We start from the raw sequence: 144,179 nt of genomic DNA on the forward strand, positions 1-144,179 counted from the left end.
CAATTCTTTCATCTGTGCGCGGTGGCTCAGGCCTTAATCCCAGCAACTTATGAGGCTGAGGCAGGAGAATCACCTGAACCCGGAAACAGAGGTTGCGGTGAGCCGAAATTGCACCATTGCACTCCAGCCTAAGCAACAAGAGCGAAACTCCGTCTCAAAAAATCAAAATATTCTTTGGAATATATGAAAACAGAGACACACATAACAAAATTTCTGGGATGCAGCAAAAGCAGTGTTCTGAGGAAAGTTTTCAGGACTAAATGTCTACATCTTTGGGAGGCCAAGATGGGCGAATCATTTGAGGTCAGAAGTTTGAGACCAGCCTGACTAACATTGTGAAACCCTGTCTCTACTAAAAATATAAAAATTAGACAGTCATGATGGTACATGCCTGTAGTCCTAGCTACTCAGGAGGCTGAGGCAGGAGAATTGCTTGAAGTCGGGAGGCAGAGGCTACAGTGAGCTGAGACTGCACCACTGTATTCTAGCCCAGGTGATGGAGAGCAAGACTCCACCTCAAAAATAGATAAATAATAAATAAATAAATATAAATGCTTACATCATGAAGATCGATAATCTCTCAAATTAGCAACCTAATATCACACCTAAAAGAACTAGAAAAACAAGAACAAACTAACCCCAAACTAGCAGGAGAAAATAAATAACTAAAATCAGAGCAGAACTGACATTGAGACCTAAAAGTCTATACAAAGGATTAATAAAACCCAAAATTGGCTATTTGAAAAAATTAAAACGATCAATAGACCACTACCTGAAATAACAGAAAAAAAGAGAGATGATCCAAACAAGCATGATCAGAAATGAGAAAGGTGACATTACAACTGATCCCATGGAAATACAAAAGATCTTCAGAGACTATTTACACTTCTGAGAGCAGTGATCAAAAACTAGAAAATCAAAAGGAAATAGATAAATTCTTGGACACATATAGCCTCCCAAGATTGAATCAGGAAGAAATCGAAACTCTGAATAGAGCAATACCAAGTCCCAAAATTGAATTAGTAATTTTAAAAAACCCAGCATCCAAGAAAAGCTCTGGACCAGATGGATCCACAGCTGAATTCTACCAGATGTACAAAGAAAAGTTAGTACCAATTCTACTGAAACTATTCCAAAAAATTGAGGAAGAGGGAATCCCCCCTAACTCATTCTATGATGCCAGCATAACCCTGATAATAACACCTGGCAAAGACACAACAAAAAAGAAACTACAGGCCGGGCACGGTGGCTCAAGCCTGTAATCCCAGCACTTTGGGAGGCCAAGGCGGATGGATCACCTGAGGTCAGGAGTTCAAAACCAGCCTGGCCAACATGGCGAAAACCCATCTCTACTAAAAAAGTACAAAATTAGCCAGATGTGGTGGTGTATGCCTGTAATCCCAGCTACTCGTGAGGCTGAGGCAGGAGAATCACTTGAACCTGGGAGGCGGATGTTGTAGTGAGCCAAGATGGTGCCACTGCACTCCAGACTGGCCAAAAAGAGCAAAACTCCATCTCAAAAAAAAAAAAAAAAAAAAAAAAAAAAGAAAGAAAAAAAAAGAAGCAAACAAACAAACAAAAGAAAACTACAAGCCAATATCTCTGATGAACACAGACACAAAAACCCATAACAAAATACCAGCAAATCAAACGCAGTTAATTTACCATGGTCAAGCTGGCTTTATTTCTGGGATGCAAGGCTAGCTTAACATACCCAAATCAATAAATGTGATTCATCAGATGAACAGAATTAAAAACAAAAACCATATGATTATCTCAATAGATGCAGAAAAAGCCTTTGATAAAATCCAATATCCTTTCATGATAGAAATCTTCAACAAATTAGGCACTGAGAGAACATATCTCAAAATAATAAGAGCCATCTATAACAAACCCACAGACAACATCATACTGAACAGACAAAAGCTGGAAGGATTCCCCTTAAGAACAGGAACAAGACAAGGATACCCACTTTTACCATGTTTATTCAACATAATACTGGAAGTCTTAGCAAGAGCCATCAGGTGCAAGGTGTGGTGGCTCATGCCTATAATCTCAGCACTTTGGGAGGCTAAGGCAGGTGGATCACCTGAGGTCATGAGTTCAAGAACATCCTGGCCAACATGGCAAAACCCCATCTCTATTAAAATTACAAAAAGTAGACGGGCTTGGTGGAGTGTGCCTATAGTTCCAGCTACTCAGGAGGCTAAGGCAGGAGAATCGCTCAAACCTAGGAGGTGGAGGTTGCAGTGAGCCTAGATTGTGCCACTGCACTCTAGCTTTGGTGACAGACACTGTGTCTCAGAAAAAAAAATTTTTTTTTGAAAGAAATCATAGATGATCCAAACAAATGGAAAAACATTCCATGCCCATGGATAGAAAGAATCAATATCCTTAAAATGGCCATTATGCCCATAGCCATTTACAGACTCAACACTATCCCTGTCAAACTACCAAGGTAATTTTTTCACATAATTAGAAAAATCTATTATAAAATTCATACTGAACCAAGAAAGAGCCCAAATAGCCAAAGCAATCTGAAGCAAAAAAAAAAAAAAACCTAGAGGCATCACATGACCAAACTTCAAACTATACTGTAAGGCTGCCATAACTAAAACAGCATGATGTTAGTATAGAAACAGACACACAGATTAGTGGAATAGAGTAGCAAACCCAGAAATAAAGCTACACACCTACAACCATCTGATCTTTGACAGAGCTGACAAAAATAAGCAATGGAGAAAGAACTCCTTATTTAATAAATGGTGTTAGTATAACTGGCTATCCATATGCAGAAGAATGAAACTGGACCACTGCCTTTCACCATATGCAAATGTAACTCAAGCTGGATTAAAGATTTAAATATATGCCGGGCACGGTGGCTCACGTCTGTAATCCCAGCACTTTGGAAGGCCGAGGCGGGTGGATCACGAGGTCAAGAGATCGAGACCATCCTGGTCAACATGGTGAAACCCCGTCTCTACTAAAAATACAAAAAATTAGCTGGGCATGGCGGCGCGTGCCTGTAATCCAGCTACTCAGGAGGCTGAGGCAGGAGAATTGCCTGAACCCAGGAGGCGGAGGTTGCGGTGAGCCGAGATCGCGCCATTGCACTCCAGCCTGGGTAACAAGAGCAAAACTCTGTCTCAAAAAAAAAAAAAAAAAAAAAAAAAAAAAGGAAGATTTAAATATAGGACCTCAAACTATAAAAACTCTAGAAGAAAACCTGGCCCTGGCAAGATTATGGCTAAGTCCTCAAAAGAAATGGCAACATTGGCCCTAGCAAAGAATTTATGCCTAAGTCCTCAAAAGAAATTGTAACATTGGCCCTAGCAAAGAATTTATGGCTAAGTCCTCAAAAGCAACTGCAACAAAAACAAAAATTGACAAGCGGGACCCAATTTACCTAAAGAGCTTCTGCACAGCAAGAGAAACTATCAGCAGAGTAAACAGACAACCTACAGAATGGGAGAAAATATTCTCAAAACTATGCATCTGACAAAGGTTTAATATCCAGAGTCTAAAAAATTTAAATTATTCAAGAAGCAAAAAGCAACTCCATTAAAAAGTAGGCAGAGGACATGAACAGACACTTCTCAAAAGAAGACATACAAGCAGCAACAAACATATGAAAAAAATGTTCCACATCACTAATCATCAGAGAGATGCAAATCAAAGCCACAATGAGATACCATCTCACACTAGTCCAAGTGGTTGGTATTGAAAGGGCAAAAAAAAAAAAAACAGATGCTGGTGAGGTATGGAGAAAGGGAACGCGTATAGGCTGTTGGTAGGAATGTAAATTAGTTCAGCCACTGTGGAAAGCAGTTTGGAGATTTCTCAAAGAACTTAAAACAACTACCATTTGACCTAGTGATCCCATCACTGGGTATATAGTCAAAGGAAAAGAAATCATTCTACCGAAAAGACACATGCATTCATATGTTCATCACAGCACTGCTCACAATAGCAAAGATATAGAATCAACCTAGGTGCCCATTAACAGTGGACTAGATAAAGAAAATGTGGTACATATACACCATGGAATACTATGCAGCCATAAAAAAGAATGAGATCATGCCCTTTACAGCAACACAAATGCAGCTGGAGGCCATTATCCTAAGTGAGTCAACATAGGAACAGAAAACCAAATACCACATGTTTTCACTTAAAGGTGGTAGCTAAACAGTGAGTACACATGGACATTAAAATGGGAACAATAGAAAAAAACACTGGTAACTACTAGAGATGGAAGAGAGAGTTGGTGGCAGGGGCTTAAAAACTACCTACTGGGCACTATGCTTACTACCTGGGTGACAGGATCATTCATATCCCAAACCTCAATGTCATACAATAAACTAATATAAAAAACCTACACGTGTACACCCTAAATTTAAACTGTTGAAAGTCTCTCTTCTGCCTCTCAACTGCACATTTTTGCCATCTAATGACCTTTCTCTTTAACATGAAAATTATGCTACTCCTTTCCCTTTTCCAAAGAAGAGACTCTAAGAACAAAAAGAACCTTAGAAATCATTTAGTCCAAACACCTCGTTTCACAGCTGAGGAATTGGAGGCCCTGAGGGTTGGAGTGTCTTGTCCAAGCTCCAACTACCAATTAGTGGCAAAGCTGTAGCAAGTGCCCAGGTTTTAACACCCACAGGCTGAAAACCCTCAGTCCTTCACCGCTTCATAAACTAAACTTTTGATTATACAGCATTATTTTTTATTGGGATTCTCTCTTATTGCACTATAAACCGAAGCAATTGATAACTTGTCCCACATATTTTCTAATAATTTCCCTTCATATCATCAGCACTGGCTAGAAAAAGCCATGTGTAGAAAAGGTTTGCCCAGTGCATTGCACAGGAATTAGCTGTTGAAGGCAGCAGCCCCCACTGTGCCTTCTTTATCTTTTCACCTGGGGCCTCAGGTTCCCTGACATATCTATTAAAAGGTGAGAGTAAGAACAGGTGTGGCACAATTGTTCAGAGTTGCTTGTTCAATGTTTAAAGAGCTCGACAGATGATTTCCTCAAGTCTCTTCCTGACTATAATATTTTATTATTATTATTTTTTATTAGAGATGAGGTTTCACCATCTTGGCCAGGATGGTCTTGATCTCCTGACCTTGTGATCCGCCTGCCTCGGCCCCTCAAAGTGCTGGGATTACAGGTGTGAGCCACTGCGCCCGGCCCAGACTATTTTTTAATAAACAAAAAGTAAACTCTCAAGTGCTGTTTGCCCCTGCTATAGGATATTACAACAGGCTGGAGTGCAGTGGTGTAATCTTGGCTCACTGTAATCTCTGCCTCCTGGGTTTAAGCGATTATCTTGCCTCAGCCTCCCGAATAGCTGGGATTACAACCACCCACCACTACACCCAGCTAATTTTTGTATTTTTAGTAGAGACAGGATTTTGCCATGTTGGCCATGCTGGTCTTGAACTTCTGACCTCAACTAATCCACCCACCTCAGCCTCCCAAAGTGCTGAGCCACTATACCCAGCCAAATGCATTCCCAGGTCTTATGACTGAATGATTTTATGCCAACTCCCATTTATAATCAAGGAGAGGCCTGAGAAACCATAATTTGATAAGAAACCACAACTATGTGTTTATCTTTTAAGTTATAAAAGTGACTGATAACCAAAGATTTCACATAAATTACAAGAGACTGCTTTGGGAATAAATATTCCCTGATATTAGACAAACAATATTGTATCTGCCTAATAAAAGGTTATTTGTTTATGTGTCCCCTGTGGGAGAAGGTTGTCTCTAAAATAACTAGACTTAATATCCCATGTCATGGGTTTTTTCCTGAAAATCTTTAAGGGGTACCTTTGTGCCCAGTAAGTACCTGTCAAATAATTGCAGCACAACATGCACTTAAAGGATGTAAGAGTGACTGTTAAGGCAGCTGACTTATGTCACAAACTGTCACCCAATCCTCTAAGCTTCAGTCCTTGGACATTCAAAACACCTCAAAGTGCCAGAACTAGTGCCAGCGTATGAATTAATAATGCTGCTTCACGTCCCAGCTCTGCCACCAAACTCTCCTCAACCCTCTTTCTCCAAATACTGGCCAGGTCCAAATTAACTGTGAAATCAGAGAAGAGGAGAACCTGAGACGGGGCAGGCAAGCGATAGTCACCGCCTACAGCAGGACGCAGAATCAAGTGTGCAGTAGGGCTCAGGCTGACGTTAGAATATATTTATTGCTACATTTATGTCCAATTATATAAACAGCTCAGACAGGAAAGAAATGTTGCATCTATTTCTGCAGATTCCACCACCATGTGCACAGAAATGGAGCTGTTCACCACTGAGTTTTGCTCTTGGATTGAAGCCATACATTTTTTTTTTTTAAAGTGGGAAATTCTTGGAAATCCTCTCCATAGATTCCTCCTTACAAGCTAGTCATGCAGAAAAAAGTGGGTTCTCAGAAGCTGATGCCTACCAGCATCTCTGTGGGAGATAGAGTCTTGAAGATGGGGTGTAGTAGATGCTGGCTTGGGACTGCAGGGTGCCGTGCGAGGTCCCAAGTCCTGGCCCATCTTGCTAAGGTCTGTCTTTAGGAAAGGCAATTGAGAGGGGTTTGGAGACAGAGAGAACAGCAAGAAAGGGAAATCCAATAGTAAACCAAGATGAAGAAAGAACCATCAGCCAGGGCCCTGGTTGAGGGAATACTGGTCCACCCAGTTTGAGCTGAGATTGCAGACTTTGGAGGATACACACATTCAGAACACCAGGTATGTCCTTATCCTAAAGCTTGCCATACGTCAATAGCCAGGGGCCTGCATGAAGACACAGAAAGGGAATAGGAAAGTCAGGCAAGAAAGAAGAAAACTCAAACACTCATATTATCAAAATTCAGCTGAAAAAGGCATGACCCTGAAAGTCCTTGCACATTTTGTAAGTTAACATTTAGTCATGGTTAGCTGATGGGTGAGTGATGAAGGGGAATGGAATGCCGCTGAGGAAATGCAGTATGAACAGATTGCACCAAAATAAAGGTGCGTCCACGAAGTCTGCACTCTGACCTCAGCCTGGCTACAATTACTTTCGGCCTGAAAAGGAGTCTAACATATAGATTTTGCAATGTTCTGATCCAGAATTATGATGTGGATATAAGATCACGGCATAAACTCTCTTTCACGTCACAACCACATACACCTTCATGACGTGAATCCCAAGGAAAATCGTTGAGCAGCCATGGGGCATGTGTGCCCAAGGATTAAGTTTTACACCAGCTCCATCGGACCCATCTCAGGCCACTTCCCACCTCAGGGAGCCAGGAGTGAGGATCTGCAGATTGGATCTAGTCTGACCTCCTCAGCTAAAATCAGCCCAGAGCCTCAGAGAAAGGACAAGTTCTGCAGGTTGAGAGCAAAATGCCCACATGTCTAAATACACCAGACTGTGCCAGCCTTTGAGGCTGATTAGTCATTTGGGAACAGTCTGATCCCAAGGCTGTAGGGGTTCTGTCCATGAAGACCCCAGTCAGTTCTATCTTGTTCATGGCTTTATTTTATTTTTGAGACAGGGTCTCGCTCTATCACCTAGGCTCAAGTGCAGGGGTAGGCTCTTGGCTCATTACAGCCTCGATCTCCTGGACTTAAGCAATTCTCCCACCTCAGCCTCCCAAGTAGCTGGGACCACAAGGATGCACCACCCTGCCCAGGTAATTTTTTGTAGAGCTAAAGTTTTGCCATGTTGCCCAGGCTGAGCTTATGCAACCCACCTGCTCTGGCCTCCAAAAGTGCTGGGATTACAGGCATGAGCCATCACTCCTGGCCTGCCCATGTCTTTAGATGTCCCCTTTAATTCCTTACCACCATAATCCTGCAGGCCCCTAGTCACGAGGCACACAGGATGACAGTGCTGTGGAGAAGCGCTGGGGACAGTGGGAAGGACCAGAACATCACTCAGAGTCCCTGTTCTTTTTATTTGTTCAGTGACTTTATAATCAGCTATGGAGGGGCCCAGCAGGTCTTCCAAGGCTGCCAACTATGTGACATTTCAAGGTGGAGGATGTGGCAATCCCCAGTTCCGCGGATCCTTCATAAATTCATCTACAGATAATTCAAAATCTCTCTCTGTCATTTCATCTTGACTTTTCTGATGAGTCATGCAGAAACTTTCTTTTCCTACTTCTGACGACAATAGCTCAGAGTCAAACTCACTTAAAGGATTTGCTCTCAAAAGAACATTAACAGATGAAAATCAAGGAAGAAAAATTATAAAAGATTAGGTAAATTTTATCTTGGGGAGTTTTACTAATCAACAAAACAGAAAGAGTTACATCAGTGAATTCCTGCACTGGAAGAAATGGCTAAAGATAAATCACTAAGAAGAGTATTGTTTATGGCAATCTATGGCACATTAAGAAAGTGCTTTAACCCAGGATTTTAGTTCAAATATCAGAAATAAGACTCGCTGGAGTCTATGGATTCTCAGCTAGACCCCTTCCAAAGTGAGTGAGAGCAAATAATGATGGATGTGTTGTAGCATTTCAAGTGGACTTTGACATAAAGAAAGTGTTTTGGTAGTGTCATGAAATATCAGAGAGAATCTTGCATGACTGACTTTAAACTCATTTCAGAGCAGTCCAAAATTCAAAGCCAAACAAGCAGATTACTTTAAAAAATTCGCCACCTTATCTGAACACATGACCATTTTTTGTCACATAAATAATTCTAAAACATAGTATTTCTATAAAGAACATTGGTTCTACATCTTTAAGTATTATCTGAAATATATTCACATTTAGCTAGAGGAAGGTTTAGAGAACTTGGGGAGATTTAACCAGCAAGTTGGGGGAATTCAATGAACCATTCAAGATCTACAACATAAACAACATTATTGTGGTTTTATTCAGAAATGGGATGAGTCAAATAGTCTCTGCCCAAAAAAATGAAGAATTTAAAAACAACCTATTGTCATGGTAATCATATTGCAAAATGATTTTAAAATATTATCGAACTGAGGTCAGTACATAGTACTATATTAACCTAGCTTATGAACCAATTCTTTAATTCTTCCACTCCAGGAATCCCCAACCCCTGGGCCGAGGCCCAGTACCAGGTGTAGCCTGGTTAGGAACCAGGAGCCCCATCAGGAGGTGAGCGTGAGCCAGCATTATGGCCTGAGCTCTACCTCATGTCAGATCAGCAGCATCATTAGATTCTCAAAGGAGCAAACCCTGTTGTGAACTATGCACGTTGCACACTCCTTACGAGAATCTGATGCCTGATGATTTAAGGTGGAACACTTTCACCCCAAAACCATCCCCTCCACTCCCCAACCCCATTCCCAGATTGTGGGAAAACTGTCTTCCATGAAACCAGTCCCTGGTGCCAAAAAGGTTGGGGACCACTGTTGTACTCAATGTGCTTGCACGAAACTTTATTTTTTATTTACTTATTTTTTTTTTTTTAGAGACGGGGTTTCACCATGTTGGCCAGGATGGTCTCAATCTCTTGACCTCGTGATCCACCTGCCTTGGCCTCCCAAAGTGCTGGGATCACAGGCGTGAGCTACCGCGCCCAGCCTTGGAACTTCATTTTTAAGCAAATCTGAATATGCCTTTTTTTTTTTTTTTTTTTTTTTTTGAGACAGTCTCTCTGTCGTCCAGGGTGGAGTGCTGTGGCACCGTCTTGGCTCGCTGTAACCTCCACCAAGCAAATCTCCTGCCTCAGCCTCCAAAGTAGTTGAGACTACAGGCATGCGTCACCACACCTGGCTAATTATTTTTGTACTTTTAGTAGAGATGGAGTTTCGCCATGTTGGCCAGTCTGGTCTCAAACTCCTGACCTCAGGTGATCCACCTGCCTCCACTTCTTAAAGTGCTGGGATTATAGGCATAAGCAACCATGCCAAGCCTGAATATGTTTTATTTAAAAGAAGAAACAAACCTCCCAGCAGAACATGTGTCATGTGAGAACTTGCACTATAATAGTTTCATTCTCAATGCTCAAGAGGGCTCTTTCTAAAGGTAAGAGAATGCTGTAAAGTAGCAGGTCCAATCAGCTCCCCAAGATTACAGGTAAAACATCACTGTAATAAACTCTAGCTGACCTCAAAATTATTAAATTGGAAGATGATGTTCTGGCTTGGCAAAGAGCCCAAGAGATGCAAACTATTAAGAAAGAACCCAAAGGGGATAGAATCAGAGGCTGTAAAGATAGAGGCTGCTCTTGATCAGTTCTTTTGACTTGAAATTCACAGGCCCTGTGGATGAATAGATTCAGGTACCACCAGCATCCCAGCAGTGGAAGGCACAGCAGGTCTCGTGGGCAAGTGGGCTGGCCCTGGTCATGGCTGCTGGTTGTACTTACCTAGTGAGGCGGGGAGCCTTCTTCTTAAGAGTTACATTTGCTTTATGCTGCTTTGGCAAGAGCGCATCTGGAACAATGCATACAGTTTGGGTCCCCACCTTTCAAAAGAGACATTGAGAGGTTAGAAAGTATTTAGCAAAGGAACACAGTAGGAAGCTGAATGGGCAGGCTGACTGCTTGCTCAGCACATTGTTATAGCAGAAATGCCTTTGTCAGCCTGGATTATGTAGGGCCTGTTACTGTCAAACTCCTGCCTAATCTTTAACTTCTTTTTTTTGTCAGCCCACCTTTGAAACGCCACTGTTAGAATGTGGAAATAAGAATAACTTTAAATCTTCCTTTTAAATAGATGCTAGACTTCTAATAGTGTAACAACTCTACACAAGCTAACTAGTTTCTTTCAGTAATAAGATCTCTTATTTAGAATAATAGGTCTTGTCTTAAAGCTATAAACATCAGAACTTCATGTCAAAGTAATATGTTCCACCAGATTTCATATTTTATTTGACATTATCTGCTGATTAAGTTAGGCATTAAGTTACTTTTAGGTAGTAACCAGACTAATGGATCCAAAATACTTTTTAGTGCCTACTCTTTAAATCTACAGTAGCTATGTTTTTGAATAAGCAAATTCTCAGTATCTACCTACTAAAACACTGGATAGGGGGCTGGGCACAGTGGCTCATGCGTGTAATCCCAGCACTTTGGGAGGCCAAGGTGGGCGGATCACAAGGTCAGGAGTTCGAGACCAGCCTGACAAACATGGTGAAACCCTGTCTCTACTAAAAATACAAATATGAGCTGGGCATCGTGGCGCATGCCTGTAATCTCAGCTACTCAGGAGGCTGAGGCAGAATTGCTTGAACCCGGGAGATGGAGGTTGCAGTGAGCCAAGACCACGCCACTGTACTCCAGCCTGGGCAACAGAGTGACTCTGTCGCTGGGCAACTCTGTCTCGAAAAAAAAAAAAAGACTGGCTAGGTTAAGACAAACCAACCATGAAAACTACCTCCTCTGCAGATATGTTGGCATTGCAGGAATTAAAGAGGTCAATTTCGGCCCACTTTCTCTGGTCTGTCTTCCTCAGCTGACTCACCTGCCATTCTCCAAAATACCCCTTAGCAATACCGAAAACAAAGTCAGAATTAACTCAACAAAGAAACTGCTAAACTGGCCAAGTTTAGCTGTGAGTCAGTTCCCTGACTGGGGAGAATACTGGCTACAGTATTTTTTAACCTTTTGGGTGAAACAGTTACAAATGCAGTTACTCGAAGTCTCCATCTTATGAATGGGTTATGTGCCAAAAGGGCAGCTGCGGCCGTTTGTTTTCCATGGAGACTGTGTCACGGACGGTGGTTCTGTTTCTAGGCAGTTTAACCTATAATGAAAAACTGAGGGCCGGGCGCGGTGGCTCAAGCCTGTAATCCCAGCACTTTGGGAGGCCGAGGCGGGTGGATCACGAGGTCGAGAGATCGAGAGCATTCTGGTCAACATGGTGAAACCCCGTCTCTACTAAAAATACAAAAAAAAAAAAACTAGCTGGGCATGGTGGCGCGCCTGTAATCCCAGCTACTCAGGAGGCTGAGGCAGGAGAATTGCCTGAGGCCAGGAGGCGGAGGTTGCAGTGAGCCGAGATCGCGCCATTGCACTCCAGCCTGGGCAACAAGAGCGAAACTCCATCTCAAAAAAAAAAAAAAAAAGAAAAAAAGAAAAACTGAGTCTTTGCAGTGAAATACAGTAGAGACTCCAAATTTGTCAAAGGTTGTAATAAAGGAACACAGAAACAATGACATTTACTAACAGTTTTATAATTTTTCTTTAATACTTGAGCTTGATGTTAACCTGGGCAGAAATAATTAGATAGTACTTGAAATTTAAGAAATTTTAAAGGGAATTTTAAGTATTTTCAGGGACTCTGAAGGTAGTCTAGCTGGCACTTTATTGTAGGAAATGTCATTTCAAAATGTAGAGCTGTAGTTTTCCCAGTCACTAGTAGTACTATTCTCGCTGTGGTTGAGGTAGATTTAGACTCATAAAGGAGCAAAGAGAGAAGAAAGGAAGAGAATGATTTTCATGAACATAATAAGAAAATTTAGGCGAGCATGAGAAAGGAGGATGGGGGAGTAAAATTAATGGATGAGAGGCACAAGAGCGAGAATAGAACTGAAGGAGAAAACTGCATGTATGAGTCTCCCTAACAGGAAAGAAAGGTAGAGACGTCCTAAATTTCCAAGTTTTGCCACCAGGTGGCGACATGAGATTAGATGACTATTTTAGTTGAAGGCCGCAACTGAAGGAGTGAGGGGAGATACGTAAAAATCACATGGCTGGATATTCACAACACAGGAGGCGGATTTGTGAAGCGGTAAGCCATGGGTTAGAATATATATCAAGTTATATCAATAATATATATTAATTATGGCTTAGAATGTATAACAAGGAAAATAAACCTAGTTGAACCTTTTTTTTAAAGACATTGTCTCGCTGGGCGCAGTGCCTCACACCTGTAATCCCAGCACTTTGGGAGGCCGAGGTGGGTGGATCACGAGGTCAAGAGATCGAGACCATCCTGGCCAACATGGTGAAATCCCGTCTCTACTAAAAATACAAAAATTAGCTGGGCATGGTGGTGGGCGTCTGTAGTCTCAGCTACTCAGGAGGCTGAGGCAGGAGAATTGCTTGAACCCGGGAGGCAGAGGTTGTAGTGAGCCGGGATCACGCCACTGCACTCCAGCCTGGTGCCTGGCAACGGAGCAGGACTCTTATCTCAAAATAAATAAATAAATAAAATAAAGACGTTGTCTCACTCTGTCACCCAGGCTGGAGTGCAGTGGCGCCATCTCGGCCCACTGCAACCTCCACCTCCCAGATTGAAGCGATTCTCCAGTCTCAGCCTCCCGGGTAGCTGGGATTACAGGCACGCACCACCACACCCAGCAAAATTTTTTTATTTTGTATTTTCAGTAGAGATGGGGTTTCCCCATGTTGGCCAGGCTAGTCTCGAACTACTGACTTCACATGATCTGCCCGCTTTGTCCTCCCAAAGTCCTGGGATTACAGGCATGAGCCACTGCACCCGGCCTAGTTTAACATTTTAAAGAATCTATCTAGTACAGGCCATGGCTCACACCTGTAATCCCATCACTTTGAGAGGCTGAGGTCTGGGTGGGTCACCTGAGGTCAGGAGTTCAAAACCAGCCTGGCCAACATGGGGAAACGTCATCTCTACTAAAAATACAAAAATTACTCAGGAATGGTGGCCTGCACCTGTAGTCCCGACTACTCTGGAAGCTGAGACAGAAATCGTTTGAACTCTGGAGGAGGAGGCTGCAGTGAGCCGAGATTAAGCCAGTTATCCTCTAGCCTGGGTGACAGATCGAGACTCCATCTCAAAAAAAAAAAAAAAAATCTAGTTTAGTATATTAACAATTTTTTTTTTTTTTTTTTTTTTTCTGAGACAGGGTCATGCTCTGTCCTCCCAACTGGAGAGAGGTGACATGATCGTGGTTTACTGAAGCCTCAACCTCCCAGGCCCAAGCAATCTTCCCACATTAGCCTCTTGAGAAGCTGGGACTACAGGTGTGCTTCACTGCACTAGCTATCCTCCCTCCCTTCTTTCCTTCCTTCCTTCCTTTTTATGGAGATGGAGTCTCACTGTGTTGCCCAGGCTGGATTTGATTTCCTGGGCTCAAGCAATCCTCCTGGGACTACAGGCATGAGCTGTTGCACTCAGCCAACAATTTTTTAAAAAGTAAAGACAGGCGGAGCGCAGTGTCTCACACCTGTAATCCCAGCACTTTAGGAGGCTGACGCAGGCGGATCACGAGGTCAGGAATTTGAGACCAGCCTGACCAACTTGGTGAAACTCCACCTCTGTTAAAAATAAAAAAAATTAGCCATGTGTGGCGTCGGGCACCCATAATCCCAGCTACTCAGGAGGCTGAGGCAGGAGAATTGCCTGAACCTGGGAGGTGGAGGTGGCAGTGAGCTGAGATTGCACTACTGCACTCCAGCCTGCGTGACAGAGCGAGACTTGGTCTCAGAAAAATAAAAAAGTAAAGACATACAAATGGCAACAGACACATGAAAAGGTGCTCAACATCACTGAGCATCAGAGAAATACAAACCAAAACTGCAATGAGATAATCATCTCACTCCAGTTAAAATGGCTTTCATCCTATTGAGACAGGTAATAACAAACGCTGGTGAGGATGTGAAGGAAAGGGAACCTTTGTAAACTGTTGGTTGGGACTGTAAATTAGTATAACCACTATAAAGAATAGTTTGGAATCTCCTCAAAAAACTAAAAATGGAGCTAAGATATGATCCATCAGTGCCACTACTGCATATATACCCCCTAAAAAGAAAATCAGTTTATTAAAGAGATCCTGCACTCCCACATTAACTATTCACAGTAGCCAACACTCCCGTCTTAACTATTCACAGTAGCCAACACTCCCGTATTAACTATTCACAGTAGCCAACACTCCCATATTAACTGTTCACAGTAGCCAACACTCCCATATTAACTATTCACAGTAGCCAACACTCCTATATTAACTATTTACAGCAGGCAACACTATTCACAGTAGCCAAGATTTGGAAGCAAACTTAGTGACCATCAACAGATGAATGGATAAAGAAAATGTGATATTTATACACAATGCAGTACTTATTTAGCCATAAAAAATAATGAGATTCTGTCATTTGCAACAACATGGATGGAACTGGAGGTCACTAATGTTAAGTGAAATAAGCCATGCACAGAAAGACAAACATTGTATGTTCTTGCTGATGTGTGGAATCTAAAAATCAAAATAATTAAATTCATGGAGATGGAGAGTAAAAGAAGGTTACCAGAGGGTAAGAAGGGTAGTGGGGAAGCATGGGCTTGGGAAGTAAGGATGGTTAATGGGTGCAAAAAGAAAATAGAAAGAATGAATAAGACCTAGTATTTGATAGCACAACAAGGTGACTATAGTCAATAGTTTAATTGTACATTCAAAAATAACTAAAAGAGTATAATTAGATTATTTGTTACACAAAGAAAAAGAAAAGCTTAAGAAAATGGATACCCCATTTCCCATGATACGATCATTACACATTGCATGCTTGTATCAAAATATCTCATGTCCCCCATAAATGTATACACTTATGTGCCCACAAAAATTAAAAATAAAATAAATTTTTTAAATAAAATTTTTAGCAGCATCACAAAAGTTTCAAAAATTAAAAAATTAAAGTACACACACGATTACCTCAATACACTCAAAAATTCCCTTAATACATTTAAAACCCGCGCTCGCTTCAGCAGTACATATACTAAAATTGGAACGGTACAGAGAAGATCAGCCTGGCTCCTGTGCAAGGATGATGTGCAAATTCGTGAAGCACTCCATATAAAAATAAATACATAAATTTTAAACCCTCTTTTTATTTAAAAAGAAAAAACTCTTAGAAAAATACATATATGTATGTAAAAGGAAGTTTCATTAATCTGATAAAAGTCATGTACCAACAATTAGTCAAGCTGATGGCATGCGCCTGTAGTCCCAGCTATTCAGAGGAAGCTGAGGGAGGAGGATCACCTGAGCCTGGAAGGCGGAGGGTGCAGTAAGCTGAGACAGTGCCACTGCACTCCAGCCTAACTGACAAAGTGAGACCCCATCTCAAACAAAAAAAGAAATGAGATACCACTTATGTTCCACATTGCACTGGAAGTTGCAGCCAGTCAACTCAGTAAGAAACAGAATAAAAGTTTTATGGATGGAGAAGACAGAAAACTATAATTATTTGCAAAAGATGAAGAAAGTCTATGTAGAAAGCCCAAAAGACAGCCGGGTGCTCACGCCTGTAATCCCAGCACTTAGGGAGGCCGAGGCGGGTGGATCAAGAGATCGAGACCATCCTGGTCAACATGGTGAAACCCCGTCTCTACTAAAAATACAAAAATTAGCTGGGCATGCTGGCGTGTGCCTGTAATCCCAGCTACTCAGGAGGCTGAGGCAGGAGAATTGCCTAAACCCAGGAAGCAGAGGTTGTGGTGAGCCAAGATCGTGCCATTGCACTCCAGCCTGGGTAACAAGAGCGAAACTCCGTCTCAAACAAACAAACAAACAAACAACAAAAAAAGAAAGCCCAAAAGACTACACAAATTATTTAAAACCCTGAGAATTACCGGGCGCAGTGGCTCACGCCTGTAACCCCAGCACTTTGGGAGGCCGAGGCGGGTGGATCACAAGGATAAGAGATCGAGATCATCCTGGTCAACATGGTGAAACCCCATCTCTACTAAAAATACAAAAATTAGCTGGGCATGGTGGTGGGCGTCTGTAGTTTCAGCTACTCTGGAGGCTGAGGCAGGAGAATTACTTGAACCCAGGTGGCGGAGGTTGCAGTGAGCCGAGATCACGCTACTGCACTCCAGCCCAGTGCCTGGTGACAGAGCGAGACTCTGTCTCAAAAAAAAAAACAAAAACAAAAACAAACAAACAAATAAAACCGTGAGAATTAAACAAGGTTTCTTAATTTAAGGTCAGCAAACATAAATCAGCTGCATTCTCTACACCAGCCAGAAACAGTTTTCAAATGTAACTCTGAAAACAACAGCAAAATAGAATATGCTTAATAATAAATCTAACAAAATAAATACACCATCTTTTAATGCAAAAATTTAAACAACTTTACTGAATGGCATCCAGGAAGACTTGTTGGAAAGACATTGCATATTCATGATTAGGAATGCTTAATACTGTACAGCTGTAATTTCTTGCCAAATTAATCTGTTAATACATTTCCGAGCAAAAGTCCCCAAAGTATTTTTTTCCTATACAGGTTAAACTCACTTTAAAATTTATGCAGGGGCCGGGCGCGGTGGCTCAAGCCTGTAATCCCAGCACTTTGGGAGGCCGAGGCGGGTGGATCACGAGGTCGAGAGACCGAGACCATCCTGGTCAACATGGTGAAACCCCGTCTCTACTAAAAATACAAAAAAATAGCTGGGCATGGTGGCACGTGCCTGTAATCCCAGCTACTCGTGATCCACCCGCCTCGGCCTCCCAAAGTGCTGGGATTACAGGCTTGAGCCACCGCACCCGGCAAGAATTTCTTAAGACATACACAGGAAAAAATCCCCACAAATTATAGGGAGAGTAATTTATAAATTAAGCTACAAGAAAGTGTAAAACATTCACCTACCCCCCTCCCCAAAAAAAAAATAAATAAAAAGGCAAAAACACAAGGCAAGCCATGGATGGAAAGAGATATCTCTAAAACATTTAAATGTCAAAAGATTAGTAACCAGAACATAAGGAAATTCTCTGAATTAACTGGATGAATATAAACTAAGAGAAAACAGGCATTTAAAAAAGTCATTTCAAAGAAGAGACATGAAAGGTCCTCAAATAAAAGAAAAGTTACCAACCATATTAGTAATTAAGAAATGCAAATTATTAATAAAGGCACAATATCATCTTAAACCTATCGAATTGGCAAAAATTGAAGTCTAGTGATACGAAGTGTGGGTGAAGATGTGGATATAGCCTTACTTTGGGAAACAATTGATGGTTACATAACAAAGTTGAAGCTGTGCATATCCCATAATGAGAGACCACTCCCCTCCTTAGGTCTCTGCTGTAGAAATACTGCTGTGCTCATTCACTAGAAAACACGAATAGAAGACAAGACTATCCGTGGCTATATTGTTTACAGATTTTTTTTTTAATGCTGGTAACAATTCTATGGCCAGCTACAGTGGCTCACACCTGTAATCCCAGCACTTTGGGAGGCCGAGACTGGCAGATTACTTGAGGTCAGGAGCTTTGAAACCAGCCTGGCCAACGTGGTGAAACCCTGTCTCTACGAAAAACACAAAAAATTAGCCGGGTGTAGTGGTGGGTGCCTGTACTCCCAGCTGCTCAGAAGGCTGCAGCAAGAGAATCGCTTGAACCCAGGAGGTGGAGGTTGCAATGAGCCAAGATTGTACCACTGCACTCCAGCCTCAGTGATAGAGCGAGATTCTGTCTCTCTCTCTCTCTCTCTCTCTCTCTGTATGTATATATATATATATATATATATATATATATATATATATATATACTGGTAACAATCCAAATGTCCACCATCAGGGGAACTGATGAATTGTAGTATACTTATAAAATAAATACAGCAGTGAAAATGAACCAGTTACATTCATCAAAATGGATGTGCGTGTGTGTATAGTAAAACTATGTTTTGAGAACTTCATTGTGAATTACAAAGAAAAAATATTTTTATAAAGTTCATGTGTGTGCAAAACTAGACATGAGATTGTTGTAGATACAAACACACATAGTAAAAGCAAAGCAAAGGATGACGTGATGGGGGAGGAACATGCAATGCCAATTACTGGCAACAGGCTATCTTTCAAACGGATACATGACTATCTAATATATATATTCCTTAATTTATATTTCTACTTGACGCATGTCATTCTCTAACATTGTTATAAATCAGTCTCTCATTTTCAAGTGTTTAAAAACAGAAAGCAATGGAGGAAAAAAAACTACAATAGATGGGGAAGTTATGAATTTGGTTCCAGTTATCTTTAGTCTTTGAACCATTCGAATTTCAAAGGTCTCAAACAATGTAGAAAAGTCAATAGTTACTCTAAGGACATTGATTGAAAGAAGCAACTGTGTTATTTCCATACTATTGTATGCTCTCATTTCTCTAAATCAGCAGTTCTCAAAGTGTGGTCCCGAGACAGCAGCATCAGACTCACCTTTAAGAAAGGCATTGTTTGTTTTGTGTGTATGTGTGTGTGTGTGTGTGTGTGTGTGACATGGTCTTGCTCTGTCACCCAGGCTGGAGTACAGTGGCACAATCTTGGTTCACTGCAACCTCTGCCTCCTGGGGTTCAAGCTATTCTTGTGCCTCAGTCTCCTTAGTAGCTGGGATTACGGGTGTGCACCAACACACCCAACTAATTTTTGTATGTTTGGTAGCAATAGGGTTTCACCATGTTGGCCAGGGTGGTCTCAAACTCCTGGCCTCAAGTGATCCACCCACCTCGGCCTCTCAAAATGCTGGGATTACAGGCCTGAGCCACTGCAACCAGCCGTAAATGCACATTCTTGAGCAGCTGCATAGATCTACCGAATGTGAAACCTGGGGAGGGAGCCTTGCAATCTGTTTTCACAAGCCCTCCAGGTGATTCTGATACAAGCTACTGTGAGAACAACTACCGAAAGTTGTTCAAATGTGTAAGAAATCCCTTCATTATAACAAAATAAGATTTCCTTACGGTCACCTCAAAATGTTACTAATCATCCAGACAGAAAGCCACAGCACTGGTCCTTGGAAGAACATTCTTTTTTTTTTTTTTTTTTTGAGACAGGGTCTTGCTATGTTGCCCAGGCTGGAGTGCAGTGACTATTCATAGGCGCGATCCTACTACTGATCATTACTGGAGTTTTGACCTGCTCCGTTTCCAATCTGAGCTTGTTCACCCCTCCTTAGGCAACCTGATGGTCCCCCACTTCCAGGAGGTCACCATATTGATGACAAACTTAGCGCTGGCTGATCGCATAGCGCACTACAGTCCAGAACTCCTGGGCTCAAGCGATCCTTCCTCCCACCTCAGCCTCGTAAGTAGCTGGGACTACAGGCAGCACCACCGTGCCCGGCAAAACATTCCTTTTTAAAAACCTTTAACTCGGGAGTTAGCAAACTATGGCTCATGGACCAACTCAGCTCCCTATCTGCTTTTGTACAGAATGTGATTTAAGAATGTTTTTTCACCTTTTAAAAAAAGAAATCATAAGAAGAATATATATATATATATATTTTTTTTTTTGAGACGGAGTTTCTCTTGGCGGGATTCAGTTTTTATTTTATTTTTTTTTTTTTTGGAGATGGAGTTTCGCTCTTGTTACCCAGGCTGGAGTGCAATGGCGCGATCTCCGCTCACCGCAACCTCCGCCTCCTGGATTCAGGCAATTCTCCTGCCTCAGCCTCCTGAGTAGCTGGGATTACAGGCACGCGCCACCATGTCCAGCTAATTTTTTGTATCTTTAGTAGAGACGGGGTTTCACCATGTTGACCAGGATGGTCTTGATCTCTTGACCTCGTGATCCACCCACCTCGGCCTCCCAAAGTGCTGGGATTACAGGCTTGAGCCACCGCGCCCGCGCCATAATAATAATATTTTGTGACACATGAATTATAGGAAATTCAGAGTTGTGTCATAAATAAAATTTTATCGGAACACAGACATGCTCATTCATTGACAGATGCCTATAGCTGCTTGTGAACTACAACAGCAGAGTTGCATGGTTGGGACAGAGGCAACTGACCTGCAAAGTCCAAAATATTTAGTATCTGGACTTCTTCATAAAGATCATTTACCCTCTTTGCTCTACTTTGATAGAATCTACTAGTATAAAAGCAAAATATAATTATAATAATTTTCTGTTAACGCAATTTTCATTTTAATTACACACAGGCAAAAATCTAATAGTTTAAAGAATCATAAGGAAAGCTAAGTCAGATTTTTGTTTTAAATACAGATGGGGTCTCACCATGTTGCCCAGGCTGGTCTCAAACTCCTGGGCTCAGGCACTCCTCCCGCCTCGCCCTCCCAAAATGCTGGGATTACAGGCATGAGCCACCATGCCCGGCCCACATCTATTTTTATCTACAAAGCCATTCAAATAACTTACATAGAACATCTGAGAAATAATTTTAGTTATGCTTTCTCTCTTCAAATATTCTAATAAACAACAAAGAATTGCACAAAGAATTGACTGATACATTTCAATGAAATACTTACTCAGTTCTGAAACATTCTGTCCTGAAAACAAATGTAGCATTCTCCTCCTGCATTTACTCAGGAGGTTAACTCAAACTATAAGCCTGTCTCAAATGCTGCATGATGACTTCATTTCTCAACTCTCACAGTGGCCACCTTCCTCTCTGGCTGTCTCCCACATGCTAAAACTCACCAGGTAAGAAAGAGCCTTCCTCCCTTTGATCCTCAACCTCTTGAATTTTCTCTAGACTGAGTTCAGTTCCTACCACTGAAGTCTTGCTTACTGAGTTCCTAAAATATTTAATTCAACACCTATTGGGTGGCTTAAAAAGCCTTCTATCCACATACATCTTCACTTCCCCAATTTCAGCTTTCCTCTAAATTTCTTATATTTCTTGAGCACAGACTCTTCTTTTATTTCTAGGCTTTAATCGTCAGTTACTAATTTTAAAAGAATAGCCAGGTGTGGTGGCTCATGCCTATAATCCTAACACTTTGGGAGGCCAAGTCAGGCAGATCAGTGGAGGCCAGGAGTTCGAGAACAGCCTGGCCAACACAATGAAACCACATTTCTATAAAAATACAAGAATTAGCTGGGCACGGTGGCTCACACCTGTAATTCCAGCACTTTAGGAGTCCGAGGTGGGCAGATCACCTGAGGTCACGAGTTCAAGATCAGCCTGGCCAACATGGTGAAATCCTGTCTCCAGTGAAAATACAAAAATTAGTTGGGCGTGGTGGTGCATGTCTGTAATCCCAGCTACTTGGGAGGCTGAGGCAGGAGAATCACTTGAACCCAAGAGGCAGAGGTTGCAGTGAGCCGAGATTGCGCCACTGCACTCCAGCCTGGGCAACAAGAGCGAAACTCTGTCTCAAAATACTAATAATAATTTAAAAAAATAATGTATTCTCTCCCCTACAAGTGTAAATCCTATATTTCAACTCTAAATCTTTAAGCTATATATACCTCATCTTGAAAACAAGAGCACTAAACTGGGGAGACTGCAGTTACAAGCCCACATGCAATGGTTCAAAGAGGCTGGTCTTCAGTCTGGTGGGTTTGATCAGGTCACCACCTTTCTGTATTCAAATTGAACTTAAGATTTAAAGCATTCTTCTTTGGCCTGTAAATCAATTGATACATTCATTTTGAGTTATGCAGACAAGATAATCCTTCAAAGAGCAAGTAAACATGTCTCAGTTGGCTTTAAACTGGAAAGGCCATGTTTTGTAACCAAAAAGATAAGGGCTTTCACTTCTAAGAAAACCAAAATCCAAATGCAGAGTCTGCCACAGTGGTTGTCCCTGGGCAGGTTACTTAGCTGTAAAGTGGAATACCTTCAAGGACACCTGCAGCCTTTATGATGTCTTTCTGAGGATAAGGAAGAAGGGCCCCTTGCTCAGGCAGATGCAGCCCTGAGTACAAACACTTACTCTTCCATCCCTGCACCTTTGTTCCTCAAAGTTCTCTTGAAATTACCTTTTCTTAGCTCGATTCTGGTGTCAAACTGCTCAGTGGACATTGGCCTAGATCTTGCAGGCTTCTCATCATGGTTTAGGAAGCACCTGTGATCTGGCTCTTCCTCAACTTCCTCTCACACATCACTCTCCTCTGGACTCAATCGGCTCTGGATATATCACCTTCCTGTCTTTTCCACGAACAAGTGAAGCTCTTTCTTGCCTCAGAGTATCTGCATATGCTGTTCTCTCTACCTGGAATTTTAAAGCAAAGACTGTAAATTGGTGTCTAGTGGGCTACTTCTGGCAAGCAGGTGTATCTTGTTTGGCTTGCAAAACTTTTTCTAATTTTTTTTTTAACAGGGTCTCGCTCTATTGCCCAGGCTAGAGTGCAGTATTACAAACATGGCTCACTTCAGCCTCAACTTCCTGAGCTCAAGCGATCCTTCCACCTCAGCCTCTTGAGTAGCTGAGACTACGGGTACGCTACCACACTTGGCTAATTTTTTTTTTAAGTAGAGAGGCGGTCTCACTATGTCACCCAGGGTGGTCTCACACTCCTGGGTTCAAGTGATGCTCTCACCTCAGCCTCCCAAAGTGCTGGGACTGCAAGTGTGTGCCACCACACCTGGCACTAATTTTATTTTTTATTTTTGTAGAGATGGGATCTTGCTATGTTGCCCAGGCTGGTCTTGAACTCCTGGACTCAAGCAATCCTCCCACCTCAGCCTCCTAAACTGCTGGGATTACAGGTGTAAACAATTGCATTGAAGTAGCTGACATGTACCATTTAAAAGACTTCAGATAAAAATTATATCTCAACTTAAATCTTTGTATTCTTTTCCTCTAAAAGCCATTTTCTGGCTTATCTTGGAAGATCACAAGCAATAGCAATGCCAGGCCTACCCCATGTGGGAAGAGCTGTTCCTCTCCCTCTTCCTCCCTCTTCAGACAGGGCAGGAGACTCCTGATTGAACACAGTCCCCACCAAGCCGAGTACACTTTCTTGATCTGTCTGGCATTTGCATCTACCACCTTGATTTAAACAGGAACAAGAGGAGCTAGGCTTCTCTTCCATCAGGTAGTAACTTACATGCCACCTCCTCAGACACTTTTTTTTACCTCCTGTGCTTGATGACATCTTTTCCTAACTCAGTCCCTTGTTTCTTTCATAGTTTTAAATGGATATAAAATTGCTGTTTTGATAGGTCAGGGATGGCTAAATATCGGCAACTGCATATGATTCAACCTAGTAATACAATTTGCATCTGTTAATTATTCTGCTTTCCAGTGTTTGTGTCTTCCTAGAGGAAGTCAGCTCATTAGGGCAGGGACATGGCTACTATGTTATTCTGAACAACTAGTACACAGCGCCTGTCAGGTGCTAACATATTTGGATGAATAAATGGAAGGACTCCTCCCACCAAAAGTTCCGTAGCATCTCCAGACCATACACAAAGTCCATCTTAATCTCCCCTAAGGAGAGCAGTCCAAGTTGTAAACAGACTTTCCTAACCAATAGCCCAAGGCAGTGCTACCAAACCTCCTCAGCCTCTGCTCATATAACTAAGACCCTTTGATTCTAGTCCTGGAAATTACTCCTGAACTGTGATCGATTCTGAAACTCCTCTGTGAATTAGCATCAAGACTACCACTGAACTGAACATCCACTGAGATATGCCCTCAGCTCTAAAGGCAAGGGGTAGGGAGGAGATGATACTTGTTCCTGAGGGTAGCTGCTGACAATTACAATAACCTCTATAACCTTGTTAATGTTAGCAAGAGGTTGGTCACTACCTAGCTCTGAGTGCTTCTCGTTACTTGTCTCGTCATAATTCTTAACTCTTCTGTTCCTTCCTCTAGATGATGTTTTCAATGATTTATGATGATGTATTAAATTATCTATGAATCCTCAGGGCCTAACTTGAGGCATCTAATAAATGTTTAATCAATGGATAACATTATTTGAATGGATGACATCACTTAAGTCCTTCGTGGAGCCTATTTACTCTAGATGGCAAATATGGGAACAGATTTTCATTTTACTAGACATAAACTCAGACTTGGGCAGGGGTATGGAGTGGGCTTCATGCCCAAGTGTCAGATTTAGACATACAAAGTTGACAGAGGACACTGTTGGAGATAGCATTTTCCTGTTCTTGTTATTCTTGGAGCATAAGAATTATTGTAGATTTGGGGAAAACACTTAACAGAAGACATGCAGTTAAGCTAAATGACAACTATTCTAACTCCAAAGAAATTGCTCTTTTCAATGACGTTCTTGTTGCCGAAACCAATATACATTTTAAATTTCATAATAGACCTTTTTTCCCCATGCAGCACTGGTGATCACATGCAGTCACCTTTCCGTCCCACACGTCTGTGTGGTCCTCTCTTGCTCTGACAGTACGTCAATGCTAGCGATCTCCAAGGTCCTATATCAAACCCACCGTTTCTTTCCTTACACCTTACCCTAGGGAAACTTCATCTGACGTTCCATTAGCATTCCAAACTCAAATTGTCCAAAAAGAAATGTCACAGGCTCACCCAAACCTGCTCTCCTTCATGATTTTCTAATATTTCATAGCACTACCTTCTGAATCTCAAATTTTTTTTTTCTTTTTTTTGAGACAGTCTTGCTCTGTCGCCAGGCTGGAGTACAGTGGCGCAATCTCACTCACTGCAATGTCCGCCTCCTGGTTCAAGCAGTTCTCCTGCCTCAGCCTCCCTAACAGCTGGGTCTACAGGCGCATGCCACCACGCCCAGCTAATTTTTGTATTTTTTAGTAGAGATGGGGTTTCACCATGTTGGCCAGGATGGTCTTGCTCTCTTGACCTCGTGATCCACCTGCTTTGCCTCTCAAAGTGCTGGGATTACAGGAGTGAGCCACCGCGCCTGGCTTCAGACTTTGTTTTCAATACAAATGGGCAGTCCCAGCACACCCCACATACTTTTGTGACGATGTTATTTGCATATGCAGTTCCTTCTTTCCAGAAAGCTTTCCTATCTTTGCCTCCTCAATTAAGAGTAACTTGTGCCGGGCGCGGTGGCTCACGCCTGTAATCCCAGCACTTTGGGAGGCCAAGGCGGGTGGATCATTAGGTCTAGAGATCGAGACCATCCTGGTCAACATGGTGAAACCCCGTCTCTACTAAAAATACAAAAAATTAGCTGGGCATGGTGGTGCGTGCCTGTAATCCCAGCTACTCAGGAGGCTGAGGCAGGAGAATTGCCTGAACCCAGGAGGCGGAGGTTGCGGTGAGCCGAGATCACGCCATTGCACTCCAGCCTGGGTAACAAGAACAAAACTCCGTCTCAAAAAAAAAGAGTAACTTGTGCTGAAAGATTTGGCTTACGGATCATCTCCTACAGGAAGCCTTCCCTGGAGCTCTGCAGCAAGATCAGGTGCCTTCCTTCTGAGCTCCCAGAGCTCGTCTATCCATTCATTTATTAAATAGCATGCATCTGCGGCATTCCAGGCACCGCTCTGGGCCCTGGGCACATACAGTGTACAAAATGGTAAAATTCCTGCCCTCATGGAGCTTACATCCTAGTAGGGTGAGACAAACAATACAAATAGGTAAATATATAGTATGCTAGATGGTAAGTGCTATAGAAAAAAAATAAAGGCAAGAAATGGGTACAAGATACTGGGGAAGGTACAATTTTAAATAGGGTTGTAAAAGGCGGCCTCACCGAGGTGACATTTAAGCCAATTCCTGGAGTTGGCAAGGGAGTGAATCATATCTGGGAAAAATTCTTCCAAGCTAAGTAAGAAGAGTTGGACCGGCTGGTTGCTTTAAAGAATAACAAGGAAACCAGTGTGACTTCAAATTAATGAGAGGCGAGGAAAATCAGTAGAGGAGGCCCAAGAGCTGTGGCAGGGACCAGAATAGATTAGGCTGCAAATGACTGCTGAAAAGGACATGGCATTTACTCAGAGACAGAACACATCTGAAGGATTTTGAGCACAAGTGACATGATCTGACTTACCTGTTGTAAGATCGTAAAAGACTGTGAAATGGCAAAGAGGAAATCAAGAAAACAGAATGGAAGATTCTTGCAATAATCCAGGCAATCCTGTAGGTGGAACACCGATGGCTGTGGAGAATGTATGAAGTGGTCATATTCTGGATACATTATAGATCTTGAATGCTGGGCCAGCAGATTTGTGAGTGGATTGGATGCAGATTATGAGGAAGAGTCATAGATACGGTCAAAGTTTTGGCCTAATTAGCTGGAAGAATGGACTTGTCGTTTATCAACTGAGAAGGGGAAGACTGAGGCAGAGCAAGTTTAAGGGAAAAAGATCTTCAGTTTAACATGGTAAGTTTGAGATGCTCATCAGATATCAAACTGGAAATGTCATGCAGAGCGTGTGTGTATTTATGTATATATATCTATACACACACAGATGTGTGTATATATATATATATACACACACACATATATACACACATCTGAAGTTCAGGGGAGAATCTGGTTAGAGATTTACGTTTTCTGCCTACAGGAAATACAGCAATTGCTTAAATTTAAAAAGCAATTGCTTATATAAAGCAATGACACTGGATAAGGTCATGGAGAGATCCAACTGTAGACAGCAGGACTGAGACTTGGCACACTACAGTATTAAGAGGTTGAGGAGGGAACCTCACTTATTGGTAATACACAAACACATATACATGATTTATTTTGTGTACTGGGAGAAACCCATACACTATTTACTGCTTAGGACCATGTCTTTATGTACATGGTGAGCATAGGCCTGGCACACACTCAACAAACATGGGGAGTGATACCTTCTAAGAATTATAACTAGAATCCTTACAGGTAAACAAAACACATTAAAAATGGAACCTAAAGGACTTGCCTAAAAATATGAATATTCATAATACTGACAGATGAAAATATTATGAAAACCAAAATGACAGAAATTACTATTAACATTTCCAATATGCCAAAGCTGTAAACAAAGTATTCCATGTTTATCATTACAATTAATGCTCACAAGATTAATAGTGTTACTCCATTTACCAGACGAGACAAATCAGGCTCAAATGGCTGAGTGGAATCCCAAAGTCTCAGAAGCGGCCAGGCCAAGATTCAAACCCGACGTGCAAATCCAAAACCCATGCGATTACCTCAACATCATGCTGCCTCACAGCTATCCCAAATATTCTTTTTTTTTTTTCTTTCTTGGAGATGGAGTTTTGCTCTTGTCACCCAGGCTGGAATACAGTGGCACAATCACAGCTCACTGCAACCTCCGCCTCCCAGCCTGCCTCAGCCTCCTGAGTAGCTGGGATTATAGATGCACACCACCACATTTGGCTAATTTTTATATTTTTAGTAGAGACACAGTTTCACCATTTTGGCCAGGCTAGTCTCGAACTCCTGACCTCAGGTGATCTGCCTGCCTCAGCCCCCCAAAGTGCTGGGATTACAGGCATGAGCCACCATGCCCGGCCCAAGAGATTCTCTTAATGCCCATCAGGTTATGTATCTAATGTGCTGTGAACTGATAAACCTGGATCTAAACAGCTTCAAAACATTGGTTGAAAAAGCAGGAAAATGTGGTAAAGGATCACTACACCCTTAGACTGGGGGTAACCACGGGCTACAGAGTCTGTACTTTGACTCCTGCTGGTTTCTAAGCATGCCTAGAAAAACCATGCAGAGACAGGTATCCGAATCAGACGTCAGTGGCAGTGACTGGCTAAAAGAGCAATAGCAAGATGGTGACCATATAGGCTAAGCCATTCTGAATCTCTAGTACACAAATGAAGAATTTATTGTGACTCTTGGGGAAAAGGACTGGGGAGGGGAAATCACAAATTACTAAGATTGATGTTTATTCTATGTGATTAACATGAACTATCATTAGCACTTTTGAAACAAATCCTAGGTTGTACTCCCCAAAATATTTGTGGCCCCCCAAAAATAATTTAAACACTAAGATGAGGCAGGTGTGGTGGCTGACACCTGTAATCCCAGCACTTTGGGAGGCAAAAGTGGGTGGATCACTTGAGCCCAGGAGTTTGAGACCAGCCTGGCCAACATGGTGAAACCCCATTTTTACTAAAAATACAAAAATAAGCTGAGTGTGGCAGCACATGCCTGTAGTCCCAGCTACTCAGGAGGCTGAGGCAGGAGAATCACTTGAACCCAGGAGGTGGAAGCTGCAGTGAGCCAAGATTGGACCACTGTACTCCAGCCTGGGCATCAGAGCAAGACCCTGTTTCCCCCTCGAAACACACACACACACACACACACACACACAGAGAGAGAGAGAGAGAGAGAGAGATCAAAGTTTACAGGCATGAGAACAATATTTGATCTAAAACCTAAGCTCCAAAATCAAAGAACATTCTCTTAACTTCATCAAGAAATGCCACATGAACACTGAATCAAAGTGACCTAAAATTGAACTAAGTTGGCCTCTCATTTCTCTATGTCCTGCACATTTTATCTCAGTTTTTCTTCTGGCACTACCATACTTTCTATACCTCAATTTGAGTCAAGAACTCAACTCCCAAGGCCAGGCATGGTGGCTCACGCCTGTAATCCCAGCACTTTGGGAGGCCGAGGAGGGTGGATCATGAGGTCAAGAGATCGAGACCATCCTGGTCAACATGGCGAAACCCCGTCTCTACTAAAAATAAAAAAAATTAGCTGGGCATGGTGGTGCATGCCTGTAATCCCAGCTACTCAGGAGGCTGAGGCAGGAGAATTGCCTGAACCCAGGAGGCGGAAGTTGCAGTGAGCCGAGACCGTGCCATTGCACTCCAGCCTGGGTAACAAGGGCAAAACTCCATCTCAAAAACAAAACAAAAAAAACCCTCAACTCCCTGACTAACTACGGTTTTCTTAGCACAGCCGCAAAGTCTCATCTATTCATCTATCTCCCATAATTCCAACAGTGCACAAACAGCAATCACTGCAAATCACTGAACGAATCACTCTGAATGCAAATATCTATGTCTTATTTTATGGAAAAGGGATTAAAAGTCATGACTTCTTTTCTCCTATTTCAGCTTTCCTTTCACAGTAGTATTACAGTTAGAATCTTTCAGTGCTTAATGTTTAACAGCTAAAGCATAATGGTTAAAAAATAAGAGGTGGCAGAGAACATCTTCCTATCTGTATCATCACACCAGTTATCAAGAAGACATACTTACTTGCAGTCTTCCCAATGCTTGAGAACATTCCAAAAACTTACATACCAATAACCTCCTGTAAGATACAAACCTATTTTTCCAGTGGATACATTTCATACAAAGCCTTTTATACAGTCTATGCCTCCCAAATTCATTTTAAATATCCTTAAAACATCAGTTATATTGGAATGCAATGTGGCCTTGTACTTAAACTATATCCAGAGGATTAGACTCTGAGTTCTAATTCCTCATTTTATGTTGCCTGGTACAAAACTTTTACAAAATGGAAGTATTTTCTCAGTTATTTTAAGAATGTATACAAATCACTAAATGACAGGGATTTATTTCGCACCTATCAACCTATCTTTTAAAAGATGTTAATATTTCTTGAAAAACGATAGGCAGTTTAACTAATCTAAAGGTTTTAAGAAACCCACGTGAGCTACTACCAAGTACATTTGCAAATATTAACGAAATTAGAAAGTAAACTATTAATTTACTTTTACATACAATGAAAGATTTCACTTTCTTCAACAGAAAATGCATCTAAAAAACACCAATTTGGGGCTGTGCATGGCACCTGTAATCCCAGCACTTTGGGATGCCAAGGCGGGCCAATCACTTGAGGTCAGGAGATCGAGACCAGCCTGGCCAACATGGTGAAACCCTGTCTCTATTAAAATTAGAAAAATTAGCCAGAGGTGATGGCACATACCTTTAGCCTCAGCTACTCATAAGGCTGAGGCAGGAGAATCGCTTGAACCCAAGAGATAGAAGCTGCAGTGTGCTAAGATCGTACCACCGCACTCCAGTCGGGGCGACAGAGCAAGACTCTGTCTCAAAAAAACAAAGTTACTGAGGAGAAACCAACTACTTATAAGTTAGATTCTATCAAAATATTTTATCTACCGGCTGGGCGCGGTGGCTCAAGCCTGTAAACCCAGCACTTTGGGAGGCCGAGGCGGGTGGATCACGAGGTCGAGAGATCGAGACCATCCTGGTCAACATGGTGAAACCCCATCTCTACTAAAAATACAAAAAAACTAGCTGGGCGTGGTGGCGCATGCCTGTAATCCCAGCTACTCAGGAGGCTGAGGCAGGAGAATTGTCTGAGCCCAGGAGGCGGAGGTTGCGGTGAGCCGAGATCGCGCCATTGCACTCCAGCCTGGGTAACAAGAGCGAAACTCCGTCTCAAAAAAAAAAAAAAAAAAAATTTATCTACCTATATTCACAAAGCTTTATGGACTACAAATTGAGAATTAGATTGTATTAGGAACTGTCTGAGGGAAACATAAGAAGGAAAAAAAAATCTAAGATGTGATTTGGGTATAAGCAGATGAATCAAATCATATCTCTAGCAAAAGCTAAATTGATGAGCATAATCAGGTATGACTTTCAACTTTTAAAAAATCTATAGAAATTTCCAAAGTGAGTTCTTAAGACTTGTCACAGCCAGGAAATAATTGTGCATGTATGTTCTGAGATAATCTTCTTTGAGTTGTGTTTTGGAGAACAGAATCCTTACATAATGAGCTGAAAGAATCATTTTTCTAACCCCAAGATGTTAAAAAAACAAAACAAAACAAAAAAAACCCTTCAAATTTCTTCTAAAACCCAGTAGATTATGATGGTCATCGGAGAGCAAAAAGAAGTTTGATAGAACTATTGTTATAATCATTACTCTGAAGTAATAGTTGTCAACTATAAACCAGTATTAATAATTCAAAAACACACAAATATTAAGCCCCAGTTAGCCATAGATTTTTGTGATGATAATGCATCTAGAATGGAAGTGTCCATAATCTGAATCCAGAGAAATCCTTTAAAAAGGACAATCTGGCCGAGGCGGGTGGATCACGAGGTCGAGAGATCGAGACCATCCTGGTCAACATGGTGAAACCCCGTCCCTACTAAAAGTGCAAAAAATTAGCTGGGCATGGTGGTACGTGCCTGTAATTCCAGCTACTCAGGAGGCTGAGGCAGGAGAATTGCCTGACCCCAGGAGGCGGAGGTTGCGGTGAGCCGAGATCGCGCCATTGCACTCCAGCCTGCATAACAAGAGCGAAATTCCGTCTCAAAAAAAAAAAAAAAAAAAAAAGGACAATCTGAGCCGGGCGCGGTGGCTCAAGCCTGTAATCCCAGCACTTTGGGAGGCCGAGGCGGGTGGATCACGAGGTCGAGAGATTGAGACCAACCTGGTCAACATGGTGAAACCCCGTCTCTACTAAAAATACAAAAAATTAGCTGGGCATGGTGGTGCGTGCCTATAATTCCAGCTACTCAGGAGGCTGAGGCAGGAGAATTGCCTGAACCCAGGAGGCGGAGGTTGCGGTGAGCCGAGATCGCGCCATTGCACTCCAGCCTGGGTAACAAGAGCGAAACTCTGTCTCAAAAAAAAAAAAAAAAAAAAAAAAAGGACAATCTGAGCCGGGCGCGGTGGCTCAAGCCTGTAATCCCAGCACTTTGGGAGGCCGAGGCGGGTGAATCACGAGGTCAAGAGATCGAGACCATCCTGGTCAACATGGTGAAACCCCGGTTTCTACTAAAAATACAAAAAAAAAAAATTAGCTGGGCATGGTGGCACGTGCCTGTAGTCCCAGCTACTCGGGAGGCTGAGGCAGGAGAATTGCCTGAACCCAGGAGGCGGAGGTTGCGGTGAGGCGGAGGTTACGGTGAGCCGAGATCGCACCATTGCACTCCAGCCTGGGTAACAAGAGTGAAAGTCCGCCTCAAAAAAAAAAAAAAAAGAAAAAAGAAAAAGAAAATAAGTTCAGAAGAAAATACCGCTTCTCGGCCTTTTGGCTAAGATCAAGTGCAGAAGAAAATACATTACTACAAACAAGAAAAATATAGCAAACATGAGAGCAAGTTTCACTTAGAGATTTCCTTTAAATTATCAGAATTTCCTTTAAATTCATTCCCATGGCCACGGCCTTTCTTAGGCTAATTATAGTAGACATAGCTCTTCTATTACGCTGTCTCCTCTGCACTTTCTAGTATACCTTACATGGCACCGAGTTTTCTTTTTCAAACAAGGTTTAGTTATTGTTCCCTCCTGTAGCTTTGTCTTCTCGAAGCTACCAGTTGTCTTCAAATCAAAGTAAACCACCTAAACGTAGGATTCAAGGCTCCATAAATTCCTGGGTGCAACCCACTCAAGCTTTATCATCCTACAGTCAGTGCACACTGACACATTTTCTACCTATTTACTTTCATTTCTACAGTCTAGAGACTAACCACTATACATAGTCTCTCTTCTGCTTTGCCTTTTTGTAACACCTTCTTCACTTAAAACTATTTTTCCTCTTCAAAAAACACAAACAACCAAAAGCACAGGTAACAACAAAAAATTGGACTTCATCAAAATTAAAAACTTTTGTGCATCAAGGAAAACTACACTATATCAAGGGTGAAGACAGTTCACAATGGGAAAAAAATTGGAACTCTTATATCTGAAAAGGAATTAATATTCCAAATCCTAATAGATATTTTAAATCCCATATATAAAGAATTCCTACAACAGAAAATTAAACAATTTTTAAAATGGGCAAAACTTGAATAGACATTTCTCCAAAGAAGATATATAAATGGCCAATCGGCATATGAAAAGACTTCCAACTTCTTATGATTTGAGAAATGTATCAAAGAAAAATGCAAGTCAAAACCACAATGAAGTACTCCTTCACCATTAGAATGGCTATTATCAAAATGAAGCATGCAAGCAAGCAAACCAACAAAAAAACCCATACAATCACAATCGTTAGTGAGGATGTGGAAAAATTAGAACCTTGGGCACTGTTACAGGAATGTAAAATGCTGCTGCTGCTTCCGTGGAAAATATCATGACAGTTCCTCAAAAAAATTACACAGGGCTAGGCATGGTGACTTATGTCTGTAATCCTGGCACTTTGGGAGGCCAAAGCGGGCAGATCACCTGAGGTCGAGAGTTAGAGACCAGCCTGACCAACATGGAGAAACCCCACCTCTACTAAAAAAAAAAAAGGAAAAAATACAGTATTAGCCGGATGTGGTATGCATGCCTGTCATCTCAGCTGCTCCAGGCTGATGCAGAAAAAACACTTGAGCTCAGGAGGAAGAGGCTGCAGTGAGCCGATCGCGCCATTGCATTCCAGCCTGGGCAACAAGAGCGAAACTCCTTCTCAAAACAAAACAAAATAAAAATTAAACACAGAATTACCATATGATCAAACAATTCCATTTCTGGGGTATGAACCCCAAAGAAGTGAAAGCAGGGAATCTAAGATATTTTGTATACAAATGTTCAAAGCAGCAATATTCACAGTAGTCAAATGATAGCAGCAATTCAAGTGTCCCATCAACAACAGATAAATGAAGAAATAAAATGATATATGCATACGATGGAATATTTTTTAGCCTTAAAGAGGAATAAAACTCTGATACATATAACACAAATGAACCCTGAAAACATTATGCTAAGTGAAATAAACCAGACACAAAAGGACAAATATTGTATGAGTTCACTTTTATGAGGTACTTAGAAACATCAAATTTATAGAGACAGAAAGAACAGTGGTCACCAGGGACTGGGGAGGAGGGAAGAATGGAGAATTATCATTTAATAAGTACAGGCTTCAGTCTGGGAAGATGAAAACGGATGGTGGTGACAGTTACACAACAATGTGAATGTAGTTAATGGCATAATGAATTATACACTTGAAAATGTTTAAAATAATAAATTTCATGTATATTTTACCACGATTAAAAAAAAAAGATTTAACTGAAAACTCTTTATTCATCTTCTCAATATTTAGTACAGATATTAACAATTACTCGTATTTGACTGGTTTGTCAGTTGGGTCTAAAATGAGTCTTCCTAGGTTAGAAAAACTTTTAAAATTAGAGACTTTCTCTTTTGGAGTATCTTTATTAACTGGTGTTTAAACTTTGGCCTATGAAATTAAAATTAAGTAATTTATCAGAAAACAAGCATACCTGAGAAATGTATACTGAGCATTCATTCATATTCCGTCAGTTACTAATTTTCCTGCTGACTGATCTTCCTTTTATTGTATAAGTTTCCTTTATCTCAAAACTGTTTTGATGAAAACAGCTAAAACTTAGAAGTAAATAATTACATAAATGGAATGACAGCATATAGAATTAAAATGCTAGATTTGAATTTCATAGACTTTTCAATATATATAAAGGAAAGGGAGGAAGGAGATATTGCCTTATGATTCTAAAAAACACATGATACCTAGGTCTAAAACAATATAAAACATTACATTTAAGTTGAAAAAATAAAAATAAAAGGAATATCACAGCATACATTGTAACACAGTGCAAGAAGAATTTCATATAATAAATCCATGTTTTATAAAAAGAAACTTTTCCAAAATTAGTCATATAAATAATCTCAGAAATTCTGATCACATATTACCACTAGGAAGATGGATATTTGGCTATACTGATTTAGTAAGTAAAAAACTAAAACCAGTATCACTATTTTTAGGAGCAAACTAAATGGTATGCATAAATATAAAAATGAATCCAAATATTTAAAATGATGATTAAAGAAAAGTGAAGAACAATTAGAATAGGGTGGTAAAAATAATAAGTCACATTGATAGAAGCAACTAGCTAGCTATAAACATGGAGGAATCTGGGCATACAAATAGCATGAATCAACAATACAGCACTGCCATTTTAAATGATACTGTAATAGATAAATGCAAATGATCTAAGAGCTAACATAAATAAATATTCGAAGTTCTCTATATAGGCCAAAACAAAGGGTCGCAATCATCCTAACCTTGCTTCTAAGTCCTTGAATATAGCTAGCACTTATTAAAAATGTATTGGCTAAATGAAGACCATTAAATAAGAACCTGGAACCATTAAGTAGCTAGGGATCTCCAGAGCCAGAACATAAACCTGAATGCAAAGGATGTGTCATAGGGTAATAATCACCTTAGTCAAGATCTTTAATGTAAAAATTGTGTAGGAAATACTTCAACTCCTAAATTAGTCTATATAAGCCCAAATCAGAAAACTCGTACCACAGAGGTTAAGGGATGTCAAAGTATTGACATAAATGGCAATTTTAACAGATAAATGTAAATCTGAGTGTCTATTACCCAAATGGAAAGTAGCTGAACCACACAGTCACTATTTTTCCACAGGGAAAATGGTAGTTCTTACATCTTGATAGATGTACACAGTAAGAGGTAGGTCTACTAAGGAAAAATTGGAAGTTAAATTATTTAATTGGAAAAGCTAAGGATAAGAATGTGGTAAGCGGCTGGGCTAGATGGCTTATGCCTGTAATCCCAGCACTTTGGGAGGCCGAGGTGGGTGGATCACCTGAGGTGAGGAGTTTGAGACCAGCCTGACCAACATGGAAAAACCTCTTCTCTTTAAAAAAATAAAAAGAATGTGGTAAGCGCTAACATATGGAAGATGATTGTGAGCGAGTTTTTCCTACTTAGCAGTGTAGACTGTGGGGAGTCAGACTGCCTGAACATTTCATAAAGTTATCAAAAACATTTGCAGAATCCAAAGAGCTTTTTTATGAGCTAGAATACTGTCATTCCATGAGACAGACCGCATTAGAATATTTTATATGTTAAAAAAAAATGCAAGTGTAAATGGTAAAGTTAATAATCCCTTAGACTTGAGTTTCAAGCTTTAACTGTGTGTGTGTGTGTGTGTGTGTGTGTGTGTGTGTGAGAGAGAGAGAGAGAGAGAGATGGAGTCTCACTCTTGTTGCCCAGGCTGGAGTGCAATGGCATGACCTCGGCTCACTGCAACCTCCACCTCCCGAGTTCAAGCAATTCTCCTGCCTCAGCCTCCTGAGTAGCTGGGATTACAGGCATGTGCCACCACACCCACCACATTTTGTATTTTTAGTAGAGACAGGGTTTCTCCACATCGGTCAGGTTGGTCTTGAACTCCCAACTTCCGGTGTGATCCACCTGCCTCAGCCTCCTAAAGTGCTGGGATTACAGGGGTGAGCCACCACACCCGGCCGTTAACTTTTTAAGACTAATTGTTTTTATTGTGCATATGTAAAATGGGATGCTTGTGAATTTTTTTTAAAAAAATCTTCATTTCTAAAAACATTAACAACCAACAAGGTGATCAATATTGGGACAGAATACAGTGGGAATTTTTTTAAAAAACCACAACACTAATATTGAAACACTTTTCCAATGAGGAGTGACTTCCAATAAAATCTAACATAACTTTGTAAGTGGTCATTCCAGTTCTTAAAAACACCAATTAGATACAAAGCAAAGTATTATTTAAAACTCCATTTTCTGATAGGATCAGAGTAATCACTATGTGTCCTTGAGAAAAGAAAAAAATAAAGTGACAGTTGATATTACTATAAACAAAAAAAAAATCTAGCTTTTACTATTTTTATAGATTTATCAGTTAAGAGTAAGTTAAAAATTAGTAAGACTTTAAAAAGGTGATCAATTTCTAGATATGAGTAACTGCTCTGTAATAGAGCTTTAAAATAAGAACATGTACTTAAATAAATGTACTTATTAGCATATCGTTCTTTAAATAATGTTGGAATTTTAATAGTGAGATCAATGACAAGAAGTATATCTTTCTCAGGAAACAGAAGGTAACCACTATGCAATAAAGGCAATTATTGGAAACCCGAAATTACGTTTTGTTGTCAAGAAAGTCAATTTAATTTAATAATTTAGCTTTTCCACAGAATTAATCACTATTACTTCTATACCAAAGAGGTATCATTTGGGGGAAAGAGTAGATACATGAGGATTTAAAATTATATCCTATTTCTTACTTTTAAGATGTGGTGATTAATAGCTCTGATAGAGATTTTAATTTTCAAGAAATATAAAGAAATCCATGTTAAAATAACAACAGTGGACCTTGAAGGCATGAGCTTTTGTCACTTTATTGTTAACCAATGAATATTATCCAAAATTAGAGATGTAACTGTAACTTAATTGTACAACACAAAATTATGCTAATGGTAAAAGCCTACTGAGATTTACCAAATACTCATTAGTGTATTTTTACATTGACTATATGAACGTGTGCTCAAGACTGCTAATGATAAGTTTAATTGGTTTAATCTCTATGAAAATCCATGTTGCAAATAGTTTTTAAAAATTCACACAGCCTTAAAAATGGATTAAATCCATTTTAATCCTAATCTAAAAATAGATCATAAACGGCAAAATATAACTGATAATTTTTCAATACTGTATCAAACTGATATAGCTATGGTAGTGCACATAATCCAAAATGAGGAAAATTAACAAAAATCCAATGAAAGTTCAGGTTTTTATCTACTACGGCAATTGCTTTAAAATGAACATTTATGTTTCAAAACATGAATAGTAGAGTCCACCATTCATTCATTTAATGTACTGCAAGTAGGAATATTCTCTTCCATATGATTCTGAAGCATGTGCACAACCATGGTACAACAGTCATTTCAAGGTTAACCAGCTATGTTTTGTCCTACAAAGTTCAAAAAATATATTAAACGCAACCTTTCTTCTTCATAATGTCTGCCCAGATTAATCCTTTTAAATTCAGTAAAATCAAAAAAGCACGAGATATTTTCAGACACAACCTGAATCTACTGTGCGTGAAAATGTTTAATAAAATGGCAATTTTGATAAATGTAAATTTGAGTGTGTAATACCAAATGGAAAGTAGCTGAACCACACAGAGAAAACAAGGCTTTATGTATCTCCAAATTTAGCTGTTGTACAATAAACAAAGCATCAGAACATGTGAATATTAGAACCTCCTTCTAACTGGAAAGATTTCAGTAAGATAGAATTAAAATTAATATAAACAAAAATTATAATTTCTAAAATAAAATTAACAAACCAAATTTAAGTATTTTTTAGAGACTGGAAAAAAAAAAAGCACAGTGATCTAGAAACCAAATACACTGATTATGCAACTTATTGTATCAAGGTGCGGACATTCTTCATATGCTACAAGGTCATATGCTACAAGGTTAGCAACACATGCGTGCACGCACACACACACAAACACACACACACACAGAGTCGCTACAAGGTTAGCAACACACACACGGTCGCTACAAGGTTAGCAACACACACACACACACACACACACACACACACACACACACACCCCTACCTCTCTCTTCCTCTTACTCTTCCTCAGCCATACTACACCCCTCCAGGATGATAGTATACCAGTGAGGAGCTTACAGTTTTAATAGAAATCAGAATCCCACCGTCTGACTTAATAAAAAGGCAGTTAAAAATTTAGCACTTTAAGATATTGAGGGAAAATGAAATTCCAAAAGTACTTCTTGATGATTGAGGCTATCGTTATGAATTATAAAACATAGAGCTTACACACACCATTGTGTTTGAACAGTCAGTCATCGCAGGTGTAGTAGTGAGGTAGTATTGTTGTCCCCTCCTCAGGACTGATGTTTTTATATGCTGCCCTTCCAGAAAGGTCCAGGTTTTAAAAAAATAATTAAAATCACTTACCAACAAATGTATATTTTCTTTTATTAATCATCTGTTTTCCTAAATCAGTCTATAAAAGAATAAAACTTTTAAAATCTTGCAGAGGCTGTTTCTTCAATAAACTCTCCTAGGAAACTACTATTGCTGTCTAAACCTCTGTGAAATGCTAGGCAAAAAAGCCATCAAAGGATTATAGGAGACAAAACACCAATCAACGTAGCTGTTAAAGATGACTGTGATTAAATAACCAAATATCAAATATCCAATAAGGTAATTAAATTTGGATAAAAAAACTAACCACCAGCTGTACATACATTATCAAATGTTCTAATCTCTTTCATGATTCATAGCCATATTCTACATAATGATCAAAGACTGTCCACTGTGCTACCTACCATCATCTTAAACACTGCTGGATCTGTATGATGGTGGAATTATGACAATGGGCATGGCAGATAAGAGAAGGGCACACTGAGAAAATGTGACTGAGAGAGAATGTGGAAATATATATAGGTTAAATATGGAAGGGGCAAGGAAAACCCATTAAAATGTTCACCATTATCCTTTAAAATGTACATAGAACTGAAATCACACATACACATTTGTCAGACATGATAATTAGTGTTAGTCTTCAACAGAAAAAAAAAAAGAAAAAGAAAAAGGTGAAAAGAGGCAATGGGACACAATTCTCCATTCCCTGGACCAAAAGAAAAAAAAAAAACCAAGCATGGTATCATACTGCCTTAATGCTGAAGAGCTCCCCTTAAATTTATCTTTTAGCTACCACAGTCAAACTGGTATAAATGCTTTGGCAAGGTGGGATGCATTCCATCATATCTGCAAAGGCCTGCTTTTCTCTGTTGGTGGTTCAGCTTATGAAGAACATATATGCAAAATAACAGCTCTCACATTGCTTCAAACTCATCGATACGCTGTTTTGTATTGCCTTGCCGAATCTGTCGCAGAGTCTTGTACTTATCACGGCCTGCTTTAACATTCTCAGCATGAAGAACATCATTTTGTGTTTTCTTGGTTTCATCTCTGGCTTGGGCTAATTCTGAACTTAATGCCTGTATTTAAAAAATAAAAAGCAAGAATATTAGTTTTTTCTTATATTTAAAAAATTTATGGAAATGGCTTCAAGATGCAAAAATACATATACCAAAACATTTCCACTGTGAAACCTTTTTCTTTAGTGTATAAGTTTGCTTTAGTAATGGTAGTGGCAGTGATAAGGAAGGAATATTCATGGCCTTTCATTTACACATTTATCAACCATAATATTTTGTACATTATTCTAAATTTCCTTAACTTTCTCATCTAATACTTGAAATGGCTAAAAGTTCAATATAGCCATTATAGACTAACATTACTATGAGATTTAAAATCTATACCTCAAGGGAAGCTTTCTCCAAAAGACAGTATATTTAGTGTAACTATCACCTCATTTTGTTTTATTAATATTTAAAGATTAGGGCCGGGTGCGGTGGCTCAAGCCTGTAATCCCAGGACTTTGGGAGGCCGAGGCGGGTGGATCGCGAGGTCAAGAGATCGAGACCATCCTGGTCAACATGGTGAAACCCCGTCTCTACTAAAAATAAAAAAAATTAGCTGGGCATGGTGGCGTGTGCCTGTAAGCCCAGCTACTCAGGAGGCTGAGGCAGGAGAATTGCCTGAACCCAGGAGGTGGAGGTTGTGGTGAGCCGAGATCGTGCCACTGCACTCCAGCCTGGGTAACAAGAACAAAACACCGTCTTAAAAAAAAAGAAAAAAAAAAAAAAAAAAAAAAAAATATATATATATATATATATATATATATATACATACACACACACACATACATATATATTTAAAGGTTTCAACAATTAAAATATTAGGTAACTTATTAGGAAAAAAGCTCTCATAATATTAAAATTCTCTACTTGACCTAATTATGTCCATGTAATATACTGACCTTTTACCAATATAAAATCTGAACAAATAATTAAGATTATACAATGTCTTAAATGTAGTATATTAACTATCATTCTTTTTAATGTACTTTTTTTTTTTTTTTTTGAGACATAGTCACATTCTATTGCCCAGACTAGAGTGCAGTGGCAAGATCTCGGCTCACTGCAACCTCCACCTCCCAGGTTCAAGCAATTCTCATGCCTCAGCCTCCCAAGTAGCTGGGATTACAGGCTCATCCCACCACACCCAGCTAATTATTGTATTTTTGGTAGAGACAGAGTTTCACCACGTTGGCCAGGCTGGTCTTGAACTCCCGGCCTCTCAATTTCATCTGCCTCAGCCTCCCAAAGTGCTGGGATTACAGGTATGAGCCACTGTGCCCAGCCCGCAATGTACATTTTACGGATTAAAAACAAAATTCATTTGTTTTTCTACAAAGCATTAGAATATTTTCTACCTTTTAAAATGGGTCAAGCTGTAATTAACTCATTAATTAATGTCTGATTATACAAAGCTAACAGGTATTTGCTAATGGGTTCACACAACGGAAGAAATGAAATAACATGAATATAGGCCAAATACCCACAAACCAATCACAAGGCCAGTCACTATTAAAACTTCTATGTTCTTTTTAACTAAGTTTGTCTAAGATGGTGAAAATGCAAACTATATTTCAAATGTGCATACAACTGCAAATTTTAAATACCTGAAGTTGCTTCTTAACACGCTCATTTTTCTGTGTTTCTGTTACACGTTCTTCCTCGCTTCTATGGTTCATTACCCCTTCATTTGATAATTCAGCACTAGCCTCAGCATTATTCTCATCATGTTCATCATGTTCGTTTTCTGTCGGAGGAATGACTGGTGGTGGTGGAGGTGGAGGGGCAGACATCACAGTTTTTAACTCTTCTTTGGTCTTTTCCAAGTCTTCCTGGGCTGCAAAAGCCTGAATATTAAAAATACTTTTATGAGCGACTTAGTTTAAATATCAATTAAAAAATCAAGTTATACTGCCTTTTTAATAGAAAATATATTTCAAAGTAATTAAAATAAGCCCTATTTATGAAACCTCTATTTTCATAAAAGAATGCCAACAGGTAAAAGAGAAAATTGAAAACATTATTATTGCACAAAAGAATTACTAACTCTGTGAGCTTCAAGTCAGTGACAGGTTAAAAGAAAAACAAGCATACATGCAAAAAAAGAATTATTAATTCTGGAAAGGATTATCATTTGCTAAAATTGTTGTGCAAATGGTTGATGAGAAATGGATATTCGTATAATGCCTAAGATTGCCACACCCAGTAGATTTTATGTGAGCCACAAGGGGAAAACGTAATCAGATAATGGAGGAATAAGATTGTCATTACTCAAATGCAATCATCACTAAAAAATAATTAATGCTGAGTTAAGTAGATATTAAGTGTCTTCTGATATAATACAACCTGAAATATCTAACAGCACCAATTGTTTGGGTGATTATATTATCTTGGTTTACCTGGAAAAGTCCTGTTACACTTGTCCTGGTGTAATTATAAACAATACCCCCTTTTTCTCAAAAGTGCTCCAGTTTAGATATCAAATTACATGGATGTCTCAACTCTAATGCACTGTAGTCAAAAACATTTAATTTGAATTCCTCCAGGTTCTAGATCTAACTTTGGTTCACAGGAAATCTTGGAGTTAAAGGACAAGCTGAATGACACGACGAAGTAACCTAAACAAATACAGGAGATGGGACATTCTGTAGGTCCCATCAATCAGTCAAAATAATAAAAAGAGAACTGCCCTTCATTAAAAAGTCTGCAAACAGAGACAATGCAAAGTCCACTGAACACTTGTCTGGCAAATTAGCTATGAGACTTTTTGGGAAATTTTGAATAGAATCTAACATTACATGAGATGGAAATTCACTAAAACGAAATAGTATGTACAGTAAGATTTCATGTTGGTAGGACGTGGTGGCTCACGCCTGTAATCCTAGCACTTTGGGAGGCCGAGGTGGGTGGATCACCTGAGGTCAGGAGTTCAAGACCAGCCTGGCCAACATGGTGAAACCCCATCTTTAAAAAAAAAAAATTTCATGTTGAATATATAAACAGGAAGTATTGTGGAAGGATATATACTAAGGTTCTACAGTACCGATCCTAGTTTATGGGAATATAAGTGTAGTTTGTGTGCATTTTCTATTTTTCCATAATTCACAGACTTGATATCTGTAATATACTTTTTAAAGTTTACATGTCTCTAAATTTCACAAACCATCCCTAAAAGGGATCTAAAACATTCTAATAACAAAGCAGGGTGGGAAATTAACAGTGGCATTCCTTCAGTTGTATTTATGTAAACATATTTTCAATACATCTAAAACTTCCCAATGAAATTTAAACTGCTACAAAGATTTACTTAAGAGTCAAAGAAGGCTAGGCGTGGTGGCTCACGCCTGTAATCCCAGCATGTGGGATGCCAAGGCAGGTGGATCACAAGGTCAGCAGTTCAAGACCAGCCTGGCCAAGATGGTGAAACCATTTCTACCAAAAATACAAAAATTAGCTGGGTGTTGTGGCAGGCGCCTGGAATCCCAGCTACTCGAGAGGCTAAGGCAAGATAATTGCCTGGCCTGGGAGGCAGAGGCAGCAGTGAGACAGATCGCGCCACTACATTCCAGCCTGATAGACAGAGCAAGACTCCATCTAGAAAAAAAGAAGTGAAAGAAAACTGTTTTCTGTATAAGTACATTTTATTGTAGAAACATTGTCTTCTAAAACCATATATCATCACTGGGTATAAAAATTTATATTTTCATTTAAGAGTTAACGTCATTTGAATTGACTCTCATCTTATATTCCCCCATCCCTCCAACCAAGGCCTGCTTTTACAGTTGTGTGCTACTTTAGACAATAGTGGTTTCATCTACTTAGGACTGATATTAGAAATCTCAGTATCAGCTGCACACAGTGGCTTACACCTATAATCCCAGCACTTTGGGAGGCCGAGATGGGAGGGCTGCTTGAGGCCAGCAGTTTGAGACCAACCTGGGCAACTTAGCAAGACCTCTGTCTCAACAAAAATAAAAATGATGGTGCATGCCTGTAGTCTCAGCTACTGCAGAGGACAAAGTGGGAGGATCCCTTGAGCCCAGGAGTTCGACACTGCAATGAACTAAGACCGTGCCACTGCACTCCACAGCCTGGGACACAGAGTAAGACCATGTCTCTAAAAAAATTTAAAATTATTAAACTTCATATCCAATCACTGGCTGCCATGCCCTTTTGTATCTACTACAAAAAGTCTTCCCACTCCTCTTTATTCTCATTTCCACATCCTCAGTTTGGCTCTTTATCTCTTAAGTATCCACTATCCCAATCCTTTCTTCACACTGATTACTATGTGGTTTTTATGAAATCGTTATCTGATCATGTTATAATCCTGTTTTGATATATTCTAAGCCCCATGTCAATCGACACTCTCCACTGCCTTGCTGTAGCACAGCATTTATTTAAAGCCTTTTACCTTGTTATCTAATTTGAGGGCCACATCTCCCAACATTTCTGAACAACACGAAGCCTCAGCTGCTTATTGGTTGTACTCAAATCTATTATGTACATTCTTACTTCCTATACTCATTCGGTTCCCCCCGTCTGGAATGACTACCTCTTCAGTCTGTATTCCCAATCTTTCATACCCCCAAAACCTAATTCATTATTCAAGACCCAGCTTAAATGTATATGGGTCTCCCGACAACTCACAGAAATTAATCACCTCTTCTGTGTTCCCAAAATACTTGGTTTATATCAGTGAATATTTACAATACACATACACAAGTATCTTTCCCACTCTAAATTATGACAGTATATTTATTTCTGTAAAGTCAGCATGATCCTAGGTATAAAAGCTACCCAATAAAAGCTAGTAAATGAACAAATGATTACTTTGTGCTGCCACTCAGTAGCTTCTTCTTCCTTTTTCTTCTTGGCTTCTTCTAGAAGTGCAATCTTGGCAGTGAATTCAGCAAGTTCTGCTGCCTAAAATAAACAATATAATCCCAAGATTAAAATAACATATTTTGAACAATCTTGTGATATGTTAAGTCAACAAAGCTTTAATGCACATGCTTAGGCTGTTTATGTTTTTCTTAGATAGCTTTCCATACAGCATTTATTAAGATCTTAAATAGCTTATTATTACAGAAAGTCCTTGAGGTAGTGAGCTAAGGAGGAGACAAAATTAAAAGATTATGATTACTCTACAGACAAGTAGTTAATCCTGCTTTCAGAAGCAGGAACTTAAAATGTGTAACTTAGGAGCTTTTTAAAAAAATTTTCATCAATAAACTATTTGCTGAAGTCTACAAGAGAAAAAACATTTATATAATGCTATGTACTTTAAATGACACTTCGTCAAATCATGTCATTTAATTCCACAATAATCTAAACGGGTCAGGTAGTATCAGTAACAGTTAGCATCATTCCTTTTTTTTTTTTTTTTTTTTTTTTTGAGACATAGTGTCTGTCCCCCAGGCTGGAGCGCAGTGGCATGATCTTGGCTCACCACAACCTCTGCCTCCCAAGTTCAAGCGATTTTCCCGTCTCAGCCTCCCAAGTAGCTAGAATTATAGGTGTGCACCACTGTGCCCAGCTAATTTTTGTATTTTTAGTAGAAATGGGTTTTCACCACATTAGCCAGGCTGGTTTTGAACTCCTGACCTCAGATGATCGGCCCAACTCAGCTTCCCAAAGTGTTGGGATTATAGGTGAGAGCCACTGCAACCAGCCATCATTTCCTCTTTCCAAAGGGAGAGTGCCGAGGCTCAAAAAGACCCAAAGACACATAGCAAGTAAATTGTGAACTAATATTTAAATCCGGGATCTTTTAAATGACATGCATACACCTAATTATTAGCAAGTCCACTAAATAAACAAAAAAACCCAACCGATTATGGCCTATAGTTATCTCACAGGAACTAGAACATATATTAATTTATCTAAAGCAACTGACTGACTGCAGAACCTATCCAAAGTCAAGTGAATTAGAATCTTTTGCTGACAGAAGACTCCATTTACAAATAATCTATAGAAAGGTATCTTATTCTTTTGTATTTTTAGGTTTTGTTTCAGAAGAAATAAAATCTTTAGGTTTTTGTCCACATTTTGTTATTAAGTTACATGTTATCTTTGGCTTGCTTTCCAGAAAGTACAAACTGGTTGCTTTCCGTTTTTTCTTTTTAGAGGGTTCACTCCATTCCATGCTTTATTATTTAAACTTTCTTCACTAAGATAAGTTCCTTACTAGCTGCTCCTGATTCTTCATCTGGTCGGCAGCTTGCTTTGCTATGACAGATTTTGCCTCTTCAGCAGCTCGACGCTCCTTTTCAAGCCTCTCTGCTTCTTCTTTTGCTCGTTTTCGTTCTTGATCCAGTTCTAGAGCTTTTCGAGTCTGTTCTTCTAGTTCTGTGAAATATGTGTATTCCCCCAAAAGTGATTAATTCCAATCATTCTCATTATCAAAAGAAGCTAAAATAATAGCAAGAAATCAAATCTGTTCGGTTTCTACAAATTAGCACACATGTAAATACATATATACCTCTTTGTTTTCTTGAGACAGGATCTTGCTCTGTTGCCCAGGCAGGAGTGCAGTAGCATGATCATAGCTCACTGCAGCCTCAAACTTGTGGGCTCAAGCAATCCTCCTGCCTCAGCCTCCCAAGAAGCTAGGACTACAGGCGCTATACTTGTCAAATGCCTAATAACTTTTAAAAAGAAATGAAACTCTTTTGTAATTTAAGTTATGCAAAAAGGCTACAAGCATACCTTTATTTTTTTAAAATAATCTCTCCATCTGGCCGGGCGCGGTGGCTCAAGCCTGTAATCCCAGCACTTTGGGAGGCCGAGGCGAGTGGATCACGAGGTCAAGAGATCGAGACCATCCTGGTCAACATGGTGAAACCCCGTCTCTACTAAAAATACAAAAAATTAGCTGGGCATGGTGGCACGTGCCTGTAATTCCAGCTACTCAGGAGGCTGAGGCAGGAGAATTGCCTGAACCCAGGAGGCAGAGGTTGCGGTGAGCCGAGATCGCGCCATTGCACTCCAGCCTGGGTAACAAGAGCGAAACTCCGTCTCAAAAAAAAAAAAAAAAAAAAAAAAAAATCTCTCCATCTAAAGTTTTTACCTCAGTAAACAAATTGCCATGTTCCAGAAATCTGTAATACATTTTGAAACTTCCATTAAGTTTTTACTTATCTAAACTAATAAGTAAATCTAAGAAATTCGCCAGGCGTGGTGGCTCACTCCTGTAATCCCGGCACTTTGGGAGGCCTAGGTGGGCGGATCATGAGGTCAAGAGATATAGAGACCATCCTGGCCAACATGGTGAAACACCATCCCTACTAAAATACAAAAATTAGCTGGGCATGGTGGTGTGCGCCGGTAGTCCCAGCTACTTGGGAGGCTGAGGCAGGAGAACTGCTTGAACCCAGGAGGCAGAGGTGCAGTGAGCCAAGATCATGCCACTGCACTCTAGCCTGGTGCCTGGCAATGAAACAAGATTCTGTCTCAAGAAAAAAAAATTAAGATTAAAAACAATACTTATTGACCCAAAATAGGAATTTTGATGTGAATTTCATGAATTATTGAAAAATGTGAGTTACTGGTATATATCCATTCCTACAGCATGAATATTTGGAGATGAATGACATGAATTTTAATGCTTAAGTATACACATCACTAAATTATCTCTCTTTTCTTATTCCAATGAGTGGAACAAGAAAGAAAAATAAATTTTTGAGTACAAAAGTACTAACTTCAAGGCCGGGCGTGGTGGCTCAAGCCTGTAATCCCAGCACTTTGGGAGGCCAAGACGGGTGGATCACGAGGTCGAGAGATGGAGACCATCCTGGTCAACATGGTGAAACCCCGTCTCTACTAAAAATACAAAACATTAGCTGGGCATGGTGGCGCGTGCCTGTAATCCCAGCTACTCAGGAGGTTGAGGCAGGAGAATTGCCTGAACCCAGGAGGCAGAGGTTGCGGTGAGCCGAGATCGTGCCATTGCACTCCAGCTTGGGTAACATGAGTGAAACTCTGTCTCAAAAAAAAAAAAAAAAAAAAGTACTAATTTCAAATATTATTTTGACGATTCTTTAAGTTCTCTGACAGAAGACAACAGAACAACAGAATGCCACCTACTGAAACAGTACAATGTCCTACAAAATGTTCTCCCTTACTGTATACTAAGAAACTATAGGTCATGAGGTTTGAAAGCTAACTGTAATTTGTAAGCTTTTACTTACTGTTCTTAATTTTGTTGGTCTTGATCAGAACTAGTTAAGTAACTGCAGTTAAGACTTGGAAGATTTTAGGCTGGGTGTGGTGGCTCATGCCTGTAATCCCAGCACTTTGGGAGACCAAGGTGGGTGGATCACTTGAGGTCAGGAGTTTGAGACCAGCCTGGCCAACCTGGCGAAACCCCATCTCTACTAAAAATACAAAAAGTAGCCAGGCATGGTGGTGGGGGCCTGTAACCCCAGCTATTCAGGGAGGCTGAGAGGCAGGAGAATCGCTTGAACCCAGGAGGCAGAGGCTGCAGTGACCTGAGATTGCACCACTGCACTCTAGCCTGGGTGGCAAAGCGACACTTTGGAAGGAAGGAAGGAAAAAAAAAAAAAAAAAGACTTGGAAGATTTTGAAAAGGTTGGAGAAGAAAAAAATGACTCTTTGGTTAGGTTTTAAATTCTTAATAAAATAATATAAAGGCCACAACAATTGGTGGCAGGGGGAAGGAAGAAGAAATAAAGGGTGTCCAAAGTGGGAGGAAAGAAGTCAAATTAGCCTTATTTCCCGACTACATGATCTTATACCTAGAAAAACCTGAAGACCCTACCAAAAAAAAAACTGCTACAACTGATAAATGAATTCAGTAAAGGTGCAGGAGACAAAATCAACATTAAACAACCAGGGCTGGGCATAGTGGCTCACGCCTGTAATCCCAGCACTTTTGAAGTTCGAGTTGGGAAGATTGTTTGAGGCCAGGAGTTTGAGACCAACCTGGTCAATAGAGTTAAGATCCCATCTCTTCTTAAAAAATAAAATTAATTTTAAAAAATCAGTAGCCTTGATTTGTAGTAGCTTTGAAGGTCTCTTTAAAAATGAATGAATGAATGAATGAAAAAAATCAGTAGCCATTATATACACCAACAGTAAACAATCTGAAAAAGCAACCAAGAAAGCAATTCCATTTACAATAGCTACAAAAATATATATAAAACACCTAGGAATCAACCTAACCAAAGAAATGAAAGAAGGACATTGATTTGGCAAAGCTTTTTTTGTGTAAGACCTCAAAGGCAGAGGCAAAGAAAGATAACAGGTATTATTATGCCAAGCTAAAAAGTTCTGTATAGCAAAGGAAACAATCAACAAAGTAAAGAGATAAACTGAAGAACAGGAGAAAGTTTCTGCAAACTGTCTATTTGAAAAAGGACTAATAACCAGAATATACAAAGAGCTCAAACTCAATAGCAGAAGACCAAATAATCTGGTTTACAAATGGGCAAAACATCTGAACTGACCTTTCTCAAAACACATACAAATGGTCAACGGCTATATTAAAAAAAAATGCTAATCTCTAATCACAGAAATATAAATCAAAACCACAATGAGATATCTCACCCGAGTCAAAATGGCTTGTATCAAACAGACAGGCAAGGTTGGGCACCGTGGCTCACAGCTGTAAATCCCAGCACTTTGGGATTTACAAAAATTAGGTAGGCATGGTAGTACAGCTAATTGGGTGGCAGAGTCTAAGAATCGCTTGAACCTGGGAGCAAGAGGCTGCAGTGAGCTGAGATCGTCCTCTAGCCTGGGCAATAGAGGAAGACTCTGAAGACTCCTTCTCAAAAAAAAAAAAAAGGCAGTAACAGATGCTGGCGGGGATGTAGAGAAAAGGGAAATACTTATACACTGTTGGTGGGAATGCAAATTAGCAAGGCCACTATGTAGAACAATATAGAGAGTCCTCAAAAAACTAAAAATGGAACTACCATAGCATCCAGCAATATCACTACTGGGTATATATATCCAAAGCAAAGGAAATCAATATACTGGAGATCATTATACTCCTATGTTTATTACAGCACAATTCACAATGGCCAAAACATGAAGTTAACCTAAGTGCCCATCAATAAATGAATAGATAAAGAAAATGTGGTATATATACACTATGGAATATTATTCAGCCATAAAAACGAATAAAATCCTGTCATTCACAGCAGCACAGATGGACCTAGAGGCCATTATGTTAAGTGAAACAAACCAAGCACAGAAAGATAACTATTGCATGTTCTCACTCATATGTGAGAGTTAAAAAGGTGGATTTCGCGCCGCGCGCGGTGGCTCAAGCCTGTAATCCCAGCACTTTGAGAGGCCGAGGCGGGTGGATCATGAGGTCAAGAAGTCGAGACCATCCTGGTCAATATAGTGAAACCCCGTCTCTACTAAAAATACAAAAAAAAAAATTAGCTGGGCATGGTGGCGCGTGCCTGTAATCCCAGCTACTCAGGAGGCTGAGGCAGGAGAATTGCCTGAACCCAGGAGGCGGAGGTTGCAGTGAGCTGAGATCGCGCCATTGCACTCCAGCCTGGGTAACAAGAGCGAAAGAAACTCCGTCTCAAAAAAAAAAAAAAAAAAAAAAAAAAGGTGGATTTCATAAAGATAAACAGACTGGTAGTTACCAGAGGCCAGGAAGGGGATGGGGGGGAGGTGAAGGGAGGAAAAAAAGATATAAATGTATTTATTACTACTAAACCGTATACTTAAAAATGGTAAAGATGGCCAGATGTGGTGGCTTACGCCTGTAATTCCAACACTTTGGGAGGCTGAGGATCAACTGAGGTCAGGTGTTTGAGACCAGCCTGGCCAACATGGTGAAACCCTGTCTCTACTAAAAATACAAAAAATTAGCCAGGTGTGGTGGCAGGCGCCTGTAATCCCAGCTACTTGAGAGGCTGAGGCAGAAGAATTGCTTGAACCCAGGAGATGGAGGTAGCAGTGAGCCGAGATTACACCACTGCACTCCACACTCCAATCTGGGTGACAGAGTGAGGCTCTGTTCTGCCCCCACCACCAACCAAAAAGGTAAAGATGTGTATATTCTATATCATATGTGTACATTTTACCTCAATAAAAAATAAATAATATGAAAATTCTATGTAGCTATTTGGCTATAAAGACAAAATGTATACAGCACTAGATGTTACCACAGCTAAATTCTAGGATTACTCATTTTAGAATCTGCCTTCTAAAATTGAGACAATCAAGTTGGACTATCAAATTTTTCTTATGATTACTTCTTTTCGTCTGATGAATAAAACAATATCCACGAAGCTCATGGTTTTATCTTCCATCTAAACATGCAAACAAATAACTAAAGAATTGAAAGCAAAAAAAAAAAAAAAAAAAAAAGAAGAAGAAGAATTCAAAGCAGGGTCTGAAGGCAGTATCTGAACATCCATGTTCACAATAGCATTATTTACAATAGCTAAAACACAGAAGCAACTGAGTGCCCATCAACTAATAAACAGGCAAGCAAAATGTGGTATACAAATAGAGTATCATTCAGCCTTAAAGGAAGGAAATTCTGACATATGCTACAATATGAATGAAATTCGAGGACATTACGTTAAGTGAAATAAGCCAGTCACAAAAAGACAAACACTGTATGATATCACCTATACAGGTAGATAAAGGTAGAATACTCAAAATCATAAAGACAAAAAGTAGAATGGTAGTTGCCAGGGGTTGTGGGGAGGGGGGAAATGGGGATTCTTGCTTAATGGACACAGAGTTTTAGTTTTACAACATGAAAAGAATTATGAAATGAATAGTAGTGATGGCTGCGTAACACTTCCAATGTATTTTCTAGCAATGAACTACATACTTAAAAAGGCAAAAACCCAATGCTTTATTTTCTCTCATAATAAAAATTGTTTTTGTACTATAAGACAAAAAAAGAGAAGTAAGTCTGGGTTACAAAGTTAAATTCTGAAACATTCCCCAATATTTATTTTTATCAGTTTTTTGTAATAAAGGTCAATTTGAAAAATGACAGATAAGGCAATAGCTGTTTTGTGGTATATTAAGAATTGTAGGCCGGGTATGGTGGCTCACGCCTATAATCTCAGCACTTTGGGAGGCTGAGGCGGGTGGATCACCTGAGGTTAGGAGTTCAAGATCAGCCCTGCCAACATGGTGAAACCCTGTCTTTATATTTTTAAATAAAAAATTTAAAAAAAAAGAATTGTATAAAGTCTAAGTTTTAAAAAATGTTTAAAATGAACTCTGAAAACATCATGTCTACTCCCTCTCTTCTAAAAAAAAAAGGAAGGTTTTTAACAGTCATATATTCCATAAATGACTTGTGGTGTTTCCTCTCCAATTAACTGAGTTAATACAGGACTTAGCAAACAGCTCATGGAGCAAACCCAACTCAGTGGTTTTTTCTTGGTAAGTTAAGTTTTACTGGAACATAGCCACCCTCATTTGTTTACGTATTATAGTACACAGCTGCTTTCACACTGCAGTAGCAGAGCTGAATAGCTGGGACAGAGACCATGTGGTCTGTAAGCCATGAAATATTTATCATCACCGGTAATCAAGAACATATACTACAGATAGAGTATTCTAATCCAGAAATCTGAACTCCCAATTACTCCAAAATCCTAAATGTTTTGAGCATTTGCACAACACTCAAAGGAAATGCTTACCGACAGCATTTCAGATTTCAGAATTTTGAATGAGAGATGCTCAACCAGTAAGTATAACGCAAATATTCTAATTAAAAAAAAAAAAAAAAAACCTGAAATCTAAAACACCTCTGGTCCCAAGTATTTCAGATAAGGGATATTCAACCTGTATATTCACTATACTCACCAGAATGGCTAACAAAACCAAACCAAACCAAACCCTAACAATATAAACTAGTAGAGCAAATGTACTTTCAATCACCCATAAAAGAAAGAAAACTGATTAATCCATGGCTGGGCACGGTGGCTCAGACCTGTAATCCAGGCAATTTGGGAGGCCAAGACAGGCAGATTACTTGAGGCCAGGAGTTGGAGACCAGCCTGGCCAACAAGGTTAACGCTGTCTCTAATAAAAATATAAAAATTAGTCAAGTGTGGTGGTACACACCTGTAATCCCGGCTACTCAGGAGGCATGAGAACTGCTTGAACCTCGGAGACTGAGGATGCAGTGAACTGGGATCATGCCACTGCACTCCAGCCTGGGCAACAGAGAGAGACCCTGTCGCAGGCACACACACACAATAAGACACATGCATATCCAAAAAGCATATGGAAAGACACTCAACATCACCAGATATTAGAGACATGCAAATAAGAACTATAAGATACCACTTTACACCCATTAAGATGATTATAATCCAAAAGAAAAACACTAATAAAGTATTGGTGAAATGTGGAGAAATCAAACTGGCTAGTGGAATATAATATATGGTATGTTTCACTTCAGAAACCAGTGCAGCAGTTCCTCAAAAAGTTAAACACAGTTACCACATAGCTCAGCAATTCCACTCCTTAGGTATATACCCAAAAGAAATGAAGACATATGAACAAAAACCTACACAACAAATGTTCATAACAGCATTATTCACCTTAGGCAAATAGTGGAAACAATCAAAAACATCCATGAACTGAATGAACGAATAAATAAAACAAAGCATAGCCATAAAATGAGTTCAGACCAGCCTGACCAACATGGTGAAACCCCGTCTTTACTAAATATACAAAAATTAGCTGAGTGCGGTGGCAGGCACCTGTAATCCCAGCTACTTGGGAGGCTAAGGCAGCAGAATTCCTTGAATCCGGGAGGCAGAGGTTGCAGTGAGCCAAGATCATGCCATTTGCACTCTAGCCTGGGGTGACAGAGTGACACCCCATCTCAAAAACAGACACACAAAAATGGAGTGCTGACACATGCCAAAATATGAAAGAAACTTTAAAATATTACATTAAACAAAAGAAGCCAGTCACAAAAGACCACATTTTGCATGACTCCATTCATATGATTGTCCGGAATAGACAAATCTATAAAGATGAGTGGTTGCCTAGGGCAGATAGAAGGGGTACTGAGAAGAAATTGGGAGTGACTGCTAATGGGTATGGGATTTCTTTTTAGGATAATGAAAATGTTCTAAAATTGATTATGGTGACAGCTGTGTAACTTTGTGAATACACTAAAAACCCTTAAACTGTATACTTCAAATGGGTAATTACATGGTATGTAAATTATAAGCTATAGCTCAACAAAAATAGAAAACAATAAACAAAACTAAGCTCCATATGAGGGCAAAATCAGAGTGACGGAAATCACATTTGAGGTTAAAGAAAAAGAGAAAAGGAGGAGACTCCCTAAGTGTAGGTAATTTCTATACTGTGTTCAGGGCACTTATGGGAATAAATTCACTTTGCAAAAATTGAGGCTTGTACTTGAGAAATCACTCTACCTGTACTTCAATAAAAATTTTCTTTTTTTTTTTTGAGACAGAGTCTTGTTCATCATCCAGCCTGGAGTACAGTGGCACGATCTTGGGTCACTGCCACCTCTGCCTCCTGGGTTCAAGTGATTCTCCTGCCTCAGCCTCCCTAGTACTTGGGATTACAAGTGCCCACTAATTTTGTATTTTTAGTAGCAATGGGATTTCACCATATTGGCCAAGCTGGTATTGAACTCCTCAGCCTCCCACACTGCTGGGATTACAGGCATAAGTCACCGCACCAGGCCAAATTTATTTTTTAATTCGGTCTCTATATAGACTGTCAAACTATACTGCAAGTTGTCATGATGTGGTATTGGGAAAAGTTTTCAATTAGCAATAATCGTGCCTCGGATAAATACCTCATTGGCTATGACACTGCCACTGCACCAAGATAACTTTTTGTTTTTAAAAAAGTCCAACTATAAGCCTGGGTGCAACAGCTCATGCCTATAATCCCAGCATTTTGGGAGGCCAGTGTGGGAGAATCACTTGAGCTCAGGAATTTGAGGCTATGGTGAGCCTTGATTGCGCTATTGCACTCCAGCCTGTTCAACAGAGACAGACCCTGTCTCACCAAAAGAACCCAACAACTGTAAATATTCTTTTTAATCTCAGAATGCTAAATTAGGGATTATTTCCACTTTAGAAATTAGGAGCCTAAGGAAATTGAGATATTGAAATGACTTGCTTATAGTCATATTCTAAGTTAGTGACAGAAGTAAAGCCTTTTCAAATTGTAAACAATGTATGTCTAAATTGGACACTCCCTTCCTACCCACAACTACTGCTTTCATCACATTACCATGTTTCCTTTCCTTGTAGCACTTAAAACTATGTAAAATAATTGTATTATTTAATACATTATTTTGTCTTTCCCCAATAAAATGTAAACTCCAAGAGAACTTTTTTTGTCCAATACTATAAACTCAATACTAGAACGGTGCCTAATACACACAAGATGTATCCAGAATGAATGAAATCATTATACTAATTCTTTTCTGTTGTTTGTCTTCTTGAAGATGGAATTCCCTTTGATATTTGCTGGGACAGTAACTGAATATAGGTCTGGCACCGTGTGTGTGTGTGTGTGTGTGTGTGTGTGTGTGTGTGTACACTTATTTACTTATGAGATCACCCTGTTGCTCAGGCTGGAGTACAGCAGCCCAAACGAGACTCACTGCAGCCTTGACCTCCAAGACTCAAATGATCCTCCCACTTCTCAGCCTCCTGAGTAGCTGATATGACAGGCACATGCCACCACACCTAGCTCACTTTCAATTTTAGGAGAGACAAGATCTCACTATGTTGCTCAGGCTGGCCTTAAACTCCTGGATTTAAGCAATCCTCCTGCTTCAACCTCCTAAAGCACTTGGGTTACAGGCATGAGTCACCGCACCCAGACTATTTTATTATTTTTACTTTTTGTAGAGAAGGGTCTCGCTATGTTGCCCAGACTGGTCTTCAACTCCTGGCCTTAAGCAATCCTCCTGCTTTGGCCTCCCCCAAGTGCTAAGCTTACAGATGTAAGCCACTGTGCCTGGCCAGGTCTGACTTTATTATATCTCAAATACATCATCACCAATATATCTTCTAAATGGTTAAAAAATGATAAAGATATATATATATATTTTTTTTTGAGACAAAGTCTTGCTCTGTCACCAGGTGCCAGGCTGGAATGCAGTGGCGCAATCTCAGCTCACTGAAGTCTCCACCTCCTGGGTTCAAGCATTCTCCTGCCTCATCCTCCCAAGTATTTGGGACTAAAGGTGCACACCACCATGCCCAGCTAATTTTTGTATTTTTTTTTTTTTTTTTTTTTTTTTGAGACAGAGTTTCGCTCTTGTTACCCAGGCTGGAGTGCAATGGCGCGATCTTGGCTCACCACAACCTCCGCCTCCTGGGTTCAAGCAATTCTCCTGCATCAGCCTCCTGAGTAGCTGGGATTACAGACACACACCACCATGCCCAGCTAATGTTTTGTATTTTTAGTAGAGACAGGGTTTCACCTTGTTGACCAGGATGGTCTCGATCTCTTAACCTCATGATCCACCCGCCTCGGCCTCCCAAAGTGCTGGGATTACAGGCTTGAGCCACCGCGCCCGGCCTTAATTTTTGTATTTTTTAGTAGAGATGGGGTTTCATCATGTTGGCCAGGATGATCTCTTGACCTCGTGATCCGCCTGCCTCGGCCTCCCAAAGCGCTGAGATTACAGGCATGAGCCACCACACCCAGCAATATAAAATAATTTAACAATGGTACATCATGAAAATGTCAATAGATAAATAATTCTATTTAAGGATCCACTTAAAATAATGACTTCAATTTTAAAAAGTTATTAGTAAGTATAAAAAAGTTTCTTCTTAAACAAAAAAATTACAAATTGATCTACTAAATCATGATTTAGATATGGCCAAATTTATGGCATTTGTATGAGAATTAGCATAAAATACAAGACAATCACACAGACTTTAGGAAAGCCTGGGAAAGCTTTATTAGAAGAAATTTTAAAATAATTGGGTGTCCTTTGCCTTAAGATGACTGATTTGAAATTATCTTGGTCGGAATGCTCTGTATTCTTTCTTATGGTCTATCTTCCTTACATTCTTCAGTGCTTGTTTACTTGTAAATCATTAATATTATTGTTACACACCCTAAATGAGATTGAAAGATTTAGTAAGTATTTTCTGAGAAAACGTGTTATATCAGTGATAAAGTAGTACTATGATTTAATCTTTTCTTTAAAATCAGATCAGTAATGTTTTTAAACTTTAACATACTTCAGTACAATCCAGATTTTTTATAGCATTTTTCCTCCAAAAGTATTGCCTACACTATTCACATGGCACTTAACAAACACTATCCCACTTTATTAATATTTTTATGTATGTATTTCTGTCAAATACACAGGCTTTACTCCCATCTATGCTAAACCTTTGTATTCATAGAATGCAGCACAAAGTAGGCACACTTTTCTGTGGCAGAAATAGCGTAAAGTGGCATTCAGAAAACAAGTTCTGCCCCTGAGTTGTGGCCTGAAAACAAATGCTTTACTAACCCTTGGGCACTCAGCTAAATTAGTTTCTAAGGCTTTCATAGCTCTGAGAAGTAAGTCTTCTAATGAGTCAGAATAAAACCTAGGTTTATTACTATTTTTTCTCCTACAAGTATTATTTCTAATCCTCTTGAAATTGAAATGATCAATCAGCTTGCGCATTTATAGCAATTTTTCTAGCTACTCTCCCTTATAATTAGTCTACTCTCATTGCTCAAGAGTATGTCTCTACCACAGCAGGCTGGTATAAGAAATCAAAATATATCTTAAATAAGACTAAAGACTACGTATCCTTAATCCAAAAAATCTGAAATGTGAAATGCTCCAAAACCCAAAACTTTTTAAGCACCCACGTGACATTCAAAAAAATGCTCAGGGCTGGGCAGTGGCTCAGGTCTGTAATCCCAGCACTTTAGGAGGCCGAGACAAGTGGATTACTTGAAGTCAGGTCAAGACCAGTCTGGCCAACATGGCAAAACCTCCTCTCTACACTAAAAATATAAAAAATTAGCTAGGCCTGGTGCTATGGGCCTGTAAACCCAGTTACCCGGGAGGCTGAAGCAGAAGAATTGCTTAAACCTGGGAGGCAGAGGTAGCAGTGAGCTGAGATCATGCCACCGCACTCCGGCATGGATGACAGAGCAAGACTGTGTCTTAAAAAAAAAAAAAAAAAAAAAAAGGCTCAGATTTTGGATTTTCAGATTTGGGATCCTCAATAGGACAATGCAAACATTCCAAAATCTGGAGTACTTCTGTTACCAAACATTTTCTTTTCTTTTTTTTTTTTTTTGATACAGAGTTTCGCTCTAGTTACCCAGGCTGGAGTGCAATGGCGCGATCTCGGCTCACCGCAACCTCCGCCTCTTGGGTTCAAGTAATTCTCCTGCCTCAGCCTCCCGAGGAGCTGGGACTACAGGCACGCGCCACCATGCCCAGCTAATTTTTTGTATTTTTAGTAGAGATGGGGTTTCACCATGTTGACCAGGATGGTCTTGATCTCTTGACCTCGTGATCCTCCCGCCTCGGCCTCCCAAAGTGCTGGGATTACAGGTGTGAGCCACTGCGCCTGGCCAAGCATTTTCAAAAAGGGATATTCAACCTGTGTTGGCTACTTCCAACAACACTGAATAGCTTGTTCTACCAATTGTTAGGAAAGCAGGTTATTAAATATAGCTTTTATAAACAGTGTAGACTTCATGTTACCCTTGAGAGCCTGCTGCTTAGAAAGGAGAAAAATATTTTATTCACGTAATACTTTTTTCCCCTTGCTTTCTCCACTATTTGCTGAGTGAAAGTAGTATATCCTAAAGTTACTTAATACAAACCACAGACTATAAATCCAGTGTATCCTTTCTATGTACTGTAGCACTTTGGTTATGTATTGCCTAAGAAGTAAGTTCTTCCAAACATATTACCAAAAACAAACAAAAGACATAACACGTGTACTTGTATTTTCTAGTAGACTAAAAGACATAACATGTGTTGTGTATTTTCTAGCAGACTAAACTAAAATCTTATTAGGAACTGAGTTGCAAAAGTTCATATAGTCAGAATAGCTTAAATTACTTTAAATTACCTAAATGCCTTACTTATACAACCATAAAGCATTATATAGTTTTGTTTAAATGCCATCATGTATTGGATATGTGTTTTTTGTTTATAGAACCCATATTTACAGTCATTTACAATATTTAAGAATACATATGAAAAATATTTCCTTAAAATAACTAAAAAAAAATTTGCGTGTTTAAGAGAAACATCAGCATTGTATAAATTAATGTGCCTTAGTGAAACATGTTCAGCATTGTATAAATGAATGTGCCTTAGTGAAACATGTTTATGATATAATTCCACTAAGAATTAATCTGATAATTAAATATACAATTGTCCTATATAACAAAGAAGGTTTAATAGTAGTAAAAAAAAAAAATACCACTATCTGACAACAGAGCAATAATTTTTAATCCATTGTCAAAAAGAAACGCTTACCTTTCTGGGCTTTAATTGTCTGTTCTTCAATTTGTTTTAGACGTTCCATTAGCTCTTCCTTTTCACGTTCTATTCTTTCCTTTTCCTTTTCTGCTATTTCTCTTTTCTTCTTTTCATTCTCTAATTGTGCCCTTAAAAGAAATTGCAATTGCTGTTACAAATTAATAGACAGAAACATTATTCATGGGATAGAATACTGCTCAGCCATAAAAAGGAACAAAATAATGTCTTTTGCAGCAACCTGGATGAAGCTGGAGGCCATGATTCTAAGTGAAGTAACTCAGAACATATAAATGCAGTATGTTCTCACTTATAAGTGGGAGCTAAGCTATGAGGATGCAAAGACAGAGTGATATGATCGACTTTGAGGACTTGAGAGGGAATGATTGGGAGTGGGGTGAGGAATATAAGACTACATATTGGGAACAGTGTACATTGCTCAAGTGACAGGTCCACTACAGTCTCAGAATTCACCACTGTAGAATCTATTTATGTAACCAAAAATCACCTGTAGCCCCAGAACTATTGAAAAATAATAATAATTAGAAATGTCACTCATATGAAACCTAAGAACTAACTGAATCAACTAAGAAACAACGGCATAAATATTTTAACATCATATTAGCCGGGCGCGGTGGCTCAAGCCTGTAATCCCAGCACTTTGGGAGGCTGAGGCGGGTGGATCACGAGGTCAAGAGATCGAGATCATCCTGGTCAACATGGTGAAACCCCGTCTCTACTAAAGATACAAAAAAAAAAAAAATTAGCTGGGCATGGTGGCCCATGCCTGTAATCCCAGCAACTCAGGAGGCTGAGGAAGGAGAATTGCTTGAACCCAGGAGGCGGAGGTTGCGGTGAGCCGAGATCACGCCATTGCACTCCAGCCTGGGTAACAAGAGCGAAACTCCGTCTCAAAAACAAACAAACAAACAAACAACAAAAAAAAAAAAACATCATATTACACTTGTGTTGAAAATAGCATGTAGTGGCCGGGCGCGGTGGCTCAAGCCTGTAATCCCAGCACTTTGGGAGGCCGAGGCGGGTGAATCACGAGGTCGAGAGATCGAGACCATCCTGGTCAACATGGCGAAACCCCGTCTCTACTAAAAATACAAAAAAGTAGCTGGGCATGGTGGCTCGTGCCTGTAATCCCAGCTACTCAGGAGGCTGAGGCAGGATAATTGCTTGAACCCAGGAGGCAGAGATTGCGGTGAGCCAAGATCGTGCCATTGCACTCCAGCCTGGGTAACAAGGGCGAAACTCCGTCTCAAAAAAAAAAAAAAAAAAAAAAAAAAAAAAAAGAAAATAGCATGTAGTTAAAAATACATGACCATTTATGTACATACATGTGCTGGGTTTCAATGTATTATTTATTGTGGGGTCACAATAAAGACAACTGAGACTATATTTTAAAAATATTGCTGGGCGCGCTGGCTCACGCCTGTAAACACAGCACTTTGGAAGGCCGAGGCCGGTGGATCACAAGGTCAAAAGATCGAGACCATCCTGGTCAACATGGTGAAACCCCGTCTCTATTAAAAATACAAAAAAATTAGCTGGGCATGGTGGCATGTGCCTGTAATCCCAGCTACTCAGGAGGCTGAGGCAGGAGAATTGCCTGAACCCAGGAGGCGGAGGTTGCGGTGAGCCGAGATCGTGCCATTGCACTCCAGCCTGGGTAACAAGAGTGAAACTCCTCAAAAAAAAAAAAAAAAAAATTAAATTAAATTAAAAACTTAGACATTTAGGAACATCCACAAAAGATGGGTTTACAAAATGGCTAGTAAAGTGTAACTGTCGAATATATCCCTGGGTACGAAACACATTTATAAGGCACACTGAGGGGGGAAAAATTAGATTTACCATTTGCATGCGGGATGAACTCTGACAACAAATTAAATGTCGGCACCAAAAGAGTTACCCACATAGTTGCCACACCCCAAGAAAATGCCTTCTTTAGATTAATAGGAGCCCTCTGCTGGGAAATAGAGGACTGAAAGGAGCAAACAAAGGCATGTATCTTAAAAACAGGGAGGGCAACAATTTTTAATCACTAAAAATAACGTAATCCAAGTTTAATTTCTCAGGTAGTACCCATTTATGCCTCGATACAAGATGACATTTCAGTTTCACCTCCTCTCACAATTCCATTAGAATGATAGTAGGTGGCTAATGATCTTTAAAAATATCATCAGAACTCAGTGGGGAAAAAAATGCCATGATCATTTAGCTGCATCTGCCATGAGCCTGATGAGAGTGTAACTACTTCTTTCTTCTTTTTTTTTGAGACAGAGTTTTGCTCTTGTTGCCCAGGCTGGAGTACAGTGGTGCTATCTCAGCTCACTGCAACCTCCACCTCCTGGGTTCCAGTGATTCTTATGCCTCTGCCTCCCAAGTAGCTGGGATTACAGGCACCTGCCACCACACCCAGCTAATTTTTGTATTTTTAGTAGAGATGGGGTTTCACCATGTTAGTCAGACTGGTCTTGAACTCCTGACCTCAGGTGATCTACCCACCTAGGCCTCCCAAAGTTCTGGGGTTACAGACCTGAGCCACCACATCTGGCCTAAGAGTGTTTCTTTTAAATACTGCCAAATTCATTCATGAAACATCTACCAAGAGCCTACCATTGGTCAGACTCTATGCTGGGGCCAAAAATATAAAGAGGAATAAAATTCACATGGGGAAACTATTTATCAGACAATGTTTTTTACTTAAGTCGAATCAACATTCAAATCACTATTTTGATAATTTTAAAAATCAGTTATGATTTCATCTCTGAAATTTATCTGAGTATGCTCTAATGTTCCACAAATGGATAGCACTGCCACCTGCTGTCAATTCTGAATTTCAAGTACAAAACCCTGTAGTTTCTCAGCTTGCAGTCTCTGAAAAACTTATCAGCAAAATTTTGCCATCAAAGATTTCTCTTATTTATAAACCTGAACTTTAATAAAATTCCTGCAGCTCCTAGCACCCATCTGTCTCTAAGACAGAAAGAGAGCCCACCTTTGGGGCAAACAGGTGTTGCAAGTCAGCAAGAGGTCAGACACTGATGGTGACCCTCTAGTGTGCCAAGCCAAAACACGAAGGGGTCACCACACCTCACTGCTGGTTTAATGAATCCTTCCCACCCTTTAAGAATCTAGAAACACTAGGCATGGCAGCTCAGGTCTGTGATCCCACCACACTGGGAGGCCAAGGCAGGAAGATTGCTTGAGGTCAGAAGTTCAAGACCAGGGCAACATAAGAAGACCTCATTTCTTCTAAAAATAAAAATAAAAAATTAGCCAGGCATGGTAGTATGTACCCACAGTCCTGGTTACTCAAGGAGGCTAAGGTGAGAGGATCACTTGTGCCCAGGAGGTCAAGGCTGCAGTGAGCTATGATCGTGTCACTGTACTCCAGCCTGGCAGGCAACTGAGCAAGACCCTGTCAAATAAAAAGCAAACTAGAGCCTTGTGGCCATTCATGCAAGGGAAGTTCCATCTCTGTTCTGGAGTTCCCTATGCCTATGAGGTACTTTCTCAACAGCGAGAAGGAAAAGCCAATAACTATTCCTAACCCCAGTACCTAGGCTCACTCTGCAGGACATTAATCTTTTTCAATCCTACTTCAATTTATAAAGCCTATATAGGCAAAGAGATTTAAGGAGTTCTAGAAGTATGAGATGCCTCTGTAAGACATGAGTTTAAGGGAAATTTCTGTTTCCCAATCTCTCTGGGCAAAAGAAAGGCCTCATGGCCCCCACAGTGGCGGCTGACCTTTCTGTGTTCTTTAGATAGCTAAATAGCAGGTTCTGTATGAAAGCACAAGAAGCAAAAGCACAGTACTTTCCAAGTAATTGCTAGTATGGCCAAAAGCTATTCTTTTCCATGCCAGGTTGTCTGCACCCTAGGATGTTGACTACCCAACCACTCCCCGGCCTCTGTGCAATCACATCCAGTGCTGCCACCCAAGCCAACTACCTTCCTCCCTCCTTCCCCAAGGTCCCAAGACAATTCTCAAGGACTTCCACTGCAAACCAGATCTCAACCAGAAGGCTACCATCATATTCCACCAATAAGAGCCTTTCAGATCCAGCTCTGGCATAAATGGCCCCTTCTGGAGACGGATGTGCTGATTTTATTTAGCTTTTCCCTATCGCTATTTTTTGTTCTTTTTGAGGGATAGAGGTGAAGGAGATATGGAAGCAGAAAAACAGACTCAAGATAATCCAGCCACAAGCAAGTTGAGAGGGGTGGGGAATGGTCTTCCTACTGAAAAATGGAGTAAGTATACAGCAGATATTTAACCTGATTATAGTATTTAAAACATGTTATACTTTACTGTAATTTGTGAGGCTCAAAGCTCACATTTTATAAGAATCCTACCCTGACGATAGCCAACTCCAGCCAACACTTCATTCAAATAATACAAATGCCTTCAGTCCTTTACATCACTCAGTGGTATCTAGTTTTTACAGGCCTATCTTGTCTCCTTTATGAAACTAGAGGATCTTGCTGCTCCCCCAAATGCTATTCACTTGAGAGGGCCTCACTGGCCCATAGGCACACCACACGTACTTTTATCTCTACATTTTCGTTTATGTTGGCTGCTGCTTCTGAACATATATTGCCCTCTCTCTAACCTTCAAGCCTTAGTACCACTTAGTCTCACTTTCCTCACGAAGTCTTTTGTGATCACTGTAACAATACACGCAGATATTTTTATTTGGAGTTTGGGTTTGGAAACACTCATTTCAACACAGTTGTTCTATTTCAAGGACATAAATATTATTTAAAAAACTATTAGGCCGGGCGCGGTGGCTCACGCCTGTAATCCCAGCACTTTGGGAGGTCGAGGCGGGTGGATCACGAGGTCAAGAGATCAAGACCATCCTGGTCAACATGGTGAAACCCCGTCTCTACTAAAAATACAAAAATTAGCTGGGCATGGTGGTGCACGCCTGTAGTCCCAGCTACAAGGGAGGCTGAGGCAGGAGAATTGCTTGAACCCAGGAGGCGGAGGTTGCGGTGAGCCGAGATCGCGCCATTGCACTCCAGCCTGGGTAACAAGAGCGAAACCCCGTCTCAAAAAAAAAAAAAGGCCGGGCGCGGTGGCTCAAGCCTGTAATCCCAGCACTTTGGGAGGCCGAGGCGGGTGGATCACAAGGTCAAGGGATCGAGACCATCCTGGTCAACATGGTGAAACCCCGTCTCTACTAAAAATACAAAAAAAAAAATTAGCTGGGCATGGTGGTGCGTGTGCCTGTAATCCCAGCTACTCAGGAGGCTGAGACGGGAAAACTGCCTGAACCCAGGAGGCGGAGGTTGCGGTGAGCCAAGATTGCGCCATTGCACTCCAGCCTGGGTAACAAGAGCGAAACTCTGTCTCAAAAAAAAAAAACCAAAAAACCAAAAAAAACAAAAAAAACAAACAAACAAAAACTATTATTCCCTATATTCATATGCAAAAAATTACTTTAGAATATCTTACTTTTCAAAGAATATCAATGGGTCCAATTACATTTTTCTTCATTGAATATTAAAAACATATTCAACTTAGTTTATAATACTATTAGAAATTATTATAATGGCTATTGTTTATTAAGTGCCAGGTATTTTGCTAAATGTCTGTATACAACTATCATGCTTTCTTACAAAAACTCTTGAAGAATATTATTTTTATATTAAAAGCAAGGAAACACAAGCTCAAAATTATCTGTTTGATGACTGTTAGAAGAAGTTTCAAATCCAGATTTATCTAGTTTCAAAGCCTGTGTTCCTCGTATGACACTAGCCAGCCTCGATACAGAATCTCCCATAGATAAGCTACAATTGGCACATGGATATGTAACTCTAAGCTGTAAACTTGGGGCTTACAGTTTTTACATGTGGAAACAATTTTAGCCATACAAAAAAGTGCAAAAATTATGAGTTATAATTCAATTTGGATGCAAATAATTTAAGAGTAAACACTATAAGGAATAACCACCCATAGTGTATAAGGTCATCTTCCTTGCCAAAAACCCCCAAAGTTATGAAAATTATGTGGAGTAAATATAGCCAAACATACCAAAGTACTATAGGGAAAGAGGTCTCTTTACTACTCTTTCCCAATGACTGTTGTTGCCCAAGAAAGTCCAGCAGCACAGGCAGCATACCTCTGAGCATTCTCCCAGGTATGTCTGCTGGCTGCTTTGCCAATGGGCTTAATCAAAATTGTTTCCACACATACAGCTGCCATTTCTCTCTCTCTGATCTGTAAAGCAGGGAATAAATGACTCAGTATGCCATTTCTGAAAGACTGCCAATCCCTAGGTGACTAGAATAATGTATCTTCCAGGCATTCAAACTAAATAAGTCACTGAACTCCTACTGAGTATAAAGCAGACAACTGTTTACTAACGAAGAGCTATAAAATTTATCCAGAACTATGTATTATTGTGCCAAAAAAGAAACTTAAGTCTTCCACTTCCATCTAGGCCCTAGAGTAACTAAAATACAGCACCATTACCAAATGATACCAAGTAAACACACTACCTGTACTAGCAGCCATACAGTACTCCTCTATAAGCCATGAAATAAAGGACATATAGACAAATATATTAGGTTGAGAATGTAAATAACGTATCAGCATTATGAATGAGCAGAACAGTTAGGCATAATACAGAATGATGAGTGTGAGATACAGAACTGTACATAAAGGAATTCTTCATCTATCTCATGCTAGAGGACCTTGAAGAGATAGTGAAAGCTTTAAGATGATTTTTAAAATTAAGTAGAAACTAAAGAAGTCTTCCCTTTGACAGAGGCAAATGCAAATCTATGATGGATAAGAATGTACTGTATAGAAAGTAAAGCCCAATAAAGATTATTTTTAGTGGCGCGTGCCTATAATCCCAGCTACTCAGGAGGCTGAGGCAGGAGAATTGCCTGAACCCAGGAGGCGGAGGTTGCGGTGAGCCGAGATCGCGCCATTGCACTCCAGCCTGGGTAACAAGAGCGAAACTCCGCCTCAAAAAAAAAAAAAAGATTATTTTTAAAAAGCATTTAATAGCCGGGCGGATCTCGAGGTCAAGAGATCAAGACCATCCTGGCCAATATGGTGAAACCCCGTCTCTACTGAAAATACAAAAAGTTAGCTGGGCATGGTGGTGCATGCCTGTAATCCCAGCTACTCAGGAGGCTGAGGCAGGAGAATTGCTTGAACCCAGGAGGCGGAGGTTGCGGTGAGCCGAGATCGCACCATTGCACTTCAGCCTGGGTAACAAGAGCGACACTCTGTCTCAAAAAAAAAAAAAAAAAAAAGAGAGAGAAGGTCTTACTATGTTGCATGTTGCCTGTTGCCCTGATTGTCTTCAAACTCCTGCACTCAAGCAATTCTCCTGGCTTAGCCTCCCAAGTAGCCGGGACTACAGGCACATACCACTGTGCTCAGCTCACCAACTTTAATGGTGGGATCAGTAATTACTGACAAGCTTTATACCCATATAAAAAATGTTTTGTTACGTGGTTAACCTCTCTAAGGCAGGTAATTTGAGTTAATATTACAAAATAAGTAAAAATCAACAAAATCCCTTAATTACATAGAACAGCCGTTGAATAAGAAAAAAACCATTCAACAGAAAAAATAAAAATATAGTAGCAAAATGATATCTGGCAGATGGCTTCCTTAATTACTAGATATAAAGTACCTTGTATCTAGCATTTAAAATATTTATGTTTTAAGGACCTACTCTATTTCTTAGACTATCATGTTGTTCCATAAAAATTTATTCAATAAAAGTTAACCTTAGTTTGGCCTCCATTATTTTTTCGAGTAAAGCAAAAAGTTGAAATTAATCTAAAATCAGATTTAGAAATTAATACTATTGGACCCAATAATCTGATTCCAGGGTTGATACAAATTTTTATTCACTATCATTCCATTTTTAAAATTCTCAATGTAACATATTTAACATTTTCTTTTTTAAGTCAAAGAGAAACACAATTAAAAAGATTAGGGTCTTTGACATTATCCTACTTGGCAAAGTGATGTTTCAGTTGTGTACTACAATGTCACTGACAGTTTCCAAGTTAAATATTCAGCACATTCTTACCCTGAAAAAATTAGTATGTCACAAGTAAAACAATTTTGAAAATTTCAAACTACTATATCTAAAACAATGTCTATCAGTAAAAAGCAAGTAATACATCACAAAAAGCTATTTTCTCCGAGATACCTGTCAAAGACTTCTAACTTGAAAATTATACATACTCACTTTAAAGAAGGATAGAGTGATAATACTGTCTTTGAATTTTAATACAATGAAAATATTTAAAAATACAAACGTAAGGTATATTTAAAAAACTGAGCAGTCTTAAATTTTAGATAACCTACTCCTATCAATTAAAAAGTCATAAATTCCATACCTTTCCAACTGCCTCTGATGTTTCTCCTCCCTAGCCTGAGCCTTCATCTGTTGTACTTCAATAGTATCAGGCTTCCTTCTTCGCATGTATAGTTCATGGTTTCCCATACATAAGGCCAAAATCCGCTTATTGATTCTCAGACGAGGTGCATAAAAAACAAAATCCTAAACATAAAGTATTCAGAATTTACAATCTTCCTGAGGGATACTGTCTCTCACAATAATCCGTACTAAATTTTAACATGAGGTATGAATTTGAATGTCATATAACATATAGTTTAGAAACCATACAATTTTATAACTCCCAGTGAGGATGACATACTTCCACATAACTGGTTCCTTATCTTTCGTATCCTACCAGTTTTGTAGAGGCTAATATTCTTATCTTTGTAATACATTAAATGTCATTTATTCCCTTTTGCTCTCCAAAGTAACTATGATCTGTATAAAGTTCCTTATAAGCCATCTGCCATTAATGTCAAAACTGGTTCTCTGTTCATGGCTGTAGAGTTTTTTTTTTAACCTAGAATTGTTTGGGGTTTTTTGAGACAGTGTCTTGCTGTCACCCAGGTGGGAGTGCAGTGTGCAATCTCGGCACACTCCAACCTCTGCCTCCTGGGGTCAAGCAACTCTCATGCCTCAGCCTCCCGAGCAGCTGAGATTACAGGCATGCACTACCACATCTGGCTAATATTTGTATTTTCAGTAGAGATGAGGCTTTACCATGTTGGCCAGGCTGGTCTCGAACTGCTCACCTCAGGTGATCTGCCTCCCTCAAGCCTCCCAAAGAGCCAGGATTATAGGCCTGAGCCACCATGCCTGGCCTGTTCTCCTTATCTTTGATCTTTCCAGTAACTAACAGATTTAGGATACTAGAGTATATTTGACATTAGTGGAACTTTAAAAATCTATTTAAATAAAAAGATTTCTTAAGTTCAAGGCTTCAAGTTACAAAAATACAAAGTTCATAATGCAAAACTGTATAATTAACGCTATTCTAAAACGTTAATTTAGAATAGAGCTACCTCTACTGCATTCTAGCCATCAGTGAAGAAACGTTTTAAAACGGTGATTGCTAGGCCGGGCGCGGTGGCTCAAGCCTGTAATCTCAGCACTTTGGGCGGCCGAGGCGGGTGGATCATGAGATCAAGAGATTGAGACCATCCTGGTCAACATGGTGAAACCCCGTCACTACTAAAAATACAAAAAATAAGCTAGGCATGGTGGCGCGTGCCTGTAATCCCAGCTACTCAGGAGGCTGCGGCAGGAGAATTGCCTGAACCCAGGAGGCAGAGGTTGCGGTGAGCCGAGATCGCGCCATTGCACTCCAGCCTGGGTAACAGAAGTGAAACTCTGTCTCAAAAAAAACAAAACAAAACAAAAAAAAGGTGATTGTTTTACTAACCTCCTAATATATATTGTCTATCTCATAACTGAATTTCAAACAAAATTCTAATATTTACAGCTTACTTTAAAAATTAAACTTTGGATTTTTATTAACATATATTATTTAATCACTGGGAGAGCTGACCTATGGAAAGAGAAAGTTCCTCAAAGCAAATAATAAAAGAACCATGTTATTCTTCAAATGATATCATAGGAAAGTAGCAGATACACAGTTCATACACAAAACATTTAATAAATTACTTACAGGTGCCTTTTTGTCGATTGGCTTTATAACAAATTTTTTGTCATTAAATGAAATATTTCTGATTTCGCTCCAGGGAAAACCAATTTTAGGTGTTAACCTTAAAAAATGAGAACATCTCCTTAATTAAAGGCAGGAACCAATGAACAAATTTCCTAACTACTTAGGGTCTAAACTGGCTGAATGACCAATCTTAAGAGTTCCAGATTTTAAAAATGTATTAACTTATTCATAACTACAGTTGACCTTATTTTTTAAGGGGAAAATTGATAAATCACGTAAAACAAATAATTGTCCAAAGATTTCATAAATACGTCATGAACCTTAAAAGTATTACAGTTATTTTCTTAAAATTATCTTGAAAAACCACCTGGTGACCCTAGTGTAGAACTGAGCCTCTTGGGGTTTGCACTAGCTATTTAGTTTTTATTCTGTTTGGATTCAAGCTACAATTACCGTTTAAATATGCATAAGAAGTGGGGGGAAAGGCCCTTGTAACTTCTCATGTGAATTACTGGCAAGTTACTGAAGATTAAAAAAAAAAAAAAAACAGTACTTCCTTCCTGTGTTTGATTTGAATATGTCTGAATATTCATGAATATACTAAAAATACTTATTTCAGTATATTTTAAAAGAATTTTATGGTATATGAATTATATGTCAACTTAAAAATTTTAAACAGTCACACAAATATTTGGATAAATGGTCAAGATGGAATTCAAACTCTTGAGACTATACAGCAGTTACCTCCTTTTTACCACCCTAAAGATATAGGGAATCAAATTGGAATAAGTAATTTTGTTTCTGCCTTTTCATGCATTTTACTGTTTCAGACTATCCATCACATGCATCACTATTGTCCTATTGTCCTAATAACTACAACTGAGAAATGATTTTGACACCTATACTGGCCAGAAGACATCTTTTAGCCAGGCTTCTGACAACACAGCATGAATTTCTACCTATTTATGCTGCTTTTAGTTCTCAAGCTGAGTAGGTACTGCAGAACAGCAGTCTTTTCTACATAAAACATTCTTTTTTTTTTTATTCTTTGTCCCTCTAGAGAAAAACATTCTTTAGTCAATATGCACGTGTTATACTGCCCTCTAATGGCCCTTGATATCAGCATAACCTGCTTAAAACAGAGACTGCAGGAATGTAACATAGTATTTTATGCTATATTTACATACTACTTCAAAAAATTCGAAAGCAATTGCCTCATATAATTCTCACAACAATCTTGTGAGGTAAGCCTGGAAGCTAATACAATAACTTTTTAAAAATTAAAAAAAAATTGCTCCAATATATGCCTGAACAACAACAAAAAATGAAGAAGCCAGGCACCGTGGCTCACGCCTGTAATCTCAGCACTGGAGAAGGCAGAGGCGGGAGGATCACTAGAGGCCAGGAGTTCAAGGCCAGCCTGGGCAATACAGCAAGATCCCATTCTCTAAAACAAAAAAGACAAAAAATCAGTCCACAAAAATTAGTCTTGAAGTCGTTTTTGCTTTCCAAAACCTTCTCTTCTGAATGACATACATTCTAATTTGCTTTGTAATGAAAACATGAGACGATATTAGGGTAAAAGTAGTAAAATGCTTATTTGGAATCACATATGCTTTGAAATTAATGTTTTATTAGATACTTGTAATAATAAAAATTAAAATTCTGGAGCCAACCTAGAATAAATAATGTCTTAGGAAAAGGCATTAATTACTGGCATAGACTTGGATGCTTATGTGGTATGGTCAAGAAAGTCTAAGACAACTGGAGTTATTAATCCTGAAAAGTCTTGTAAGAGTCTGGTATATTTTATATTGCATGTATATGTTTATAATATACTGTTTCTATGTAGTATTCACCCATGTATTTATATAGTACATATACAATGTGCAGATGTAAACATACATATATTATACATATGTATAATAAAATATTGATGAATTAGATATGTATAATAAAAAATATTTGGTCAATTTCAAAATATAATTGTACTGTTCAATATGCATAATATAGGGATATTCTATTGTATTAATGTCCAAATATATTCAAAACAATTCCTATATATGTTCAAAAAAACATCCTCTAAGCTATAATAGACATATTTTTAATTTCATTCTCTCATTGCTCTTGATTTCTTATATATGTTCATTTCAATTTCAACCTATTGGTCAAGCATAATAGCATTTTACAGAATTATTCCTCACCTATCGAGGGAACAAATTTTAATTAAGTTACTAGACATAACTCACAAGAGCTAATGCAGCATAATTCAAATAAAAGAAAATCACCTCATTTGATAAATACACTGAAAAGTAGAACTCTGCAACTGCAGGGTGATAAGAACATGGAGATAAAATATCTACAAGTCTATGTGGCATAAACTATTCTCTTAGTTTGAAAATAGTAGTAAGAGTAATCAAGACAAGAAAATACTCTGACAAACAGGACAGAAGATTAAAGTCATTTAGACCACTGAACAATGACTAGTTCACTATGCAACTAATTTACTTACTTGTCATCATGCTCATAAATATTCAGACCCAAAGCATCAACACCTAGCCACAGTTCAGTTCCCTTTTTATTTTTTATTTCAAAATAGTTGACTCCATACATTTCTAGATCTTGTGCAATCTTCAGGTATTCCATCATAGAATCCTCCCTGTTGAAATAAAACTAAATGTAACATATTTAAGTAGGAACATATCAAACTAAAATTACAAAAATACCTTGAATTAAAAATTAGTGCTTTACATAAGTCAAATAATCTTTTGCAAATAATGTAATAATAAATGTTATGCATAAAAATACATTTTAGGGGGAAAAAAAAAACATACAAAATAACTACCCAAATACCTTAACATTCCTCTATGTTCTTCATGCCAGTTCTGTATTCTTTCTTCCCACTGTTCTTTTGTTAGTTTGTGTTGTTCCAATACACTAAAAAAAAAAAAAAAAAAAAACAAAATATAATGTCTTTATGATTCAAAATCATACACTTTAAAAGTATAAAATCCTTTCAGTAACTCGACTATGGGAGTTGTCAGACAAATTAATACACATGATGAAATTGCTTAGAACACACAAAAAATGAATGCAGGTAAAACTGATGCAATCTGAATAAGGTGGCTAGACTGTACCAATGTCAATATCTTGTTTGTAATATTGTACTGTAGTTACACAAGATGTTACCATTAGGGAAGGCTGAGAGGAGGATACCAGGGATCAATCTTATTTTTTACAATTGCATCAGAATAATCAATAATTCTCTCAGTCTAGGATGCCTAAATTCTTTGAAATAATACATGCTCCAAAAAGTTACTACCAAGATAGCTTACAGGAACCCAAATATTTCAAAGGAATAAAACATTAGATCAAAAAATGGCTCACTGTTAATACAAAAATTAAAGACCAGATTGAAACCAGAATTCTTGGGCCCTAATTCTTCCTTCATGTATTTGTATTTACTTTTTTGCCTCTTAATTTTTTTTTTTTTTTTGGAGATGGAGTTTCGCTCTTGTTACCCAGGCTGGAGTGCAATGGCACAATCTTGGCTCACCGCAACCTCCGCCTCCTGGGTTCAGGCAATTCTCCTGCCTCAGCCTCCTGAGTAGCTGGGAATACAGGCATGTGCCACCATGCCCAGCTAATTTTTTGTATTTTTAGTAGAGACGGGGTTTCACCATGTTGACCGGGATGGTCTCGATCTCTTGACCTCGTGATCCACCCACCTCGGCCTCCCAAAGTGCTGGGATTACAGGCTTGAGCCACCGCGCCCGGCCCTTAATTTTGTTTTATGTAGGTAATACTTTCAGTTAAATAAAAAGTACAGTGAAAAGTCATACTCTAATCCAATACTCTCCAAATGAGTTGTTTTTGTATCCTTCCAGTGTTCTTAATTCAAATGTGAACAAATACATTCTTTTTTTTTTTTTTTTTTTTTTTGAGATGGAGTGTCACTCCGTTGCCCAGCCCGGAGTACAGCGGCACAATCTCGGCTCACTGCAACCTCTGCTTCCTGAGTTCAAGTGATTCTCCTATCTCAGCCTCCAGAGTAGCTGGGATTACAGGTGTGCACCACAATGCCTGGCTAATTTTTTTTTTTCTTTTTCTTTTTGTGTCTTTAGTAGAGATGGGGTTTCACCATGTTGGCCAGGCTAGTCTCGAATTCCTGACTCAAGTGATCTGCCTGCCTTGGCCTCCCAAAGTGCTGGGACTACAGGCATGAGCCACCAGGCCCAGCCAAACACAAACATTAGGTTCTACTACTACTATTTTAACACCAAATCAGCAAAGTCATGTTTATAAGTTACCTACTATGCACACTACAGATCATAATTTCTATTCTCTTTGGCTCATGTGACACTCACCTTTATTTACCAGATCCTCCTTTACTGATAGAAAGCTGTAGTGTTAAAATACTACTGTTTTGCTATATAAAAAATCTTGCATGAAATCCAGGGATTTCTTGGCAGTATAAAGTAATCATAAAATCTCCCCTTGGACACATTACATACCACTTAGAATAGATTTCTTAACGAGGTCTGAGACATACCATTATGTTCTTATTATACTCTGCTCCTTTCTCTAGGCATCTTTTTCAAGCTCTTGCTTTGGGGGAGAAGCTCTTCCTTCTTAGAGAGTTTAAGTTTTCAGTTTCTTGTCTTTCTTGCTGTCTGGCCTCTGGGCTCACAGACAGGCACGCAATCAGCCTTGGTGACATAACCCAGTGTAGTCGACTGCTCAGTATAATTATATGCCCAATGCCAGTACTAAAGAGGGCCTCAAAAATTTGCAGAATGAATAAAAGAATTAAGAGAGTCAATTTTTCCCAATCCTTTTTCTTTTTCAGAGCCAACTTTCTTTTATGGGCTGTCCATTATACACTAACCTCAATTTTCATAACTGACATCCACTGCCTCCAATCTATTCAATCTGGTTCAAACATCCAATACTCTATAAAGACTGCTCTTCTATGGTCACCATTTATCTCCTTTTTTTTTGTTTTGCTTTTTTGAGATGGAGTCTTACTTTTGTCGCCTGGGCTGGAGTGCAATGAAGTGATCTCAGCTCACTGCAACCTCTGCCACAGGTTCCAGCAATTCTCCTGCCTCAGCCTCCCCAGTAGCTGAGATTACAGGCACCTGCCACCACACCCGACTAATTTTTGTATTTTTAGTAGAGATGGGGTTTCATCATGTTGGCCAGGCTGGTCTTGAACTCCTGACCTCACGTGATCTACCCACCTCAGCCTCCCAAGTGCTGAGATTACAGACGTGAGCCACCACGCCCGGCCCCAATTTCCTTACTCCAACACTTTAGCTCTCCTCATACTTGACCTCTTGGAAATATTTGGCAGTGCTGATCATTCTCTCCATAAATTATTCTTTTAACTTGGTTTCCATGACATAATACTCTTCTGGAAGTATTCTTGTTTTTCGAGACAGAGTCTCGCTCCGTCACCCAAGCTGGAGTGCAGTGGTGCCATGTTGGTTCACTGCAACCTCCACCTCCAGGGTTCTAGTGATTTTCCTGTCTCAGCTTTCCAAGCAGCTGGCATTAAAAGCATGCGCCACCACGCCCAGCCATCTTCTGGTATTATTATTGAATCTCTGACCATTTTGTCTTAGTACAGTTGTCCCTCCACATCTATAAAGGATTGGTTCCAGGACTCCCTATGGATACCAAAAACTGTGGATGCTCACTTCCCTGATATAAAATGGTGTAATAGTTGCATATAACCTATGCACATCCTCTTGTATATTTTCAATCATCTCTAGGTGAATAATATCTAACACACTACAAATGTTTTGTATTGTTATCCTGTACTTTTAAATTTTTTATTTTTTTTATTGTTGTGCTATTTCATTTTTTCAAATATTTTCAATTTGTGGTTGGTTGATTCTGTGAATGCAGAATCCACAGACAAAAGCTGAGGTACAACAAGGTCTACCCTAGGTCTTTTTCTCATTTTATAGTACTTACAGGTTGATCTCTTTCATTCTCATGGGTTAATCATCATCTATTCACTGATTACTCCCAAAACTGTATCTGTAGTCCAAGACTATTCTAAAAGGTCTGGACCCACATATGCATATAAATAATAGATACCTCTCTTGGTTATACTATACATATTTCAAACTCAATAGGTTCAAAACTGAATTCATCTTCCCCCTCAAATATATTTTTTCTTCCTCTCATTTTGATAAAAGGTATTACCAAACACACAGCTGCCCAAGTCAGAAACCTGGTATGCAAAAATTTATGTGTATCTAGCTCTTTTTCAAGAAAAGCAGTACTATCTGGTGGAGCTAATTATCTACACCACGAGAACTAAATTTTTCTACAATAAGAACGGATTACTAATTTGGGTTTTTCAATACAAGAAATCAGAACCACTGAATTATTTTATTTAATTTGTCATTACCAAATAACCTAATTACTCATTTACTCCCCAGGCCGTACTTAAGATACTGAGAAAAAGTGTGCTATATACCATACTGGAGTAAGACAATCACTGTAAAAATATCCTCTCTGTTCTAAACAGAAAAAAAACACGTATCTGATTTTATGACTAAGTCTCATTTAAGATTAAAATAGCTTGAATCAGTCCTTCATGGAGTATCAACTCTGAAAGAACAACTTACACAAAATTAAGGAAGAAATCTTGAAATGGGCATTTGTACTAGCAACCACAAGCAACCCTATCTAAAGAATTTAGCCACCTTCCTTGTTTTTAAACAGTGAGATAGAGCACACATGTATTTAAAATAAACTATGCTTGAGTGTGATTCTAGTGTTTAAAGGATTTTTTCATCACATGCCAATTACTTCATCTGCTGCTCAACCAAACAACAATCCGGTTTGACAGTGAAAGATCGATACTGTACTTGTTTAGATAAACCATTCTTATTCTTTAACATTAAAAAAAAAATTAAAGTAATTCTGATTATAAAGCAAAAGGTAATCCTTACATGAAATGAAATTCCACCATAATAGTCTGATTACTGAATTACATGCTTTAAATCTAAGACGAAGGATGTTAGGTTAGAATAACATTCAAAACCAGAAGAATATAAATAGACTATCAAATATCTCATATTCCTGATTCTCTTCGTGAACAACTTAGATGATTCTATCCTCTTCCAAGGTGACTACTATTGCTACAAAATTACATAGCAGAACACTATAACATTTAATAATCAAATTTTGGCCAGGCATGGTGGCTCATGCCTGTAATCCCAACACTCTGGGATGCTGAGGCAGGTGGATCATTTGAGATCAGAAGTTTGAGATCAGCCTGGCCAACATGACAAAACCCCATCTCTACTAAAAATACAAAAACTAGCCAGGAATGGTGGCACCTGTAATCCCAGCTACTCGGGAAGCTGAGGCAGGAGAACTGCTTGAACCCGGGAGGTGGAGGGTGCAGTAAGCCAAGATCGTGACACTACACTCCAGCCCAGGCAAGACAGCAAGACTCCGTCTCAAAACAAAAATGAAATTTTAAAGTTACTGTACTTGTGGCCCCCTATAAAGCACATATTAAAAGATAATATAGGCCGGCCGGGCGCGGTGGCTCAAGCTTGTAATCCCAGCACTTTGGGAGGCCGAGGCGGGTGGATCACGAGGTCGAGAGATTGAGACCATCCTGGTCAACATGGTGAAACCCCGTCTCTACTAAAAATACAAAAAAAAAATTAGCTGGGCATGGTGGCATGTGCCTGTAATCCCAGCTACTCAGGAGGCTGAGGCAGGAGAATTGCCTGAACCCAGAAGGCGGAGGTTGCGGTGAGCCGAGATCGCGCCATTGCACTCCAGCCTGGGTAACAAGAGCGAAATTCCGTCTCAAAAAAAAAAAAAAAAAAAGATAATATAGGCCGGACGCGGTGGCTCACGCCTGTAATCCCAGCACTTTGGGAGGCCGAGGCGGGTGGATCACGAGGTCAAGAGATCAAGACCATCCCGGCCAACATGGTGAAAACTGTCTCTACTAAAAATACAAAACATCAGCTGGGCATGGTGGCGCGTGCCTGTAATCCCAGCTACTCAGGAGGCTGAGGCAGGAGAATTGCCTGAACCCAGGAGGCAGAGTTTGCAGTGAGCTGAGATCGCACCATTGCACTCCAGCCTGGGTAACAAGAGTGAAACTCCGTCTCAAAAAAAAAAAAAAAAAAGATAATATATCTATTAACTAAAATAAACCTTAATGCCTACAAAGAAAATAAAAGTGAACATGAAGTGTTGTCTTCCTTCACATTTAGTAACCATGAAAGAGAAACTACACCTAAAAGCTTCAATACTATTATAAGGAAATGGTGCAAAACTGAAATTAAGTTAATAGTAATGCACATTTTTACATTTAAATAGACATTTTTAGGGCCCAGCACAACGGCTCATGCCTCTAATCCTAGCACTTTGAGAGGCTGAGGCAAGCATATCGGTTGAATCCAGGAGTCGAGACCAGCCTGGGCCACATAACAAAACATTATCCTTACAAAAAATACAAAAATTGGCTGGGTGCGGTAGCACACACTGTAGTCTCAGCTACTTAGGAGGCTGAGGTGGGATGATGGCTTGAGCCCAGGAGGCAGAAGTCGTAGTAAGCCGAGATCATACCACTGAACTTGAGCCTGGGTGACAGAGCCAGACCTTGACTCAAAAAAAAGAAAAAAAAAAGAAATTTTTAAATTCAGGAATGTGGACTAAAAATAGAGAATAGTAAAAACCTCTTTCCAGGTTCTAAAAAGATCTCAATGTAGTCTGTAATATCAAGGATATGTGTGCTACCAAAATTAACAATCAAGATACTTAAAGCAGTATTTAGGCTGGGCTCAGTGGCTCGTGCCTATAATCTCAGCACTTTGGGAGGCTGGAGCAGGATGACTGCTTGAGGTCAGGAATTTGAGAGCAGCCTGGGCAACATAATGAGACCCATCTCTTACAACAAATACAAAAATTAGCTGGGCACAGTGGCACATGCCTGTAGTCCCAGCTATTTTGCAGGCTGGGGCAGAAGGATCACTGGAGCACAGAAGTTTGAGGCTACAGGAACTATGAAGACACTACCACACTTCAGCCTAGGTGAGACGGTCAGACCCTGCCTCTAAAAATCAAAAAATAATATTTGATGTTTGATTTTCTAGATTTTATCAATATTACCAAATAACACTTGTATCACACTTGACAATTAAAACTGTAAACCATATAGTTAATTATAATCATAAACTGGAAGGCAGTCAGAGCAGAATTATTATCCCCACTTTGCAGATTTAGATATTGAGGTTCAGAGGTTTTAGGTTATGTACTTAAGGTCACATATACAGCAAAGCGTTGAATCAGTACTCAAAATGTTGGTCTTCTAATAATTTTTTCCTATGCCATGTTATTTTGAAATAGCCATTATAGAGGCAGCAGTACACTGTAGATAAAAACAATACAGCCGGGTGAGGTGGCTCATGCCTGTAATCCCAGCACTTTGGGAAGCCGAGTGGGTGGATCACAAGGTCCAGAGTTTGAGACCAGCCTGGCCAACATGGTGAAACTCCGTCTCTACTAAAAATAGAAAAATTAGCTGGGCATGGTGGCAGACACCTGTAATCCCAGCTACTCAGAAGGCTGAGGCAGGAGAATCGCTTGAACCTGGGAGGCGGAGATTGCAGTGAGCTAAGATGGTGCCACTGCATTCCACTGGGTGACAAGAGGAAGACATCGTCTCAGAAAAGAAAAAAAATCAAAGCAAAGAACAATGCACTAGCCTAGGAGTATAAAAACCTAGTGTAAAAGCCTTTTTAAAAAGTCAGAAAATTTAGCCAGAAGCGGTAGCTCACGCCTGTAATCCCAGTACTTTGGGAGGCCAAGGTGGGGAGGATCACTTGAGGTCAGGAGTTCAAGACCAGTATGGCCAACATGGTGAAAACCTGTCTGTAATAAAAATGTAAAAATTAGCTGGGCATGGTGGCAGATGCCTGTAATCCCAGCTACTTGGGAGGCTGAGGAAAAGAGAATCACTTGAACCTGAGAGGAGGACTCCAATCTCAATGAGTGAGATTGTACCACTGCACTCCAGCCTAGGTGACAGTGAGGCTCTATCTCAGGGAAAAAAAATATATAGTCAGGGAATTCTATGAAGAAAACACAGCCTACCATTTATTCTCACTTATTAAGCACCTTTCTGTGTTAGAATTTGTACCAAGAAGCAGCAATATCCTTTCCTCAAGTTCAAATTATCACTGCCTCCATTTATTGCTTATCCTGTGGGAATGAAGAAAGAAGCAGATCAACCATAGGTAATTATAGAGCATATAAATCTATGGAGGTGCTAGGTCATGATTTTCAGAAGTACACTCTGTGATCCAGCTGGCAACTTAAAATCTGATAAAAAATAAAAATAAAAAAGGCCAAGTACAGTGGCTCATGCCTGTAATCCCAGCACTTTGGGAGGCCGAGGCAGGCAGATCACTTGAGCTCAGGAGTTTGAGACCAGCCTGGGCAATATCATGAAACCCCATCTCTATAAAAAATATATTTAAAAAAAAAAAATGGCATCTGCCTATAGTCCCAGCTACTCAGGAGGCTGAGGTGGGAGGATGGCTTGAGCCTGGGAGGCATAGGTTGCAGTAAGCTGAGATCACGCCATTGTTCTCCAGCACAGGTGGCAGGACCAGACCCCATCTCAAAAAAAAAAAAAAAAAAAACCTGAAAAAAATTTTATTGATAGACTTCTGGACTGTAATTTTCAAACAATACAATGTAAAGGCATGTTTCACTTACCGCTGGGGTAGGAGTCTATCATTAGCCAGGTATCCAGGCTTATGGATCTCTTTATTATAATCTGCATACTTGGCTTGGACAGCATAGGAGGCCAAAAGAACTGCAGTTTCTGGCGGGCAATATATCTCATCATTTAAGATGGCTTCTTTAACTTGCAAGAAGAAGAGTCTCTGGGTTATTTCTTGAATTAATTCCTCAGAAACATCTTCAGGAAAAAATTTAGCTCTAAACTTGAACTGTAAAGGATTCTCTTTTTTAACATCTTGCTGTGTCACCTGGAAAAATAATTTCAAGTATAATCAACAAAAATCTTAAGTTTACAATAATTGAACCTAGTCACGTCAAATTCTTTTTGGAAGAAAGTGAGAAGTGAAATAGAAGATTCTAAATCTATGAAGTCAGATTTCAGTGTGTAATACTCTAAGTCAGTAAACAGATATATGTGATAAAAGATTCCACACTCTTGAATGTGACCTATAAACTCAGATTCTAATTACCAAATTGAAAACGTTTCTACATATTCTTGAGAAGCTTATCCTGCAGATGTTTACAACGAAATTGAAGCGTTTAGTACGCCATCTGTAATACCTGCTTTAATATTTGTTATAAGCTACGTTTTCAAATAGGAAAAGTAAGCATTTTTTTTTTTGAGATGGTAAGCTGATGGTGCCTGACTGAATTAAAAACACATGATACCTCTTAACGATTAACAGATAACTACAAAAGGAAACCTGGAGTCAGTCAGACTGTTAGCTTTTCCAGCATAAATTCATGATAATTTCAACTTAACATAATTATTAATGTTATTATACATATTTTACCTTTTTATTTAGTTTAAGCCATGTAGAATAACCTTTGCTGTCTACATACTGCAGCCCAAAAAACCAGACCTCACGCAAACCAACTGTTTTCACCACCTAAAACACAAGAAAAAACCAAGTTCAGTTCAACATATACATTGAGTCTAGATGATATTACACTTCAAAAGAAGAACAAAACTATATAGGTATACACATATTTCTTTGTCGTAGAAAAGATTAACTTTAGGCCGGGCGCGGTGGCTCAAGCCTGTAATCCCAGCACTTTGGGAGGCCGAGGCAGGTGGATCATGAGGTCAAGAGATCGAGACCATCCTGGTTAACATGGTGAAACCCCGCCAGGCGCGGTGGCTCAAGCCTGTAATCCCAGCACTTTGGGAGGCCGAGGCGGGTGGATCATGAGGTCGAGAGATCGAGACCATCCTGGTCAACATGGTGAAACCCCGTCTCTACTAAAAATACAAAAAATTAGCTGGGCATGGTGGCACGTGCCTGTAATCCCAGCTACTCAGGAGGCTGAGGCAGGAGAATTGCCTGAACCCAGGAGGCGGAGGTTGCGGTGAGCCGAGATCGTGCCATTGCACTCCAGCCTGGGTAACAAGAGCGAAACTCCGTCTCAAAAAAAAAAAAAACAAAACAAAACATGGTGAAACCCCATCTCTACCAAAAATACAAAAAATTAGCTGGGCATGGTGGCGCACGCCTGTAGTCCCAGCTACAAGGGAGGCTGAGGCAGGAGAATTGCCTGAACCCAGGAGGCGGAGGTTGCGGTGAGCCGAGATCGTGCCATTGCACTCCAGCCTGGGTAACAAGAGCGAAACTCCGTCTCAGAAAAAATAAATAAATAAATAAATAAATAAAAATAAGCAACCTCTGGAAGATGTGGAATATAAAGTCTCATATTGATAATGCAAAAGCTGATCAATGCCAAACAATGAAAAATTCAATGTGGACAAAAGGAGATCCCAAATAATCTAACTTTGGTAAAAGATAGGTTGCCCCAGCAGTGCCACAGAAAACATTCAAGCTCAGAGTACAGGAGTAGGAATGTACAGGTCAAAAGCAGCAGAGAGAAGTATAGCAAAGCAGCTGGCCTCAGCTTCTGCCCCCATACTCAGAGATTCACAATGCTGGGTAAGTAAAAGGGAGATGTACCACAGTGGGCACACGGGATAATAGCTAAACTAACTTTCTTACGCAGATACAAAAACAAGAGAGCTCAGCTGTGAAATGCCCTAATAGGCCCTATCTCCCCAGTGGTTTAGGTGCTCCTAGAATTTTTTTTTTAAGTTAATATATTTTTGTGAGGCTGTCCTTCCAGCGCCCATAAATTTTTGATCACCTACTTTTATAAGTGAAAATCCCTGGGCACATAACTATAATATATGTATATTTATTTACAAATTACACACTGTCATGCTAATACACTATAAAGCATATATATTTTTAAACATTTTGGAAATGATTTTATATAAAAGGTTTTATATACATATATATGTATTTTAGATGGAGTTTTGTTCTGTTGCCCAAGCTGGAGTACTTCCACCTCCCAGATCTCAGCAACTCTCCCACTTCAGCCTCCTAAGTGGCTGGAATTACAGGTGCATGCCACCACGCCCTGTTTGTATTTTTAGTAGAAACAGAGTTTTGCAATATTGGACAGGCTAGTCTCAAACTCCTGACCTCAAATAATCCACCTGCCTTGGCCTCCCAAAGTGCTGGGATTACAGGTGTGAGCTACTGCATCTAGCCTAAAAATATATTTTAATACTTCTTTCACCCTAACAGATGTTCTTACACACTCTTTGGGGGTGTGAACACTCACGCTGTACTTTAATCCCACAAGAAGCAGCTGGAGGAGAAAGCTAGTCAAGAACAGTCAGCAAGAAGCAAACCAAAGGACTTCAAGCACTCAGAGTCTCCAACACAGAGCAGCTGTCCTCGATCTAACATCATAATCAGACATGGAGCTTTGCTACACATGGACTCATGAAGCTATGTGCTCTCATTTTAGAGGACCCAGTTTACTCCTGGCTTGACGTTAAGCTGCCAGCTCATTCCATACACACTATATACAAAAGTAAAGCCTGTATTTAGATCCTCGTGTTTGAGTTCAAGAAAAGCAGTCAGGAAATAGAACAGGGACTAAAGAACTGCTGAGAACAGTCCATAACAGATAATAATACTCAATAATCTAGACCAGGCTGGATGGTGGCTCACACCTATAATCCCAGCACTTTGGGGGGCCAAGGAAGCAGATAACTTGAGCTCAGGAGTTCAAGACCAACTTGGGCAACATGGCAAAACCCCACCTCTACGAAAAATACAAAAATAATTAGCCAGGGGCTAAGGTGGGAGGATCGCTTGAGCCTGGGAGGTAGAGGTTACAGTGAGCTGAGACTGCGCCACTGCATTCCAGCCTGGGCAACAGGAGTGAGATTCTATCTAAAAAAAAATTATTTTAAGTAAATAATAATCTGGACCATTTACAATATCAATTGTGCGTATGTGTGTGTGTATGTGTAGTCAGTGTTGCTTCATACATTCTGAGAAATGCATCATTAGACAATTGCATCATCCTGTGAACATCATAAGAGTATACTTGAACAAACCTAGCTGGCACAGCCTACTACACACCTAGGCTATATGGCATAGCCTATTGCTCCTAGCCTACAAACCTGCACAGCTGTTACTATATTTAATACTGTAGGCAACTCTAACACAACTGAAAGTATTTGTGTATTTAAATATATCTAAACATAGAAAAGGTACAGTAAAAATATGGTATTACAATCTTATGGGACCACTACGGTATATATGGGCTGTTGTTGACAGAAACATCACTATGCAGCATTGACACTGTATTTATCTATATAAATAGAAAGAGATATACATAAAACCATCAAATACTGTTCTACGTACTTTATATAGATTTTCACTTAACTCTCACAATATACCTCTAAAGAAGTAATGTTACCTCATCCTAATTAGAGCAAGAAAAATAAGGCAAAGAGATTAATTTGTCCAAAGTCAAACAGGTACAACTGGAACTACTGCAGGCAGTGTGGCTCTAGTGCCCACACTACTAAACCACTACACATTACTGCCCTATAATAAATGAGGTTTCGTTTTCCGGTCCAAGTTAAAGTAACTCTACTTAATAAAAAGTAAGTTTTATTTCTTAGTATCCAATACCAAAAAGAAAAACTTGCTGATTAGTTTTTGGCTGCCACAAACATTTCACTTACTATAAATAGCATTTCAATTTCCTATGAAGTACAATAAATGCTAACTCTATTCACATTTTTATTCAAGATAGATAGACTTTATAATCACAAACAGGAGTCCTAGAAGAATCAACAGAAGCAGATATTATACCAAAACAAATGTGGTTTGGAAAAAAAACAAAAAGAAGTGGAGATTGGTTCACAAGGTATGGTGAACTCAGCTCTTTAATTTTGCTTTAAAAATTTGCTCATCCACACAAAAGCCTTTCATCATCTAAAAAGACTCTTCATTTTATGAATTACCTAATTAGGGGATTAAGTATATTATTTGTTAGGAGAAGAAGCAACTTTTCAGAATTTAAAATTTTTATTTCATCAGATTTGAATCTGCATTTGACAGAATGACAACTAATAAACCCAAGGTATCTCATGTTACTTATTGCTAAAATGCTAGAAACTCTTTCATTCTTTAAGATCAAGCTATTCTGAGTACAAGCTATTACTCTCCTGCTCCTGAGAAAAAATATATGTAAAGTTTATGTAAAGGTTACCCTCCTCCTTTTTAAAATTTATTACGTATGCAAAGCCTCCTCTAAGTTTCATGCCATGCAAGATATACCACCTTCCTTTACCCCTGGGAACAATCTCTTACCTTATTTTCTCAGTAAAACTTTTCTCACATTGCAATACAACATTACCTGAAAAGCTTAAATTTTAAAATACTGATGATTTAAGAGTAGGCCCAGACAATTAAATCAGCACCTCTAGAAGGAGTTTTGAAGGCACTGTCTCCTCCCCTCTTTTTTTAAGCTCCACAGGTGACTCTAATGCATACCCAAGACTGAGAAGATAGATAAGATCAGTAGTCTCAGTTCCTTAACATACCAGATAGCTGACCTCTATATCCCAACCTTTTTTTGCCTCATACATTATGAACCTATGACACCAAATTGTTAGTGATCTCCTTATAGCCCATACAGGTTGAGCATCCCTAATGCAAAAATCCAAAATTCAAAATGCTGCAACATCTGAAACCTCTTCAGTACCAACGTGACTCTGCAAGTGGAAAGTTCCACACCTAACCTAATGTGATGGGTCCCAGTAAAAACTCAGTATAAATTTTATTTCATACATAAAAGTATTATTATTACTATTTTGAGACAGAGTTTCACTCTTGGTGCTCAGGCTGGTGAGCAATGGCGCAATCTCAGCTTACCGCAATCTCTGCCTCCCGGGTTCAAGCAATTCTCCTGCTTCAGCGTCCTGAGTAGTTGGCATTACAGTCATGCACCAACACTCCCGGTTACTTTTGTATTTTTGGTAGAAATGGGTTTTCTCCATGTTGGTCAGGCTGGTCTCGAACTCCTGACCTCAGGTGATCTGCCCGCCTCAGCCTCCCAAAGTACTGATATTACAGGCATGAGTCACCATGCCCAGCACACGCATAAAATTATTTCAAGCATTTTATAAAATTACTTTCAGTCTACGTGTCTAAGTTGTAAACGAAACATAAATGAATTTTGTGTTTAGACTTGGGTCCCATCCCCAAGATATCTCATGATACATATGCAAATATTCCAAAATCTAAAAAAAAAATCCAAAATCTTAAACACTTCTAGTCCCAAGCATTTTGGGTAAGGGATGCTCTCTACTTGTAATTCCCTATGCTTTCGCTCCCACTGTCTCTTCTGCCCATGATTCCTACTCATTTCACTCAACTTCGTAGATTCTTTTTGAATCCCTTTGAGTCACCATCACAATGATTTTCATAGATGTTAAATAAATGCCTGCTGAAAATTATTTCCGAGAAGTCCTCTCCCACCAATGTAGAAATGTAAAAGAATAAAGAATATCCCTACTGCTGTAATAGGGGTATCTGAATAGCTACCATGAAAAATTCCAAGTGCTACATTGTTGGATTATTAGCAAAAGTACAGAAAAACAGAGAAAGAAGTATGCAACAACATTCACAGCATGGTATCAAAAGTTGCATATTTCATGCAGTTAAATGATACCTGGTCAAAAAGTTGTTTGCCAGTTGTATTGGGCTGAATGGCAAATTCCAGCTCAGCATCCATCGTAGTTACTCTTACGTTGATCTGTAATAAAAACAAAAAGAACAGTAGTAGAAAAGAGAATATACTAACTTATCAGGCATGAGAAAATACTTTTGATATTCTTTATTAAAGTGATAAAATTTTATTTTCGTCACAAGAAATCTTAAATCTGTTTGAAAAACTTGTATTTGAAGAGCATATAAAGTCTTAATTTAGAAACATCTATTGAATACTTAACATACACTGGGCGCTAAGCTACAAGCTTTCAATACTCTCATTTAGCCCTTGCTATAATACTAGGAAATACTACCTTTGTTTCTAAAGAAACATAAAGAATTTCCATTATTCAGCTAAGGACACATGGATATTAAAAGACAGAGCAAGAGCTAGAAATGGTAGCTCACACCTTTAGTCCCAGCACTTTGGAAGGCCAAGATGGGAGGATTTCTTGAGGCCAGGAGTTTGAGATCAGCCTGGGCAACACAGCAAGACTATGTCTCTATTAAAAACTTAAAAATTAGTTGGGTGTGGTGGTATGTGCCTATTATTTTCAAGAGGCTGAGTTGGGAGGATTACTTGAGCCTACAAGTTTGAGGGCTGCAGTGAGCTATGATTTACGTATCTATGATTAACCACTGCACTTCAGCCTGTGCAACACAGCAAGACCCTGCCTCCAAAAACAAAACAAAACAAAACAAAAAAGGCAAAGCAGGCATTTAAACTGAGGTCTAACTCCAAATGCTTTGAATCTAATTCACTATCCCATATTTATTTCCACATAAAAAATCCTAAAAATCAGACTTCATTTTATTCATACTATAAACACATTCTTCACTTTAGAAAAGCATTTATCTACAATGCTTTATTTGCTAGACTCTTTTTTGTTGCTGTTTTTAGAGACAGGATCTCACAATGTTGTACTCAGGCTGGAGTACAGTGGCCACTCATGGGTGCAATCATTGCACACTGCAACCTTGATTTCCTGGACTCAAGCCTATATTCCCATCTCAATCTACCAAGTAGCTAAGAGACAGGCATGTACTACCATGCCCAGCTCCAAACTCTGTTAACTAATAATTTTCATGTGTAGATACCTTTCTTTTTCTTTTTTTTTTTTTTTGGAGACGGAGTTTCACTCCTGTTACCCAGGCTGGAGTGCAATGGTGCAATCTCGGCTCACTGCAACCTCCGCCTCCTGGGTTCAGGCAATTCTCCTGCCTCAGCCTCCTGAGTAGCTGGGATTACAGGCATGTGCGACTATGCCCAGCTACTTTTTTTATTTTTAGTAGAGACAGGGTTTCACCATGTTGACCAGGATGGTCTCGATCTCTGGACCTCGTGATCTGCCCGCCTCAGCCTCCCAAAGTGCTGGGATTACAGGCTTGAGCCACCGTGCCCGGCCGTAAATACCTTTCTAATATCTCAAAAACATTCCTTACCAAAATAATTTTTACCACAGAATAGCATCTTCACCTAGAATTCCTCACGTGATCCAAATCTATCTTTTTAACTTTTAAATTTTTTCTTTTTTTTAATTGTACGTTAGATTCTGGGGTACATGTACAGATCATGCAGGACTGTTGCATAGGTACACACGTAGCAATGTGGTTTGCTGCCTCCATCCCCCAACCACCTACATCTGGCATTTCTCCCCATGTTATCCCTCCTGACCTCCCCAACCATCAGCTGTCCCTCCCTTGGCCCAGCTCCTCCATCGCAGACCCCAGCCTGCAACGCTCCCCTCCCTATGTCCATGTGTTCTCATTGTTCAACACCTGCCTATGAATGAGAACATGCAGTGTTTGAATTTCTGTTCTTGTGTCAGTTTGCTGAGAATGATGATTTCCAGATTCATCCATGTCCCTACAAAGGACATGAACTCATCAATTTTTATGGCTGCATAGTATTCCATGGTGTATACATTAAATTACTTCTCCTTGAATTTTCCAATACTTCGTTTGCTGTTTCTGTATCTATTTTCTTTTTTTTTTCTCTTTTTCTGTATCTATTTTCTAACATTCATTACTTTTCCTGTCACCAGTATAAACCTGTGTCAATTCCTACTTTGTTTCTGTAACAACTGTATTTAAAGTTTTTTATTAATATATATTACTGCATTTGCTTTTAAGTATCTTTTTCCATCAGCCTGTACATTTATTGAGGACAGAGCTTGTACCATTTTATCTTTCTAACTTTAACTCACACTATAAAAACTCCGTATCAGACTTCTTAGTTCTCCATATGTCTTACTAACAATCACAACCTTAGCACATGTTATGGCTTTCACCTGGAATAACTTCTGTAATTAAATCTTAGATTCATCCTTCTTTAAAATAATCGTATTTTTTCTTTTCTAAAACAGTATCTTATTAAGAGACGACATACACAAAACATGTATCATATATAAACAATGAAGAATAAAATGAAACCCATAAATCCACCACCCAACTGAATAAAAAGAAATGGTAATGCTGCATATACCACTATACTTCTTTGTAAATACCAACAGGTAAATACCAATGGACCTAAATTTTGTTATTCTCTTGCTTAAAAAAAAAAAAATGGTTCTAACATAAATGTAGTTATATATATGTAAAATAGCTTCACTTTTCTTGATTTTTAGCGGTACTATAACTGCACAATATTTGTTAATCAAATTTTCTTTCTTGATGTGGGCAATGCTTACATGGGTATATTCACTTTATGAAAATTCATCAACTACACACTTTTTTTCCCCGTTGCCTAGGTTGGAGCACAGTGGCACAATCCCAGCTCACTGCAGCCTCAACCTCCCAGGCTCAAGTGATCCTACCGCCTCAGCCTCCCTTGTGGCTGGGACTACTGTACTACACACTTCTCATATATTCTCTTTGTTATGTATATTCTATTTCAATAAATTCTTTAAGATTTCACTACACTAGTTTAATTTTTCACAATATGTTTCTAAGATTCATTGATGTTTCTGTAGTAAGAATTTTCACTGCTATGCAACATTCTGCATGTGGCCAAACAAAAATTTACTCACCCATTTTCCTGTCAATGAACAGTTTCCAATTTTTTGGCTATTAAGAACAATACTGCTATGAACATCTTGTACATCTTGTACAAATTCTGAGTGTCAGAATTTCTCCAGAATATACTCAGAATTCTTGAGTAAAAAAATGTGCACATCTTCTACTTTACCACATAATGTTGAATAAATGCAACTGTGTCAACGTATACGTCCATCAGTATTGCATAAGAATTCTTGCTGTTCTGTATTTCCAAGAACAGTGGACATCATCAGATTTGTTAATATCTGATAATTCAGTTAGCAGAAAATGATATCTCAATATGGCCTTAAGGTAGGATCCCCGATTGCTGATGAAGTCTACATTTTTGTATATGGCATGTGGCACAGAGAATTTTAAGATGGTCCCTAGTGTCATGCTCATGATTTCCTTGCATTACATGATAAAAGGGATTTTGCAGAAGTACTTAAGATTACTAATTGACAGACCTTAGGACAGAAAGATTATCTAGGAGGGCCTAAGCTAACCAATTTAATTGGCTGGTTGCAGAATAAGTTACACCTTGATTTCAGCCTTGTAAGACTTTCAGCAGGGAACTCTTGTCACATCATCCCAGATTTCTAACCTATAAAACTGTGGGGTAATACATGGGTGCTGTTTCATAACACTAAATTTGTGGTAATTCATCACAGACCAATGGAAAACTAACACACTATGTTTAACTAACCACTCATTCTCATCTTTGAATGTCTGTTCACACATGCTTTATTTTTCTATTGTTTTTTTCTTCCTTTTACGTAGGAAGTCTTTACATATTCTTGATACTGATCCTTTGTCAGTTATTTCTTACAAAATAACCTCCCATATTGTGATTTATTTTACTTTCTTCAGTGTCCTTTATGATAAACTGACATTCTTAATGTTAATGTTGAATTTATAAATATTTTACACACAGATACTCATTTTTTCCATCCTTTTTTTTGGTGGAGGTTGGGGGGAGGGATAGCATCTCACTCTGCTGCCCAGGGTAGAGTATAGTGACATGATCTCAGCTCACTGCAACCTCCACCTTCCAAGTTCAAGCAATTCTCCTGTCTCAGCCTCCCAAGTAGCTGGGATTACAGGTATGCATCACCATGCCTGACTAATTTTTGCTATTTTTAGTAGAAACGGGGTTTCACCATGCTGGCCAGGCTGGTCTCGAACTCCTCATCTGGGTGATCCACCTGTCTTGGCCTCCCAAAGTGCTGGGATTACAGGCATCAGCCACTGTACCTGTCCAATTTTTTGCCACCCTTAAGAAATCCTTCCATACTCTGGAGTCATAAGGTTATTAATATATTTATTATTTTGAATTTCATAATTTTCTTGCTTATGATAGAGATCCAATTTCATTTTTAATCTCCCTATGAATGAAAATACAGGGATTTTTTTTAAATTCCAATATAATTAATTAGTTCATTTAGTCTCCAAACTCTGTGCTGTCACAAATCAAATATATGCGTAAATGTGGATCTAATTTTGTTCCACTGGTCAATTAAACTACTTTTAATATTTTATTGTCTTGATTAGTATTTCTTTAAGTAAGTCTTGATATCTGGTAGGGGAAGTCTGCATTATTCTTCAGAACTATTTTGACTATTCCTGGATCATCATATTCGCTCTTGGCTCCATATAAGGCTGTGAACTTTACAAAATATACCACTTATGGTTTAGTATTGAAACGAGATGAAATTCTTCACTATCTTTTGTTAAGAATTAACATTTATATTAATATTGACTCTATACATGACTATGAATTTCTCATTGTACATTGATTTAGAACTCCTTTAATGACTTTCAAAATCTTCTAAAATAAAGAGCTTATAACTTGCTTCATATAAATCCCTTTGCTTATAATTTGCCCCATATAAATCACTTTACTCATTTGTTAGATGTTTTCTCCTAGATCATCATGGCTTTGTGGCTATTGCAAATATGGGCCCACAGTCCCTATTCCTTAATTTTGACATCCTAAAAGCATTGAAAACCGAAGATTAGTTAATTTTGAGCAAAAATCTGACATGAGGTGACACGAGACTGTCACTTGCAGCAAATTAATTTATTCCACTTCACGTGACTATTCACACATAAATCTATAGAAATATTAATAGTTTAGAGATGATGCCATAGACCTTGAAGGGAGTTTCATCATATAATGACATATGCACATAATATATTGTAAATTCACCTTTCTAAAACCCAAAAACTTCCACATTCTGAAACTTATCTACCTTCAAGAGCTGTTTTCTCCATAGGGCAAGTTCTATACTTCCAGAATTGTTAATGAATCAACAACACACAATTGATATCCAACTGCATATATAATTGTGACTTTTTAAGGAATAATAAACACCCTCCACTCAATTACACTGGCAAAGAGTTTTCCAAATTGGCTGTAAACATTCCTATTCCTACCAGAAATACAATGGAGTCACAGCTGCTCCAGATCCTTATCTACACTGGATTATTACCAGTCTTTTTTTTGTTTTTTTTTTTGAGGTAAGTCTCACTCTGTTACCCATGTTACCCAGGCTGGAGTGCAGTCACACCATCTTGGCTCACTGCAACCTTTGCCTCCTAAATTCAAGAGATTCTCCTGCCTCCGTCTTTCAAGTAGTTGGGATTACAGGTCTGCACCTCAATGCCTGGCTCATTTTTGTACTTTCAGTAGAGACAGAGTTTCACCATTTTAGCCAGATTGTCCTGAACTCCTGACTTCAAGTGATCCTCCCACCTCGGCCTCCCAAAGTGCTGGGATTACGGGTATGAGTCACCATGCCCAGCCTATAGCTTCTTTTGTGAAATATCTGCTCAAATATTTTGCTCACTAAAAAAAAAAAAAGCCACCTGAGTTGTCTTATTATTGAACTGTAGAAGAACTTTATATGGCAACTTTTTTCTCCCGTTGTCTTGCCTTTCTATGTTCTATCTTTCACAAAGAAAAAGTTTTAAATTTTGATATACTCCAATTTTTTCTTTAATGGTTCAAATTTTCTGTGTATTTTTAAAAAAATACCTTCATCTACTTAAAAAAAAACCTTCACCTACTTCAAGGTCACAGATTTTTTTCCTGTGTTTTCTTCTAGGTGTTTTATAGTTTGGGCTTTTGTATGGAGGTCTATACTTCACTGAGTTTATGTCTGTGTAAATTGTGAGACAACATTCAATGTTCACGTTTTTCTGTATGGATAACCCTTTGTGCCAGTATCATTTGTTAAAAATAATTGTAGTTCCCCATTAAATTGTGTGACACACTTGTCAAGAATCTAATGAATACATACGTGTGTGTGTATGTGCACTGGTTTATTTTCATTTCACCAATACTATTAGTCTATTTATTCTTTCATCAGTAACTCAATGTCTTACTTTAGTGACTTAAGAATAAATCCTGAAATCCAAGAGTGTTCTTTTTTTGTAAATTGCTTTAGCTATTCCATACACATTTTGGCACAGACATATATTAATATATTTTAGAATCAGCTAGTCAATTTTAATAAAAGAAGACTGCCTGGATTCAACTGACTGGAACTGAATTTCATTTACAAAAATTTTATGGAGACCTGACATCTTAATACAAGTTTATAAAGATACCTATACACATTTTATAGTTCTCTATATATTTAAATCTTTAATTTCTTACAGCTAGTTTTCAGTGTAGAGATCTTACACAGCATTTGTACATTTATTCCTAAGGATGTCATGTTTTTTATGCTGTTAGAAATGCTGTTGCTTCATTTTCCAAACTTTGCTTTTATCATTTACTAGGCACTAAATACATATATCAGATTCTAGTAACCTTTACCATATTCCCTAGGGTAACTAATTAGATTCTCATTTTATACATGAAGAAATGAAAAATTAAACAGATTGGGCTAAATTAACAAAGGTCACCGAGATCAGAGGCAGAACCAAGGTAAGAAGACTTTGACCTAGAAGTCATGGCCACATAATACTATGCTCTAGCCATATTAATCTAAAAACAAGTAACAGTAATATCAGTATCTTTTTCCTCCAACAACTCTACCAAAATTTTATGCCTTGTTCCAAAAATAATTTAATGGTATCTTACTGAGGGAAGGTGTTCTCTTTCTAGGTCCACAACGGAGCGCAGTTTTAAGGGAAAGAACTTCCCAGCGCCATGCCCCATTCCCATCACCCTCCATCCAAGAGATTTAACTCTTTAAATTTTTGCTGGGGTGGGAAAGGGTCAAAAGTCAATCACTCCAGTGGAGGTTCTAAGGAACTCCTTTCATTGCCCAGAGGTCTTGGAGAAGGTGGGGGGCTCCTCCCGGGTTAAAAGTCCCCTTCTTCCTCACCCCATTGGATTCCATGTCTGAATCCCCTTCCACGAACTCTGTCGTGGAAGCTGTCTTTCTCTCTCCCGGATTTTCCCTCTGGAGTCCCCTTACACACACACACACACACACACACACACACACACTCTCTCTCTCTCTCTCTCTCTCTCCACCTAAAATAAATTCACTTTCTGCAAAAACACCGTTTGGGGTCCGGTATTTACTTTGTGAGCACACCTGGTCCCCTCTCATTCTTGAGAGAGCAGGAGACCAAGAACCCTGGAGAAACATCCTCTCAGGGTAGCTGAGGGCACCCCTGAACCCCCAGCATTACTATGTAGACAGTGTCGAATGCAATAAAATAACTTACTGGTTTCGGCATTTTCGTTCTCTTTTCGTTAACTTCTTAAAAATTCTTCACTTCTATGAATTCTGTTGTCACTTTCTGTTAAAAAAAAAAAAGGTATAATCTATTTTTTTAAATAAGGTTTCTATTGTAACTATAATTTGTATAAGATATAAATTAAAATATTTTAAAAGTAACAAGGAGTAATTTCATTCTAATTTTCAAGGTCTTCTGCTAGCATTGCACATTCCCTAAAAAGACTGAAATCCAAAATTAAAAACACCACACATCTCAAATACCATGGTATAAATACAATGATCTACCAGAAGTTTCAATTTAATTACAGACAACAAAGAGCAAGGAAACATCATTGCTAAGAGCCCAAAAGCTCTTTCTCTGTGTCAGGTTCATCTCTGTACCCAGGATGTTAGAGAAAGGAACAATGAAAGTTAGGATATATGGATTCAGATTCTAAAAAAGCTTAAGAATACTTTTCAATGTTTTTCTCTGTACTGCCAAAAACAAAAGGAAATTCTGATTAATGTAAGCTACAAAAAAATAACAAGAAACTACTTTTTATTTTTTTATTTTTTTAAAGACAGGGTCTCATTCTGACATCCAGGCTGGAGTAGAGTGGTGACATCACAGCTCACTGTAACCAAAACATCGCAGGCTCAAGTGATCCTCCTGCCTTGGCCTCCCGAGCAGCTAGGATCATGAGCACGTGCCACCATGCCCAGCTAGTTTTTTTATTGTACTTTTTTGTAGAGGCAGGGTCGCCCTATATTGCTCAGGCTGTCTCAAACTCCTAGCCTCAGGCAATCCTCTGAGCCTCCCTAAGTGGTACAAGTACAGGATGAGCCACTGCACCTGGCTTATTTTTCCTTCCTGTAAGTTTGAAAATACAAGTAGAGAAAAATATGAACAGCTTATTTGCCCAATATGTACAAAACAGGCAAAGCTCTTGCACACTAACACCCTGCATTCAGCTAGACACAGTGGCTCATATCCGTAACCCCAACACTTTGGGACCTGTAATCCCAGCATTTTGGGAGGTCAAGGTGAGAGGATTGCTTGAGCCCAGGTGGCTGAAGCTGCAGTGAGCAGTGATCATATCACTGCACACTCCAACCTGGGCAACAGAGCAAGACCCTGTCTCAAAAACGAATAAGCCAAAAACAAAAAAAGTGATCAATTGCTGTTTAAGATGCCATAAGTAAGGCCAAGTACAGTGGCTCATGACTGTAGTCCCAGCACTTTGGGATGCTGAGGCAGGAGATTCATTTGAGGTCAGAATTTCAAGAGCACACTGGCCAACATGGTGAAACCCTGTTTCTACCAGAAATATAAAAATCAGCCAGGCATGGTGGCAGCTGCCTGTAATCCTCCCAGCTACTCAGGAAGCTGAGGCAGGAGAATCTCATTAACTCAGGAGGCAGAGATTGCAGTGAGCCGAGATTGTGCCACCGTACTTGAAGAACCTGCGTGACAGAGTGAGACTGTGTCTCAAAAAAAAAAAAAGATGCCATAACTAATAAAAGTGAAAATTCTCTGTTGTAATAAAAATGAAATTTAGGTAAGGCCATTTTCCTAAATTCTACTCAACCACAAGTAACAGACTACCAACAAATTTCTTACCAGAGAAAATTTCCTCCTGAGATTATTATTATTATTATTATTTTTTTTTTTTTTTAGATGGTGTCTCGCTCTGCTGCTCAGGCTGAAGTGCAGTGATGGCAGTGGTGCAATCTTGGCTCACTGCAACTTCTGCCTCCTGGGTTCAACCAATTCTCCTCCTTCAGCCTCCATAGCTGGTATTACAGGCAGCCACCACCATGCCCAGCTAATATTTGTATTTTTAGTAGAGACAGGGTTTCATCATGTTAGCCAGGCTGGGCTCAAAATCCTGACCTCAAGTGATTTACTCACCTCGGTCTCCCAAAGTGCTGGGATTACAGGCGTGAACCACTAAGCAATGAAATTTTGTTGGAGGTATAAACCCCTCATTTCTTAATTCTTATCATTTCTTAGCTTATTCTCATCTACACTCACCTAAATGAACCTAAATGTATTTCAGTCCAATTTTTAAATTCTATGCCCATTTTTCATCCCAACTACTATTACTGCCTTAGTTCCAATCTCATCATCTCAGGTCTTGATTAAAATACCCTCCAGGCCAGGCACGAAAGCTCACACCTGTAATTCCAGCAATTTGAGAAGTGGGAGGATCACTTGAGCCCAGGAGTGAGACTGAGACCAGCCTAGGCAAGGCTAAAACTCCATCTGTACCAAAAAAGTAGATAAATAAATACAAAACCTAGCCAGACATGGTGATGAAAGACTGCATCAGCTTGGAAAGTACAGGTTGAAGTGAGCTGAGATCACCAATGCAATCCAGCCTGGGTGACAGAGCAAGACACCATCTCAAAAAAAAAAAAAAACAAAAACAAAAACAAAAAATGATCTATAACCTACTGGTTCAGAAAAATTACTTCATCTCACATTTCACAGAACAATTTTATTCAACTCTTCACACATATATAAGGCATGTATGTCACCATCAAAACTTTGGCCATTTTTTGAATATTAAGAGTTTTCTAGATTACATAGGCATTTTATTGAATCGGTGATACAATCAATAAAAGTTTTATCCCAAGCCAAAATGGCTTGTCCTAAGTCACATGGGCAAGAAATGGCCAAAGAACAAGTCTTTTAACACCTAGTATCCGGAGCTCTACAACATATCAGTCTGCCTTCCTCTTTGCTGATATTAAAGGAGTGCTAACTAACTTCATTTGTGGAAATACACCTGAAGAAAGTATTAACAAATGTGTATAATGATACAGTTACAAAGACTCTAATTATAGTACAATTTACATAAGTTTATGTAAAACTGGGAGTTTAGTTAAGTCAATCATGGTATATCTACAGGATCCACTATCACAATGCAGCCCATCAAAATGTTATAGAAAAATACTTAATGACATAGGAAGAGATTCACAAACCACTAAGTAAAAAGGCAGGTTATAAAACCATCTATAGTAGCCAGGCATGGTGGCTCACACCTGTAATCCAGCACAAAGGCAGGAAGATCACCTGAGGGCAAGAGTTCAAGACCAACCTGGGTAACAAAGAGACCATGTCTCTACAAAAAATAAAAAATAAAAATTAACCAGGTATAGTAGAGTGTACATGTAGTACTAGCTACTCAAGAAGCTGAGGCAGGAAGATAACCTGAGCCCAGAAGTTTGAGGCTGCAGTGAATTATGATCACACCACTACAATCCAGCCTGGGCAACAGAGCAAGACTCTGCCTAAAATATAAAAAATAAAACATTAGGCCAGGCGTGGTGGCCCATGCCTGTAATCCCAGCACTTTGGGAGGCCAAAGCAGGAGGATCACAAGGTCAGGAGATCAAGACCATCCTGGCCAACATGGTGAAATCCCATCTTGAAAAAAAAAAAAAAAAAAAAAAAAAAAAACATTTTTAAAAATCCATAGAATACCATCAATCTTTTTTTTAAGGAATGACACGCAGGAGACTGGGGTTAAATTTTAAAATAAAAAAGAAATAGAAAAAAAGGAATGAATGAAAAGACCAGAATAATTATATTCAAAAATACTAAGAGGCTCTAAGAATTAAAATGAAATCTGTAAACTTGTAAAATGAAAATGTAGAGGGTTTTGTAATAAAAAACTAACTTCTTTTTTTGCGGGGGTGGCAGGGAGGGATGGAGTCTCGCTCTATCTTCCAGGCCGGAGTGTACTGATACGATCTTGGCTCACTGCAAACTCCACCTCCTTGGTTCAAGCGATTCTCCTTCCTCAGCCTCCCAAGTAGCTGGGATTACAGGCTCGCACCACATTTGGCTAATTTTTGTATTTTTAGTAGAGACGGGGTTTCACCATGTTGCCCAGGCTGGTCTCAAACTCCTGACATCAGGTGTTCTGCTTGCCTCAGCCTCCCAAAGTGCTGGGATTACCGGTGTGAGCCATAGCTCCTGAACTAAAAATCTGATTTCTTACAATGAAAAAGCAGAATGATTCTAAGTAAGTAAATTAAAGTTGGACCCATAACTTTACAATACCATTTAATAAAATGAAAGTAGGTTAATATTTTTTTCAAAAAGAAAGCAGGAGCAGTGTTTCATGCTTGTAATCTCACGCTTTGGGAACTGAGATAGGCGGATTACTTGAGCCCAGGAGTTCAAGACCAGGCTGGCCAACATAGCAAGAGCCTATTTCTACCTTTTAAAAAATACCTTAAATTATTAAATTATTAAAATCATTAAATTAATTATTTTTTAAAAAAAGAGAGACTTGGAAAAGAATTTTAGTTTTGGAAGAGTAACATAACATGACTAAGAAAAGTATATAGGTTATAATAAAAACAGATAAATATATTTTATTTTAAATCTCTACACAGGTAAAATAAATACCCAAATTTAAAAAAAAAAAAAAAAAGTAGAAAAATTTGCAACAGTGTAACAAAGGTGTTATGCAAAATAATCAAAGGGTTAAATATATAAAGATATTGCTCAGATTCCACTCAGTAAACAGTTCAATAAGAAACATCACAAACAAATTTTAGTTCAAAACACAAATGTTCCACTGATTAAAACTACATGTTTTACCAATGATATACTTATTAAACTAGCAAAATAAATATTAATTATCCGTGCCAATGATGATAAACAATGTTGGTAAACAAGTAGGTAAGTATTGCAGGTAATGTTGTCTACAAAGTAGACAACACATAACAAAAGCTACTGAGCTTTTTTGAATATGAAATCCTGTTTCTGTAATAAACCTCCAGAAGATATTTCTCCCCACAAAATAAATATAACAAGTTGTGATCTGTATCAAGATATTCACAGGAGCATCTTTTACAATAGCCAATGATTACAATCACCAAAGTAATGTTGACACTATGTGTGTGGACACTATGTGCTATAATGGACTACTCCAGGGTTGTGGAGGGTTTGTTTTTCCATATTATTAAAACAAACTGTGTCAACATTTAGGTAACGTTAAGTAGAAAGGCAGAATATGTAGCTACCGATCCATCAACACAGAAAAACACAAGTATTATTACAAAGAATGTCTGGATACGGAGAAACTGAGTATTTTGAACAGAGTTTCGTTAAGTACCTAATTTTAAAAATCAGAAGAATTTCAAAAATATATTTCATGAAATTGTTTATATATATTTGTCATTAGCTTATGTAATACAACAGATGTAAGAATCTACCTTAAATTTTTTTAGGACAAAGCTATGTATAAATGCTATTAAAATCTAAGTGTTGGCCGGGCGCGGTGGCTCAAGCCTGTAATCCCAGCACTTTGGGAGGCCGAGGCGGGTGGATCACGAGGTCAAGAGATCGAGACCATCCTGGTCAACATGGTGAAACCCCGTCTCTACTAAAAATAATAAAAATTAGCTGGGCATGGTGGCGTGTGCCTGTAATCTCAGCTACTCAGGAGGCTGAGGCAGGAGAATTGCCTGAACCCAGGAGGCGGAGGTTGCGGTGAGCCGAGATCGCGCCATTGCACTCCAGCCTGGGCAACAAGAGCGAAACTCCGTCTCAAAAAAAAAAAAAAAAAAAAAAAATCTAAGTGTTTTCACCAATTTAATGATTAACAGAAATATTTACATGAAGAGAATATTGTTTTAACCTCAATGAGACACTTCTGGCCAGGCATGGTGGCTCACGCCTGTAATCCCAGCACTTTGGGAGGCCAAGGCAGGAGGATCACTTGAGTTTAGGAGTTCGAGGCCAGCCTGGGCAACATGGTGAAACTGTCTCTCTAGTAAAAATATGAAAATTAGTCAAGCATGATGGCTCATGCCTGTAGTCCCAGCTACTCAGGAGGCTGAGGCAGGAGAATCGCTTGAACCCAGAGGCAGAGATTGCAGTTAGCTGAGATCATGCCACCACACTCTAGCCTGGGTGACAGAATGAGACTTTGTCTCAAAAAAAAGAGACATTTCTAGTCTACGAATATGTTTTTTACTGAAACTGGCATCTATTAGTAGTAGAATAGATAATTTCATAAAATGTCACATGGAAAGCAAAGAAAACTAGATGCACATTCTGGGTTTCCATCTCTAACTTGAAACAAAACCTCGTCTTTCAGGTCTTTCCTTTTCTCCATTAAAAAAATAATTAAAGGGAGGGGTGGGGAGCCAAAAATATATATAAATTAAAAAATAAAAAATTAATAAGCTGCCTAAAGCATATTTCAAAGACATATTTATATTTGTATATTTCCAATCTTTCCTCATAATAATTAATAAAAATTTACTCCCTCCTCCCCACTCTTAATTAAATTTAATCTGCAACTTTACTGGTTTAAACTTAATTAAACCAATTAAATTCTTAATTTTCTCCCATTCTTAAATGTCTTCAGGTGGTCTTGCCCTGCCTCTTTTCCATACCTACTCCTCCAGAAGCAGCAAAGTGCAGTCACGGCAGCGACATACCCAGCAAGTCATCTTGAGAGATGCTGCCAGCCAGCAAGTATCTCCCACTTCCAGAAAATCACTCTTGTGAATATGTACTCAAACACAGTGCCACACATTAGAGATGAAAGAGCCACAATAAACATTCTCTTCCTTAATTCTGAGGGTGACCCTCAAACAGTCTCCTTTTTACCTAATACAATGGAAAAATAGCCTCACCCTTAACACACTGAGCTCTGTTAAGTCAGTGGCACAAGACTCCCACCTGTCAGGTGGTAAAACATGTGTTACAAAGTCTGGTCCATGCAGTGCCAGCACTGAAGCATCAATAATTCATAACAGACTGCCTGATTTTACTTTTGAGATATTGTTTTCTCTAAACCTAATTTTAATTATTTTAATGTTTTTCTGCCTTTTGAGACTCAGAACCTCTGAACATAATTGCAGTCTCTCCACAGACCAATAAATTCCAAGAGAACTCCTCTGCCAATTTACCACCAATTTGTAAATTCACCAAGTTACAAATACATGCACAAAATACAAAGAGAAACCAATTACACTGGAATATAATTATCAAAGCATAAGAAACACAAACTTATAGTAACATATACGCTTCTTTTGTAATACTTTAAGTAACAGGGTATTATTTTGAGACAGCTTTAAAGTATTTTTTTTTTTTTTTGAGACGGAGTTTCGCTCTTGTTACCCAGGCTGGAGTGCAATGGCGCGATCTCGGCTCACCGCAACCTCTGCCTCCTGGGTTCAGGCAATTCTCCTGCCTTAGCCTCTTGAGTAGCTGGGATTACAGGCACGTGCCACCACGCCCAGCTAATTTTTTGTATTTTTAGTAGAGACGGGGTTTCACCATGTTGACCAGGATGGTCTCGATCTCTTGACCTCGTGATCCACCCGCCTCGGCCTCCCAAAGTGCTGGGATTACAGGCGTGAGCCACCGCGCCCGGCCCATGTATTATTAAAGTATCTACCATTTCTAATAGAAACAGTCTCCAGGCTGGGTGTGGAGGCTCATGCCTGTAATCTCAACAATTTGGGAGACCAAAGCAGGAGGACGTCTTGGGGCCAGGAATTCAAGACCAATCTGGGCAATGTAGCAAGACCCCATATTGACAAAAAATTTAAAAATTACTGGGTGTGGAGATGTGTGCCTGTGGCCCCAGCTATTCCAAAGGGTCACTTCAGCCAAGAAGCTGAGTGTAGCCATGCAGCTACACTCCAACCTGGGCAACAGAGACCCCATCTCTATAAAAAATAAAAATTAAATTAAAAAATAGACACAGTCTCTGGTACTGTACTGTTAATGCTAATGTTGTCTATATTCCCAATAGAAAAAAATGTAAAAATAAAGATGTAACTTTTTCCCCATTCAAGGCCATAGGTCCCCAGATTCAAAACCTTTAATACACAAAGGAACTATGCTTATTATGCTGTTAGCTCAGTGTTAATACTAAATTTAATAGCAATAATAATGTACTTTTACCTATATAATGCCATGTCATCCCTAAGTGAAGCAAAGAGAACAAGAATTTGTAGCTCCATTTTGCAAGAAATAAGGCCAAAAGCAAGAAGGGCAGTGAATACAGGGAGCATTTGTAGAATGCTCACTCTCCACTCTGCCTACATTTCCTAATCTTCACAATAACTGCCTTCCCGCTTCCTGCCCAAGACAAGTGTTACATCTCTCATTCTTCTGAAAAAGAAATTAAGATTCAAATAAATGACTTGCTCAATGTTAGAGGGCTACTTAACAAAGTCAGAAGTCCTTTTAAATCCTAATCTGGGGCTCTTTTAATTATCTTACTCTACTTTTCTCAGATGCCATTCTAGACAAGTTCATTCCAAACAATTACTAGGGGTTTTCAAGAAGTCAACTATTACAGCTCTCTCCTCTACTGTTATCACGTAAAGAGACTACCTCAAAGATGTTTTAAGTGCATATTAACAACTGGTATGATCACCTCTGTAAGTGGATTTCCTGTAAGGGTGAGAGGCAGTTTTAAATAAGATATTAAGTCTTGCTCATGTAGAAATGATTCCTCGTTTAAGGATATTTTCGAGGAAATGAAATATTCAACATGTGAGTAATATACATATATATATATGTTAGTGAAAACATAAAGCAAATTTCTAAAATTTATAAAGCTGAACTGCAATATTAATATCAAAGTTTTACATTGAATTTAGGATCTCTTCTAAGAATTCTGTAAATTTAAAAAGCAAAATTGTATCTGTATCGTTCCTAAGGTGAGCAGAAAATAAAATAATACATTATCATTTGCAATTATTAAATACTAAAAGAAAGCTAAATCCAGTCCAATTTTCTCATTTCACTCTTTTTTTTTTTTTTTTGAGACGGAGTTTCGCTCCTGTTACCCAGGCTGGAGTGCAATGGCGTGATCTCGGCTCACTGCAACCTCTGCCTCCTGGGTTCAGGCAATTCTCCTGCCTCAGCCTCCTGAGTAGCTGGGATTACAGGCACGCGCCACCATGCCCAGCTAGTTTTTTTGTATTTTTAGTAGAGACGGGGTTTCACCATGTTGACCAGGATGGTCTCAATCTCTCGACCTCGTGATCCACCCGCCTCGGCCTCCCAAAGTGCTGGGATTACAGGCTTGAGCCACCGCGCCCGGCCACTCTTAAGAAAACATTAAAAATTCACAAAAAAATGTTTAGAATGGGGGCCCAGGTACAGTGGCATACCCCTGGAACACCAGCACTTTGGGAAGCCGAGGCAAGTGGATCACGAGGTCGAGATCGAGACCATCCTGGCCAACATGATCAAACCCCATCTCTACTAAATATACAAAAATTAGCTGGGCATGGTGGCACCCACACCTGTAGTCCCGGTTACTCTGGAGGCTGAGGCAGAATAATTGCTTGAACCCGGGAAGCGGAGGTTGCAGTGAGCGGAGATTACACCACTGCACTCCAGCTTGGTGACAGTGAGACTCCATCTCAAAAAAAAAAAAAAAAAGTTTAGAAATGGAAAAACGAAGATAGGTTCATGCACGTTACTTACATAAAAGGAAAGACGCAAACACAAACTAATTCTCACAAATAATTCTCCCCTGGATACGGTCTGAAACATCAGATATTATAGGTTATTTTCAAAACAGAACAAAGTAAATTATCATAAATATCCTTATAACTAGACAATATTTCCTAATACAGTCAATAAGGCTACATGGCAGTTCTATCACTATAAAAAAATTAAGCTTCTAATTTTCTAGATATTAACTTTTTAGACAAACTGACAGACTGCCTGGTTCACAGGTGGGCGTCAAAATGTTTGTTGACTTTGTTGGTAAACTAATCTTACACATAATACTCATTTTAATTTTTCTGTTGATTATTGTCAAAGGCAATAATTTCCTCTCCTTTTTCATTTTTTTTTTTTTTTTTTTTTTTAAAGATGGGGTTTCACCATGATGGCCAGGCTGGTCTTGAACTCCTGACCTCAGGTGATCCACCCACCTTGGCCTCCCAAAGTGCTAAGATTACAGGGTGAGCCAACACACCTGGCCCTCTCCTTCTTTATGTTGTAAAATGACCAAGCTAATAAGCATCACTAAGAAGAGACAACCAACTGGAACACAGAGATGAACAAAAGCTCTTTACGGCCAGGCAAAGTGGCTCAGGCTGAGGTGGGTAGATCACCTGAGGTCAGGAGTTCAAGACCAGCCTGACCAACATGGCAAAACCCCATCTCTACTAAAAATACAAAAATTAAGAATGGTGAAGCACATCTGTAGTCCTAACTACTCGGGAGGCTGAAGCAGCTGAATTTCATGAACCTGGAAGCCAGAGGTTGCAGTGAACTGAGATCATGCCACTGCACCCCAGCCTGGGTAACAAAGTAAGACTCTCTCTCAAAAAAAAAAAAAAAAAAACAAGAATCCTGGCTGGGCGCAGTGGCTCATGCCTGTAATCCCAGCACTTTGGGAGGCAAAGGTAGGCAGATCACAAGGTCAAGAGATCGAGACCATCCTGACCAACATGGTGAAACCCCATCTCTAATAAAAACACAAAAATCAGCTGGGCATGGTGGCGAGTGTCTGTAGTCCCAGCTACTTGGGAGGCTGAGGCAGAACTGCTTGAACCCAAGAGGTGGAAGTTGCAGTGAGCCGAGATTGTGTCTCTGCACTCCAGCCTGGAGCCTGGCGCTTGGCGATGGAGAAAGACTATGTCTCAAAAAAAAAAAAAGAAAAAAGAATCATTTTGTTGCATTCATGTATCCACATTATTCCATGTACTCCCAGGATTTTTGGTTATAAACACACCCACTCTGGTTAACTTACAGAACCCACATGACAGAAGACTGTGCTTAAAACACTGCCGCACTGAATATTAATTCATTTATACACACTACTGTGACAACACTTAACTGGCCGGGTGTGGTGGCTCACACTTGTAATCCCAACACTTTGGGAGCTCGAGGCCAAAGGATCATTTGAGCCCAGCAGTTTAAAGACCATCCTGGGCAAGATGGTGAGATCCCATGTCTACGAAAAATACTACGAAAAATAAAAGAGGTGCTGGGAGTGGCGGCAAGTCACTATAGTCCCAATTACTTGGGAGGCTGAGGTAGAGGGATCAGTTCTGCCTGGGAAGTTAGGGCCACAGTGAGCTATAATCAAGCCACTGCACTCTGGCCTGGGCAACACAGACACTATCTCAAAAATAAAAAATAAAAAATAGCACTTAACACACTTTATGAATACAACATGGCACATCCATCTTCCCATTAGAGTGAGAACTCCTCAGTATTTTACTCATCTTTCTGTCCTCAAATGCAGAATACACGGCATATAATAACTGTCTGAATGTAGGACTGACATCTTAAAGCTGTGGTTGGCAAACTTTTTCTGTAAAGGGCCAGGCAAGTATATATTTTAGGCTTTGTAAGCCACAGTCTCTGCTGAAACTATTCTACTGTTGTAGCAGGAAGGCAGCCATAGAGAATAGGTAAACAAGTAAGCTATGATGTATTCAAATAAAACTTTATTTACAAAACAGGCAGTAGGCTGGATTTAGCCCATGGACCACAATTTGTCAAGTATTTTAAAAGGAATCAGGCCGGGTGCGGTGGCTCATGCCTGTAATCCCAGCACTTTGGGAGGCTGAGGCGGGTGAATCACGAGGTCAAGAGATCGAGACCATCCTGGCCAACATGGTGAAACCCCGTCTCTACTAAAGATACAAAAAATTAGCTGGGCATGGTGGCGCATGCCTGTAATCCCAGCTACTCAGGAGGCTGAGGCAGGAGAATTGCCTGAACCCAGGAGGCGGAGATTGCGGTGAGCCGAGGTCACGCCATTGCACTCCAGACTGGGTAACAAGAGCGAAACTCCATCTCAAAAAAAAAAAAAAAAAAAAAGGAATCAACACTTCTCCTTTCATAATTTAACTGAAGTTGGCACTCACAAAGATATGAGCTCACTACATGTGACTGTGTAATGGATCAATTTTGGATATGACTTTCGGTGGGGGTAAAAAAGAAACAAAGTCGTGATATAGATGAATAATGAAAATAATAGGGCTCAGTATGGTCGCTTGCACTTTAGGAAGCTGAGGCAGGAGGATCACTTGAGGCCACAAGTTTGAGACTAGCCTGGGCAACATAGTGAAACCGTATCTCTACAAACAATTAAAATCAGCCAGGCATGGTGGTGCGCACATGTAGTCTTAGCTACTCCAGAGGCTGAGGTGGGAGGACTGCCTGAGCCCTGGAGTTCAAGGCTGCAGTGAGCTATGATCATATCACTGCACTCCAGCAGCAGGGAAGTGACAGAGAGGGAGGCACCTAGGGAGACAGGGAATGAGGGAAGGGTGGAGGGAGGAAAGAAAAAGAAAAAAGAGAAAATAATCTATTAGGAACAGAGTTGGAAGAAAGGGCAATTCCATTACCCTTGCCAGTTGACTGGTTAGGTATGGAATGTGCCCCAATCCTGGCCAACGAGGCTGAGAAGACATCTGTTTGGAATTTTCTGGAAAATAGGCAGTTCCTCTTATTCCTTTGGCTATTGCTGTGTCTGGATGGGATGGAGCAGCCAAAACGGGACAAGGGCTCATTGCAGCCTTGATCTTCCAGGTTCAAGTGATCGCCCAACCTCAGCATTCTGATTCCTCTGCAGCAGCCAAATTGGGACAGGGAAGGAAGGGTACTCTTAGTATGAAGTTAATGGGGAAAATCACAGGGAAGAGAGTTGGAAAAAGAAGGGGTCCTTGTCCTTAATGTCATTGTTGAACCATTCTTGAGCCTCTGGACTTTTAGTATACAGGACATTAAATCTGGGGCACGCCTATAATTGTAGCACTTTGGGAGGCCGAGGAAGGAAGTCGAAGGCAGAAGATCATTTGAGCCCAAAAACTAGAGACCAGCCTGGGCAATATAGGGATACCCAACTCCACAAAAAAGATTTTTTAAAAATTAGCTGTTGGCCAGGCACAGTGGTTGATGCCTGTAATCTCAGAACTTTGGGAGGCCAAGGCAGGTGAATCACTTGAGGTCAGGAGTTTGAGACCAGCCTGGTCAACACGGGAAAACCCTGTCTCTACTAAAAATACAAAAATTAGCCGGGCCTGGTGGTATGTGTCTGTAATCCCAGCTACAGCTAAGGCAGGAGAATCACTTAAACCCTGGAGGCAGAGGATGGGGTGAGCTGAGATCACACCACTGCATTCCAGCCTGGGCAACAGAGAAAGGCCCTATCTTGGAAAAAAAAAAAAAAAATCAGCTGGGCATATAGTGGCACATGCCTATGGTCACAGCTACTAGGGAGGCTGAGGTGGGAGAAACTTAAAATATCACTTGAGCCCAGGAGGTTAAGGCTGCAGTGAGCTGTAATAGCGCCACCGCACTCCAGCTTGGGTGACGAAGACTCTGTTTTTAAAAAAAATTTTTTTAAATGACATCAAATTTGCTCATTGATTAAGCCAGTTTGAGAATTTTCTGTTATCTAATGCCAAAGCATCGTAAATGACCTAAGGGCTCAAAACTGAAGAGTGCTCAAAATTTACCTGCACTCAGCCAGGCATGGTGGCTCACGCCTGTAATCCAAGCACTTTGGAGGCCAAGGCGGGCAGATCACCTGAGGTATGGAATTCAAGACCACCCTGACCAATATGGTGAAACCCCGCCTTTTAAAAAAAACTTTTTTTAATTAAAAAAAAATTTACTTAAGGCCGGGCGCGGTGGCTCAAGCCTGTAATCCCAGCACTTTGGGAGGCCGAGGCAGGTGGATCACGAGGTCAAGAGATCGAGACCATCCTGGTCAACATGATGAAACCCCGTCTCTACCAAAAATACAAAAAATTAGCTGGGCATGGTGGCACGTGCCTGTAATCCCAGCTACTCAGGAGGCTGAGGCAGGAGAACTGCCTGAACCCAGGAGGCGGAGGTTGCGGTGAGCCGAGATCACGCCATTGCACTCCAGCCTGGGCAACAAGAGCGAAACTCCGTCTCAAATTAAAAAAAAAAAAAAAAAAAATTTACTTGCACTCAATCCTATTTGACTTAAACTTTTAAACTTTTCACAAATAAATTTTTTAAAAAAACATTTAAGATCTTGAAAGCCATAAATTAAGAAAATGGTCCATTATATCAATTACTAATAATAAAGTTCACAGCTTTATAAATTCTATAATCTTAGAGAAAACGAACAATACAGTACCTTTCTTCAATACCATATCTAAAATATCCTTTCAACAGGATGTTTTTTCCAAGAAGCTGGCAAACTTTTTCCATAAAGGGAAAGTGTGGATATTTCCCACCCCAAATCATAAATGCTTTTTTTCTTAAAGACACAATTTCTCACTGTCAATTATATGCCATGCACTAGAAAGACGACAAAAAGTAAACCTTATCTTTAATCATTAAGAAAATCTGTATATAAACAAATTTGCACATATACACACTTGAGAATTAGTGTAGGAAATTCTACTGCATGCTTTTATTCAAATGATGAAAACATGACAATATTATTTACTCAATGTTTAACACGAGTTAATAAGCACCCTTTCAATGTTTCTTACAATATAACCCTATTTCAACAAGATTTTAAAATCACAAATAAGGGATATAAAGTCTATGTTTATCCGTGCATACCTACTGGCATTTTCTATAAACAAGGAATTGCCAACAGCAGTTACCTATGGAAAACAAGACTGGGAGAGGGGCTGGGGTGTTCTAGGGAGTAAGGAGGACTTTGAACTTTCCCTTTACATTTTTCTGGGTTTTTCAACTTTGCAATAAAATATATCATTTTTATAGTTCTTAAAATGGCTTAAACTATACATTCAATATAAATATTAAGAAATATGCCAGGAACTTAAAGTAGGAAAAACAGAATTTCTCTAATATAGGCTAGAAATGGAGGAGTTCTCTGGGGTTAGATGAGCCACCTCTACCACCAAAGAATGAGCACACACCCTGGCTGCAGCAGTCAAGGAAGTTACCAGAACAGCCTTTAGATGGATCAGTAATGCCATGAGACTTAAAATAATCTTTTAATGGTCCATAGCAACCCAATCCAGCTCCACTGAATCTTGTACCCCAGGGGTAGTATCAGTTAAGTACTGCCTGCCAGCTAGTGGTCTGCAGGAAGGTCCCTGCCACCCAAGAGTGACTTGCTTGACTTCCCCGATTCACAGCAGTATCATGAAATTGTATTTAGCTACACCTTAACAGATAAATAAACTCTGCTGGCACAGCTCAGTCTTCACAACCTTAATAAAACAAATTTTTTAAATTTTAGTCTACATGAAATATTGGTTAAAATTTGACCCCATTTTTAAACATTAATAGCATAAATTAAAATGCATTACATTAAAAAAATGGATGGAAAAAACAAGACTCCCACCATCATTCGCTGTTTCAGACTCTATTGTATCAGATCACACCATGTAGGTTAAAAGATTGAAAACGGCAAGTAAAATAAAAATCTCAACACTACAACAGCCTGTCCAAGATAAAAAAGTAATAATAAAACCTAATTCCAGCTGGGTGAAGTGGTTCACACCAATAATCCCAGCACTTTGGGAGGCCGAGGCGGGCGGATCACCTGGGGTCCAGAAGTTCCAGACTAGCCTGCCAACATGGCGAAACCCCGTCTCTTCTAAAACATGCAAAAATTAGCAGGGCATAGTGAGTGGTGCATACCTGTAGTCCCAACTATTAGGGAGGTTGACGCACGAGAATCACTTGAACCCAGGAGGCGGAGGTTGCAGTGAGCCGAGATCGTACCACTGCACACTAGCCTGAGCAGACAGACACTCCACCTCAAAAAAAAGAAAAAAAAATCCAATTCTGCTCTTGGGAATGGTGAACCAATAAACGAAAAACAACCCGTTTCCCATCCCTGAGGCTACTGAGATTTAGCAAAGGAAGGAAAGAACAGTGAAGTCTATCATTTCTTACCATTAAAAGAAAAATAATCAATTTGACTTTCAGCTAAGTAATTATAATTAAAAAAAAAAAAGACTCAACATATTTTCCCTATATCCAAATTAACTAATCTATTCTACAGCTACTTCTGAGACTCTCCTACATACTCTTCACGTTGGAGATACAGGAGTGAACAAAACATTGTATGTGATTCCTAAGGTCAAGAACTTAACGTTTTTTCAACGCCATAATCAAATTCTGTCTCACACAAAATCGTAAAGAATGCCAATGCCTATTCATTCCTCACTAATAATATACCAACTGTTTATTAAATTCCATCATACATAAGAAAGTGATTAAGCCAAGAAACAAAGTCATTGCAGTCCTCTTTACAGCATATTATTAACTTCGAAAGGCGTGTTTTACATGTTGCTGTATTTGAAGTATTAGTCCCTGGTAGATCAAGCACACTGGGGAAAGCAAATCCTGAAAATAAAAAACTGCAATCCTGAATATTAGTCTCCTTTCTCAAATCCAATGATGCTGTTTTGGCAAATGGATCAAGCCATTATTTATCCGGCAACATGAACGGGGTAATTGTTCATTCTTAGCTCCATCAGTCATATAAAAGAGTATTTAGTGTTCTAAAAAAAAAAAAAGAAAAAGAAAAAGAAAGAAACAAAATGTGTGCTCCGTAAACAATAGATTGCAATGTCTATGTCATAGCACTCGTTTATCAGATAAACTCTTACTATTTTAGGCTTTTGCATTTACATCCTGCCAGTCTTGGAGCCACAGGACTGCCATCGAGCTCCTCAGCAACGTGTCTTCCACAAAAATCTCAACTGTATTTTAAAATAGATTTTTATGAAGTTGGCTTTTAACACATTTCCAACCTCACTAATACGCTTTCAGAAAAAAATACCTTGTTTCCTAGGATCTTAGTGGTAGAATTTAAGAAGAAAAAAATACCAAATACTGGGAATGTTTGAAAAAACAGGACATCTGTCTAGGAAATGATGTAGTCTGTTTAAACTGGGGGGGGGGGGGGGGGGAAGCACTGCCCCCTTTCAAAGTTAGTCAGGGAACTGAGTTTAAAATCGTTCCAAGGGAAAGGGTGCTACCATGTACTGAACTCGTCTGCTGGGGTCTGACACACTAAACTGAGCGGCCTCCAGGGCCAGAGAAAGTTACGGGGCTCCACGAGCAGCCACAGCAGCAGGTAGAGCTGCGGCCGGGAACTGCGGCCCCGGCCTGGCGGGAGCGGGCGGCGGGAGCGGCTGGCGCCCCAAACCCCGTCAAGCAACAACCCCTTTGCCACTGGGGCGGAACGCACGCTCTCTAGTAATTTAACACCCTTCCTTTCAAACGGGAGGCCGGGAGACAAGTTTTAATAAATGCAAAACTGAATTCTGCCTACGCTATCTGGATTTTCAAACAACCCTCGGGGCCATGCCAGCCCGGGCCCGGGGCCCACTGCAGGCACCCGGGAACCCACCGTCCCCAGGGCGCGGGGGTCCGAGGCCGACGCTGAAGGCTGACTCCGCGCCCAGAGGAGAGGAGGAGCGCGCGGCGGCGCAGGTTGACTTTGGCCCGACCGGGCACGTTCGGGCCGCGGTTCCACCTTCCACCAAGACTCGGGCAGGGCCTCGCGGTCCCCGCCAGCCCCGGGAGGAGCCTGGCCGGCCGGGCCGTTACCACCGGGGCGCCTCGGCCGGCGGGGCGCGAGTGAAGGCGCGCCAGGCCCCGGCAGCGGCGCCACGGCCGGGCAGCGCGGGCCCCGCAACTTCTCGCCGCCACCTCAGCGTCTCCGGAGGAAGCGGGAGCGGGGAGTGGGGGAAGGGAGGGCGCCGCGGCTTACCCGGAGAGCGAGCGGCTCCTACCCGCCGGCGTGTGGCTGGGGCGCTGCGCGGCGGCGCGGCCGCGGCAGGGAGGGAGAGGCAGCGGTGCGAGCGCTGGGCCGCGGGAGACCAGAGGCGCCGCCGCCGCCGCCGCAGACAGCTCCGCAATATGGCCGCCCTGCACCTCCTCGGGGAAAAGGCGGGGCTGCCCTGCGCCCCCCGCCTCCCCCCGCCGGCCGGCCGGCCTCGCGCCGCGGCCGGAGCACCGACGCCGCCGCCGGGGGCCGCCCGCGCCCCGCCCCTCCCGCGGGCTCGCCGCCGCAGGCCTGGCTCCGGGCGTGGCCGGGGGTCGCGGTCCCCGGGCGGCTAGCGCGAGGGAGGAGGCGGCGGGTCCGGGAGTCCCCAGGGAACTAGGGCGAACCGGCAGCAGGGTCGAGCCCTTCCTGACAGCGCCGGGCTCGGGCGAAGCCTGCGGTCGAGGGAAGCAGAGCCTCCCAGCCCGAAGCTCTGAGTGCGTCCGCCGCCTCCCCCGTGAGTGGAAACTTGAAACTCCCGCTGGTGCCAGCAAACTCACTGAGGGCGGTGCCGTCGCCCCCAGAGGAGAAATTCTTCCCAGAGGGAGCCGGGGACCAAATGGAGCGTGAGAGTTGGCTGTTAGGTTTGAAGATCCTGGACTGGGAGAGAGAAAAGGGCCTACCTGAGCGGAATTTAGATTTGCCACAAAGAACGTTTTGATTATTTTGGCAGGTTTCAACCAACTAGAAAAAGTTAATTTTTCAGCGACAATTTTTAAACTTCACCAAAACCTCAAAGGATATGGCCACAAATCAGGAGTGCAAATTTTAATCCAAGCAAGGATGTGTGTTAATTTTTTAAAATTTTAATTTCCCAGATCCCTGTTCTTTAGTGTGATAATTTTTTATTACCAACGACATGCCTTGGCAGTTGGAAGGAGTGGGTTAGCAAGAAAAAGTTGGAAGTAGGGCCCCAAAGAGCCGCCAAACCTACGTAATTCTAGACTTAGAGAAAGTCAGGCATTCGATCTTAGACCAAGTCTAGCCCACTCACTTTAGTTAGTGGCTGGGGTGAGACAGGAAGCTCCTGACTTCGGGATGAGTCTTCTGTCGTCCAATGCATGCTGACTCCCCTCAGTATTGTCTGCTGGGATGATTCGGGGAGCAAAACTTGATAGGAATATACAAACAGCAAGTGTGCAAAATCAGACTCGCCTGGCTTGCCCTGCTTGCAACACTTTATTTACCTTATCTTTTGTGAACAAACTTTAGATTCAAGTAACAAAACTCCTGAGTGTACTTACTTTTATAGAACAAGTAATTCCTATACTCCTGCCTTAGCATTTACCTTCAGTGAGAGTAGCTTTTCCAGGAAATATCTGCAAATCACTTTCACTAGGCTGCCTATTCAGTGAGTTTCCACTATTGCCCTTTGAGACCTCTCTGAACAATTAAAAGCCCCCAAGAGTCTCAAGGGTTAAACTCAAGGGCGTGTAGATAGCAAATTCCTCAAGGATGGGAACCAGGTGTGTGCTTTGTAACCAAATAGGTTCTTGTGGTTCTTAAACACCACGATAAAGTCACTCCCTTATCTTCTCCCTAGGGTGCAAGAATTATCCTGGTTATTGTTCAGCCTACCACATCAGATTGCCAGCATAGTCAAAGTATTATGTAATACTTCCCATGAAGTAGGTAAGAAAAAAAGTATTATGTAAATTTCTACATAGTACACTAATCAAAGGAAACTATATAACACACTTTTGCAACTGAAAGTGAAGGATTCACTGTCATTGGTCATGTGCCAGACACTGGTGTGAAATTTTTTATGTGACTGTCTATTTGAATCGTTACAACAACCCTCTGGGGTAAATACTATTACTGACCCTTTTAAAAAACAGTCGATAAATAAAGACAGCTTAAAAAGAGTTAAGTAGCCGGGTGCGGTGGCTCAAGCCTGTAATCCCAGCACTTTGGGAGGCCGAGGTGGATGGATCACGAGGTCAAGAGATGGAGACCATCCTGGTCAACATGGTGAAACCCCGTCTCTACTAAAAATACAAAAAAAAAAATTAGCTGGGCATAGTGGCGCGTGCCTGTAATCCCAGCTACTCAGGAGGCTGAGGCAGGAGAACTGCCTGAGCCCAGGAGGCGGAGGTTGCGGTGAGCCGAGATCGCGCCATTGCACTCCAGCCTGGGTAACAAGAGCGAAACTCCGCCTAAAAAAAAAAAAAAAAAAAGAGTTAAGTAATTTCCCAATGTAACAAGGCTAGGAAGTGGCAGAGCAGCGACCAAACCCAAATGTACATTTGACTCCAAAAGCTTTGATTTTATCCTATCCTCTGCAAGAGCAAACAGACCAAAAATGCAACATTTTAATTGGGTATCATATTAGTAAATATTTAAGTAAAAGATAACATTCAAGGCTGGTGAGATAACAAGGGTACTCTCAGACATTTTGAGTGGGAGTGTAAACTGAAATAATCTCTTTATAAAGCTGTTTGGCACTGTGATTCAACCCGTAAAAATGTTCATGGCCAGGCAGTGGCTCACACCTGTAATCCCAACACTTTGGGAGGCAGAAGCAGATTATAAATCAGGAGATAGAGACCATCCTGGCCAACATAGTTAAACCCTGTCTTTAAAGAAGTACAAAAATTAGCTGGGTGTGGTGGCATGCGCCTTTAATCCCAGCTAGCCAAGATCGCGCCACTGCACTCCTGCCTGGCACCTGGCAACAGAGCAAGACTCCTTCTCAAAAAAAAAAGTTCATAACTGGCCAGTGCTGAGGCTCACTCGAGTAATCCCAACACTTTGGGAGGCTGGAGCAGTAAGGTCTCTTGGGCCCAGGATTTTTGAGACCAGCCTGATCAAAATAGTGAAACCCCATCTCTACAAAAAAAATTATAAAAATTAGCCAGACGCACTGGCACATACCTATAGTCCTAGCTACTCAGGACGCTCAGGAGTCAAAAGAATCCCTTGAGCCCAAAAGTTCGAGGCTGCAGTAAGCTATGACTGTCAGAGGCATTGACCCCAGAGAGACTCCATCTTGAGTAGGGGCTGGGTAAAATAAGGCTGAGACCTGATGGGCTGCATTCCCAGAAGGTTAGGCATTGTAAGGTGCAGGATGAGATAGGAGGTTGGTGCAAGATACAGGTTCTAAAGACCTTGCTGATAAGTTGCAATAAAGAAGCCAGCCAAAAGCTACCAAAACCAAGGTGGCACTGAGAGTACTTCTAGCCCTTCCCACAGCTCATTATGTGCTAGTTAAATACATTAGCATGCTAAAAGATGCTCTCACCAGCACCATGACAGTTTACAGATGCCATGGCAACATCAGGAAGTTACCCTATATGGTTTAAAAGAAGGAGGAACACTCAGTTCTGGGAATTGCCCACCCCTTTCCCAGAAAACTCATGAAAAATCCATGAATAACCCATGAATAACCCAAACCTTGTTTAGCATATTATCAATAAATAACTATAGATATTCTTAGTTCAGCAGCCCAAGCTGTTGCTCTACAGCAGGTATCCCCAAACTACGGCATGCGGCCCCCTGAGGCCATTTATCCGGCCGCCCCGCCGCACTTCAGGAAGGGGCACCTCTTTCATTGGTGGTCAGTGAGAGGAGCACAGTATGTGGCGGCCCTCCAACGGTCTGAGGGACAGTGAACTGGCCCCCTGTGTAAAAAGTTTGGGGATGCTTGCTCTACGCCATTCTTTTGTTTCTTTGTCTTTATTTTCCTTTCTTTCTTTCTTTCCTTTTTTAAAGAGAAACTCACGGCCAGGCGCGGTGGCTCAAGCCTGTAATCCCAGCACTTTGGGAGGCCAAGGCAGGTGGATCACGAGGTCAAGAGATCGAGACCATCCTGGTCAACTTGGTGAAACCCCATCTCTATTAAAAATACAAAAAATTAGCTGGGCATGGTGGCGCGTGCCTGTAATCCCAGCTACTTAGGAGGCTGAGGCAGGAGAATTGCCTGAACCCAGGAGGCAGAGGTTTCGGTGAGCCAAGATAGAGCCATTGCACTCAAGCCTGGGTAACAAGAGCAAAACTCCGTCTCAAAAATAATAAGAGAGACTCACTCTGTTGCCCAGTTTGGAGTGCAGTGGCCCGATCTCAGCTCACTGCCACCTCCACCTCCTGAGCTCAAGAGCTTAATTCTCCTGCCTCAGCCTCCCGAGTAGCTGGGATTATAGGCATCTGAGACCATGCCCACCTAATTTTTTTGTATTTTTAGTAGAGACTACAAATTAAAAAAAAAATTTGTATGGAGTTTTACCATGTTGGCCAGAGTGGTCTAACTCCCGACCTCAGGTCATCCACCCACCTCAAGCCTCCCAGAGTGCTAGGATTATAGACATGAGCCACCATCCCCTGCCAATTCTTTTACTTTTCTAATAAACTTGCTTTCACTTTATGGATTCACCTTGAATTCTTTCTTGCATGAGATCCAAGAACCCTCTCTAGGGATCTGGATCGGGACTTTTTTCCAGTAACATGATAGCACCATTGCACTCCAGCCTGGCCAAAAGAGTGAGACCCTGTTTCAAAAGAAAGAATGTTCATAATTCTTGGAACCTTAATCACATATCTGAGATTCTTTCTGAAGGAAATAATCTGAAATAGAGCAAAAGCTTTATTCACAAAAGCACAATATTATTTATAAAATGCAAAAATTAAAAACATGAAAACTGTCTGGGTATGGTGACTCACACCTATAATCCTAGCACTTTGGGAGGTAGGATGATTGCTCAAGCCCAGGAATTCAAGACCAACCTGGGTAACATAGTGAGACCCCATCTCTAAAAAAAAAAAAAAATTGTCCAAGCATGGTGGCGTACACCTGTGGTCCAAGCCACTTGAGAGACTGAAGTGGAAGGATCGCTTAAGCCCAGTAAGTCAAGGCTGCAGTGAGCCATGATCAGGCCAATGCACTCAAGCCTGGACAACAAAGAAAGACTCCAAAAAGACCAAAAACAAAACAAAACAAAACCTTCTTTTCTATTCCTTTTTGTTTGTTTGTTTGTTTGTTTTTGAGACACAGTATCACTCTGTTGCCTAGGCTGGAGTGTAATAGCATGATCTCAGCTCACTACAACCTCTGCCTCCCAGTTCGAGCAATTCTCCTGCCTTAGCTGGGACCACAGGTGTGCACCACCATACCCGGCTAATTTTTTTGTGTTTTTAGTAAACACACTGTTTCACCATATTGGCCAGGCTGGTCTTGAACTGTTGACCTCATGATCCGCCCACCTTGGCCTCCTAAAATGTGGAGATTGCAGGTGTGAGCCACTGCACCCAGCCCCAAAACCTACTAAGTTGAGTTTTACTACAATATGGATTGCTGATTACACAAAGCAGTAAAGCTACTCTTTCCTGAGAATAATTGTGGTAAGTTGAGCTGACAGAATTTTATGGTCAGGGGTCAGGTTTACTATTGATTGTAGTATCTATACGATATGCAGAAACAGTTTTGTTTCTTACATCAGATACATGAATTTTTAAATGAAATATTAGATATTTAATTAACAATTTTCTTTCTTATTTTTATTCCAACACCTCAGATTTCAAGGGTTAAAACCCATACACACTTGCTAAACTACTTTTTTTTAAAGAAAAAAAATGACATTAATCAGCAGTTACAAGCAATTTTCTAGTTTAGCATATAATATGCTTAACAAATGCTCGGCTGGGCACAGTGGCTCTCATACCTGTAATCCCAGAGCTTTGAGAGATTCAGGTGGGCGTATCACTTGTGCCCAGGAGTTTGAGACCAGCGTGGGCAACATGGCGAACCCCTGTCTCTACATAAATACACAAATAAGCCAGGCAAGGTTGCATGCACCTATAGTCCCAGCTACTCAGGAAGGCGATGTGGGAGGATTGCGAGACCAGGAGGTTGAAGCTTCAGTGAGCCATGATGAAGCTACTGCACTCCACCCTGGGTGACAGAGCAAGACCCTATCTCAAAACGAAAACAAAAAAATGCCCCACTCAAACCAATCTGTTACTAATACTTCTAGGCTACAGTCCTACTCTACTTTTCCACAATATGTCAGCCGATTCTGAATTATGGAATTCTGGTGATAGTTAACAAAGCATTTGAGCTGGGCGCGGTGGCTCAAGCCTGTAATCCCAGCACTTTGGGAGGCCGAGGAGGGTGGATCACGAGGTCAAGAGATCAAGACCATTCTGGTCAACATGGTGAAACCCTCTCTCTACTAAAAATACTAAAAATTAGCTGGGCATGGTGGCGTGTGCCTGTAATCCCAGCTACTCAGGAGGCTGAGGCAGGAGAATTGCCTGAACCCAGGAGGCGGAGGTTGCGGTGAGCCGAGATCACGCCATTGCACTCCAGCCTGGGCAACAAGAGCGAAACTCCGTCTCAAAAAAAAAAAAAAAAAGAAAGAAAGCATTTGTCTCACTAGCACATAAGAAAGTACTTCTTGAAGATGAAAAAAAAATTATTTTTACAAGAATGGTTTATGCATAACAGTTTTGTTTTGTTTTGTTTTAATCTAGAATAAACATTGACCTGCAGGCCCTTTGCTAGTTTGAGTAAGACTTGGTTCCTGCCCTTTGGTTCAGTAATGGGAAAAGCAAACAAGCTGTGCAATAGGAGCTATAATAAAGACAGATACCTAGTGTCAAGGGACACAGAGAGGAGGGCAGCTCACTCTGCCTGGAGAAGACAATGCCATGTGGTGGAAGGGACAGTAGAAGTTCTCTAACACAGGGGTCCCCAGCCCCTGGACCATGAACTGGTACCTGTCCGTAGCCTGTTAGGAACTGGGCCACACAGCAGGAGGTGAGAGGTTGCCGAGGGAGTGAGGCTTCATCTGTATTTACTGCCACTCCCCATGGCTCCCATTACTCTGCCTCCTGTCAGATCAGTGCAGCATTAGATTCTCATACAGGCACGAACCTTATTGTGAACTGCACGTGTCAGGGATCTAGGTTGAGTGCTCCTTATGAGAATCTAATGCCTGATGATCTGCCACTGTCTCCCATCACCCCCAGATGGGACTATCTAGTTCCAGGAAAATAGCTCAGGGCTCCTACTGATTCTACATCATGGTGAGTTGTATAATTGTTTTATTATATATTACAATGTAATAATTACAGAAATAAAGTGCGCAATAAATGTAATGTGCTTAGATCATTTTAATCATCCCCAAACTATCTCTCCTGCTGCACCCCCTCACCCCCCTGCCACTCTGTGAAAAATTGTCTTCCATTAAACCAGTCCCTGGTGCCAACATGTTTAGGGACTGCTGCTCTAAACATGAGGGGAAGCAGAGGAAAGACAACCAGCTTTAGAGCCTGAGGAGGAAGATGGGGTTCAGGTTTAGATATGAGGATGTATATAACCAGAGCTTCCAGAAAGGTAAGCTGAGATCCATTCAGGAAGTGCAGAGTTTGTCCTTCACCCCTGAGGAAATAGAGATGCATCCATAAGAGGTATTAAGAAGAGGAATAATGTGATCTGATTTTTATTTTAGTAAGGTAACTTGGCAGCCACAAGGATTGCCTGGTTCAGTGACAGTGAGAGCAGATGGTGAGATCAAAACTGTCTACCTTAGATAGACTTTTGCTATAAAGGCCCAAGCAAGACAGGATGAGGGTGTGAACTTAGGAGTGTGTGAGGATGAAGAAGAGAAAATAGAATCTATTCAAAGATTTGGAGATAGACTTTGAGGGTTAAGAGAAAATGAGATGTGAAAATGATTTTTAAGGTTTCTAGGTGCCATTAAGGTAAATGGGGAGTATAAAAGAAGTAGAACTAAGAGATCAAGATAATTAGGCAGGTTGGGAACATGAATTTGAAACATCTATGGACAATCTAGAAACAAATATATATTCAGCAACTGGAAATATATGAACTATTAATATTAAAAACGATGACAAATAAGATATGCAATAAATACTTGTTAAATAACATACCATACTAAAACAGACCTTTCATTTCCAACTATTTCTTTGGAAAATACAGTTTTGTATAAGCCAAGAATTTTTCAACAGTATTAGGTATTAAATTAACGGAAAGCATCATAATATTCTTTTTTTTTTTTTTTTTTTTTTTTTTGAGACAGTGTTTCACTCTTGTTACCCAGGCTGGAGTACAATGGCGCGATCTCAGCTCACCACAACCTCTGCCTCCTGGGTTCAGGCAATTCTCCTGCCTCAGCCTCCTGAGTAGCTGGGATTACAGGCATACGCCACCATGCCCAGCTAATTTTTAGTATTTTTAGTAGAGACGGGGTTTCACCATGTTGACCAGAATGGTCTTGATCTCTTGACCTCGTGATCCACCCTCCTCGGCCTCCCAAAGTGCTGGGATTACAGGAGTGAGCCACTGCGCCCGGCCAGCATCATAATATTCTAAAATGCTTTTTCATCACAAAATTTATTCACTTTTTTTTTTTCTCTTTTCTCTTATTTTGAGACAAGGCCTCACTCTGCCACACAGACTAGAGTGCAGTGGCACAATCATAGTTCACTGCAGCCTTAACCTCCTGGTTTCAAGTGGTCCTCCCACCTCTGCCTCGCAATGTGCTGGCATTACAGGCATGAGCCATCACATTCAGCACTATATTTAAAAAGCTATAATTATGCAAAATTACAACTACTTTTTTAAACCTATACATGCAGGCTGGGTGAGGTGGTTCACACCTGTAATCCCAACACTTTAAGAGTCTGAGGTGGGAGGATTGCTCAAGCCCAGGGATACAGTAAGCTATGATTGTATCACTATACTTCAGCCAGGCCAATAAAGGGAGACCCTGTCACAAAAAAAAAAAAAAAAAAAAAAAAAAGAAAGAAAGAACAGAAAAGAAATGCAAGAGAATTTTTCAGTTATAAATCAAGGTATTTCATATTATTCACATTATCTTGCACATTTAATTAAGCACATATTCACAATGTGTTCACCAGTATAATGGCTCTCAGTTAAAAACAGGCAAAGTAGCGCAGTGGCTCAAGCCTGTAATCCCAGCACTTTGGGAGGCCGAGGCAGGTGGATCACGAGGTTAAGAGATCGAGACCATCCTGGTCAACATGGTGAAACCCCGTCTCTACTAAAAAAATACAAAAAATTAGCTGGGCATGGTGGCACATGCCTGTAATCCCAGCTACTCAGGAGGCTGAGGCAGGAGAATTGCCTGAACCCAGGAGGCGGAGGTTGCGGTGAGCCGAGATCGCGCCATTGTACTCTAACCTGGGTAACTAGAGCAAAAACTCCATCTCAAAAAAAAAAAAAAAAAAAAAAAAAGGCAAAGTAAATAAAACTATCTTATCATTTACTTTGTATGCCTAGTAAGTCATACAAATTTAATTGCTGATAAAAGCTATAAAATTTCAGTATAGTCAATAGAAGTTTAATTGCTAATGTACCTAAACTAAAGGTTGGGAAATCACAGGTCTATTCCTGCATTTATCCTCTCCCTATCTAAGATCAAATTACATAAGTACATAATTCATCATGTGTTCACAGATATGAGTATATTAATCTTCCATGAAGACAAAGCTATTACTTAATCTTCTCTGCATATATATTAAAGCCAATTTAGTTTGTGATAAATGGCAATAACATTTCAGAGGTAAGTAATAAATGAATGGAAAGAATTTAAACCAAGGAATCTGTAATCTTGGCTTCATTCCCAATTCCTATAAACAAGTTACTAAGTGACCTTGAAAGATCTAATGGACTATTCCTTACTATTGTAACTTACTTGCAAACAATGTTAAAACAGGGAGAATGTTACGCCTATTGTACCTTTCCTGAATGCTGTTTGAAGACAACATACTTAGATTTTCAGGACTAGAAAAAAAACAAGATCTCAAAGAACCACTGAATCCCATCTCTAACATTATTACCATATGACCCTCTGTGGTTTTCTGCCACAAACTGAGTAAGAACTCCAGGGGGAAAAAAATGGTTTGTTTGTTTATTGAGGACTCAAGTTTTTTTATCTGTTCAATGTGGAAGTTGGACTTGACCATCTGTAAGCTTTCTTTAAACTGTAAAATTCTTTGGCTCTGACTCTGATTTGCATAAAAAAATTGATTCTCGTACATAACGGTATGTCATTTACAGAATTCATTATTTTACAATATATGCAGAAGGCATTATGTATCTGTACATATGCCTTCTGCATATATATGTATCTGTGCATACATGCCTTCTGCATATATTATAAATATATATATTATATACATATATACATATTATATATATTACATACATATATTATTAATATATATGCAGAAGGCATGTATGCACAGATACTTATTATAGTATTTTATAATTATAGATAGAAACATCCACTAATGGCCGGTGTAGTGCTTCATGCCTATAATCTTAGCACTGTGGGAGGCCAAGGTGGGTGGATCCCTTGAGGTCAGGAGTTAGAGACCAGCCTGGACAACATGGTGAAACCCTGTCTCCTGGCTAAATACAAAAATTAGCCAGGCATGGTGATGCACATCTATAGTCCCAGCTACTCAGGAGGCTGAGGCAGGAGAATCCCTTAAACTCAGGAAGCAGAGATTGCAATGAGCCAAGATCATGCCACTGCACTACAGACTGGGTGACAAAGCAAGACCTTGTCTCAAAGAAAAAAAAAAAAAAAAAAAGCCACTAGCTTATGACTCAATAGCATTGTACATTCTTTGACTACCCTTGTCTCATTATGGAGATAGAGAGAAATCTAAATGTAAATAAATAAATGAATAAATATTCATCTAGAATGTTGGCACTAAGTATTCTAGGCAGCTGTTTTCTAGAAGTTCATAACACTTTAGTTTTTTTTAACAGTGTTATTTACTATCAAGAAAAGTTGCCCAGCACTTTGTGAAGTGTCAAGCGTATAAGATTTTTTTTGGGGGGGATGGAGTTTTGCTCTTATTGCCCAGGCTGGAATGCAATGGCATGATCTTGACTCACTGCAACCTCCACCTCCTGGGTTCAAGCACTTCTCCTGCCTCAGCCTTCCAAGTAGCTGGGATTACAGGCGTCTGCCACCACATCCAGCTAATTTTTTGTAGTTTTTGGTAGAGATGGGGTTTCACCATGTTGGCCAGGCTGGTCTCGAACTCCTGACTTCAGGTGACCCACCCACCTTGACCTCCCAAAGTGCTGGGATTATAGGTGTGAGCCACTGCGCCTGGTCTCTGTGGTGGTTTTAAAATATGTCCACAAATTACTTGCTATTCCTCATCTCAAATGATAGAGCTTGATTCCCCTCTCCAGGTGTGGGCTGGATTTAGTGACTTGCTTCTAACAAATAGAATAAAATGGCCCGGCGCGGTGGCTCACGCCTGTAATCCCAGCACTTTGGGAGGCCAAGGTGGGTGGATCACAAGGTCAAGAGATCGAGACCATCCTGGTCAACATGGTGAAACCCTGTCTCTACTAAAAATACAAAAAATTAGCTGGGCATGGTAGCGCGTGCCTGTAATCCCAGCTACTCAGGAGGCTGAGGCAGGAGAATTGCTTGAACCCAGGAGGCAGAGGTTGTGGTGAGCCGAGACCGTGCCATTGCACTCCAGCCTGGGTAACAAGAGCAAAACTCCGTCTCAAAAAAAAAAAAAAAAAAATACAAATAGAATAAGATGGAATTGACAGTATGTGCTATAGTCTGAATGTGTGCCCCCAAAATTCAAATGTGGAAGATTAGTCACCAATGTTGTAGCATTAAGAAGTGGGGGATTTAGGAAGTGATGAAATCACTCTTGAATGGGATTAATGCACCTATAAAAGAGCCTTCACCCTGAGTTTCCCCCTTTTCTCTCTGCCACCCTTCTACCATGTGAGGACACATAGCAACAAGGTGCTATATTTGAAGCAGAGAGAGCCAGCCTTCACGAGACATGAAATCTGCCAGCACCTGGATTTTGGAATTCCTAGCCTCCAGAACTGTGAGAAGTAAATTTCTGTTATTTATAAATTACTCAGTCTAAGATACATGACTTGTAACTTCTGACACCAGATCATCAAAGGCACTGCTGCTTCCTCCTTGTTATCTCTTTCTGAGATCACTTGCTTTGAGGCAAGCCACATGCCATGTTGTAAGGACATTCAAAGATCTGGTGGAGATGCCCATGTGGTAAGAAATGGAAGCCCCCTGCCACCTACAAGGACTTGAGGCCTTCTGCAAACAGCCATGTATGTGAGCCATGTGGAAGTGGCTAGATCTGGACTCAGACGAGCTTTCAGATGCCTGCAGCCCCTGCCAACATCCTGAATACTCCCCCTAGGAAACCCTGAATCAGAACCACTCAGCCAAGCTGCTCCAAAATTCCTGACCCACAGAAATTGTGAGATAATGAATGAATGTTGTTTTAAGTCATTAAGGTTTGGGGATAATTTTTTTATGTAGCAATAAATAAACAATACATTTACTTATAAGCAATTCCCACTTAAGATAGGCCACTTTATTTATTTATTTATTTATTTATTTATTTATTTATTTGAGACGGAGTTTCGCTCTTGTTACCCAGGCTGGAGTGCAATGGCGCAATCTCGGCTCACCGCAACCTCCGCCTCCTGGGTTCAGTCAATTCTCCTGCCTCAGCCTCCTGAGTAGCTGGGATTACAGGCACTCACCACCATGCCCAGCTAATTTTTTGTGTTTTTAGTAGAGACGGGGTTTCACCACGTTGACCACGATGGTCTCGATCTCTTGACCTCGTGATCCACCCGCCTCGGCCTCCCAAAGTGCTGGGATTACAGGCTTGAGCCACCGCGCCCAGCCTACCACTTTATTTTTGAAAAATGATTGACTATATAATGCATACACTTTTAGAACTAGACAGAACTTCAAAATAAAGTTTTACTCACACTTTGCAGAAACAGAAATTAAGACCTCCAGAGTTTGTCTTGCTCAAATCTAGTCATCTATCATTGTTCTTTATCTCAGCTAGAGATACAGGTCTCATCCTAAACACCCCCTGGCTCCTTCACGAATCCTATACCCAATTTATTACTTAATGCTATTATTAATTACTTAATTCTATTTTTTTTTTTTTTTTTGAGACAGAGTTTCGCTCTCGTTACCCAGGCTGGAGTGCAATGGCGCGATCTCGGCTCACCACAACCTCCGCCTCCTGGGTTCAGGCAATTCTCCTGCCTCAGCCTCCTGAGTAGCTGGGATTACAGGCACGCACCACCATGCCCAGCTAATTTTTTGTATTTTTAGTAGAGACGGGGTTTCACCATGTTGACCAGGATGGTCTCGATCTCTTGACCTCGTGATCCACCCGCCTCGGCCTCCCAAAGTGCTGGGATTACAGGCTTGAGCCACCGTGCCCGGCCTACTTAATTCTATTAATCCTCTTGTCTCTGCCTACCTCTTTTTTTTGTTGTTGTTAAATCCACCAAGCCACACAACTGTTATATTTTCTGGACTCCAGCAACATTCTCCTAACTAGTCTCATGTCGATTTGTGCACCTACAATCGGTTCTCAATACTGCATCCAGAGTTACTGTATTGAAATACAATTATAATGATCTCATCTCTCCTCCCATCGCCCTCACTCTCCAGACCCATTTGTTAACTTCCAACTGCTGGTCATTGGTCTGCGCCTGTTCTCTGAGCTCAAGTCATTCTGGCCTTATATAGCTCCTAGAATATAATGGTTCCACACCCAAGCCACTAGGACTTCGCATATGCGGTTCCTGCAGCCCCATTCACCTAGTTGACACCTAATTATCATATAGACCTAAATCACAGTTCAAGTCTGTGCTAACTTCCCTGGTACAGTCTTCGGGTAACTTTTCTTTGTAGCACTAAATAGCAGTTACATTGTTAATGCTTGGATTTTCAAAAATTGATGTCTGTCCTCTCTGATAGAATACAAGTTTATAAATGTGAGGACAATATACATTTCATTTGTGTGCTTTAGCACTTAGTACAGTGCTCAGGGCATTATAAAATGTCTGATAACTCTTAAGCGGATGGATGAATGAATAAATGCACAAAATCATCCAAGAAGTTAATATGGGACTAAAATCTAGGCTTTCTGACTCCACATTTCATGTTATTTACAACCCATCTGCTGTTCTCAATTTGATGTACTCAACTCTGAGTATCAACATAATGCATTTATCAAGTGCAAAGAAAATCACGGATATTCCTCAAATATTGCGTTTGGCAATGCTTGTGAAATACAGTATCTGGGTATGGTTACTGTATTGAAATGACAAGGTTGTACTGTAGACCTGTTTACTTTGTGACTCTGCCACTTATTTCCTAAAACATCACCATTGCTTAAGACAATTTGGAAACCTGTTCTTCCAGAATAAATTGCTTTATACAAGTTGAGATTCAGTAAGTTAGTAATTGAATGAGCTGGGTACGTGGTATGCTCTTGTAGTCCCAGCTACTCAGGAGGCTGAGGTGTGAGGATTACATGAGCCTATGAGTTTGAATCCAGCCTGAATATAGCAAGACCTGTCTCAAAATAAAATAAAATAAAAAACAGTAACAATATATTAACGCCTTTTAATAAAATAAGTTAATATATAAATGTAATTATTACAGTTAAATTTGGGAGGACTGTTTTAGTCACAGTTGGCTGTTACTGGTAAGTATTTAGGAGCTATGTGTGAAAAAAGGTGGCAAGCTCTAGGTTTTTTGCAAATCTACTTAGGTCCTTGACCCAGTCCGATTATTAGTCTCCGGAGTCCTTTTCAAGCCACTGGGCTATGCCCCTGTTCCCTGTCTCAGGAAGCCTACTCTGGTCTGTGTAATGACCTGATTCTGTGAATCAGTGAACAAGAGGGCCCTGAAGCATTGAGACAGTAGCCACCCAATGCTCTTCATCCCTTTGGGGGTTTATTGTCAGTTGTACTGTAGACCTGATGGCTTCCAGGACACACAGGCAGGTGTAATAGTAAATTCATCAGGGAAAACACAAGAGGGACATTTTCAACTAGGGAAGGGTCTTTTGGTCCAAAGGTATGGTATAGGCTGGACACAGTGGCTCACGCCTGTAATCCCAACACTTTGGGAGGCCAAGGTCATCTGAGGTGAGGAGTTCAAGACCAGCCTAGCCAATATGGTGAAACCCCATCTCTACTAAAATACAAAATTAACCAAGTGTGGTGGTACATGCCTGTAATCCCAGCTACTCAAGAGGCTGAGGCAGGAGAATGGCTTGAACCTGGGAGGTGGAGGTTGCAGTGAGGTGAGATCTTGCCATTGCACTCTAGTTTGGGCAACAAGAGCAAAACTCTGTCTCAAAAATGAAATAAAACAACAAAAGAGATAAAGTATAAATCACTTTTGATTTTGAAAGGTGTTTTTCCCCTACTATGGAAATGATTTTGAAGGGTGGTTCAGTTCTGAGGCTGGCCTAGATATAGCTGACCAATATACTCTGCAACCAGCAAGGCCTGTCTGTTCAGATCCTTCTTGCCCTTCCTGTGGAGAAATCCTTCCTGGATACAGGACAGACAAGGTAGGTCAGATAATATCTATATGGCCAGCTCTTATACAGAAAGTCGTGGGAGGTTAGAGGAATTTTTCCAGATTTTATGACTGGCTTTAGTGGAGAGGGGTTCTGGTTTTCTGACCAGCCTCAGATAAAGGGAATTTAATTTCTTTTTTTTTTTTTTTTTTGAGACAGAGTTTCGCTCTTGTTACCCAGGCTGGAGTGCAATGGCGTGATCTTGGCTCACTGCAACCTCCGCCTCCTGGGTTCAAGCAATTCTCCTGCCTCAGCCTCCTGAGCTGGGATTGCAGGCAGGCGCCACCATGCCCAGCTAATTTTTGTATTTTTAATAGAGACGGGGTTTCACCATGTTGACCAGGATGGTCTCGATCTCTTGACCTCATGATCCACCTGCCTCGGCCTCCCAAAGTGCTGGGATTACAGGCTTGAGCCACCGTGCCCGGCCTGGGAATTTAATTTCTATGGCTTGCCTTGCTGGAGAAATAGCATGGGAGACAGGAAGGCAGGAGAAGATCAGAGACTACTTCTAAGGCTGCTTCTGAGGCCTTCTAATTTCTGTTATTTCAAAGTGTTCAGCATGCCAAAGCACCACATTTTGGGGTATCATTTTCCTATTTTTTTTGTTTTAGGCAAAGAGCTAAACAGTGATATTTCACGGGGTAACATTTTCAAACCCCAATAGTTGATAAAGGTTAAAGTATGGTTTATTTAAATTTCAAAAGACACTCAAACTACTCATCTTCACATTCATGTCTTCATTCTTCACACAGATAGTCATCTAAGGTTATTCTGTAACATCCAATCCAACTCTCCCTTTGTTAGAGTTCTTTTATTCTCTACTTTTTTTCTGGATTTCAAGATAACAACCATTTGTTATCTTTGGTTGATAACAAAAGTTTGCTGTGTAAACAAATGTTATCAACCATTTGTTCACTTTTGTTAAGACCTGCAAAGGACTAGGCATTGTGAAACCACCAGGGTTAAGATACTTGCACATATGATTTCAATATACTCTTCATCATTTTAGTACATTTGTATAACGTACTGCAATTGTTAATGGATATACACATTGCTTACTTCTAAATCACATTTTAGATCATTTCTTTCTGAGCAAGTTCTTGTAGACCTAATTCAAAGTATATTTATTCATTCTTTGACTTCACATAGTATAACTTTGTCTGCTTTTTAACCATTTTTCTTTCCAAATATCCTAATAAAAGCTGATCTAACATTGGGCCTATGGACCTTGGCACTGCCTGAATTCTCCTGAGGGGCAAGGGCCCTCCAGCATCACAGATTGTCTGAGACTAAATAATTCATTTGTGCTACCCCAGGAGAGACACATGAATCACTTGAGTAAAGGTCAGAATCATAAAAAAAAAAAAAAAGACCCAGATGATTCAGCATTTTATATTATACATTGCACAAAAATAAAAATGCACTTGACCTGTTTCTTGTTTTTGTTTTTTTTTTTTTCAGGGCATAACACAACAATTAGAAACCAGAAAATCTACTTTGACTGTAGGCCCTAGAATTAGTCCTTATAGTTTTAATTATTCATAGTCTATAAAATTATACTTGATATTTGTAGCTAAGTGTATTCGTCGGTTCTCACACTGTTATGAAGAAATACCCAAGACTGGGCAACATAAAGAAAAGAGGTTTAATTGACTTACAGCTCCTCACTGCTGGGGAGGCCTCGGGAAACTTACAATCATGGCCTAAGTGGAAGCACACACATCTTTCTTCATATGATGGCAGAAAGGAGAAGTGCTGAGCAAAAGTGGGGAAAGCCCCTTATACAATCATCAGATCTTGTGAGAACTCACTCATTATCATGAGAACAGCAGTATGGGGGTAACCATCCTCATGATTCAGTTACCTCCCACAGGGTCTCTTCCACAAAATGTGGGGATTATGGGGACTACAGTTCAAGAAGAGATTTAGGGGTACAGCCAAACCATAATGCTAAGTAGTCATCGTTTTTCACCAGGTGACAATTTCTACCAAAAACCTGTAATAAAACATTAAGCTAAAAAAAAACAAAAGTGAATTCATCATTTCACAAGCTATACCTTAAAAGTTTTACAAAATTGGCTGGGCGCGGTGGCTCAAGCCTGTAATCCCAGCACTTTGGGAGGCCGAGGCGGGTGGATCACGAGGTCAAGAGATGGAGACCATCCTGGTCAACATGGTGAAACCCCGTCTCTACTAAAAATACAAAAAATTAGCTGGGCATGGTGGTGAGTGCCTGTAATCCCAGCTACTCAGGAGGCTGAGGCAGGAGAATTGCCTGAACCCAGGAGGCGGAGGTTGCGGTGAGCCGAGATCACGCCATTGCACTCCAGCCTGGGTAACAAGAGCGAAACTCCATCTCAAAAAAAAAAAATTAAAAAAAAAAAGTTTTACAAAATTTTTACTTGTTTGTATATTAGAATCAAAGACTATAGCAGAGAATTTGTATATTAGCAAAAGAAAAAGAAAATTATTAACATGCTTTTTAGAGTAAGAAATATATGGCTTGCAATTTACTACAATGTTAATGTATATGACACTACTCATCTCATAAAAGTAATGCTCTGGTTTTTACTTTTCCATAAAGCTAAGTCATATATTTTAAATAAGATGTCAAAATAATAACTTCCTTCAAATAATTTCCTTGTTTCCTTAAACAGAGAGGGAAAATGGTGTTAAAATTTAAGACCTCCATGACATTCAATGCTTTGAAGAGTATGATAAGGAAGGCTGTCTTTTTTTTTTAAGAGATGGGGCTTCACCATGTTGGCCAGGCTGGTCTCCAACTCCTGCCCTAGGTGATCCGCCCATCTTGGCCTCCCAAAGTGCTGGAATTACAGGAGTGAGCCACTGCACCCAGCCTAGCAGGCTGTCTTATATACTTTTTTTTTTTTTTTTTGAGACCGAGTTTTGCTCTTGTTACCCAGGCTGGAGTGCAATGGCACGATCTTGGATCACCGCAACCTCCACCTCCTGGGTTCAGGCGATTCTCCTGCCTCAGCCTCCAGAGTAGCTGGGATTACAGACACACGCCACCATGCCCAGCTAATTTTTTTTTTTTTTTTTTTTTTGGAGACGGAGTTTCGCTCTTGTTACCCAGGCTGGAGTGCAAAGGCGTGATCTCAGCTCACCGCAACCTCCGTCTCCTGGGTTCAAGCAATTCTCCTGCCTCAGCCTCCTGAGTAGCTGGGATTACAGGCACACACCACCATGCCCAGCTAATTTTTTTGCATTTTTTAGTAGAGACGGGGTTTCACCTTGTTGACCAGGATGGTCTCTATCTCTCGACCTCGTGATCCACCCGCCTCGGCCTCCCAAAGTGCTGGGATTACAGGCTTGAGCCATCGCGCCCGGCCAATTTTTTGTATTTTTAGCAGAGACGGGGTTTCACCATGTTGACCAAGATAGTCTCGATCTCTTGACCTCGTGATCCACCTGCCTCGGCCTCCCTAAGTGCTGGGATTACAGGCGTGAGCCACCACGCCCGGCCTCTTATATACTTTTATATACTCTCAATAGGAGTGTAAATTGGTACAAAATTCCTAAAAACCAATTTAGCATTATGTGTCAGGAGTATTAAATATATATATACACTTTGGTCATTTATCAATTTCTTAGAATCAGAACTAAAAACTGAGACCATGGATTAACACAAACATACAAAGATGTTCAACATAGCATTATATATAATCATGAAAATTTGAGAACATAGAAAGAGTTAAATTGTTATACAATGTATACCATAATATAATAATGTATATAATAAACAATGTAATATTTCTTATACAAAAGAAAAATTGCATTAAAAAATTATGTCATTACATGTAAAAATGCTTATAATGTATTGTTAAATTAAAATCAAGATACAGACCAGGTGTAGTGGCTGACACCTGTAATCTCAGCACTTTGGGAGGCCAAGGTGGCTGCATCACTTGAGATCATGCTTAGGATTTCAAGACCAGCCTGCTCAACATGGTGAAACCCTGTCTTTACTGAAAATACAAAAATTAGTCAGATGTGGTGGCATGTGTCTTAGTCCTAGTTACTCAAGAGGCTGAGGTGGGCAGGGCATGGTGGCTCATGGAGGCCAAGGTGGGTGGATCACCTGAGGTCGGGGGTTCCAGACCAGCCTGACCAACATGAAGAAACCCCATCTCCACTAAAAATACAAAATTAGGCAGGCGTGGTGGTACATGCCTGTAATCCCAGCTATTCAGGAGGCTGAGGCAGGAGAATCACTTGAACCCAGGAGGCAGAGGTTGCAGTGAGCTGAGATCAAGCCATTGCACTCCAGCCTGGGCAACAAGAGCGAAACTTGTTCTCAAAAAAAAAATTAATTTTTTTTTTTTTTTTTTTTTTTTGAGACAGTCTTGCTCTGTCACCAGGCGCCAGGCTGGAGTGCAGTGGCATGATCTCAGCTCACTGCAACCTCCACCTCCCTGATTCAAGCGATTCTCCTGCCTCAGCCTCCCGAGTAGCTGGGACTACAGGCATGTGGCACCACGCCAGCTAATTTTTGCATTTTCAGTAGAGACGGGGTTTCACCATGTTGTCCAGGATGGTCTCAATCTCTTGACCTTGTGATCCACCTGGCTTGGCCTCCCAAAGTGCTGGGATTACAGGCGTGAGCCACCATGCCTGGCCTAAAAATTTTTTAAAAAGAGGCTGAGGTGGGAGAATCGCTTGAACCTGGGAGGCAGAGGTTGTAGTGGGCTGAGATCATACCACTATACTCTAGCTTGGGTGACAGAGTGACACGCCATCTCAAAAAATATATAAAATAAAAAATAAATAAAAATAAAATAAAGATACAAAACATTACATGCAATATAATCTCATTTTTAACGCATTATTGTATTTATGTGTCTATTAAAAAGTTGCCTTCTTATTCACCTGAATCATCCCCCTCCACAAAAAAAAGTTGCCATCTTATTAATTTAGAAGAGATATTTTTGGGCCAGGCGCGGTGGCTCACGCCTGTAATCCCAGCACTTTGGGAGGCCAAGGCGGGTGGATCACAAGGTCAAGAGATTGAGACCATCCTGGTCAACACGGTGAAACCCCGTCTCTACTAAAAATACAAAAAATTAGCTGGGCATGGTGGTGCGTGCCTGTAATCCCAGCTACTGAGGAGGCTGAGGCAGGAGAATCACCTGAACCCAGGAGGAGGAGGTTACGGTGAGCCGAGATCACGCCATTGCACTCCAGCCTGGGCAACAAGAGCAAAAACTCCGTCCCCGCCCCCCCCCCAAAAAAAGATATATTTTTATTTTTTAGATAAAGTCTTTGGCAAAAATTTTGTGAAGTTTTTTTTCCTAGTTGTGGTTTGCTGTTTCATCTTCTTTTATTTATTTATTTACTTACTTATTTTTTATTAAAAAAGAATAGGAATGGGGTTTCTCCATGTTGGCCAGGCTGGTCTCAAACTCCTGACCTCGGGTGATCCACCCACCTCGGCCTCCCAAAGTTCTGGGATTACAGGTGTGAGCCACCGTGCCTGGCCTGCCGTTTCATTTTCGTAGCAGTGTCTTTTGAAAAGCAAATATTTTTATTTTGATGAAGTGAAACATTTTTTCTTTCTTATTTCATGATTTTTTATGAACTCTTTAACAAACTAAACATCTATAAAATTTTCTTCTAAGACCAGGCATGGTGGCTCATGCCTGTAATCCCAGCATTTTGGAAGACCAAGGCAGGCAGATCGCTTGAGCCCAGGAGTTTGAGGCCAGCCTGGGCAACATGGAGAAATCTCATCTCTACAAAAAATACATTAGCCTGGAGTGGTGGCACGTGCCTGTAGTCCCAGCTACTCAGGAGGCTGACGTGGGACAATCACTTCAGCCCAAGGTGGCAGTTGCAGTGAGCCTAGATCTCGCCACTGCACTCCAACCTGCACAATAGAGTAAGACCTTGTTTAAAAAACAAAAAACCCGACACCTTTTTTCTCCTGTATATTTCTTCTAGATCTAATAGTTTTGACTTCTACAATGAGGTGTGTAATGCATTTTGCTTTTTTTTTTTTTTTTTTTTTATGATATGGAATCTCCCTCTGTTGCATAGGCTGGAGTGCAGTGGCACAATCTCAGCTCACTGTAACCTCTGCCCCCAGGTTGAAGAGATTAACAGGCGCACACCACCACATCTAGCTAATTTTTGTATTTTTGGTAGAGATGGGATTTCACCATGTTGGCCAGGGTGGTCTCTAACTCCTGACCTCGTGATCCACCCACTTTGGCCTCCCAAAGTGTTGGGATTACAGGTATGAGCCACTATGCCCTGCCTGTAATGCATTTCACATTAATTTTTTTTTTTTTTTTTTTTTTTTTTTTTTTTTTGAGACGGAGTTTCGCTCTTGTTACCCAGGCTGGAGTGCAATGGCGAGATCTCGGCTCACCGTAACCTCCGCCTCCTGGGTTCAGGCAATTCTCCTGCCTCAGCCTCCTGAGTAGCTGGGATTACAGGCACATGCCACCATGCCCAGCTAATTTTTTGTATTTTTAGTAGAGACGGGGTTTCACCATGTTGACCAGGATGGTCTCGATCTCTTGACCTCGTGATCCACCCACCTCGGCCTCCCAAAGTGCTGGGATTACAGGCTTGAGCCACCGCGCCCGGCCCATAGGATATTCTTTAGGTGATCATATTAATCTGCAAATAAAGACAGTTTTGCTTCTTTCTTTCCAATCTGTATGTCTTTTTTTTTTTAGACGGAATTTCGCTCTTGTTACCCAGGCTGGAGTGCAATGGCATGATCTCGGCTCACCCCAACCTCCGCCTCCTGGGTTCAGGCAATTCTCCTGCCTCAGCCTCCTGAGTAGCTGGGACTACAGGCACGCGCCACCATGCCCAGCTAATTTTTTGTATTTTTAGTAGAGATGGGGTTTCACCATGTTGACCAGAGTGGTCGTGATCTCTTGACCTCGTGATCCACCCGCCTCGGCCTCCCAAAGTGCTGGGATTACAGGTGTGAACCACCGCGCCCGGCCTGTATGTCTTATTTCATTTTCTCGCTTTGCTGCACAGCCTAAGATATCAAGTACAATCTCAAATAGAGGTAGTAAGAATGGATATCTTTTGTTCATTCCCAATGTCAGGGGAAAATCATTAGGTCTTTACCATTAAATATGAAGTTAGCTGCAGGTTTTCCAAGATGCCTTAGTCCCTTTTGTGCTACTATAACAAAATACCTGAGACTGGGTGATATACAAAAAACAGAAATCAGAAATGTATTTTCTTTTTTTTGAGATGAAGTCTTGCTCTGTCACCCAGGCTGGTGTGCAGTGGCATGTTGCCGGCTCACTGCAACCTCCACCTCCCCAGTTTAAGAAATTCTCCTATCTCAGCTTCCCAAATAGCTTGAATTATAGGTGTGGGCCACCATGCCTGGCTAGTTTTTGTATTTTTAGTAGAGATGGGGTTTTGCCATGTTGGCCAGGCTAGTTTCAAACTCCTGACCTCAGGAGATCCACCTACCTCAGTCTCCCAGAGTGCTGGGATTATAGGCATAAGCCACTGTGTCCAGCCCAGAAATGTATTTTCTTCCAGTTCTGGAGGCTGGGAAGTACAAGATTAAGGTTCTGGCATCTGGTGGCACTGTGAACTCGGCGTCCTCTGGCGAGGAGGAATGCTGTGTCCTCATATGACAGAAGATGGAAGGGCAAAAAGGAGTAAACTCAGCTGGGCATGGTGGCTCACGCCTGTAATCCTAACACTTTGGGAGGCCAAAATGGGTGGATCACCTGAGGTCAGGAGTTCAAGACCAGCCTGGCCATCATGGTGAAACTCCATCTTTAAAAAAATAATAATAATTAAATTTAAAAAAGGGGCAAACTCAGATAAGCCCTTTTATAAGGGCAGCCAATCCCATTCATGAGGGTGGAGTCCTCATAACTCAACCACCTCCCAAAAGCCACAAATACTGGTGTGTTGGGATTGTTTTTCTTTTTTTTTTAAGATGGGATTTCACCATGATGGCCAGGCTGGTCTTGAACTCCTGACCTCAGGTGATCCACCCACCTTGGCCTTCCAAAGTGCTAGGATTACAGGTGTGAGCTGCTGAGCTTGGCGGGATTCAGTTTTTTTTTTTTTTTTTTTTTTTTTTGGAGATGGAGTTTCGCTCTTGTTACCCAGGCTGGAGTGCAATGGCGTGATCTCGGCTCACCGTAACCTCCGCCTCCTGGGTTCAGGCAATTCTCCTGCCGCAGCCTCCTGAGTAGCTGGGATGACAGGCACGCGCCACCATGCCCAGCTAATTTTTTGTATTTTTAGTAGAGACGGGGTTTCACCATGTTGACCAGGTTGGTCTCGATCTCTCGACCTTGTGATCCACCGGCCTCGGCCTCCCAAAGTGCTGGGATTACAGGCTTGAGCCACCGCGCCCGGCCAAGAGTTTTTCTTAATATATACTAGATTTTTGAACATTTTAAACATTATTTAAAATTTGAGCAATTATTTTAATATAATTTTTAAATTTGCAACAAATACATACAAGAGCAAGTCATGTTTTAATTTTGCTTGAAAATGTATTAATGGATATATGTCTCCAATTATTAAAAATTAACAATGTACCTATTTATATTTAAAACAAAAACAAAAACAAAAACAAATGCTTGATTTTTTTTTTTTTCTGAGACAGTTTCCCTCTTGTTGCCCAGGCTGGAGTGTAGTGGTGCACTCTTAGCTCAGCACAACATCCACCTCCCAGGTTCAAGTGATTCTCCTGCCTCATCCTCTCAAGTAGCTGGGATTACAGGCATGTGCCACCATGCCCCACTAATTGTGTATTTTTTAGTAGAGACCGGTTTCTCCATGTTGCTTAGGCTGGTCTCGAACTCCTGACTCAGGTGATCCACCCACCTCGGCCTCCCAAAGGGCTGGGATTACAGGTGTGAGCCACCATGCCCGCCCACAAATGCTTGACTTCTTTATGACGGCTTACTAATAAAACCCTAAATGATTTGAACTTGAGAACTATTTTCTCTTTATAACTAACAATTTAGATTTTATTCATAATGTCAAGGCAGTTAAAATTAAAGGTATGCTAATGAAGCAGCAATTGCTGCCATGTGCTAATAAATACACATATTAGGTTACAAAGATATATAGGTGTAAGTCTTGAGTTACATTGTAAATGATGTTTGGGTATCAGGTTGCCTCTGCTCCTCTCCTTTGAATGAGTGGATACCAGGCTGCTGTATGGGCCATGTGTCTCTCCTTATTTAATATAGCACAGCATCACAAGCATGTATTTTAGGAGATTTGGACTAAGGTGAAGTCAGCTTTGATACAGACTAACAAAGTCAAAGGAGAAGCACCAAAAATAAAATTCCCCAAACACCCCCAAATCCAAAAGCTGATACCAAAGAGCCATTGTTTATCTTAGGTGCATAATGTACCATTTTGTGAAAATATACAAAGATATTATTATAACTTCTAGACAGATTGTCAGGAAATCCTTTCCAAAAAAAAGAAAGAAAAGAGCCACACCTAATTTACTATTACTTGGAAAAATCCATTGGTTTGTGTGATAAATACTAAAATAGACTGATTATACTTCTGGCTAAATGCCAAGCTGTTCTTCTGTGAACTCTAAGATAATGGCCCCTCATTGTTCTGTGTGTTTTCATTGCCAATTCCTGTCAGACTGGTCCTCAGCAGTTAGTGGGCTTCTGTCATTTATCAAAAGTCTGAAGCTTAAAAGTCTCTCTTTGCTTGTCTGAAGCAACAACTCATTTGTTTATTAAACATGCATTTGATGAAATGTTTAAGGTTCCCATGTGATTAGTAAATTACCACTATTTGTAAATTGAGGAAATGTGTAAAATTATATTGCCTTAGGAAAAATTATGCAATCACCTACAGTTATCCTTGGGGTAGCCATCTTCTCTAATTTTACAATAAATCCTTCTAGATTGTATTAAAGTAAGAATTTTCTGTAACTTAAATGGAGTCATATTTGGTAAAATATAAGCTAACTTCAGCAGACAGTGCTAGTAATAGTATTACAAAATTATAGAACCTTAAAGACCTGATTTTATTTAAGAATACATTCCTGTGTTGGTTTTGTTCCTCTAGAGATAAAGATTTCGCTGTGTCTTTCAGTCTTCTTCACACTTTTTTTTGAGACAGAGTCTCGCTCAGCTGCTCAGGCTGGAGTGCAGTGGTGCAATCTCGGCTCACTACAACCACTGTCTCCAGGGTTGAAGTGATTCTCCCATCTCAGCCTCCTGGGTAGCTGGAATTACAGGCACTCACCATCGTGCCCAGCTAATTTTTGTATCTTAGTAGAGGGTTTCACCATGTTGGCCAGGCTGGTCTTGAACTCCTGACCTTAGGTGATCCTCATGCCTTGGCCTCCCAAAGTCCTAGGATTACAGGTGTGAGCCTCTGAACCCGGCCACACTGTTTAACTTCTATACTACAGAAGCTAAAATATTTGTGTGCCAAAAATTTTTCTTGCATGTTAATTATATATTCCTTCAGTTCAGTCTTTTGTAGCACTGGGAACTATTTTGTGATTTGGACTCTAAACCTTTTAAAGTGCGTTTTTTACAACTGTAGGTTAATGAAACAAAGGTAACATCAACTCAGACATTATCTCATATAAACCTATGAGTGTGCTTTCTTTTGGTAGGTGTGTGAGTGTAGTATAGACAGGACTGCAAAGGAGACCAGTGAAGATAAAAAGACAAAGACATAAAACATACAATTACTTCCTAAATTCACTTTGGAATGCTATGTTGGAAGGTGAACATCAGAAACAGAAAAGAAAGAAGGGAAAGATGGGGCCGGGTGCGCTGGCTCATTCCTGTAATCCCAGCACTTTGGGAGGCTGAGGTGGATGAATCACCTGAGGTCAGGAGTTCATGACCAGCCTGGCCATCCTGGTGAAACCCCATCTTTAAAAAATAAAATAAAATAAAAAATTAAACATAAATAAATAAATAAAAAGGAAATACAGGAAGGATGATTGTGAAATACTTAATGGTCACAGAAAACAATAAAAGAGTTCTTTAATTTCACACTTTACTTGCAAAGACCCTGTAGAACAGATTAAGGAAAGATAATGTATAAATCTTAACTCAAAGGAGGAAAAGATATTTAAAAAAAATAGGAATAGTCTTCTTTGCGGATGTGGGGGTAGGGGGATAGATTTTTAAAAATTCCTCAATCTGGGCCATTTCAGAGTTCTGAAAGCAGCTGGGTGTCCCATAAGGGTATCCAGGCACTTTCTGTCAGCAAGATAGAATGAGCTAGAGAAGGAGGCTGACTGCTTGCACAGGCCTTTCCCGGCTTCCTCAAAGCCCTTGGATGTACTGGAGGTTCCCTGCACAGTCAGCTCGTGAGTTCATTTCTTATCTCTGTTGTTGACCTCTGTTGCTCTACTCAAGGTTGTAGGCTTCAATTTTCTGTTCTGTGGAAAGAGTGAAGGAGGAAAGGACAGGGCAGGAACCTGGTAGGGATGAGGTAGAGAGTTTAGTGTTAAGGTCATTTTAATGGTCTGAGCAGTTGTAGGAGTTGACTTTGAATTTGAGCCCTGGATGGGTACCGTGGTTAGGTCCTGCACTCCTGGTTTTCCCTTATATTAAAGGCAGTGGAGACTACTTATTTCAGGAGCAGTGCTAAGATAAAATGACAGGATTTCCCCTGTGAGAGAAGACAAATGCTTTTCTTTGGGATAACAAACATTCTGCAGTTCCATAGAGGCAATCCTTTATTTGTTCCTCTTGCCCTGACAATGGGAAGTCACAAAACCTCTTTCACCTTATGCCCAAGGCCACTCTGCAAGCACAAACTTCGAGAAAAAGCATAAAGATAAGGTAAGAATCTCTGGGAAGGAAGGTATTAGTGTGCCCTGCTGTTCAGAACCCTGCCCCATCCTACTTCCTCACTCTTCTCCCGGCCTCAGATTCTCTGGCTCTCACCCACCTTATCTGCTTCTGGAGCATTTCCATTATTTATCCCAATGTAAGTGTAGGAAATCAGTTTTCCTTTTGGCTCATCTGGGACTTGGTTAGAATTGAAAGAGAAAAACAAACCCCAAAATAAATAAACTGAAGGAAAAGAAAGAAAATACAAGAGCATAGAAATGGATAGGTTTACAGAACCCAGATTTTTTTTCTTTTATCCTAATCTCACCAAGGTCTAGTGAGAACCTGGTTGGATTGGCAGTTTATAAAGTACACAGCTTCAATTCTTTCTGGTCTCCACACTGTCTGGGCTGACAGGGTGGCTAGACTGAGCACCTTGGATATCTGGTCCAATGTTACTTTTTTTTTTTTTTTTTTTTGAGACGGAGTTTCGCTCTTGTTACCCAGGCTGGAGTGCAATGGCGCGATCTCGGCTCACCGCAACCTCCGCCTCCTGGGCTCAGGCAATTCTCCTGCCTCAGCCTCCTAAGTAGCTGGGATTACAGGCACGCACCACCATGCCCAGCTAACTTTTTGTATTTTTAGTAGAGACGGGGTTTCACCCTGTTGACCAGGATGGTCTCGATCTCTCGACCTCGTGATCCACCCGCCTCGGCCTCCCAAAGTGCTGGGATTACAGGCTTGAGCCACCGCGCCCGGCCCAATGTTACTTTAAACAAATCATCTCTGGTGGAATCTCAGGAAAAATGTTTGGGTCCTTTTGGAAATGGGTTCTGTGTTTATTCTCTGGGATTAGCCTTCAGATTATCTGTCATTCCCAGGTTGAAACTCAGCTGATTTTCCTTCAAATAGACCCCTGACTCTCTGGGTCCAGCTTTGTTCTTCTTTCTAAATAAATTAAAACAAAACACAAAACAAAAACAAAAACAACCAAAAGATTTCCTCTTTGCTCTGCAAGCGATCTGCCCTCAATCCCAAGGCAGTGCTATTCAGCACTGGCAGTCCGGTTAGTCTTTGCGGACCTGACTGCTGAAACTACTACTGTTGTTCTAATCCTGTCTTTACTAACTTGGTTAGTCTGAAAGATATTCTTTTTTTTCCCTTTCCTTTTCTTTTTTGAGGTAGAGTCTCACTCGCCAAGCAGACTGCAGTGCAATGGCACTATTGTGGGTCACTGCAGCCTCTACCTCCTGAGCTGAAGTGATCCTCCCACTTCAGCCTCCTGAGTAGCATGCACCACCATGCCCAAATAATTTTTTTTTTTTTTTTTTTTTTTGAGACGGAGTTTCGCTCTTGTTACCCAGGCTGGAGTGCAATGGAACGATCTCAGCTCACCGCAACCTCCGCCTCCTGGGTTCAAGTAATTCTCCTGCCTCAGCCTCCTGAGTAGCTGGGATTACAGGCACGCACCACCATGCCCAGCTAATTTTTTGTATTTTTAGTAGAGACGGGGTTTCACCATGTTGACCAGGATGGTCTCGATCTCTTGACCTCGTGATCCACCCACCTCAGCCTCCCAAAGTGCTGGGATTACAGGCTTGAGCCACCGGGCCCAGCTCCAAATAATTTTTTTGTGTGTGTTTTTGTTTGTTTGTCTGTTTTGAGACAAGAGTTTTGCTCTTCTGCCCAGAGTGGAGTGAAATGGCACGATCGCGGCTCACTGCAACCTCTGCCCCCAGGTTCAAACAATTCTCCTACCTCAGCCACCCTAGTAGCCGGGATTACAGACACCTGCCACCACACCCAGCTAATTTTTGTATTTTTAGTAGAGATGGGATTTCACCATGTTGGCCAGGCTGATCTTGAACTCCTGACTTTAGGTGATCTGCATGCCTCAGTCTTCCAAAGTGCTGGGATTACAGGCGTGAGCCACTGCACCCAGCCAGTTTTGTTGTGTTTTGTCCAGACAGGGCATTGCCATGTTGCCCAGGCTGGTCTAAAACTCCTGGCCTCAAATAATCGTCCTGCCTTGGCCTCCCAAAGTGTTGGGATTATAGGCATAAGCCATGGTGCCCGGCCCTGATGGATCCTCTTGAGTATTGGATTCTCTGAGACAACTCATCACTCAGAGATCTCCCCCTACCTGGGAGCAGGCTCACTGGAGCTGACCACTTTCATTACACAATTTAAAAAAACTTATTATACAGTCAGCAGAAAAAAAAATTAAAAAACACAAAAACAAACATGCATATATACAGTCCTCCTTGCCACCAAGGAAACAGGAGGGATGTTTTTTACCACAGTTCTTACGTTTCCCAACCCCAAGCTTCTTGTCTACAAAGGTGCAAAACCCCTGACCAAAGAATTATGGGTCCCTGGCTATAGTTTTCATACTAAACAGCTGAGCTTTGAGGGGCAGGATTACATGAAGGCCAAGTACATAGGCTCCGGGGGACAGATCATTGGATTTGAATCCTAGCTTTGCTGCTTATTAGCTGATTCACTATTGGCAAATTATTTATTAACTCCATGCCTTAGTTTTCCCATCTGGAATATGAAGGGAAATAATTACGATTACTGTCATGGCTATTGTAGCAATTACTTAATAGATTTAAAGAACATAAACAGGGTCTGTACATTGTAAGTACTCTGCAAATGTCAGCCACCATCATTGCCACTGTACAGGTCTCTTGGACAGTTAGATTTTAAAGAGTAACTGTTGATGTAGTGGTGTTAGCAGTAGGATTGAAACTAAAATTTAGAGATTAGTTAAGGGTAACTCCAATGTTCCCTACAATAATAGTTGACTTAAAACAATGAACAAGATGGACTATGAAACAGTTCAGGCTGGTCCGAGTGCAGCGGTGTTTACAACCAGCTGATCACAACCAGTTACAGATTTCTTTGTTCCTTCTCCACTCCCACTGCTTCACTCGACTAGCCTTAAAAAAATATATATATATATGTATTTTTTGGATGGTTCAGGAACCATCCAAGGGGTCTGCCACCTTTTGTATTTGGCCAGTGTTCACCTTTTCAGGAAAGTATCCATCAAAGTTATCTCTTTTTATGACTAACTCTTCTTGTTTCTTGATTTTCTTGTCCAACTCTCCAAGATCACTATGTATCTAGATTCTATCTAACATGGATTTTAGGGTGAAAACATTCAGCCTTTTGCCATTAAGTCTCATGTTAGCTGTAGGTATTTTATAAATGCCATTCATCAATTTAAGTTCCCTTTTAGTCCTAGTTTGTTGGAAGTTTCTATCACTAAAGGGTGTTGAATTTACTTTTTTCTGTTGAAAAAATCCCATGGAGTTTTGAAACAAAATTTTTGTAGAGATAAAATTTTATGTTATATTGCCCAGGCTGGTCAAACTCCTGGTCTCAAGTGATACTCCCACCTTGGCCTCCCAAACGGCTGGGGTTACAGGCATGAGCTACTGTGCCTGACCATCCTTTTAATTTCTACTGGTTCTATAGTGTGTCTGCTTTCTCATTCCTGACTTAGGTAATTTTTTCTATTGTTTTCCTGATTTCTCTTTCATATGTTTCTGCTCTAATGTGTATTATTTCCTTCCTTCTATACACTATGGATTTTCTTTTCTTTTTCTAGTTTTTTTTTTTTTTTTTTTTTTTGAGACATAATCTTGCTCTGTTACCCAGGCTGGAATGCAGTGGTGTGATCTCAGCTCACTGCAACCTCCACCACCCAAGTTCGAGCGATTCTCCTGCTTCAGCCACCCAAGCAGCTGGGATTATAGGCGTCTGCCACCATGCCCAGCTAACTTTTGTATTTTAGTAGAGATGAAGTTTCACCATGTTGGCCAGGCTAATCTTGAACTCCTGATCTCAGGCAATCTGCTCACTTTGGCCTCCCAGATTTCTGGGATCACAGGCATGAGCCACCATACCCGGCTTCTTTTTCTAGCTTCTTAAGATGAAAACTTATTTTTCTTCCTTTTTAATAGAAGCATATTGTAAGGGTAGCTGAGAGAATGGAGAATACACCCAAAGTCAGGCAAGCAAGTTTTATTAACCTGCTGGGTTGCTCCATAACCATCAGAAGAGGCAGCCCTGAGCTTACAAAATGAGACATTTATATGAGGTGAAGGGGGCATAAGGGAATTCTCTGGGACTGAGGTAATCTATTTGCTGGTAACAGGCACAGAGATAGTTCGTTAACTTGTAACAGACCTACAATACATTATCCTGTGACTTTTGTGGTGGTAGTCTTTAAAAAACAGAAACCAGGAGGTTTTTTTTTTTACAATATGTGTCAAACAGAAATTTGCAAGTATGGATAACCAACCTATGTTTTCTCTGTCCTCTCTCAAGCTGCCTGGATGGCTGCAATCAGTTTTTGCTAATAATTGCAGCATGTCTGGCAGACTTCAGAGCAATCGGGGGTTGGGAGAAAGGGGTCAGCCTGAGTGGAGGGGGTTTTCTTGTCCCTAACACATATAAAGCTATAAATTTTCCTCTAAGCCTGCCTTAGCTAATTCCCATAAATTTCGATGTGTGTATTCATTTTTACTCAGTGTAATATATTTAAAATTTTTCTTTGTCATTTATCCTTTTACATGATTATTTAAAAGTTTATTGCTTAATTCCCTATCTGTTAATGATTTATAATTTGATTTCATTGTGGTTGGAGAACATAGATGGTATGATTTTAATCATTTTCAATTTATCAGGACTTGCTGTATATACTAGTATATGATCTCTACTAAACAATGTTCCGGCCAGGCTCTGTGGCTCACGCCGGTAATCCAA

The 144,179-nt window shown here is 40.2% G+C and overlaps 1 protein-coding gene, 1 non-coding gene and 2 pseudogenes across 4 annotated transcripts; 2 read left to right on the forward strand and 2 right to left on the reverse strand.

Moving 5' to 3' along the window:
* Positions 1-6,192: 6,192 nt before the first annotated feature.
* Positions 6,193-112,277, reverse strand: RDX (radixin). Of its 3 annotated transcripts, XM_039470946.2 has the most exons (16): positions 112,126-112,277; positions 94,422-94,496; positions 86,662-86,745; positions 81,423-81,518; positions 80,602-80,876; positions 72,685-72,768; positions 72,344-72,490; positions 69,832-69,928; positions 68,182-68,345; positions 59,785-59,915; positions 46,477-46,637; positions 45,120-45,212; positions 41,894-42,133; positions 40,144-40,304; positions 10,339-10,436; positions 6,193-6,795 (listed from the first exon to the last, which is right to left on the reverse strand). In XM_039470946.2, the coding sequence occupies exons 2-15, from the start codon at positions 94,431-94,433 to the stop codon at positions 10,370-10,372; spliced, it is 1,812 nt and encodes a 603-aa protein (XP_039326880.1). In that variant the 5' UTR covers positions 94,434-94,496; positions 112,126-112,277; the 3' UTR covers positions 6,193-6,795; positions 10,339-10,369. The 3 variants fall into 3 exon arrangements, with proteins under 3 accessions (XP_039326880.1, XP_074256661.1, XP_074256662.1); XM_074400560.1 differs by lacking the exons at positions 6,193-6,795; positions 10,339-10,436 and having other exon boundaries at positions 34,231-40,304; XM_074400561.1 differs by lacking the exons at positions 6,193-6,795; positions 10,339-10,436; positions 112,126-112,277 and adding an exon at positions 110,040-110,276 and having other exon boundaries at positions 34,231-40,304.
* On the forward strand, positions 15,637-15,743 carry LOC120364769 (U6 spliceosomal RNA). The gene has a single exon (XR_005579916.1). It is a non-coding gene; the product is annotated as a U6 spliceosomal RNA (small nuclear RNA).
* LOC120364884 (U2 spliceosomal RNA) lies at positions 32,526-32,662 on the forward strand (annotated as a pseudogene).
* On the reverse strand, positions 55,008-55,135 carry LOC120364717 (U4 spliceosomal RNA; annotated as a pseudogene).
* Positions 112,278-144,179: the final 31,902 nt, after the last annotated feature.

Source organism: Saimiri boliviensis, chromosome 6 (genome assembly GCF_048565385.1).
Source record: "Saimiri boliviensis isolate mSaiBol1 chromosome 6, mSaiBol1.pri, whole genome shotgun sequence".
NCBI classification, from domain to species: domain Eukaryota; kingdom Metazoa; phylum Chordata; class Mammalia; order Primates; family Cebidae; genus Saimiri; species Saimiri boliviensis.

Excerpts from the sequence above, each read along its gene's own strand:
- RDX (XM_039470946.2), bottom strand. Across the intron at positions 45,213-46,476 it reads TGAAGAATCAGGAGCAGCTA|GCAGCAGAACTTGCTGAATT; the intron begins GTAAGGAACTTA and ends TGTTTATTTTAG. Across the intron at positions 10,437-40,143 it reads ATCGATGAGTTTGAAGCAAT|GTGGGGACCCAAACTGTATG; the intron begins GTGAGAGCTGTT and ends CTCTTTTGAAAG.